Source organism: Oncorhynchus masou, chromosome 12, assembly GCF_036934945.1.
Source record: "Oncorhynchus masou masou isolate Uvic2021 chromosome 12, UVic_Omas_1.1, whole genome shotgun sequence".
NCBI lineage: Eukaryota > Metazoa > Chordata > Actinopteri > Salmoniformes > Salmonidae > Oncorhynchus > Oncorhynchus masou.
The window spans coordinates 32166880-32311058 of NC_088223.1; the positions used below are offsets into that span (position 1 = coordinate 32166880).

Below are 144179 nucleotides of genomic sequence, written 5' to 3' on the forward strand. Positions count from 1 at the left end.
CAGCCTGGAGAATATCGCCGCCCCAAGGAAGAACTGGAGGGGGAAAAAGCGGAGAGGCGCCGGTATGAGGAGGCAGCACGGCGAAGCGGATGGAAGCCCAAGAGTCAGCCCCAAAAATGTCTTGGGTGGGGGGGGGGGCTCAGGGAGAGTGTGGCAGAGTCAGGAGTCAGACCTGAGCCCACTCTCCCTGTTTATTGTGAGGAGCCAAGGAGGAGACCAGAACCAGAGCCAGTGTTGGAGGTGAGCGAAACAGAGACTGTGAAGGAGTTAATGAGGAAATTGGAGGAGAGAGTAATGAGGGAGTTGCTATGTTGGTGCTTTAAGTATGGAATTCGCCCGACGGAGCGTGTCGGGGATTTGATGGCACCTGGGACAGCGCTCCATACTCGTCCTGAGGTGCGTGTTAGTCGGCTGGTGAAGTTGGTGCCAGCCTCACGCACCAGGCCTCCTGTGCACCTCCCTAGCCTTGCATGTCCTGTGCCAGCACTGCTCTCAAGATCTCCAGTACGCCTTCACGGTCTAGCCCATCCTGTGCAACCTCCACACACCAGCCCTCCGATGGCAGCTCCCCGCACCAGGCTTCCTGTGTGTGTCCTCGGCCCAGTACCACCAGTGCCAGCACCACACATCAGGCCTACAGTGCGCCTCGCCTCTCCAGCGCTGCCGGAGCCTTCCTCCTCTCCTGCGCTGCCGGAGTCTCCCGCCTGTTCAGCGCTGCCCGAGCCTTTCTCCTCTCCTGCGCTGCCGGAGCCTCCCGCCTTTTCAGCGCAGCCAGAGCCTTCCTCCTCTCCTGCGTTGCTGGAGTCTCCCGCCTGTTTAGCGCTGCCAGAGCCTTCCGCCTCTACAGCGTTGCCGGAGTCTCCTGCCTGTTTAGCGCAGCCAGAGCTGCCAGCCTGCATGGAGCAGCCAGAGCTGCCAGCCTGCGTGGAGCAGCCGGAGCTGCCAGCCTGCGTGGAGCAGCCGGAGCTGCCAGCCTGCGTGGAGCAGCCGGAGCTGTCAGTCTGCATGGAGCAGCCGGAGCTGTCAGTCTGCATGGAGCAGCCAGAGCCGCCAGTCAGCATGGAGCCGTCTGTTGTCTGTTTCTGTGTTTTGCCTGATATGGTTCTCAATCAGGGGCAAGTGTTAGTCATTGTCTCTGATTGGGAACCATATTTAGGTAGCCTGGGTTTCACTGTGTGTTTGTGGGTGATTGTTCCTGTCTCTATGTTTTGCACCAGATAGGGCTGTTTTCGGTTTTCGTACATTTGTAGGGTCCACTGCACACGCAATTAAAATGCTTCTTTAGCTTTTCATTACTGACGTCTCAATTAAAACAGTCAATGTGACTATCGGCTGGGCCTTTCTCAAGGGAAGCTTTGGATGTGCACCATAGATGCGGAAATTAGGGGTGCTGAGGGTGATGCTGCACCCCCAGATAAATCAGAATACAAAATAAATAAAACATTTAGAGAATTTTGTTTTTCTTCACAAAATGTGTGCACTTACCTCCCCCACCCCTAAACATCTTCCTGCTGCCATGTGCACCTTACTCTCCTCTATGGGCTATTCTCAGCGTTTATCAGACTTGACTCTGCTTTTGAAAAATACAGTCAAAATTATTTTGTAACCCTACAGAGGTATATGTAGGCCTAGTGAATGATTTTGGAAGTTGGGAAAATGTAGCCCCCTTTTTGTCTACCATCTGATAGATGGGTATAAGTCATATTTCATGAGTGCAATAGTTGTTTAATTACTAGTTGTTTAATTAAACGTTTATTCACTTAACTCCATTTGTCCATTGCGAAATAGACATTTGTATTTATTTATGCTGTTTTATGCTTTTTTTCAACCCCCGTGACACTACATATAACCTACACTGAAACAAGAGGCTGGAAGGAGCCACAGTTGTAAATCTAAATGTAATGCAGGCCTAATGTCTCTGCTCTCTCATCTGAAAAGACAGGATAAGTGAAGCAGTATGGGGCAAGCCTACAGAGACTGCTTTACTGTGACTAGAGTGAGACTATTGAGATTCACCCCATAGGGTTGACTAGGGAATGAAGAAAGCCAAAGGACAGTACTGACCTCTGCTGTTCAGATGTATAAGGTGCAGCTGGATGAATGCTCTTTTTTAAAAAACTGTCACATCGTGGCACCAGGGCCTTGTTCAAATACCCTTTTCTTTTTTTGAGGGGCAAGTCCAATTCCTCACACATTTTTTTGTTTAATGGATAAGACAAAAGTAGAGAGGAAAGAGGAGATTGTGCTGAAATAGCAGTGGACCTGATGACTAAAATGTAAATGAATTCAAACCCATTTATGCAGCAGTACACAAATTCCTTAAAAGAGTATCCTTCACTGGTCTGTAAGTGGATAGGTAAACAATTATTTTAATATGTCAGATTAGCGATTACATCGAGGAAAAAGGGTGCATTTTTACATTATCAATCAAACAGAGCCCAGCTATAGTTAAATGTAGGCACCAAGTTCAAATGTTTCATTTATCTTTAATTTCGTATTCATACCAGGCCTCCGATATGTTTTGACCATTTTCATACACACATACAAATGACATTTTCATGACATTTGTATTTCTTTTCAGCATTCTCTTTCTCCACACTTGCAGATTCTCTACATGTAAATTATTTTTTATTCACAGTGGTATTTAAAAAATAAATATATTATAAATATATAAAGCAGTGCAGTACAAACAGCAACACAGAGTTACACGTGGAATAAATAAACATACAGTCAAAAAAAACAATAGAAAAGTCTATATACAGTGTGTGGAAATGAGGTAGGATAACGGAGGTAAGGCAATAAATAGGCCATAGTGGAAAATAATTACAATATAGAAATTAAACACTGGAGTGATAGATATGCAGAAGATGAGTGTACAAGTACAGATACTGGGGTGCAAAGGAGCAAAATAAATAAAATAGATAACAGTATGGGGATGAGGTAGTTGGATGGGCTAATTACAGATGGGCTATGTACAGGTGCAGTGAACTATGAGCTGCTCTGACAGCTGGTGCTTAAAGCTAGTGCGGGAGATATGAGTCTCCAGCTTCAGTCATTTTTGCAGTTCGTTCCAGTCATTGGCAGCAGAGAACTGGAAGGAAAGGCGGCCGAATTAGGAATTGGCTTTGGGGGTGCATAGTGAAATATACCTGCTGGAGCTCGTGCTACAGGTGGGTGCTGCTATGGTGACCAGTGAGCTGACATAAGGTGGGGCTTTACCTAGAAAATACTTTAAGATGACCTTGTGCCAGTGGGTTTGGCGACGAATATGAAGCGAGGGCCAGCCAACGAGAGTGTACAGGTTGCAATGGTGGGTAGTATATTGGGCTTTGGTGACCAAACGGATGGCACTGTGATAGACTGCACCCAATTCGTTGAGTAGAGTGTTGGAGGCTATTTTGTAAACGACATTGCCGAAGTCAAGGATGGTCAGTTTTACGAGGGTATGTTTGGCAGCATGAGTGTAGGATGGTTTGTTGTGAAATAGGAAGCTGATTCTAGATTTAATTTTGGATTGGAGATGCTTAATGTGAGTCTGGAAGGAGAGTTTACAGTCTAACCAGACACCTAGGTATTTGTAGTTATCCACATATTCTAAGTCAGAACCGTCCAGAGTAGTGATGCTGGGCGGGTGGGCTGGTGTGGGCAGCGATCGTTTGAAGAGCATGCATTTTGTTTTACTTGCATTTAAGAGCAGTTGGAGGCCACGGAAGGAGAGTTGTAAAGGCATTCAAGCTTGTCTGGAGGTCAGTGTCCAAAGAAGGACCAGAAGTATACAGAATGGTGTCGTCTGCGTAGAGGTGGATCAGAGTCACCAGCAGCAAGAGCGACATCATTGATGTATACAGAGAAAAGAGTCGGCCCGAGGATTGAACCTTGTGGCACCCCCATAAAGACTGCCGTAGGTCCGGACACAGGCCCTCCGATTTGACACACTGAACTCTGCCTGAGAAGTAGTTGGTGAAACAGGCAAGGCAGTCATTTGAGAAACCAAGGCTGTTGAGTCTGCCAATAAGAATGTTGTGATTGACAGAGTCGAAGGCCTTGGCCAGGTCTATGAATACGGCAGCACAGTAATGTCTCTTATCAATGGCGGTTATGATATCATTTAGGACCTTGAGCGTGGCTAAGGTGCACCCATGACCAGCTCGGAAACCAGATTGCATAACGGAGAAGGTATGGTGGGATTCAAAATGGTCGGTATTCTGTTTGTTAACTTGGCTTTCATCTGTAGCAGTTTGGGTCTAGAGTGTCTCCCCCTTTGAAGAGGCGGATGACCGCGACAGCTTTCCAATCTTTGGGGATCTCAGACGATATGAAAGAGAGGTTGAACAGGCTAGTAATAGGGGTTGCAACAATTTCGGCAGATAATTTTAGAAAGAGAGGGTCCAGATTATCTAGCTCGGCTGATTTGTAGGGGTTCAGATGTTGCAGCTTTTTCAGAACATCAGCTATCTGAATTTGGGTGAAGGAGAAATGGGGGAGGGTTGGGCAAGTTGCTGTGGGGGGTACAGGGCTGTTGACTGGGGTTGGGGTAGCCAGGTGGAAAGCATGGCCAGCCATAGAAAAATGCTTATTAAAATTCTCAGATTTATCGGTGGTGACAGTGTTTCCTAGCCTCAGTGCAGTGGGCAGCTTGGAGGAGGTGCTCTTATTCTCCATGGACTTTACAGTGTCCCAGAACTTTAGGGTCGCAAGCAACTCCTTTAGTTTGTGTTGCGGTTCATCCCTGCAGACAGGGTTATGTAACCCCCACAAGCTCAAAATGTATGCACACTGTTTGTTTACATAACTTCAGCCTTGTGTGTCAGACTACAAGTAGATCCTTGGTCACATGCCCTGTGCTATTGATAGTGTGTAATCCTCTGTTTCGCACTGAAAGATTATTTCATACTTTGGCATTGTTTGTGTTATAGAAAAAAAATTGTAGAAATATGTTTCCCATACCACATCATCCTCCAGGATATTACAGCAGTTAGAGTATGCAATTATTTTTGAGTACATAGTTAGATGCCACTCATATTTAAGGTGATAAAGAGGGTGCAATAATCCCCAGTGTTTCTTTTGGGGGTTAGTTGTAATGGACCTCTAAATACAATTAAAGGGACAGTAGCTCCGGCTCAATTTAACCACTGCTTTGGTGTGAATGAATGAATGAAAGAATGAATGAAACCACTCGTACATGCATACACAGAGCAATGGGTGCAAGAACTGAGAGTCCATGAGAGCTGTGATAGGGTAAGGCAGTTGTACTAAGCTCACGAAGCATTTTAATTCTTATTATTACATTCTTCAAGAATCAACGGTCATATCGTTCATTTAAATAAGCATTGCACAGCAGGAAATATCCCCGAGTGTCCCCTTTAATCATGTAAAACTGAATATATAGTATATCAAATTTTAAAAGCAAGTGGCCTTATTGTATAAGTATGCATTCATATGTAGGTACGTATGTATGTACTATTTATAAGTAATGCTTTATTTTACAGCCCAGCTTTTACCAGGTAGTTACTTAGAAAGCATCTGTAATAATAGTAATAACATAATAATGACATAGCCTGAGTAGGCTACACTTCGGTTTCTTTGAGATGCAATGACACAATACAGGGTCGCTTGCTTGATATGTGGAATAAAGTGTGTATCATTGTTTACTCTTGATATGAATGTGTTGTCACACCCTGACCATAGTTTGCTTTGTATGTTCTATGTTTTGTTTGGTCAGGGTGTGATCTGAGTGGGCATTCTATGTTGGATGTCTTACATTTACATTTAAGTCATTTAGCAGACGCTCTTATCCAGAGCGACTTACAAAATGTCTTGTTTGTCTGTTTCTGTGTTTGGGCCTGATATGGTTCTCAATCAGAGGCAGGTGTTAGTCATTGTCTCTGATTGGGAGCCATATTTAGGTAGCCTGTTTTGTGTTGGGTTTTGTGGGTGATTGTTCCTGTCTTTGTGTTTGTTACACCAGATAGGGCTGTTTTCGGGGTTTTTTTTCACGGTTTCTTGTTTTTTTGTATATTGTTCTATTTTCATCTTTATTAAAGATGTATCACAATAACCACGCTGCGTTTTGGTCCACGTCTCCTTCAACAGAAGAATCCCGTTACATGTGTGTTGTATAACAGTCTGAGGACATCCATATTCGTGTCCAATCGTTATACAGTAGACCTTTAATTAGTGGATCACATTGGTAAGGAGGAGAAGGCTGGAACAGTAGTGGATACAGCTTCAACCAACAATGGTGTTCTATAAGCGGACGTCTTGTGAAAATTTCCCTGTGACGCATTTGAACAAACACACCTACAATATGGAGGACAGGACCATCCACACCCCTACTGAATACAGGTTGAGTAGCCCAAACTCACTCCTGATTAACCCTTGTCAAAAAATGACCCGCCACTATGTTTAACAACAGAGAAAAACCCCTAAACGATATGATTTTTTCAACTTGAAATTTGATGACTTTTCCTTGAGTGACCCATTTCCATGAAAGCTATACACCACCAGGGTACAAAGATTGTCTTAGGGTCATTTTTGACCCGGCAGTTATAAAATAATTTACACACCACAAAAACCACAAAGACACACACAATGAGAAATTGAGATTATGTGTGCTACTGATTGAACTCAGCCAGCAGCTCCTGAAGAGAAAGATCACCATGGTTGGCACAGTTAGAAAGAACAAGCCTGAGCTCCCCCCTGCACTCCTCGCAACAAGGGGGAGAGAGGCCTTCTCATCAAAGTTTGCCTTCACCCCCACCACCACTCTAGTTTCTTACCTCCCAAAGAGGAACAAGAATGTTGTTCTCCTGAGCACACTGCACAAAACGGCTGAGATCAGTGATTGTGAGGACAGGAAGCCAGCCATCATCCTGGACTACAACCACAACAAAGAGGCATGGACAACCTGGATAAGGTGATTGGAATTTACAGTTGCAGGAGGATGACTGCCCGCTGGCCCCTGGTCATCTTCCATAACATCATTGATGTGTCCTCATACAATGCCTTCATGATATGGAACAAGATCATGACTACCTGGATGCCTGATAAGCAGAACAAGAGGAGGGTGTTCATGGAGCAGCTGGGAAAGGCACTTGTAACCCCACACATTCAAAGAAGGGAGCGCCTCCCCCGTACAGCAGCCTCTGCAGCGCTTGGAAAAACTGTTCAGGGGGCTGAATCTTGTCCTGATCCACCTGAGGCTGCAGCGGTGGCGGTCAAGAGGAGGAGATGCCAATTCTGCCCCCCAAAGAAGGACTGTAAAACAAATACTATGTGCTGCACATGTGATAAATACATATGCAAAGTCCATGCACACACACTTGCATACTGTCATACATGTGCTAATTAGAGTTGATTGATTTATGTTGTTTTGTAGCTATCATCGTATTTTATTCTTATTTATTGTTGTAGTTTATACACCTTGTGGGTGGGGGCAATGGTTCATAAAATGGCAGAAGACTAGTATGTTGTAGTTGAATTCCTCATTGTACAGTATATAAGAATATACACTGCTCACAAAAATAAAGGGAACACTTAAACAACACAATGCAACTCCAAGTCAATCACACTTCTGTGAAATCAAACTGTCCACTTAGGAAGCAACACTGATTGACAATAAATTTCACATGCTGTTGTGCAAATAGAATAGACAACAGGTGGAAATTATAGGCAATTAGCAAGACACCCCCAATAAAGGAGTGGTTCTGCAGGTGGTGACCACAGACCACTTCTCAGTTCCTATGCTTCCTGGCTGATGTTTTGGTCACTTTTGAATGCTGGCGGTGCTTTCACTCTAGTGGTAGCATGAGACGGAGTCTACAACCCACACAAGTGGCTCGGGTAGTGCAGCTCATCCAGGATGGCACATCAATGCGAGCTGTGGCAAGGAGGTTTGCTGTGTCTGTCAGCATAGTGTCCAGAGCATGGAGGCACTACCAGGAGACAGGCCAGTACATCAGGAGACTTGGAGGAGGCCGTAGGAGGGCAACAACGCAGCAGCAGGACCGCTACCTACGCCTTTGTGCAAGGAAAAGCAGGAGGAGCACTGCCAGAGCCCTGCAAAATGACCTCCAGCAGGCCACAAATGTGCATGTGTCTGCTCAAACGGTCAGAAACAGACTCCATGAGGGTGGTATGAGGGCCCAACGTCCACAGGTGGGGGTTGTGCTTACAGCCCAACACCGTGCAGGACGTTTGGCATTTGCCAGACAACACCAAGATTGGCAAATTCGCCACTGACGCCCTGTGCTCTTCACAGATGAAAGCAGGTTCACACTGAGCACATGTGACACATGTGACAGAGTCTGGAGACGCCGTGGAGAACGTTCTGCTGCCTGCATCATCCTCTAGCATGACTGGTTTGGCGGTGGGTCAGTCATGGTGTGGGGTGGGGTGGCATTTCTTTGACGTGCCGCACAGCCCTCCTTGTGCTCGCCAGAGGTAACCTGACTGCCATTAGGTACCGAGATGAGATACTCAGACCCCTTGTGAGACCATATGCTGGTGCAGTTGGCCCTGGGTTCCTCCTAATGCAAGACAATGCTAGACCTCATGTGGCTGGAGTGTGTCAGCAGTTCCTGCAAGAGGAAGGCATTGATGCTATGGACTGGCCCGCCCGTTCCCCAGACCTGAATCCAATTGAGCACATCTGGGACATCATGTCTCGCTACATCCACCAACGCCACGTTGCACCACAGACGGTCTAGGAGTTGGCGGATGCTTTAGTCCAGGACTGGGAGGAGATCCCTCAGGAGACCATCCGCCACCTTATCAGGAGCATGCCCAGGCGTTGTAGGGAGGTCATACAGGCACGTGGAGGCCACACACACTACTGAGCCTGTAGTGTGTTTTTCCACTTTAATTTTGAGTGTGACTCCAAATCCAGACCTCCATGGGTTGATCAATTTGATTTCCATTGATCATTTTGTGTGATTTTGTTGTCAGCACCTTCAACTATGTAAAGAAAAAGTATTTAAGAAGAATATTTCATTCATTCAGATCTAGGATGTGTTATTTTAGTGTTCCCTTTATTTTTTTGAGCAGTGTATCACTATGTTGCCAAAAATGTTCATGACTGTTATTGTTTCCCATAAATGAAATGCATTCAAAACTACTTTCTGCACATTTCTGCTACTTTCTTAGGCTATACAAATGCTATCTCTTGCCAAAAAAATGTATGTTTACACCTATGCAGTACCTTTAGCAATAATAATAATAATAATAAACCTCTAAAAAACTATTATGACAGGTGTGTTGTAATACAAAACGAGTGGTGTCCACTCATTAAATGCAGTCTTTCTGCATTGTGAAGAGGGAAAACCAAGATATTCACAAAGTTTGTTTCTTCATGCAAAATAGATTTGGGGTTTAAAATTCAACTAAGCTGCTTTATTTTAGGGGTTTAGTGAAGGTGGGTCATTTTTGATCATAAGGACAAGGGGAGTATAGAGAATGTTAAGACTTCACAAGGGTTAAATGAATTTATGTAAAGGAATGCAATGCCAGAATATGGCTACTAAATGGAGAACTCACTTGGAATCTTCTCATATGAGTTCATGTATTTGAATCCCCAAATCGACCACCTCGTCCCTAGCAATGGGTTGAGACATATCATTGGTCCCTAGCCACTCCTGTAAATCTGAAAGGATCTGTCATGTCTTGTTATGTCTGTTCCTGTCCTTTCTCTTCACTCTGTCTCTCTCTGCTGGTCTTTTTAGGTTACCTTCTCTGTCTCTCATTCTTCAGCTGTTCTACATCTCCCCTAACTAGCTCATTCACTCTTTCACACCTGTTCTCTCTTCCCCCTCTGATTAGGTCTCTATTTCTCTCTCTGTTCCTGCTACTTTCAGTGTCTGATTCTTGTTTGTGTTTTTGATGCCAGAAGCAAGCTGTCGTCTCGTTTGCTTCCACCTTGTCCTATCCTGTCGGAGTCTGCCTGGCAGGTGCATCCTGCACTATACTACGTTCTTTTTGTTCCATTGTCAACGTTGGAAGAGGATTTATGCCATTCCTGTTTTTCATTAAAGAACTCTGTTTTCTGTTAAAACCGCTTTTGGGTCTTCACTCAAGTACATAACAGAAGAATCAGACCAAGAATGGACCCAGCGGCTCCGGACCCTTTTCACTCCGCCGTCGAGATCCAGGGAGCGATGCTAGGCAGACACGAGGAGGAATTGTCTGCTGCTCGACATGCCGTTGAGACCCTGGCCGTCCAAGTCTCCGACCTCACAAGACAGGTTCACCAACTCCACCTCGATCCACCGCCCACTTCCAGGGTTTCCGAGTCTCCGGAGCCCAGGATCAACAACCCGCCGTGTTACTCTGGGGAGCCCACTGAGTGCCGCTCATTCCTCACTCAGTGTGATGTGGTGTTCTCTCTCCAGCCCAACACTTACTCCAGGAGCGCAGCCCGCATCGCCTACGTCATTTCTCTCCTTACCGGACGGGCGCGTGAGTGGGGCACGGCAATCTGGGAGGCGAGGGCTGAGTGTATTAACCAGTTTCAGGACTTTAAGGAGGAGATGATACGGGTTTTTGACCGTTCTGTTTTTGGGGAGGAGGCTTCCAGGGCCCTGTCTTCCTTATGTCAGGGGAATCGATCCATAACGGATTATTCTATTGAGTTTCGCACTCTCGCTGCCTCTAGTGACTGGAACGAGCCGGCTTTGCTCGCTCGTTTTCTGGAGGGTCTCCTCGTCGAGGTTAAGGATGAGATCCTCTCCCGGGAGGTTCCTTCCAGTCTGGACTCCTTAATAGCCCTCGCTATTCGCATAGAGCGACGGTTTGATCTTCGTCGCGGAGCTCGTGGAAAGGAGCTCGCGTTCTCCGTTGCTCCCCTCTCCACATCACTGCCACCTGCCGCATCACTGCCACCCTCCTCCGCCGGCTCGGATGCTGAGCCTATGCAGCTGGGGGTATCCGCATCTCGGCCAAGGAGAAGGAACGGAGAATCACCAATCGCCTCTGTCTCTACTGCGGCTCCGCTGGTCATTTTGTCACCTCATGTCCAGTAAAAGCCAGAGCTCATCAGTAAGGGGAGGGCTACTGGTGAGCGCAACTACTCAGGCCTCTCCTTCTGGATCACGCACTACCTTTCCGGTCCATCTCCGCTGGCCCGGTTCATCTGCTTCCTGCAGTGCCTTGATAGACTCTGGGGCGGAGGGCTGTTTTATGGACGAGACCTGGGCTCGGGAACATGACATTCCTCTCAGACAGTTAGGGGAGCCCACGGCCTTGTTCGCTTTAGATGGTAGTTCTCTCCCCAAGATTCAGCGTGAGACGCTGCCTTTAACCCTCACTGTCTCTGGTAATCATAGCGAAACCATTTCTTTTTTAATTTTTCGTTCACCTTTTACACCTGTTGTTTTGGGTCATCCCTGGCTAGTGCGCCATAACCCTTCTATTAATTGGTCTAGTAATACTATCCTATCCTGGAATGTTTCTTGTCATGTGACCTGTTTAATGTCTGCTATCCCTCCTGTTTCCTCTGTCTCTTCTTCACAGGAGGAGCCTGGCGATTTGACAGGGGTGCCGGAGGAGTATCACGATCTGCGCACGGTGTTCAGTCGTTCCAAGGCCACTTCTCTCCCTCCACACCGGTCGTATGACTGTAGTATTGATCTCCTTCCGGGAACTACTCCCCCGGGGTAGATTATACTCTCTGTCGGCTCCCGAACGTAAGGCTCTCGAGGATTATTTGTCGGTTTCGCTCGACGCCGGTACCATAGTCTCCTCCTCCTCTCCCGCCGGAGCGGGGTTTTTTTTTGTTCAGAAGAAGGACGGGTCCCTGCGCCCATGCGTGGATCATCGAGGGCTGAATGACATAACAGTTAAGAATCGTTATCCGCTTCCTCTTATGTCTTCAGCCTTCGAGATCCTGCAGGGAGCCAGGTTTTTCACCAAATTGGACCTTCGTAACGCCTACCATCTCGTGCGCATCAGGGAGGGGGACGAGTGGAAGACGGCGTTTAACACTCCGTTAGGGCACTTTGAATACCGGGTTCTTCCTTTCGGCCTCGTTAACGCTCCAGCTGTCTTTCAGGCACTAGTTAACGACGTCCTGAGAGACATGCTGAACATTTTTGTTTTCGTTTACATGGACGATATCCTGATTTTTTCTCCGTCTCTCTCGATTCATGTTCAGCACGTGCGACGCGTCCTCCAGCGCCTTTTGGAGAACTGTCTTTATGTGAAGGCTGAGAAGTGCATTTTTCATGCCGCCTCTGTCCCTTTTCTCGGTTCCGTTATTTCCGCTGAGGGCATTAAGATGGATCCCGCTAAGGTCCAGGCTGTCATTGATTGGCCCGTTCCTAAGTCACGCGTCGAGCTGCAGCGCTTTCTGGGCTTCGCTAATTTCTATCGTCGTTTCATCCGTAATTTCGGTCAGGTGGCAGCTCCCCTCACAGCCCTTACTTCTGTTAAGACGTGCTTTAAGTGGTCCGTTTCCGCCCAGGGAGCTTTTGATCTTCTTAAGAATCGTTTTACATCCGCACCTATTCTTGTTACACCTGACATCTCTAGTCAGTTTGTTGTTGAGGTTGACGCGTCAGAGGTGGGCGTGGGAGCCATTCTTTCTCAGCGCTCTCTCTGACGGCAAGGTCCATCCTTGCGCGTTTTCTCTCATCGCTTATCGCCGTCAGAACGTAACTATGATGTTGGTAATCGCGAACTGCTCGCCATCCGCTTAGCCCTAGGCGAATGGCGACAGTGGTTGGAGGGGGCGACCGTTCCTTTTGTCGTTTGGACTGACCATAGGAACCTTGAGTACATCCGTTCAGCCAAACGACTTAATGCGCGTCAGGCTCGTTGGGCTCTGTTTTTCGCTCGTTTCGAGTTTGTTATTTCTTATCGTCCGGGCTCAAAAACACCAAGCCTGATGCTTTATCTCGTCTCTTCAGTTCTTCTGAGGTCTCCACCGACCCCGAGGGATTCTCCCTGAAGGGCGTGTTGTCGGGTTGACTGTCTGGGGAATTGAGAGGCAGGTAAAGCAAGCACTCGCTCACACTCCGTCGCCGCGAGCTTGTCCTAGGAACCTTCTGTTCGTTCCCGTTCCTACTCGTCCGGCCGTTCTTCAGTGGGCCCACTCTGCCAAGTTAGCCGGCCACCCCGGCGTTCGGGGTACGCTTCGCTTCCATTCGCCAGCGTTTCTGGTGGCCCACTCGGGAACGTGACGCGCGTCGATTTGTCGCCGCTTGTTCGGTCTGCGCGCAGACTAAATCTGGGAACTCTCCTCCTGCCGGCCGTCTCAGACCGCTTCCCATTCCCTCTCGACCGTGGTCTCACATCGCTTTAGATTTCATCACCGGACTGCCTTCATCAGCGGGGAAGACAGTTATTCTTACGGTTGTCGATAGATTCTCTAAGGCGGCTCATTTCATTCCTCTCGCTAAGCTCCCTTCTGCTAAGGAGACGGCTCAGATCATTATCGAGAATGTTTTCCGAATTCATGGCCTTCCGTCTGACGTCGTTTCCGACAGAGGCCCGCAGTTCACGTCTCAATTTTGGAGGGAGTTTTGCCGTTTGATTGGGGCTTCCGTCAGTCTCTCGTCCGGCTTTCATCCCCAGTCTAACGGTCAAGCCGAACGGGCCAATCAGACTGTTGGTCGCATTTTACGCAGTCTTTCTTTTCGTAACCCTGCGTCTTGGTCAGAACAGCTCCCCTGGGCAGAGTACGCCCACAACTCGCTTCCCTCGTCTGCTACCGGTCTATCTCCTTTTCAGAGTAGCCTCGGGTACCAGCCTCCGCTGTTCTCATCTCAGCTCGCCGAGTCCTGCATCCCCTCCGCTCAGGCTTTTGTCCAGCGTTGCGAGCGCACCTGGAAGGGGGTCAGGTCGGCACTTTGCCGTAATAGGGCGCAGACTGTGAGGGCCGCTAATAGCGTAGGACCAAGAGTCCTAGATATTGTTGCGGTCAGAGAGTATGGCTCTCCACTCAGAACCTTCCCCTTAAGACAGCTTCTCGCAAGTTGGCCCCGCGGTTCATTGGTCCGTTCCGTATTTCCCAGGTCATTAATCCTGTCGCAGTGCGACTTCTTCTCCCGCTATCTTCGTCGCGTTCACCCGATCTTCCATGTCTCCTGTGTTAAGCCCGTTCTTCACGCCCCCGCTCGTCCCCCCCCCCATCCTTGTCGAGGGCGCACCCATCTACAGGGTTCGTAAGATTTTGGACATGCGCCCTCGGGGCCGTGGTCATCAGTACCTAGTGGATTGGGAGGGGTACGGTCCTGAGGAGAGGAGTTGGGTTCCCTCTCGGGACGTGCTGGACCATTCGCTGATCGATGATTTCCTCCGTTGCCGCCAGGTTTCCTCCTCGAGTGCGCCAGGAGGCGCTCGGTGAGTGGGGGGGGTACTGTCATGTCTTGTTATGTCTGTTCCTGTCCTTTCTCTTCACTCTGTCTCTCTCTGCTGGTCTTTTTAGGTTACCTTCTCTGTCTCTCATTCTTCAGCTGTTCTACATCTCCCCTAACTAGCTCATTCACTCTTTCACACCTGTTCTCTCTTCCCCCTCTGATTAGGTCTCTATTTCTCTCTCTGTTCCTGCTACTTTCAGTGTCTGATTCTTGTTTGTGTTTTTGATGCCAGAAGCAAGCTGTCGTCTCGTTTGCTTCCACCTTGTCCTATCCTGTCGGAGTCTGCCTGGCAGGTGCATCCTGCACTATACTACGTTCTTTTTGTTCCATTGTCAACGTTGGAAGAGGATTTATGCCATTCCTGTTTTTCATTAAAGAACTCTGTTTTCTGTTAAAACCGCTTTTGGGTCTTCACTCAAGTACATAACAGGATCAAATGGGTTTGAGATAATATGATAATTGCATCACCTTATCAGTACAGTGCGTACAGCACATTTATTCAATGATTTTAGGTCTACAATAGTGCCTAGGGGTAAGGAGATAAGAGTTGACTTGGAAGCCGGCAATCCAGAGGTCAACAGTCTTTGTTGGCAGACCTACAGTATGAGGAGAATGCTTTCAGTGTCAATCAGCAAGACAATTGGACTATTGTGTCAATGTTATACTATCTTCTCTTCAGGTATAAAGTTTATGTGCTATTTTATATTTCCTATGTGTGCATGTGTGTCTATGCATCTGTGTCCGTCTGTTTGTCTACTGTATCTACTGTCTGGAACACCACTTGTTCCTCTCTCTAACGTCTGACAGTCTCACCAAAGTGTTTGCTACCGTATCCATATTTTGTAGTATGGGTTTTAAATCAGGAGTTAAACCTCGTAATCTACTTAGAGTCAGTATTTAATGTGGGCTCCATGTTGACACACCCAACTTAGAGGGGGCAGGATTATAGATTGAATTTGGGCAACCATAATGAAGTGGGGTTTTTTGGGCAAAGACTGGACCGGGGCCAGTTGAAACCTACATCCGCCCTCAGATCTCCCTCTGTGTGAGTTTTTTTCCCTTCCTACCCTACTGTAGGTTAAAGAGAGGTTAATGTCGGATTAGGCCAAACATCACATCTAATTGTGGTGTAAAAACATATCTCCGTGTCAGCTGGAGTGATGCAAGGGTTTAAAGCCGTTCAAAACATTTCGTCAAACGGGTGTTAAAGAGCGATGACAAAACCCAACTTGGATCTACAGAGGGCCTTGCTAAAACAGTCCCTGCAGCCACTGCCAAGAAAATCTGTCAGTCAATTATATGTGAAACATACCTGTGAAGGGATGAGAAAGCAGATATTTTTAACCACATTTTTTTTTAGACTCCCCATCTCCCTCTAATATTCTCCGGGAACAAGACCTGATGTTATTGGTGGCCCAGTGTAACTGTATTGGTGGCCCAGTGTTACTGTATTGGTGGCCCGGTGTAACTGTATTGGTGGCCCGGTGTAACTGTATTGGTGGCCCAGTGTAACTGTATTGGTGACCCAGTGTAACTGTATTGGTGGCCCAGTGTAACTATATTGGTGACCCAGTGTAACTGTATTGGTGGCCCAGTGTAACTGTATTGGTGACCCAGTGTAACTGTATTGGTGACCCAGTGTAACTGTATTGGTGGCCCAGTGTAACTGTATTGGTGGCCCAGTGTAACTGTATTGGTGACCCAGTGTAAGCATGATTTGTACCTGCATGGTAAAGCAACTGCCAGACAACCATGTGAGTGGCAGAATGTACCTGTACTGACTGCAATTCCCATTAGCAATCAATCAAGGTTGGAGATCACACAGTTGTTCTTTTCCATGCATGCTAATCGCCTATTAGCCAATGACCCAAACTATTTTATTGGAATGTCAGGGGAATCTCCAGTGGTGTAAACAATGAATGTGGCTGGGATTCAATGCAAGGCGCTGCACTATAACTGACGTTAAAACGTCATTAAGAAGGTGATTGTTGGCTGTATAGTTCCCTTAGATTGAATCACGGCCTACATCTTCCGAATTGTTGGGAAGGGCAAGGGTTGTGTTCATTAGACACCGAATTGACCAATGAAGAAGAAAAATGACTAAAATAGGGAGGGACTTCCTGTACTTGTCCAATAACAATTGCTTATAAAATGTTCCCCAACTGAACATGACCTAGGTTACACTACTGTGTATCTCCCTCCGTATCTGCAGTGTTTTGAGCGGTCCCTCGCCCATTTAACTGTAATTTCCTGTCATGTACTCAAGAACCCCCATTTCATAACCCGTAATCCCAACATCATGTGATGGAGAGCTTTGGCGTCAATGGTCATGTGTCCTTTCATATGGGATCAGGAAGTCACTCAGTGTCTCTGATGAAAATACTTTGAATATGCGTTTTTCCTCCCTTCATTTGAGGAGTCACTGATCTGACATGACTGTGAAGGTGTAAGTTCTGTGCAGCCATGTAAAATAAGACTTCCCCTCTCTTCCTTGTCACACCAAAATGGCCAAACATTAGAGAACATGTTGTTGAATCACAGTGGACATGTGTGAAATTGATCTCTAATCTATTTAATACCTAAATCCAGTGAATGGTCCGCATTGTAGGAAATCACCACTGAATTATCTGGCCAGCTTCACAGAGGAAGTAAAGTGTTGGTGTTTTTCAAGAAGGATTTGCAGGGAAATGTGGAGCTTTACAAACAGCATTTGTTGGGCCAATAGTTGACAAATGCAATATTCAAAAGGAAGGGGTTATAAGATTCATATCTAAATGACACTGTTGGCTTAAGCAATGTGCATTAAGGCACTGAGATTAAATAATGCATGATATAAGTCAGACAGCATCCTCTCTCAGAGCAAGTTACAATGAATCATAGGATATGCAATGTAATGCGGTTGGTGGACTACTGCAGTGTTGCAACCCTCCAGATAACTTATCTGTTTCTGTTGATCTCTTGTCCAGTTGCAGTGCCCAAATTCACATGAATGATTGAGAGCAGGCCCCGGAGAAGAACACTCTGACTCTCACGCTTTGTGCCCTGCATGGTCCTCTGACAGTACAGCGGTTGCATGGATGTTAATGGAGACATTCGGCGCAGAGGACTATGTCGCATTCCGTTCCTACTGGTATGTTCTACATACAGTTGAAGTCGGAAGTTTACACACACTTAGGTTGGAGTCATTAAAACTTGTTTTTCAACCACTCCACAAATTTCTTGTTAACAAACTATAATTTTGGCAAGTCAGTTAGGACATCTACTTTGAGCATGAGACAAGTAATTTTTCCAACAATTGTTTACAGACAGATTATTTCTATTAATCACAATTCCAGTGGGTCAGAAGTTTACATACACTAAGTTGACTGTGCCTTTAAACAGCTTGGAAAATTCCACAAAATAATGTCATGGCTTTAGAAGATTCTGATAGATGAATTGACATAATTTGAGTCAATTGGAGGTGTACCTGTGGATGTATTTCAAGGCCTACCTTCAAACTCAGTGCCTCTTTGCTTGTCTTCATGGGAAAATCAAAAGAAATCAGCCAAGACCTCAGAAAAAAATTCTGGTATACCCTTGGGAGCAATTTCCAAACGCCTGAAGGTCCCACGTTCATCTGTACAAACAATAGTACGCAAGTATAAACACCATGGGACCACGCAGCCGTCATACCGCTCAGGATGGAGACGCGTTCTGTCTCCTAGAGATAAACGTACTTTGGTGCGAAAAGTGCAAATCAATCCCAGAATAACAGCAAAGGACCTTGTGAAGATGTTGGAGGAAACAGGTACAAAAGTATCTATAGCCACAGTAAAACAAGTCCTTAATCGACATAACCTGAAAGGCCACTCAGCAAGGAAGAAGCCACTGCTCCAAAACCGCCATAAAATAGCCAGACTACGGTTTGCAACTGCACATGGGGACAAAAAAAATCCAGACTACGGTTTACAACTGCACATGGGGACAAAGATCATACTTTTTGTATAAAAGTCCTCTGTTAGTTCTGTTTGGCCATAATGACCATTGTTATGTTTGGAGGAAAAATGGGGAGGCTTGCAAGCCGAAGAACACCATCCCAACCATTAAGCATGGGGGTGGCAGCATCATGTTGTGGGGCTGCTTTGCTGCAGGAGGGACTGGTGCACTTCACAAAATATATGGTATCTTGAGGCAGGGAAATTATGTGGATATATTGAAGCAACATCTCAAGACATCAGTCAGGAAGTTAAAGCTTGGTCACAAATGTGCCTTCCATATGGACATTGACACCAAGCATACTTCCAAGGTTGTGGCAAAATGGCTTAAGTACAACAAAGTCATGGTATTGGAGTGGCCATCACAAAGCCCTGACCTCAATCCTATAGAACATTTGTATGCAGAATGGAAAAAGCACGTGCAGGTAAGGAGGCCTACAAACCTGACTCAGTTACACCAACTCTGTCAGGAGGAATGGGCCAAAATTCACCCAACTGACCCAAGTTAAACGATTTGACCCAAGTTAAACGATTTAAAGACAATGCTACCAAATACAAATTGAGTGTATGTAAACGTCTGACGCGCTGGGAATGTGATAAAAGAAATATAAGCTGAAAGAAATTATTTGTCGCTACTATTTTTCTGACATTTCACATTCTTAAAATAAAGTGGTGATCCTAACTGACCAAAGACAGGGAATTTTTACTAGGATTAAATCAGCAATTGTGAAAAACTGAGTTTAAATTTACTTGGCTAAGGTGTATATAAACTTCCGACTTCAACTGTACATACCATTGCACAACCCACTGCCTCGTGTATAATACAAAATGTAATTAAGTAGTCATGGAGGGAAATTACCACTCTAGAACACAAAGCAGGCTCATGAAAATGGCTTGACTTCCTGTCTTTGTGGGGTATTTTTGGGCAGCAGTGATAAGTCACTTCTGGGAAAGGCTCTGAATGTGTTTCAAAAATACAATACAGTACAGCAGTTAGAGAGATGACCGGGTGGCTATGGACTAACCTGTACCCCTGCACATTGACTCGGTACCGGTACCCCTTGTATATAGCCTTGTTATTGTTGTTTTATTGTGTTACTATTTTTCCTTTTGTTTATTTAGCACATTTTCTTACTTAGTGTTTAAAAACTCAGTATTGTTCATGAAGGGCTCATAGTAAAAACTCCCTATAAAGGCAGGAACATATTAAAAAACCTGGAGAGGAACCAGGCTCTGAGGGGTGAACAGTCCTCTTCTGGCTGTGCCGGGTGGAGATTATAATAGTACATGGCCAAGAATACAACAGCTGCTGTATTCGGCGCATGTGACAAATACATTTTTATTTTACTTGATATGATTTGGATCATAAAAATAAGGAAAGCATAGTGTCTCTATTTAGAGTAGGGGACATAACCAGGAACTGACCACTATTAAGGTTCACTTGACCCTGACAAACTGCAGATAGAGGATGTGTTTATATTCTGTGAAGATTTTCCCTGTAATCTTAATTTTATCTTTCGTAATTCTTTGGTGCCGGGCTGCAGGTAGCCTAGTGGTTAGAGCGTTGGGCCAGTAACTGAAAGGTTGGTGGATCGAATCCCCGAGCTGACAAGGTAGGAAATCTGTCATTCTGCCCCTGAACAAGGCAGTTAACCCAATGACTGTTCCTAGGCCATCATTGTGAATAATAATTTGTTCTTAACTGACTTACCTGGTTAAATAATATTTTTTTAATGTTTAAATGATGAGAGAGTCCAAAAAGAGAAAAGTAATCGGCAACAGATACAGTAAGAAAAAACTCAGATGTTTGGCAGATGTATTTCTCATATTTAGCCAGGGTTAAATAGATGCACAAACACACCCTGAACACGCACACAGACACACACACTCTAAAAATGAAAAGGTGACTGCAGTCATCATATTGTGTCCATAAAGAGTGGTGAAGCTTCTATTTTCACTATACAATACATAGAGACTGAAGAACCCTGAGCAAGAGTCAGCTTGGTTTTGAGGCATTACCTCATCCCATTGATTAATGTCAATTAGTGAACAAAGCTCCCTAACCAGGTTTCCTTGGCTACTCTTCGTGGTTAATGACTTTCGACCAAACAAATAACTTGAAGATGTGTGACCCTTTGGCCTTGCCATCATGAATATATCATTGGTTGATAATGTGAAATTCTATTTTACAGGACATGGCTAAGCCAGCTCAGGTTATAAGACTAATGTGACCCAGTTTAATATTTAATCGTGAATAATGAATTCTATATAGTGTAATATAACATTTATGGTAAATAAATAACAAAAAAACAGTGTCAAACCCATTATTTAAAGATGGTAAAACCTCAAGATTACATCACTGGGGTTTTACATGAGTAGCATATAGTCTTTGTGATTTTATATAACCGCCTGATAGGACTGTACAGTACATGTAGTATATTGACTGTATGGTTACATGTGTTGGCCAAGTGCCAAGCGAGGGTTTCTTTGCATGCCGCTAGAGGGCTCAGTTATTGCTGTTGCAAAACATTGTAATTGTTTTAACAGTGAATATCAACACAATCGCGATTAATATAGCGTAAACTGCAGCTCTGCAAGCCTGCATTGGGTTGCAAAGCTACCGGTAATATACCAAAGTGTTTCAATAGCGACACTATTTTAAACTACCTCTGCAAGTTGTCCAACTATTGACTTTTTCACAACTGCCACTATTTTGACTCCAAAACATTGACAACAAACACATATTTACATAGTAAAATCAATTAAATTGTGTAAAAAATATAAAGGATATGCTGAAAGCCTATATTTAGGATAATATTTAACAGCTTTGTCATTGAGAATTTTTAATTATCATCTTATTTATTTATTTCATATATTTTACATGTGATATGACCAGAGAGAGGGCCCGAGATAATTACAGACACCAGTAATAATCTGAAGTACCCAAAAGGGACACTACATGTCATGTGCTAGATTACATCAAATCCTTGAAAGATACCAACATTCTGGTAGTTTACTGGTAAACATCGAAAGTATCCAGTAATATACACTCACTTTTTTTGTAAAGAACAATATTGCTTGCCTTTTACGCACGGCCTAAAGTGGAGTTCATCAATACTTTGAGTCAAATCCATGCTTTAACAATCCTATTGTTGTTCCAAATATGCATATTTTAGTAAATGCAACATTTACTTTTGATTCGGGTATAGCTTGTTAAGTAGGTCAGGCATCTTATTGTTCGTGCCTCAACGCAGAGAGGCTATACATTATTGATCGTGTCATCGTTCATCCATTCGCTATCACAATAATCGATCTCATTTCTATTGTAGCCTAAAGGATAGGATACAGATGTGACATGATCTTGTCTATGAATATGCATTATACGTAGGCCTTGTATATATAGACTATATATTATTTTGACAATTCCTAAATTTGAAAAAGATACATTATAAAACACCAAATTGATTTATTTAATTTCCGCTTTTACGCATATGATTTACTGCGGTATAGACAGACTATCAAGCGTTTAATCGGGTGTTCTTCTTGGTAGAAAAGCTATTCTACAAGTCACGAAAATACTAGGTTCAAGATGAGTTGTAGAAAGGGCATTGTTCCTCGGAGATCCAGTCGATGGCCATCGCTGAATGAAGAGGGACTTAATACTGTTGTCCACTCTTATCTGTCAATGTAGTAGTACGCTTGCCTTGTACTGCGGACACGGCGCCCATAACAAGCCATTTAGTTCCCATCATTTCAGTGCTTTTTGTCCCCTCCCCTCTAGACATAGACAAAAACACACACCTTATAATAATAGGGGCGCGCCTCCGACACAGCCGCCGACCAATAACCCGTCTGTCTGGGCTGAGACCAAGGGGATGAGCGCTTGTTGAGGCCCAATCAGAGCTTTTGTGTTGCCTGCCGGTGCCTGGTCGTGAGGAGCTACTGCAGCGCTTCAGGATCGGAAAGAGAACCCTGAGCTTGTGGAACCTGAGGGGTAAAGGCGAGTCAGGTGAGTCCGAGGATATGGATGAGGCCTAGCTAAAATGGAATATCATTTTTGAAATTGCGGCGGCAGGATTTGGATTCTTACGGGTGGTAGAGTGAACTCTACTTGGGGTAGTAATAATCACATCCAACGTTATAGGGGTGACTCGGGGGTAAATGTGGCGCTAAGTCAAACAATACCATAGCATGGTTCGTATATTGATGCAAGTTTATTTGCAAGCCATCAACAACCAACGGTTGAAAGTGACTAATCAAGGTCTGGGATAATTTGATAGTCATTTTTTATACATGTCGCGCATTGTCATAAGGAACACATGTTAAAGAAACGAACGTTTTTAAAGAAATATCAAATATGCGGGTAATAGCAACATTGTAGTGAATGTCTCAAATCCGTTTCATTGTTTCATCTCGAGTCTCTAGGGGTTAACTCATATTGGCGGAGAATGCGCTGTGTGCGCCCGGCAGGCTACACAAGCAGTGCATGTGCACACGGTAAAATCCTCCAAATTTACCCACATTTTTCGCTTTAAAACCCCTTGTATTAAGATTATCCATGTGTACTACCAATGTAGTGGTACTTGTAGACACAAGACCAAGCGGTAGTTTCACAGAGCTGTGTGGAGAGCGCAGCGAGTAGCCAAAGCTAGTGTGCATTGTAGTTGATGGCTGTACAATTAGGGGAAAAATCCGAAAATGCATCAGCCATGTATGTAAGTGAGGACGTGCTCTCAACTGGTTCCATATGCACGCAAATGGCTGCCTGACGCTTGACATGTAAGACTTGAAATTTAATTCACGCGAATGTATGTATTGATTGTAACCAACGGGCAGCCACTGATAAACAGCAGTAGATGCCTAGATGGCGTTAGGAAAGAAACGCAAATTAGCTAATATGTGCTGGCTATTATTCTCGGTGCAGCAGAAAAGTCAATAGTGAGAGAGCGCCTAATTTATTTATATAGGTGGTTTGGGTAGAGCCAAGGCTACTGAACCGGGGCAAGCTGAACTGTCTGATACTCATGCAGCTTTGGCAACATTTCGGGGCCCATATGTAGACTCACTTCCCAGGCAGCTGTTGGAAGAGACTATATTGCAATATACATTTGTTCCCAATGAGAATAGTCCTAACCCATTATATTAGCCTATCGATGGTTAACAGATTGCCAAAATACTGAGATTGAATAAAATTTCAATTATTCTACTCTTCACTCATTGAATTACTTTCTAAGAATTAATCTGACCGCGGGAGCTCTAAGTGTCTATATAGGTCTAATTATATGCTACAGTTTACTGAACAATGTAAGGAAAAGTCTCAGCGGAATTGATGAAGACTGCTGTGAGTTGGAACACAGGTGGGCCCATTCTGAATGCAGGAGGACCCATTCCTAAAAGTTTCAAATATACCCTATGTCTGCTTTATTTTGGGGTCTCAACTTCAGAATTACACAGGGGTATTCAGGTGCAATGTCAAGTTATTTTTGAGTTAAAACTTCAGCCAAGAGGAAGTATTTTCTTTCAATTATATATCGAAAAAGAGATGCATAACCAGCTGTATCTTTACCAATCCAAGATATGCAAGAATGAAGGATAAACATCTAAACATGGATCCTGCATCGTGAGTCTTGTTGTCTGAAGATTTTATTTGTTTATTTACTTTTCCCTTTGTCTTTATAAGCCTACAATACATTTTTGAGATGTATTTCACCTGTGCTTTGTCACCCACCAGACACTCAATTCTACCAGAAAAAAATATAGAAGTACAGTACTTTCTGAGCCCTGGAAAATCCAGTGCTCATTGCTGTCTACCTTTCTCTCTCCCTTTCTCTTTCTCTATGAATGGAATTCTGCAGTCTATGAATGGTTGTCCCTGGTGTTGACCACTGTCGAGCAGTATGAATGGACGGTTATGCTTTGTCAATGATGGAACAGCCATCGCCATGTCCTCCAATGTGTATCACTCTACCATCCATCTGCTCCTTCCCACACTGTATTTGTATGGAGAAAGCTATGGCCCTGATCACACTCAACTACATGGGGTAGAAGAGGAATCCATTACAAATGTCTTGTAAAATTATTTTTTTGGGGGGGGGGGGGGTTAGCATATTTGTGAATGCTGTCCCTGATATAGAGCATCGATAGTTCATAATCAAGGAGGGTTTACTCAGTATAGGTAGTATGTGACATACAATGTTATTTATTTATTTTATTTATTTGCAGTTCTTTAACACAATTGATGTGCTCCAGCAGACTGGAGCTGCCATGAAGGGATTTCACAGTGTGCACACTTTTAATTTCCACGGTGCCTTATCGCAACTGACTGCCTGGTGTAGCAAGGCCCATCAGGCCTCCGTCACTCGTCCTCCTGCATTTTTGATGCGACGTTGTGCCAAGATTCAACTCTTACAAATTCCCATCGTACAGATTCAGTTCCACAAAGAAAGGTTGAGCTAATGCCTTGTTAAACGTTACACGGTTTGGTTTCTGTAGATGTGTATCATGAATGCAGTATTTCAGATCTATCACAAATCATGGCTAAGCCAGTCCCTTGGCTCAATAGAACCTACAGATACCATTTTTCTAATCCGTTAAAACTATCAGCCTCTGCATCTCATTTAAGGATAAGCAACTGCTTCCCCTCCTGGGAACAAATATGTTCCAAACAAACATGGCTTATAAGATTGTAGGCCTATATCAGACAAACTGGACAGTTTATGTAAGCTTTATCATTTTTGGAGGGAAAGATCACAACAGAATTCAATGTAAGTGGCCTTGGCTCTGCTTCAGCATCATTGACCTTGGTCAAAAGAAAAAAAGGTTAGAAAATAAACAGGCTGCCCTTTAAACACCCCCTTTGTTCAAACACAACAAAGTGACAGGCTCTAAATAAGCGACCAGTGCACCTGCGGTTGGGTAACAATAGACCAGGTGCCCTCCACTGATGTACTTAGGATCCAGCCACAATGACCCCTGATGAAAGGAGCATGTTGTGGTGGAGTACCTCGCATATTGACTATCCTAATATTGATATCATTACCTTTTTATAGGGAAGGTATTTTTCTCACACGGTGTGGGGAAAAAGTACAATGTTGATTGCACTTACCCATTGAGTCAAGACACTCAGTGCTTGTTTCAAGAGACCCTCGCTTTTGGTGTGTGTGTGATGACCCTACCACTGAGTTGGCATGTCCCGATTGACTCAATGGCCCTGGGTTTGGCAAGAGACTGGAACTCTCACAGATAAAGCCTGTGTGCCTTGACACCAGCTATTCACCAGCTGTTGGTTCCTGTACCCCTGCACATTGACTTGGTACCAGTACCCCATTGTACAGTGCCTTGCGAAAGTATTCGGCCCCCTTGAACTTTGCGACCTTTTGCCACATTTCAGGCTTCAAACATAAAGATATAAAACTGTATTTTTTTGTGAAGAATCGACAACAAGTGGGACACAATCATGAAGTGGAACGACATTTATTGGATATTTCAAACTTTTTTAACAAATCAAAAACTGAAAAATTGGGCGTGCAAAATTATTCAGCCCCTTTACTTTCAGTGCAGCAAACTCTCTCCAGAAGTTCAGTGAGGCTCTCTGAATGATCCAATGTTGACCTAAATGACTAATGATGATAAATACAATCCACCTGTGTATAATCAAGTCTCCGTATAAATGCACCTGCACTGTGATAGTCTCAGAGGTCCGTTAAAAGCGCAAAGAGCATCATGAAGAACAAGGAACACACCAGGCAGGTCCGAGATACTGTTGTGAAGAAGTTTAAAGCCGGATTTGGATACAAAAGGATTTCCCAAGCTTTAAACATCCCAAGGAGCACTGTGCAAGCGATAATATTGAAATGGAAGGAGTATCAGACCACTGCAAATCTACCAAGACCTGGCCGTCCCTCTAAACTTTCAGCTCATACAAAGAGAAGACTGATCAGAGATGCAGCCAAGAGGCCCATGATCACTCTGGATGAACTGCAGAGATCTACAGCTGAGGTGGGAGACTCTGTCCATAGGACAACAATCAGTCGTATATTGCACAAATCTGGCCTTTATGGAAGAGTGGCAAGAAGAAAGCCATTTCTTAAAGATATCCATAAAAAGTGTTGTTTAAAGTTTGCCACAAGCCACCTGGGAGACACACCAAACATGTGGAAGAAGGCGCTCTGGTCAGATGAAACCAAAATTGAACCTTTTGGCAACAATGCAAAACTTTATGTTTGGCGTAAAAGCAACACAGCTCTAAACCCTGAACACCCCATCCCCACTGTCAAACATGGTGGTGGCAGCATCATGGTTTGGGCCTGCTTTTCTTCAGCAGGGACAGGGAAGATGGTTAAAATTGATGGGAAGATGGATGGAGCCAAATACAGGACCATTCTAGAAGAAAACCTGATGGAGTCTGCAAAAGACCTGAGACTGGGAGGGAGATTTGTCTTCCAACAAGACAATGATCCAAAACATAAAGCAAAATCTACAATGGAATGGTTCAAAAATAAACATATCCAGGTGTTAGAATGGCCAAGTCAAAGTCCAGACCTGAATCCAATTGAGAATCTGTTGGAATAACTGAACTGCTGTTCACAAATGCTCTCCATCCAACCTCAAGGAGGAATGGGAAAAAATTTCAGTCTCTCGATGTGCAAAACTGATAGAGACATACCCCAAGCGATTTACAGCTGTCATCGCAGCAAAAGGTGGCACTACAAAGTATTAACTTAAGGGCTGAATAATTTTGCACGCCCAATTTTTCAGTTTTTGATTTGTTAAAAAAGTTTTAAATATCCAGTAAATGTCGTTCCACTTCATGATTGTGTCCCACTTGTTGTTGATTCTTCACAAAAAAATACAGTTTTATATCTTTATGTTTGAAGCCTGAAATGTGGCAAAAGGTCGCAAAGTTCAAGGGGGTCGAATACTTTCGCAAGGCACTGTCTATAACCTCGTTAGTTATTTTGTTACTTTTTTTATTTTATATATTTTTTCAGCAAATATTTTCTTACTTTAAAAAACAATCTGCATTGTTGGGTAAGGGTTTGTAAGTCAGCATTTCACGTTAAGGTCTACCTGTTGTATTCAGCGCAGGTGACATAAAATGTGATTTGATTATATACAAAAGCAGAGTCATGACAACACCATTACCTCAGACTTTCCTATGACAGTGTACAGGAAGCTCTCTGCAAAATATCAACAGAGAGTGTGCCACTTATTGGTCTGGAGAAGCTATGGTTCAGCGGCTTTTCCACTTAAGTTTTTATCAGAGATGATTTTATGAGGAGGTAGGGTAAATTAGGACGGTAGCTGTCATTTTTTTATTTAAAGGAGGTCAAATTTGCAGTTGTCAGTCGGCTTTGGTACCACTAGCTTTGCTATGTTATTGTCCAGCATTCAAGTAGGCCTATGTTATTTAAGCTCAAATACATTTGCAGTGCAAAAGGATTGTCATACCCAGCACACAGCCTGTGATATCTTCTGAAAGCTGCTTTGTCCAATGAAACGCCGTCCTTGTGTTTTCAGTCGTGGAAGAGGGACCCCATTTAAAATCTATGCTCATTTAGGGGTCCATACTTACTTGAAATTAAGATATAAACGCTCTCCGTTTTGAGGGGAGAGAAATCTGTATAATTACATCTTAATCAGGAAAATGAAGTTTATTTAAGAATCCGCCCAAGTGAAAATCCTTAGAGGGGGAGAAGCCTTGTCGACAGTAGATTATTGATTGATAAGTGCGATGTTAATGAATGTATGTGAAGTGTAGCAATAAACAAGGGATCCATCTCGCATAGCAACATGTGTAAAACAAAAGGAGAGTGCAGAAAAATGTGTCCTCGCAGGCTTCTATTTTTTTCTGACATGTCTAGTAACAATGTTTTTCAAACAATATTGCAGTTGATTCACAATGCGATTGTGCACATTGCAACCTGTACGGTAACTTAGTATTGAGAAGATCACTGTAATGCCGTGTTGGTTTTAGCCATTTTCTCGCTGTCCATAGGTCATGAAAGGTCAGCACAGCAAGTGATGTCCCCTTATTTGCATATATAGTTTATGGTTGAACCTTTAACCTATGCTGTTCCTTGAAATAATTAGAATTGAAACCAGTCCCGTTTCAAGTTGGTGAGTATCAATGAAAAAGACTTCAGTTTTAGTGAGAGCCAGGGCATTCCCAAAGAGGAGTGTTGAGGCATGCATTGTGGGATACCCTTGCTTGTAATGTGCTTTCTGTTTAGTGTAAGTCGTGAACCAAAAATGTGTAGGTTATATGAAATCCCCAACAGCTGCAGGCTATACATACTCACACATAGCCATTGGTTTACCGAAAACCATTGTTTGAATATGGAAGTGAGATGGGAAAGTAATTGGCTAGACTTTCCCACAGATATTACACAGGTATTGCATTGGCCTATTTGTTGTCAGTCAAAGAAAAAGGTACCTTTACTACTCACCTTGGAATGCCCCTTCTTTTAACGGGGCTTTAGCCAGCAAACCCAGAAGAATAGTATCAATTTAATTCAATAGCAGCATGGGATGTAATTGTTTTGCGAATGGGTCTCAAGAATGCTTGGTTTTGCATGTTAAGTGTGTATGTTTGGCGTCACGGCCTTGTTAACACCTGAATGGGGGTGGCTGTGTTGTTCAGTGGGCTTCACGCGAGGCTGATTAAACCCTGTGCAGAAACAATCAGCCCAGATGAATGGCTCCCTGCGACGCTTAATTAGCAGACCTCCCCAACGTTTTTGCTCGATAAGCAAAACGCAGCTGTGGAACTCATGTGGAACACGTGGTCGCCAAGCATCACCAGGTCCCAGATGACTCGTACCCTTTCAGACAACTGCGTACCACCCTGCATCTCACTGATGGCTTGCCTCCAAAGTAAGCAGGATTGGTGCTGGTCGGTCCCTGAATGGGAGACCAGATGCTGCTGGAAGTGGTGTTGTAGGGCCAGTAGGAGGCAGTCTTTCCTCTGGTCCAAAAAATTATCTCCCAATGCCCCAGGGCAGTGATTGGGGACATTACCCTGTGTAGGGTGCGGTCTTTCGGGTGGAACATTAAATGGGTGTCTTGACTCTGTGGTCACTAAAGGTCCCATGGCACTTCTCGTAAGAGTAGGGGTGTTAACCCCAGCGTCCTGGCTAAAGTCATACCATCATCGTCACCTAATCATCTCCAGCTTCCAATTGACTCATTCACCCCCCCCCCCTCCTCTCCCCATGTAACTATTCCCCAGGTAGTTGCTGTAAGTAATATTTTTTTTTCTTAGTCATCTTATCTGGTAAAATACCCAAATCTTGCTGTGCTGGAATATGTCTTTTGTTTTCACATTGTCCTTTCCAGCACAGTTCCAGCAAAGATGGTGGATGTGTAACCAGTTCAGCCCAGTACCGTTCAGCCCAGTACCGTTCAGCTCAATAGTGTGAACAGAGTAGCCTATAATTGGTTCGATCAGACAAAGTGAGACCTTTTTGAATGACTCCTTTCATAAGAACATTTTAGGTCCACAGGGGTCCTAATGCCACTGTGTTCTCTTGTGTTGAACCTCTGCCATTGTGTCAGTGACCATAAAGGTTAAATGCGTATGGCACCATGGTGGCTATAATTGGCACCGTTGTTCTGGATGAGTAGTTTTGCCTCCCAGTAGGCTTTCACAACATCCCCATTTCTGGGTATTCCCTTTTGATTAATTGTGTTTTTTGTTTGTTAAGAGCTTAAAATGAAAAGGAATTCACTTGCAAAGGTAGGCTGGGAGGTGTGTATGAAGGGGATGAGTTGGGAAAATGAAAGGCTGATGGACTGAAGAAGAAGTGGTGTCTATGCTTGGTCCGGTTATCATTTGCATGACACTCAAATTAAGATGGATTGACAGTGGGAGGAACATGGAGGGATAACAACAAGGTTACATGAAATTTATACTTTTTACATGACCCTGTATAAAATACTGCTTTATAGACTTGTAGCATCTCCATGTAGATGAGGAGACAATTATGCAACAGTACCCCCTCAGACTTGGGTTGACGAAGAGAGGGGGTGATGTGTAGGCAGGTTTTGTATGTAGGAATTTCTATATTGGACTCAAGAGTCTGAAGTGACACTATATATTGACATAAGAAACTCTTCCCACCTGTAAATGAGAAGGTGTTTCCCTTCTTTTAACACTTGCCAGATCCGGCAGGAACTAGAATCTCACATTTTCTTGCGGTAGATTGTGTGGCTGGTGTAGCTCTCCTTTTGTTGCACTGTGTACGTTTTCACATCTTTCAACAACAAAAAACTAATTTGAAAATTACTTAGACGTAGTTACGCCCGACAAAAATAATTTCAATTTTATGATGTGCCACGTGAATTTAATTGTCACTTTCTACAATGTTTTTTTTTTTGTCCACCAAAATATACCTTCCACAGAAATCATACCACTTTGACGCTGTGACCTTTTGTGGAACGCGTATCCTGCCACGGCTTTGGCCTTTTTCCGCTCTTTTGACCTTTTTTCCCCCAATGTTGAACTTTTCCCAATGTTGACAGTCAGGACGTGTCCTGGCTGTCATGTGTATCATTCCCTGTCATCCAAACACTGTCCCCTTCACTGATTTGTAGGGATGTCTGTGCTGTTATGAGTCAGTCAGAAAAGTAAAGTAGTAGTAACAGAATTGTTAACAGTGAACACCAGTCTAGTACACTTATACTGTAGTTTTTCATTTCTTTGCTCTCTGTGTCCTAGTGTAAAGAGAACTAAGACCAGTAGGTGAAGGAGACTCTGTCAATAACTATGCTTTTGTCTATGGCATCCATCTCAGATTCTCCTTCAGGACAGCGTTTCTCAATGTACAGTGCATTCATAAAGTATTCAGACCCCTTGACTTTTTCTACTGTTTTTTTATGTTAGACATATTTCTAAAATTTAAACAAAATACTCATCAATCTACACACAATACCCCATTATGACAAAGCGATTTTTGCAAATTTAATAAAAGCAGAAATACCTTATTTAGATTAATATTCAGAGCCTTTGCTGTGAGACTTGAAATTGAGCTCAGGTGCATCCTGTTTGATTGGAGTCCACCTGTGGTAAATTCAATTGATTGGAAATGATTTGGAAAGGCACACACCTGTCTAATTTAATGTCCCACAGTTGACAGTGCATGCAAAAACTAAGCCATGTGGTCGAAGGAATTGTCCGTAGAGCTCCAAGATAGGATTGTGTCGACACAGATCTGGGGAAGGGTACCCAAACATGTCTGCAGCATTTAAGGTCCCCAAGAACACAGTGCTCTCCATTCTTAAATGGAGGAAGATTGGAGCCACCAAGACTCTTCATAGTGCTGGCTGCCCGGCAAAACTGAGCAATCGGGGGAGAAGGGTCAGGGAGGTGACCAAGAACTGGATGGTCACTCTGACAGAGCTCTAGCGTTTCTCGGTGGAGATGGTTATCCTTCTGGAAGGTTCTCCCATCTCTGCAGCAGTCTACCAATACACCAGCAATAACATCTGCTAAACGCATGTATGTGACCAATAAAATATGATTTGAGTGGCCAGACAGAAGTCACTTCTCAGTAAAAGGCACATCAAAGCCCACTTGGAGTTTCCTAAAGGCAACTAAAGGACTGTCAGACCATGAGAAACAAGATTCTCTGGTCTGATGAAACCAAGATTAAAGTCTTTGGCCTGAATGCCAAGCGTCACGTCTGTAGGAAACCTGGCACCATCCCTATGGTGAAGCATGGTGGCGGCAGCAGCAGCATGCTGTGGGGATGTTTTTCAGCGGCAGGGACTGGGAGACCTGTCAGGATCGAGGCAAAGATGAACAGAGCAAAGTACAGAGAGATCCTTGATGAAAACCTGTGCCCCAGTTTGAGGTCTTGAGCGCTCTGGAAAAGATTCACCTTCCAACAGGACAATGACACTAAGCACACAGCCAAGACAACTCAGGAGTGGCTTAGGGACAAGTCTCAATGTCCTTGAGTGGCCCAGCCAGAGCCCGGACTTGAACCTGATCGAACATCTCTGGAGAGACTGAAAATAGCTTTGCAGCGACACTCCCCATTCAACCTGACAGAGCTTGAGAGGATCTGCAGAGAATGGGAGAAACTCTCCAAATACAGGTGTTCCAAGCTTGTAGCGTCACACCCAAGAAGACTCCAGGCTGTAATTGCTGTCAAAGGTGCTTCAGCAAAGTACTGAGTAAAGGGTCTGAATACTTATGTAAATGTAATATTTCAGTTTTTTAAAATTCTTTATAAACTAGCATAAACCTGTTTTTGCTTTGTCAATATGGGGTGTTGTGTGTAGACTGATGAGGGGGGAAAAACAATTGAATCAATTTTAGAATAAGGCTGTAACTTAACAGAATATGGAAGTCAAGGAGTCTGAATACTTTCCAAATGCACTATATGTGTTTGATTCCAGCACTAGCCCACCTGATTCAACTAGTCAATTCAGCCGTTGATTCATTGAATCAGGTGTGCTGATGAGTGGTGGAATGGAACAAATATGTGCAATGTTTGGGGGTCCCTGAGGACCAGGTCTGGAAACACTGTCTTCATGTGACTATATGTCATTCACCTGTGCTACTCACTAATGCTAACGATAATACAGGGCTATGTCCTCGTTGTCTTTAACCACAGCCCTCTCCCACTCATATGAGCATGTTTATGCACTGGAACAGATTGCTATTCTGCCCCTTGAGATATTTCCTCATCATTGTCCTTTATGGCAGCATCAGCTGACCATGATGAGAACTACAGTTTGCCTTCTGCGGTAGGGCACCTTTGTGTGGTGGTGGCCAGACCTCAAATATTTTCTGTTTGTGGTGTCAGCCCACAGAAGGCATCGGAAACGAGCAAGATGTTTTCAGATGCTCCGTCTTTGTAGCTCCCTTCTCTCTTCCTGTAACCTATTTTCACCTGGCCCTGTATAGTGGGATCTTGTGTTGTCCTTTTGTGTGTGAGTGTATACCAGTGAAGGATCAGAGGAGGAAGGGGAGGAACATCCTCCTCAGTGAATTTAATACACATTTAAATGGTAAAACATTTAAAGTTCTAAGTTTTAGATCACTATACTAAATATAATTACATGTCAACAAATAATTGATTAAAACACATTATTTGCAATGAAGGTCTACAGTAGCCTCAAACAGCACTCTGTAGGGTAGCACCATGGTGTAACCGGAGGACTGCAAGCTTCCCTCCTCTAAGTACATTGGCTTCAACACAAAACCTAGGAGGAATATGGGTCTCATCCCCATCCATAGACTTGCACAGTAATTTTGACAACTTCCAGAGGACATCCTTCAGCCTATTAGAGCCCTTGCAGCATGAACTGACATGTTGTCCTCCCAATCAAAGGATCAGAGAATTAATCTAGTACTGAAAGCATAGATACAGCTAGCTAGCACTACACGGTATAAATTGTGGTGAGGTAGTTGACTCGGTGAACAGTTTTTAACAAATTAATTTTCTTCCAAAATAAAGAAGCTAGAGATTTTTTTTTCTTCTGTTTGACACTCAGATTTACTAATTTAGCTAGCAAATGCAGCTAGCTAGTTTAGCACACTGAAACACCCTATTCAAACAGAGGGATGCTATGTTAGCTAGCTCGCTATAACTTTCCAACACAATACGGAAACTCTTCCAAGTTGAGGTAGGCTTTTGGTATTACTAAATAATTGCCACCGGGGCCGCCGTTGTAACTGCTTACTGTACAATAACTTTACTGTAGGATTGTAAAGGGTTTACTAACGCGTTAGTTCTATTACGTTACTTTAGCTAATATGGTGGAAACGATGTAGGCTGTGTGTTGCGGTTTGGCTTGGAAAGGTCTTTTCATCTGGTCAAATACAGCTGATTTGTTGTGCATTGAAGTACTCAAGCGAAGGGAGAATTTGAGACGAGAGATGTGAGACGGAATACAATGTGGCTGCTATGAAAGTGAACTGTGTGATCAGGGGTGTATTCTTTCTGCCAATTCTGTTGAAAACGTTTCTTAAATGGAAGCCAACCGCACAAAACGGGGATAAATATACCTAAATTTGTCCAATAAACTCTCGTTTGCAACTAATGATTACACCCTATATCAGCTAGATGCAGGCAAGAGAGTGCAAGGCATTATTGAATGTCACTGTCTGTCCAGTTCCCTACTCGGGTGCGTGGCCCGTCACCGACACTCATTTAATGTGAGCGGTTTAGAGACGCACTCTCAGGGCTACCGATCCTGTCTTTGAGCAGTCCCAGAGATCCCAATATTTTCAAACATGTTTGATTTTATCGGAACAAAATCTGCAATGCTCGTGTAGTGTAAGATGTGCAATGATAACTTTTTTGAGAATGGCGATCAGCAATAGCCAATGAGAGCTCGTCATAGAAGCCTGTGAGAGGTTGGTTCGCGTCACCCAGAATTTGTAGACTCTCGAGCAGGAGCCATGACTATTAGTATGTGTTTATACTTGCCTTTTAACCAAAGCGTCTAATCAATCTAATCACATCATTGTTTTTTCGCAAGACAGCATGGTGATATGGAGAGTCCTCATGACCAAGTGAAGAATCTTGTAGTGTGTGACACCCCGTCTGTGCCAGGTCGTGGAGCGTGCGCACCACTACGGTGGCAAGACAATCATACAGGAAATACGGTCACTTAATGTGAGAGGCTCAACGACGTTAGGATTTTGAAAATTGTGTAGTGTGCATCCGGCTTAAGAGTATCAGTTATGTGATTCAAGGGGTCAGGGTTCACAGGGTTTAATGTAGAAAACCTGCCTGTATGTCTGTTTGGTGTGATGTGTTTCTTGTGCCATTTGTGTGCATCTATAGGCATGTGTTGATGTCTTCACTGAAGACATCGATACCCTCACTGCCCCATTTTATAAATCTCACTGCTACCTCCGTCTCTCCAGATGGCCTATGTTCCAGCATTTTTTCCTATTGATTTTTTTTTGTTTAAACAACGTATGCCCCACCCTGTGGTCTGAAGTTCCGCAATGATCCCTTTTTGTCAAGATGCCAGGTTTAGACTCAGCGTCTTGCAAGAAGTAGGTTTTCCTTTTTCTGCCCTGAAATCACAGGGGCTTCATTGCCCCCACTCCACTCCCTCCCAACCTCACTCTGACTCTTTCTCTCTCCCTGTCTTCGTGTGACGTCCTGACCACTAACGGCTACATATTAAGAGATAATTCCATACCCTGAGGTTACAAACCGGCTTAGACTGGCTCGCTCGCGTTTTGACTGCGCTGAGTACTCTGGGTAATAAAAAAAAATAAAAGTGAATAGAATTGTAACTCTGCTTTTTAAAGGAACAGGACACTAATTTATGCAAACAGTGACAAAGTTTGGGTGTTGGGTCTGAGAAATGCAACAGCCACATCCAAAAATACATATGGTGGATTTAGTAGGCTAAAGAGGTTCAACGCAGTTTGGTAGTCGTGGGGGAAACCACACATTCTCAATGAACGAAACTCTATTCATTAGAGTAGACTTGTTTTCATGCTAAACCAATGACTTGGGATGGGTTCTGACTCAATGCCCTTTGTTCTACCCTTGCCTCTCCAATTCCTCATAATGTCAAAGTGAAGTTATGTGTTTTTTTTTCAATTTGTTACAAATTAATAAAAAATGGAACGCAAAAATGTATTGAGTCTAGGTATTCAACCCCTTTTTGTTATGGTAGCCTAAATAATTTCAGGAATAAACATAAGTTGCATGGACTTACTCTGTGTGTAATAATAGTGTTTAACCAGATTTATGATTGACTAACTCATCTCTGTACCCCACACATGCAATTATCTGTAAGATCCCTCAGTCGAGCAGTATATTTCAACCACAAAGACCCAGGAAGGTTTTCCTATTTATTTTTATTTAACCTTTTTATTTAACCAGGCAAGTCAGTTAAGAACAAATTCTTATTTACAATGACAGCTTACCAAAAGGCATCCTGCTGGGATTAAAAGTACTAAAATATAAATATAGGACAAAACACACATCACGACAAAAGAACACGACATAGAGACCTACAACGACAACACAGCATGGCAGCAACACATGACTACCCATCATGGTAGCAACATGACAACAACATGGTAGCAACATGACAACAACATGGTAGCAACACAACATGGTCCAAATAAGATTGGGCACAGACAACAGCACAAAGGACAAGGTAGAGACAACAATACATCACGCAAAGCATCCACAACTGTCAGTAAGAGTGTCCATGGTTGAGTCTTTGAATGAAGAGATTGAGATAAAACTGTCCAGTTTGAGTGTTTGTTGCAGCTCGTTCCAGTCGCTAGCTGCAGTGAACTGAGAAGACGAGCGACCCAGGGATGTGTGTGCTTTGGGGACCTTTTTAACAGAATGTGACTGGCAGAACGGGTGTTGAATGAGGACTGCAGTGTATATATCTCAGATAGGAGCAAGTGAGGCCTACGAGGGTTTAATAAATAAGCATCAACCAGTGGGTCTTGCGACGGGTATACAGCTATGACCAGTTTACAGAGGAGTATAGAGTGCAGTGATGTGTCCTATAAGGAGCATTGGTGGCAAATCTGATAGCCGAATGGTAATGAACATCTAGTCGCTCGAGAGCATCCGTACCTGCCGATCTATAAATGATGTCGCCATAATCTAGTATGGGTAGGATGGTCATCTGAATCAGGGTTAGTTTGGCAGCTGGGGTGAAAGAGGAGCGGTTAACTTTAGCTTTGATATGTGCTGAGAGAAGGACCATGTACTGTCTAGCCATACTCCCAAGTACTTGTATGAGGTGACAACCTCAAGCTCTAAACCCTCAGAGGTAGTAATCACACCTGTGGGGAGAGGGGCATTTTTCTTACCAAACCCCACAACCTTGTTCTGAACACCTCTAAAACAAAGGTAAAAGGTAGAGAGAGCTTGTTGAACACTAAGAAAGCTTTGTTGTGGAGCATTTAACACAGCTGGCCCCTCCCCAGAATGAGAATAAGACTGTATCTGCATATAAATGGATATGAGAGCTTCCTACTGCCTGAGCTATGTTGTTGATGTAAATTGAGAAGAGAGTGGGGTCAAGGATTGAGCCTTGGGGTACTCCCTTGGTGACTGGCAGTGGCTGAGACAGCAGATTTTCTGACTATATACACTGCACTGTTTTTTTGGGGTGTCAAGTTTCAGGAGCTCCTTTAGCACCTCGGACTCAGTAACTGCCTGCAGGGAGAAACTTTGTAGCGGGGCAGGGGGAAAAGAGGGGAGAAGCATCGGGGATAGTCGCATTAGGAGTGGGAGATGAGGAAATGTTGGATGGGCAAGGAGGCATGGCTGAGTCAATTAGGAATCCTGACTTCATGAAGTGATGATTAGAGCTCAGCCATGTGCTTCTTGTCAGTAACAACCAGATCAAATTTAAGGGACATGAGCAGCTGTGAACAGGAGGGTTTATTCTCCAGGACTTTAACCATTTTCCAGAACGGTTAAAGTTCTCTCTCTTGGGTTTAGACCCACAGAGAGAGAACTTCTCCTTAAAGTAACTAACTCTGGCCTTCCAGATAGCCTGAGTGCACTTATTTCTCATATGCCTGAAAGAAAGCCAGTCAGCCTGAGTATGCGTGTTCCAAGCCTTTCGCCAAATGAAATTCTTGAGGTGGAGTAACTCTGCAAAATCATGGTCAACCAGGGGCCGAACCTATTTTTATTTTTTCATTCTCATTTTCTTTATGGGGGCTTGTTTGTTAACAATATCACTGAAAATATCAAAAAAGAAGGTCCAAGTGTTTTTGACAGAGGGGATCAAGCTGATTCTATACCATTTTACAGAGGCCAGTTCGTGAAGGAAGGCTTACTCATTAAAGTTTTTTAGCAATCGTCTATGACAAATTAGGACAGGTTGTTTCGCTGAGCAGCCATTACAAACACAGGCTGTAAAACATGGATCACTAAGGTATCAGTCTGGTGTTTTCTGTAATGACCTATCAGGAATATTTGTGAGGATAACATCAAGAAGAGTAGCCTTTCCTGTGTGTTTGGAATCATACCTTGTGGGATTGGTAATAATCTGAGGAAGATCTACAGAGTCCCATTGCTTTAGGACTTGGTTTTAAGCAATGCATTGCAAAGAAGTGCACCTATTGGTAGATTAGTAAATGTATAAAAAAAACAGACATTGAATATCATGGAGCATGGTGAAGTTGGTGTATCATTACACCCAGTCATTACAAAGAAACAGGCATCCTTCCTAACCAATGCCAGAGAGGAAGGAAACTGCTCAGGGATTTAATTAGGAGGCCAATAGTGACTTTAAAACCATTACAGATTTTAATGGTTGTGATAACTGAAGATGGATCAACACCATTGTAGTTACTCCACAATACTAACCTAATTGACAGAGTGAAAAGAAGGAAACCTGTACCTGTTTGCAACAAGGCACTAAAGTAATCCTGCAAAAAATGTGGCAAAGCAATTAACTTTGTCCTGAATAGAATGTGTTATGTTTGGGGCAAATCAAATACAACACATTACGGAGTACCACTCTCCCATATTTTCAAGCATATTGGTGGCTGCATCATGTTATGGGTATGCTTGTAATCATTAAGGACTGGAGAGTTTTTCAGGATAAAAAAATAAACGGAATGGAGCTAAACACAGGCAAAATCCTAGAGGAAAGCCTGATTCAGTCTTTCCACCAGACACTGGGAGATGAATTTACCTTTTCAGCAAGACGATAACCTAAAATACAAGGCCATACCTACACTGGAGTTCCTTACCAAGGAGACGGTGAATGTATCTGAGTGGCTGAGATGCAGATTTGAATGAAATCTACTTGAAAATCTATGGCGAGACCTGAAAAATGGTTGTCTAGCAATGATCAACAACCAATTTGTCAGAGCTTCAAGAATTTTTCAAAAAATAATGGGCAAATGTTGCACAATCCAGGTGTGGAAAGCTTTGAGACTTACCCAGAAAGACTCACGGCTATAATCACTGCCAAATATGCTTCTACAAAGTATTGACTAGGGTGTAAATACTTTTGTAAATTAGATATTTCTGTATTTTCAATAGATTTGCAACAATTTCTAAAAACATGTTTTCACTTTATCATTATGGGGGTATTGTGTGTAAGGTAAGGGGAGAACATCTATTTAATCTATTTTGAATTGAGGCTGTAACACAACAAAAGGTGGAAGCATTCATTCCCCTTGACTTATTTCTGAAGGCACTGTAGGCCGGAAAACAGCGTGATGTTTCAGTGGAGACCGCTATGGAGTTAAAAAAATATTATTCTTCAAAAAACGAATTTGACATTAGATCATTTTGGATAAAATGTATTAACACTTTGAAAATTGTCAGTTTAATATTCACTCCTCGGTACCCAGTCATTTTTCACCCTGGGTTTCCTGGAAGGGCTGAATAAAATATATGTTCTATTGAAATGAACGTAGTGATTTCCCATTCAGGTTCAATGTAGAGAAGTTACTGGAGCTGAAGGTAGAGTAACCAATGTCATCACGATCCCAGTATATACTAACTAACACTATGAATATCCCACACCTGTCTTTGAGACGACACATTTTGTTAATGGGCATTCTTCCCATCTGATCTTTGTGGCCATGGATTGTCATTTATGCTTTTCCAAAATTGAATAATGGAAACGAGCCTATTTAATAGGGCCTCAGATGAGCTAGTGTATGCTCATCTTATGGAAGGGAAAAAAAACACATTGTTTGGTGTCCTTTCAATAGGTGTACAGATTGTCTGTCTGTCTTGGCCTGACCTGCATTGCCTTCTTTATAATGTGTGCTCCAGCAGTGGATAACTGGTTCTGTGGGAACCATGACCCATTGAGTTCTGGACCCATTTGTTCTCTGCTAGGTAACCTAAACTCATTGGGTCCTGGACCCATTTAGTGTGTGATTGGTAACCATGGCCCATTGGGTTCTCATCTGTTACTGTCCGTATAGTAGTCTCCAAACACCCAGACTGTGAGGCACCCAGACTTATTTGAAGGAAATCCTGTGTTCTGTTCATTTGGCACCAACTGGAAGAAAACTGACTTAACTGAAAGGAGGGACTACATGGATGTTTTACGTTGCAAAAAATATTTGCCACCTATATTTTAAAACTGATGAACACAGCCATGGTTGAGGATTCATTCCTCTTCCAGATAGTGTTGCTGCTTACCATGGATGGTCCATCAAGGCCACTGTTGAGCTCCGCCATGTCAGTCAGCTACCTCGGGGCTCACGTTTTGGCTCTTTGTCTCCCAACTTCACACCCCCACACACTTCCTCCCCTTTGCCCCCTGCCGCTGTCCAGCCCCACCTCCCCACCCTCTTCACCACCACTACCACCCTCCTCCTCCCTAGCCACCCCTCCCTCTCTCCCTCCCTCGGGCGACAGTGTAACAGGAATTGATTAGTGGCATGGCTTGAAAATAGAAGGGGGTCGGTTGTCGTGGCAACTACCACAATGAGCGGTTGTCTTGTTTAATGAAGACCAGAGGTGTGTTTAAGTGTTGTGCCTGAGCAGGGGTGGTGGGAACGGGAGGTGTGTATCGATGCGGGAGGCGAGACACGTACATTTGGTGTTGAGTATCTTTGATGTTTGGTGTTCTGTAGATGGCTCGTATTTTATGTTGGTGTGCAGGTGTCCACGTGTGTTTATATTTATTTGGAAGCCCACCTGTCGATGCCATTTTTATGTGGATGTTGTTGCTTCTGAGATGTGAGACTGATTTTCTCTGTCAGTCTAGCTCTTGATAGGCTTACTCAACCTGAGGGTATATAAACAAGAACCACCAATATGAAATAAGATGCTGTAAGTCTGTCAACATCTCACAGTTGCAGTGCTTACTATTGGCTTTAATCCCACATCTTGTTATCCATAACTCCTGAGCAGTTCAAGCCAACCAATTACAACTCTGTGGCCATGGGCGCCATCCGCCTAATTGGCCTCATTAGTGTCAGAAACTAACCGTATGCAAATTCTGGTCATATTCCCAGCAGCCCCCAGATCTGAGTAATATATGGCAGGGCTGCCAGTGTGTGGGTTGATCAGGATGTAGGTCCAATTAATACATTAACCAATGAGCTTAACCGCGGCGCTCCTGCCCAGACCTTCCATTGGCTTTTCAAAGCTGCTGTGCAGTTTTTTTTGTTTTGTTTTTTCCTGTTCCCAGACATCTTCATCAGCACAACAATTGTGATACGGTTGGCCTCAAATTCCCTTCCAACAACAAACATTGTCATTCTAGAATACCAATAAGTATTTTAGTTGTTTGTTAATTTCTTGGCAACTAAATCACCCAATAATGTGACACAAAACTAGCTACCAGTGATGAGAACCTGCATTGGACTTAAATGGGCTCATGTCACTGCTCTGTCCGAGGCTGTATTAACATTCGTTATCTTAATGTATGCTAAAAGAGCATAATAAATGTGATCTATGGACTGCCACTTCTACTAATGTGACCTTTACCTGTGATCTGTATGTACCATACCCACAGCACTGACAGTTCTTCCAGAAAATATGTATTTTAAATGTGTAGATTTTGTGTTGATGGATTGTATTATTTATTTGTAAATGGTTTCACATAAGTATGCATTAGCTGCTATTGATACCATGTAATGTTTTTTTATTTTTTTATTTCACCTTTATTTAACCAGGTAGGCTAGTTGAGAACAAGTTCTCATTTGCAACTGCGACCTGGCCAAGATAAAGCATAGCAGTGTGAACAGACAACACAGAGTTGCACATGGAGTAAACAATTAACAAGTCAATAACACAGTAGAAAAAAAGGGGAGTCTATATACATTGTGTGCAAAAGGCATGAGGAGGTAGGCGAATAATTACAATTTTGCAGATTAACACTGGGGTGATAAATGATCAGATGGTCATGTACAGGTAGAGATATTGGTGTGCAAAAGAGCAGAAAAGTAAATAAATAAAAACAGTATGGGGATGAGGTAGGTAAAAATGGGTGGGCTATTTACCAATAGACTATGTACAGCTGCAGCGATCGGTTAGCTGCTCAGATAGCAGATGTTTGAAGTTGGTGAGGGAGATAAGTCTCCAACTTCAGGGATTTTTGCAATTCGTTCCAGTCACAGGAGTATTGGAACGAAAGGCGGCCAAATGAGGTGTTGGCTTTAGGGATGATCAGTGAGATACACCTGCTGGAGCGCGTGCTACGGATGGGTGTTGCCATCGTGACCAGTGAACTGAGATAAGGCGGAGCTTTACCTAGCATGGACTTGTAGATGACCTGGAGCCAGTGGGTCTGGCGACGAATATGTAGCGAGGGCCAGCCGACTAGAGCATACAAGTCGCAGTGGTGGGTGGTATAAGGTGCTTTAGTGACAAAATGGATGGCACTGTGATAAACTGCATCCAGTTTGCTGAGTAGAGTGTTGGAAGCTATTTTGTAGATAACATCGCCGAAGTCGAGGATCGGTAGGATAGTCAGTTTTACTAGGGTAGGTTTGGCGGCGTGAGTGAAGGAGGCTTTGTTGCGAAATAGAAAGCCGACTCTTGATTTGATGTTTGATATGAGTCTGGAAGGAGAGTTTACAGTCTAGCCAGACACCTAGGTACTTATAGATGTCCACATATTCAAGGTCGGAACCATCCAGGGTGGTGATGCTAGTCGGGCATGCGGGTGCAGGCAGCGATCGGTTGAAAAGCATGCATTTGGTTTTACTAGCGTTTAAGAGCAGTTGGAGGCCACGGAAGGAGTGTTGTATGGCATTGAAGCTCAATTGGAGGTTAGATAGCACAGTGTCCAAGGACGGGCCGGAAGTATATAGAATGGTGTTGTCTGCGAGGGGGGGATTGCCTTATTGAAATTGTAGCTTGTAGCTCAGAATCAATTTATCCACTACCATCACCCGTTTTTTGTTTTTCTTTGTAGTTGCACAACGATTAGCGCAAAAAGCCAAGCTAAGAGTATACCTCCCAGCAACTCTTAAAGCTAATCGGTGCATTGATCCAAGTCCTTGCCTTGCCTTAGTGTTCCAGTGAATTTGTTAATAATCATTTTTAACAGAGTTGGTGACTGATAAAATGGGGTTGTCTACATCTCTTCTACATTTGCTTGAAGTATGGGATTTAGACGTTCTCGCTGTATGCTTCCACCACTGTTTTTCTAACTACAACATTTGCCGATTCAGTAGTGTAATCTTTTCTCTTTGCATACAACTGCATCAAGAGATTCATTCCAATCAGAAGACCAATGCCAATCATAGTATTGATTTCTATAAACTAGATTACCGTTTTGTTTTATGAACTCATCAATCAATGTTGATTTTTGGGTCACCAATCCTGGAAACCAATACAAGGTTAGATAATTACTTACAAGGAATGGGTTTCGTGCTCTTGTAGAAACCAAGCTTTGGCCTCAAATGAAGCACTGAAACTCTACATCTCTGGCATTTTGGCGCTGTGAACCGTAAGCTCAAGTTCCCCAATAATGCATTTCCCTTAACTATCAGCACTATAAAAGCAAGAAGGATGGATGGATCATCTGAAAATGCTATTAAACTCGAAGAGATTTTGAGTGAAATGGAGGGAAAGGCAGAAATAGGACTTCTGCAACCCCAGCATTTCTGACCCTTTATGGTGTTTTGTCACCTGTGATCATCTCCTGTGGAGTTACGAGGCACAGGAATGGCTGCAGTATGAGATCATGAAGCCAGTGTCTGCTGCTGAAGTAATATTTCTGCTTTATGTGCCCTTGGGGATGTCGCACTCTCATCTAGTGTGTTGTCGCCTGTGAAAGCGAGCTCACTGTGTCTCGGCTCTGCTTTGCGGAACCCCATAGGACTGCTATCCTAATCACAATGGATTGGCTGTTTGTCGTGCTGACCTTCAACCCCGAGCAGGGCAGCTAAACCACTTTAAATCTGGACTTTGTCTCCATTGTGCAGAAATGCAGGTCTGCCGCCGATTTTTGAAAATCATAAATATCCCTCAGACGTTCGGAGCATACAGCTACACTAATGAAAATAGGCCCTTATCTGATCCCTTGATACTAGGGTCATAAACAGCCTGTGGAATTCAGAGGTACTCAAAATCTGAGGATACGTGAGGGATACTCGTGGGTCACGGCCAATTTAAAAAACACCAGTCACATGTAGGAAGCATTTTTCAGCAACGGAAATCTGTCAAGTGATATGACCTACACATGATGTCAGGTCATTATTCCAATAGTATTATTGCAATGTTCAGCTGGTAAGTAAATGTTCACCAGTTTGAGAAAGCTTCATCAGATGTCTTTCAGAAATCCATTAATCACAATGGAGAGCCAGTATTTCTACGTTCCTTGTTATCCCTCATACAGTTGTATATTTATCTGTGGCACAAACACAACAACCTATGTCTATGGCTACCCTGCTTTGGAACTAGGAATGTGAAACTGGAGATTGGTCAGCCATCACTGGCCATGGGCATTGAGCTCAAATTTGAAAGATTTCTGCCCTATAGCCGCAGAGAAACTGACTCAACACTTCTCTTTTCACTTCACAGTAGTGCTGAGTGATTAGTGCTATTTGAAGTCAGTTCGGTTTCCATTCGATTATTAAAAAATAATCACGGTTTTCACTTTTGATTATTTGGGTGTGCATGTGCATGATTGTAGTGACGGCCCATTTGCTGCTTATCACTTATTAACCATCATTTATTCACATTACTTTAATACAATATTTCAGTTGTTGTGTTTGTTCATTTTATTTGATAACTTATTTGATTCCAAGTCATCATCATTTCTATAGAGCTGCTGTCTGAAAATCACTGTTTTGTAGTTCTTTTAAGTACAGTGCCTTCGTAAAGTATTCAGACCCCTTCACTTTTTCCCAATTTTGTTACATTACAGCCTTTATTCTAAAGTTGATTTGAATTGTTTTTCCTTTCCTCGAAAGTGAGCTCAGTTGCATCCTGTGTCCACTGACCATCCTTGAGATGTTTCTACAACTTGATTGGAGTCCACCTGTGGCAAATTCAATTGATTTGGAAAGTCACACACCTGTCTATGTAAGGTCCCACAGTTTACAGCGCAAAACCAAGCCATGAGGTCGAAGAAATTGTCAGTAGAGCCCCGAGACAGGATTGTGTCGAGGCACAGATCTGGGGAAGGGTACCAAAAAAATACTGCAGCATGGGAAGTTCTCCAAGAACACAGTGGCTCTATCATTCTTAAATGGAAGAAGTTTGGAACCACCTAGACTCTTCCTAGTACTGGCCGCCCGGCCAAACTGAGTAATCGGGGGAGAAGGGCCTTGGTCAGAAAGGCGACCAAGAACTCGATGGTCACTTTGGGTGAGCTCCAGAGTTCCTCTGGAGATGTGAGAACAACCATCTCTGCAGCACTCTACCAATCAGGCATTTAGGGTAGAGTGGCCAGATGGAAGCCACTCCTCAGTAAATGGCACATGACAGCCTGCTTGGAGTTTGCCAAAAGGCACCTAAAGGCCTCCCAGACCATGAGAAACAAGATTCTCTGGTCTGATGAAATCAAGATGGAACTCTTTGGCCTGAATACCAAGTGTCACATCTGAAGGAAACATGGCACCATCCCTACAGTGAAGCATGGTGGTGGCAGCATCATACTGTGAGTGTTTTTCAGCGGCAGGAACTGGGAGACTAGTCAGGATCGAGGGAATGATGAACGGAGCAAAGTATAGAGAGATCCTTGATGAAAACCTGCTCCAGAGCGCTCAGGACCTCCGACTGGGGCGAAGGTTCACCTTCCAACAGGACTACGACCATGAGCACGCAACAAAGACAATGCAGGAGTGGCTATGGGACAAGTCTCGGAATGTCCTTGAGTGGCCCAGCCAGAGCCCAGACTTGAACCCGATCTAACATCTCCAGAGACACCTGAAAATAGCTGTGCAGCAACGCTCCCCATCCAACCTGACAGCGCTTGAGAGGATCTGCAAAAAAGAATGGGAGAAACTCCCCAAATACAAGCGTGTGTCAAGCATGTAGTGTCATACCCAAGAAGACTCTAGGATGTAATCACTGTGAAAAGTGCTTCAACAAAGTACTGAGTAAAGGATCTGAATACTTATGTAAATGTGATATTTCCTGTTTTTTTTTTTTTTAAATGAATGATCAAAACCTGTTTCTTTGTCATTATGGGGTAATGTGTGTAGATTGAATTGTTTTTTCCCTCTTCAATCAATTTCAGAATAATTTAAAGAAATGTGGAAAAAGTCAAGGGGTCTGAATACTTTCATGAATGCTCTATACCAACTATCAATCACTTAGATCATGTGAAGCAACAGCTGCTCTCTATATCCCCTCACAATCACACGTTCTTCTGTCTCTTCAGTAGCAGGCATAAAAGAAACACAGACCAGACAAATAGATGCACAATGGATTATGGTAATTGCAGTTAATTACCACGTTATGTACGCTAAACTATGTAGAATATTGGCCACATCTCCCTACTACATTGCACAGTTCAGTCTGGATCTAATGTATCAACAAAAAATAACATTATGAGCATTTGAAATCTCATAAAATAAATAAGTTCAAATAATTTAACCAATTTAGGTCAAGTTAATTTTATAAAAATAATCGAAATGTTGGTTAATCACTCAGCATTACTTCAGACCTTTACAAATAGGCACCTATACCTCAGCCGCATGAACTTAGTCTTTGGAGAAATGCCATGAAAAGCTGTAATACAACTTTGATTTAAAGTCTGTGGATTATGCAAGCTCGTTAACAAATTAGACTCCTCTGATTTCAGCATATGTACATAGTAGTGCCTCCAAACCACATAAAAGGCCAAGTGGGTATAGCAGGACTGGATCATGCGTTTCCAAAAAGATCCCCGAGACCAGCAGCCACCTGCATCCCCAGACACTTGCAATGCTCACCCTGTCTGATCCTGTGACAATGCTTTAATAACTCCTACCTGAATCATACACAAATTCCATACATTACTTAGAGGTGTAACCGTAACTTTTATACGGTCATGAGGATAACTGTTATGATACTGATAATGACAAATATATGCATTTTACAAGGGTAAGTGTCCACTTGGGTTATGGCGACGGCGGCCATTTTGTATGCCCGTAACGCTCGCTTGGCATCCGATGCGGTGAAGAGGAAAATGATTAATTGAGCCAATTGAGCTGGTGGGTGATCAGACGAGCTGGATGGGTAGAGCCAGAGATTTTTGGGAGTTTGGCCAGGATCACAGGATGGAGATGAGGGGGTGGGGTGGTGATGGCAAACACCCCCCCTGCGCCTCTGCGATAAGCGCCCCCACCATCAGACGAAACTAATTGTTTCAAAAAATGAAATTCGAAAAAGAGGAAGATCATTCTCGCTCTCTCTCTCACCCTGTGGTAAAAGATGTGGTGCCACCAGCGTGTTGGGGACGGTGAGGTGCAGGAGTTGCATCAGCCAAATTAATTGTCATGATGCAGATCATGCGTGAAATGAGCTGCAGATTCCACGGTGTGGTTGCAAATGGTCTTATTACTATTGTACCCCACCATCTGGCATTTGTCCTGTTTGGTCAACTCTCCAAACCAGTTATGCCAAGCTGCATTTGGTAGACCGATTGTGCAGACATATTGACGTTAAGGTGTCTGGATGTGGTGGATTTTTGGGGTGCCCCCCCCCCCCCCAAAAAAAAGAGGCGGACATTTTGGCATGTGTGCATGCTCTGATCTGATCGACAGGCAGCAGTGGCGTGCGCATAAAGAAAATGGTGTGTGTCGTGGGGGGATGGGCGATGGGGGGAATTAAGGGTTGGCATTATGTCAGGGTAGCGTGTCAGAGCGCTCATCTTTTTTCTGCTCAATCTTCCTCTATCCGCCTACCCATCCCCTACCTCTTCCCCACACACACACACACACACACACACACACACTTTTTTTTAGATAAGGGTAGTGTAATGAAAATGCATTCCTAAAAATAAAAAAAAGCCAGTTGTGTGGGTCAGTACCTCCAGTACCTTCGAGGGGCCCCCAGAAAGTAATTATGTGTGTTTATTTTTACAACTACGGGGAGAGGGAAAAAATGTGTACTTTTTGGGGGGGGAAGGGTGCAGGAGAAGGGAGGGGTCACTTATGCACACTTCTTTGTGGTGTGGCACAGCTATAGTAGAATGCCGAAGAGGAGGGGGAGGGTGGATGAGGGGGTTACAAAAGAGTGCCTTATGTTGGCATGGCCTGTTAATTCCCTGTGTGCTGAATTTTTGGGGTAGGAGGCCCCTCTTGCCCTCCGTCTCCTCACTGTCACTGTGGTCCGACTATGCTACTTGTAACAACCTGTGTGTGTGTGTGCATTGCTGTGGAATCCCTCTGGATCAATGGCGACGTGAAGTGAGGAACTCTATACAGAGAGAAGGGTGGGGGTTAAAGGAAAACTTGTGATTTGGGGTAAAGGGGATGATGTTCTTTTCTCAAATTGTCTCTCCTCCCTCTCGCTCTCCCTCTCGTACAGTCTCTTTCTTTCTTTTCGATTCCCTTAGCTGCTGCTGCATTGGCTGGCAAAGTGCCCAAAGCTGTGAGTCTGGCATGGAGTGCGCGTGTGCAGGAGGGAGGGGGGGGCGTGGCAGAGGTTGAGCGCAGGGGTGTTCATTTTAGGCGGAAGGATAAGGGGGAGAGGGTTGTTGGGTAGAAAGAGTCTGGTTTGTGTAGCAGCTGACTGAAACAGTCATTATATTATGTAAAGGCGGACGGGGGCACTGTGGGGGGGAGACTGACGTGCACCACAGTAGCCACTCTGATTGGCTCGGGCCAGTGCCATTGTTGGCCATGCACGTGCTTGTGCTTTCTTTTTTCCCTTCTTCTTCCTCTGTCTCTTATTAGAGGTGGGTGGCTTGGCATGGAGGTTGCAAGGGTGTTTATTTATTTTTTTACGCGAAATGGAGACTGTGATTCGCATCATGCCTTTGAGGCACTTGCATTGCCCCGACATTCCCTGAGTCCCTATTATTGAGGAGGGGATAGTAGGTTATCATTTAAAGATTCCACTTTTTTTTAAGGAACTGCTTCAGATCTGGAGATGATAATATTGAGATGTAACAGAATGACAGGCTGAATGGATTTAATGGTGCCAGACAGAAGAATAAGATAATGCTATAGATGAGGGGGAATGATAAAACGACACCACAAGGAATAATCCGCTATCAGGGAAGTGATAAAAGTGATTAAAAGGGGCCAATTAAATCTCTATTTGAATTCCAATTGAGGAGGCTCTCGTTACATGACATTTTTGTAGAGTTAGATGTTGTGCCCTTGGGATTAATTAGTGATGGTTCCTGTACAATGCTGCAAGTGAACTACTTGTCCTCTACATTGCCCTTCACTTGGCGAGTGTGGTCTGAGAGTTGTGTGTTCAGGAGCTCATTTCTAGATCCTTTTTGTAACACAGTTCGATGTCTGACTCCATGTTTGTAGGTAAACGTGATTTTGAAACAGCCCCATGAGACACTCATCTATGCTTTGGAAGGTTCTTTGTGATAAAGTTATTCTATTTTGGCAGTTGGGATCCATTTGTCTTTGAGACCATTTAACATTTGGATATTACTAGTGGTGGAGTCTTTCTTCGGTTTCAAGTTTTGTGAGACTCATTTGAACCAGGATTGAAACCTTGGTGCTAAAGCGATAGGCAAAAAACCGAATACTTCACAAGAAAGTAGACTGTTGGAATGCATTGTGAGGACCAAGGATTCATTGGAACACAGTCACTAGTCTTTGGTGGAAGTCTGCTCGCTGTTGACTTTCGGTCAGCGGTCCTTTGGTGTGTATCTGGAGACTGTGTTTTTCTTACCGTACCTCGTCAAACGCCTCCATCTCTGTGAGGTCAGATGCGAATCAGACCCCATCAGTCAACATGGCTGAACACCGAGCAGTTAGTCTAGCAGCCTCCGTGACTGTCACCAAGGGGAATAAGGTCAGAGCGTCAGTGGTAGTAATACTGTACCATAATAATGCTACTGTATAACTTATAGGCCCTGAAGCATTCCCCTGTGAAAAGGTATTATTTTTCATTTACATAATAAACTGGAAGGGTAACAGTTACGACACACATGGACTCCTGTTGTGATGGGGAATTGTCATATGACGGAACACCTGCATTGAGGTGGTATGTGTGACTACAGACGAGGCATCACCCATGGTGCTACTACTACAGCACTGTTTGACTGTTGGTGCAGTGCACTCATATATGCATCACTGAAGGCCTCCTCTGTTATTAAGAATGAGCTCGGCTCTCCGAGCGCATTGTCTGAATACGAATCTAGATAGTTTCTTAATTGGGATGGTTTTTCATCAGATGCTGTCTATCTGCAATTGAAATCCATACAGATATGCTGCCAGGGAAAACCTAGATTTTTTTGTTGTTGTAGAATCTTCAGGTATTTCCTGGATTTTCTAACTTAGCCAGCCATATACATCCATAGATTGAAATGTACTCCGCAAGGTGTCACCAACATCTTGTGCTTTGATCTGCAGGTGTTTTATTTTCTGCATGTCTTTTGCTGCTTTTTAGCGTTGTTGTATTTTGACTGCAATCTTGTGTTTTGTCTACTTGTAGACAGCGGAGAGGTTTTTGTAAGTTCATTTCTGAATTGTGTGCTTATTGTTCTTTTTTACCTCAGAAAGTCCTCTCTATGCAGAGCAAGATTTCTAGGAACCAATGCAGATGTCAGAGCACTCACTGTGCAGTGCAACACCTGATAGTAATGCACTTAATCTCAGGCTTGCTATCTATGCTGACTGGAATACAAATGTATTGGGCAGAGAGGGAGTTGCCAGCAGACAAAAGCCGACGCACACTGTCTAGTGCGTCTGTCCTCGGGCCATCCATAGCCCACCCAAGCGAGCGTAACCTCGTGTGACTAGCATGCACACACATGATCATTTAGATCACTTGTACGTGACATGGTCAAACCCGAGCAGACTCTGTATGTGTGCACACAATTTAACTCAGGGGCACTTGAACACGTATGACCTCATGCTCATATGTTCTCCACCCACATTGAACATCCACTATCTAGAATGATCTGGATTGAAACTGGCCTCTGATAAATGTTTCTTCCTATGTGGATATTATAGGGCCTTTCTTAGGAATATAGATTTTACGGCTGTACTGTAACGGTACAGACCGGGGGCTCCTTTCGTGTGATTTTTAAAGATGAATGTGCAAAACGTAAAATCTGATCTTGTTGCCTTATTCAGTGAACGTGCAATTACTGTGTCTTTGTTTTGAGGCTTTTTGCACTTCCAGCTTGCATTCCTGACGCATGCTTTTGATTGGACCAAATGCTCAGTCAGCCTACTTATAGCAACCAGTTACATGACAAAGCTGTGTTTGTGAGAGGTCATTGGTTGCCACCCAACCAAAGTCTTCCTCACTGGTGTGATCCTCATAGTAGGGAAAGGGGGATACCTAGTCAGTTGTACAACTGAATGCCTATAACTGAAATATGTCTTCCGCATTTATCCCAACCCCTTTGAATCAGAGAGGTGCGGGGGGGCTGCCTTAATCGACAACCTGCTGTTCCCCGGCACCGAAGACGTGGCTAACTGCCTTGCTCAGGGGCAGAACGACAGATTTTTACCATGTCAGCTCATGAATTCGATCCAGCAACCTTTCGGTTACTGGCCTAAACCCCACACAATGGAATTCATCAAGCATTCCCTAAAGCAGGGTTCCCCAACTAGCAGCCTGTGGACTGAATTTGGCTCAAGGGTGATTTTATTTGGGCCCCCAAGTTTTCTGAGCAAAATCATTTGATTTGTTATTGTAGGACTCTTAAAAACACCAGCAAATCTGCTCCATGTGATTTTAATTTTGGAATCTGCCCCAAAGTATTCCCAATCATAATAAAGAGATGTGATCGTATACAAATCTAAGCAAGGTTGGAAATTATGTTTTAGTCAAATATTCTTTGGCTTCTTGCGGCCAATTTGCAGTCTACAAATTATTTGTAATTATTTTCTGACCCCATGACCATCCCCTCAATAAAAAATCAGCCCGTGTCTGAATCGAGTTGATGATCCCTGCCCTAAAGTCTTGAACAACAATGTAGGTTATTTTAAAATGCCAGATCAATGTTTAACACACTTTTGTTTTATTTGTGTGTTCCTTCTCATGCATTCACTTGGTCAATAGGAACTTGTTTTAATATGACGACATGAATAACCGTCATCCACTTATTAACGTAATTGTTACTTAAGTCACAGGTCAATGCACCTGATGTCATCTCGTGATGTTGTGAAATAAGAATAACCCCATTCACTCAAGGTGAAAGAGTTCACTTTCAGACTCACAGATTCACCGAAGAGGATGAGAACTCTGTAGGCTTTCAGATATATATAAAAAAAGTTAAATCCTTCCTTTGAAAGAATCAAACATGTTGACTTTATTAAGGGGTGAATATTAGTGCTATCAAGCAGTGAATATGACTGGTATCATCTAAATGTAATTCTTGTGTAATTAGTTAATTCAATGCTGTCAGGGAGTTGCCTGATTGAGTAGTTAGTCAGTGGGCGGTCAGGAAACTAGCAATCCCACACTCTGAATTTTACACGCACGCATGCACACGGAAGGAACAACTAAGCCTCTATTTTCACTATAAAATACATAGCTGCAGGGTGAGACTGTTCGTTTTGATGTGTTATCTTCACATAGGCTCACTCTCAACCATGGTTCATAAGTATCTGTGAAATGCTTTAAAATATCTGGTTGAATTGATTTAAATTGCATTGAATTGAACATCATGTTCCTCCCTCCCTTCCTTAGTTTTCAGGATGGAGCGGATGTCTGAGGAGGCGCTGAGGCTGAACCTGCTCAAGCGGGGCCTGGAGACGTCCGAGGAGCGTGAAGAGGCCCTGGCCAAGCGCCTCAAGATGGAGGGCCACGAGGCTATGGAGCGTCTCAAGATGCTGGCCTTGCTCAAGCGCAAGGACCTGGCTGCGTTGGAAGGGGCGGCAGCGGTGGCTGCCGGATCCCTGGACGGCAGCAAAGGGGGGCCGGGGGGGAGCCGCAACCACCACCACCAAAGCATGCTGGCAGGCGCGGCGGCAGCCTATGAGGAGAAGATGAATGGGAGGCTGGGGGGCCACGGAGGCCCCAGTAAAAATGGCAAGGAGAACATGGTGGACGAACCAGTGGACTTCAGCGCCAGAAGAGGGTAAGAATCATGATTAAAATGGACGTAGGACAGGTGATTCGTGGGTAATTGCAGATTGAAATTAGTTTTTCAGAAGATGTAGACTTTGGAAGTGTATTTAGTTGGCACGTAAGGCCGATTTTTAAAAACCAAAACCCCTTATACATGAACAATGCATATTGTTGTAACCTGCTTAGTATTGTGTAGCTCTATGTAGTGCTAAACAGAGTACACCATTCATCCTCTGTTAATCATCATTCGTCGCTGATCCTGCTCTCTCCCACCTCCAGCGACGTGGACCGTGAGCGACACACTCCATCCCCGGACGTGATCATCCTGTCGGACAACGAGGCATCCAGTCCCAGAGGAACGCCCCACCCCGGAGAGAGGCTGCACCAGGCTAACCTGGAGATCTTCAAGGTACGTTGTCACCACTTAGCCTGTGTGGTCTAGCGGTTAGAGCCACTGACCCCAGAGTCTGTGTGGGTTCAAATCTGACCCACTGCCCACATACTCACACTCCTCCAACCTTTCCTGTCAGCCCTTCACTGTCCTATGCATAAACAAGTGAGTGTGTACCATATGTGTTCTAGGGGAAGAATGGCGACGAGCGACAGCAGATGATCAAGGCTCTGAGGGAAGAGCTGCGTCTGGAGGAGGCCCGTCTGGTGCTGCTCAAGAAGCTTCGGCAGAGCCAGATCCAGAAGGAGAATGTTGTGCAGAAGGTTAGTATCAGCATTGACACCAATTCCATATTTCATTTTCAATTCAGAAAGTAGATTGAAATATCGTTATAGAAAATGTCAAATGAGACCCGGCACCCTCGTATGTGACAATATACTGGTGTTTTTGAATTCCTTAGCCAACTACGTCACTTTACATTGGATAATCAACAGGTAACAAAAATCAAAAAAGGGCGTCAAATATTCTAATGGCTACTGTATCTCACAAAATACAGGCTAATGCCACTCTTGCTTGAATGTATAGCCACCTAAACAACCTGATACTAGTACAACCTCAACTCACGGTGTAAATGTGAACGGCCCCGCAGGTAGCAGTGTTACCTAAATCCCCTATTTGAGGTAGTATTGAAACTGTGCTGATACACAGACTAAACATCTCAATGTCAGAGCAGGAGTAAACATAGCATAGATCTGTTATAGGGTATCAGTGACGTTATTGTGTGTGGTTTGTGTCTCTGTTTGAAAGGGTGTGTGTGTGCCACATTCTTCTGCCAGACCTGACCTTAATATTTATATGTTGTATCATAACTTATAATATATTGCAGCAATTGATTTATGATCTTTATATTGTTCTCTATTGTATTTTATTGTTGTTTTTAAATTCAAATTATTCTATTCCAACCAATCCAGGTACCTGTGGTCCAGAATAGCCCCTCTTCGGTGCAGCCGTCCCCCATCCACAGTTCACAGGGGATGGGAAAGCTGCCGGTGCGCCCTGGCATGCACACCCCGGAGCCCCAGAACCTCCGCACTGCACAGGTGTGTGTGTGTGTGTGTGTGTGTGCGTGTGTCTTTGTTTATTGCAGTGATTTTGGCAGTAGCCTGACTGGAACACAACCTGCACCCCTGGTCTGAGTCAAACCTGCTATCCACAGCTCCAAAAGCATTATTGCTCCTTCAGTTGGAACGTCTTGTAATGCATTACATACCAACGCTGTAGGATCAATACTGAATGCTAATTTCTGTGTCCATGCTTCGGCAAATCTATTTCACTACTCTTTGGATCATGTTTGTGTTTTGAAAAGCATATGGTTCCTGGTTAGGTTGATATCTTACATCTATATATGGAAGACAGTGCTTTGAGCCATGATCCCTTGAATTGGACTGGGTTGGTCAGGTCAGCTGTTTATGTAAGCAGTTCACATTGACTGTCTGAACTGTGAAGATAAGGCCACGTAAGTATCTATTGCCCTCTAGTGACAACAAACGGTACAACATATACCCATTATGTTCGTGGCTGACTGGCTCCCTGTATTTCAATGGCACACTCAGTGTAACAAATGTGGATTCCTGGTCAATTCATTTGAAGAATTAATTCAAATGTATCCACATTTAATTGTTACCCTGTCATGGTTCTCCCCATTTTATTTACCCTCTCTTTCTCTCTATCACTTTCTCACCTTTTTCTGTCCCTCTTCCTCCATCCCTGCTGGACATTCCTTCTCTTAATTTCCTCTAACCTTTCCTTTTCTCTCTCCACAGGGTCACACAGTCATCAGGTCGGGGGCCAACGCCTCCCTGCCCCCGATGATGATGTCACAGAGGGTCATTGCCCCCAACCCGTCCCATCTGCAGGGCCAGAGAATGCCCTCCAAGTCTGGCATGAGCCGTTCTAGCACGGGCAGCATGAGCAACGTCAGCTACCAGCAGGTATGGTGCTCTCTACTTTTCAGCGAACTCCGGTTGCATTTCAACTCTACTCGTCACCCATGAGTATCCACTCAGTCACTCCACCTCCTGCATTGGATCAGTGCAAGCATGGCTGGAGGAAGTTTCCACCATATTCCTTGTACCACTACATTCATTGAGAATGTGTAAAAGTCATAAAGACCACCCAGAGAGGACCATTCTGTGTGAATAATAGCAATCACTTCAACTTGTCTCACGGTCTTTCCGCTGTGCCCCTTCTCCCTCGTGTGTTGAACGCACCACAGGCCACTAGCCAGCAGGTGACGGCGTCCCAGCGCTCGGGCTCCTCTGCAATCTACATGAACTTGGCCCACATGCAGGCGGCGGCTAGTGGCGTGGCCGGTGTGGGGATGGGCAGCGGCGGGATGGGCGCTGTTAGCCCTTCCACCATGTCGAGCGGCACAGGTGGCGGCGGCAGCTCCGGCGTGAGTTCCCTGGCGGACCAGGCCAGCAACCAGGCGGCAGCCAAGCTGGCCTTGCGCAAACAGCTGGAGAAGACCCTGCTGGAGATCCCGCCACCCAAGCCACCAGCCCCACTCCTGCACTTCCTGCCGTCGGCGGCCAACAGCGAGTTCATCTACATGGTGGGCCTGGAGGAGGTGGTGCAGAGCGTCATCGACAGCCAGGGTGAGCCACTGCACAGGCACCGCTCCAAATCTCACTGCATCCCAAATAAATACTCATTATATGATCAAGATTATTGATTATGCGCCTCAATGTGCTTAAAGTAACTGTCCAGTGAAAATCTAACTTTTAATATTCTGTTAATTTATTCCCAAATAATGTTAACTCATCCTATACTGATATTTTGTGGCAAAAGCATAAATTGGTGGGGGGAAAAAACACTTAAACCCCAACTCAAACCTGTATCTCAAATAGACTGTTTAAAAAAAAAGATGTATTTTTCCTCCTGAGGATGAGCTGGTTAATCACCGGTCTACTCGCATGCATATTTGTAATGACCGGTATACGCCCACACCATTCTGTTTTTGGGTTGTCCACGCCATTCAAACACAAAAAAGCTGTTTTTTAACATACTTAATTAAATTTGGAAGGAAACTATTTTGCTCATATTGTAATTAATTATAGGTAATATTTCATAGAAATCTGGAAAACCTTGACAGTGACTTTTTAAACTAACCCCCTCAAACAAGTTCATTTAAGAACCAAAACCTGTAATAATTGCCTCTTTCCTGCCTTTCATCAGGTAAGCTGCGGGGGGCACTGTCACGCATGGAGCCCTTCTTCTGCGCCCAGTGCAGGATCGACTTCACCCCACACTGGAAGCAGGAGAAAGGCGGGCGTATCCTCTGCGAGCAGTGCATGACGTCCAATCAGAAGAAGGCCCTGAAGGCGGAGCACACCAATAGGCTGAAGAACGCATTCGTCAAGGCCCTGCAGCAGGAGCAGGTCAGCTATTTAATAAAGCATGGATTAAAGAGATACACAACAGGCTTTACAGCAGGGTTAGGTCAAATATACTAGTATGCAGGAATGTTACAAACTACGTGTGTTTTAATGATAAGTACGTTTTGTGGCTGACCTCTTTTGACAGCTGTCAGAGGGTGTGACTTTATTATGTTCTCGTACCCTGAGCTGTCGGCGTCAACCAATTGACTTTTTCCACTTGACCACTGACATGCTACAGTGGTGTGTGCGGCTGTCCTTTTGTACTTGAATATCTTGTCTGTTTCTCTCCCTGTCCCAACCTTTTCTTCCCATCTGTTGTTCATTGTCTCAACCCTTATCTCTCGCCCTCCGCATGTTTTAACAGGAGATTGAGCAAAGGCTCCAGCAGCAGGCGGCCCTCTCCCCCAGCACGGCTCCGACTGTTCCCAACGTCGGCAAGGCTGAGACCATGATCCGACATCACGCCCTGCGTCAGGTAACGGGCCTACACTAAGAAACCTTAGTGACAAACCTTTGGTTGTTGTCAGACCTCAAAAGTTGTCAATTTTTTTATATTGAAATGAGTCCTTGGCCCACCCCAATCTGTTGCGTAGATCCAGCTATATGCTTCAATCAACCATCTATAGGCCCCATTTAAATCTGGGGTGTGTCTGTAGCTTGCAGCGTTTGTAGACTGTACTCTGGCACAATATCATATTATATTTTAAATCGTTATGTTACCAAAACCATTTTGGTTGGATCGACATATCTGGAGGTCACTGATTTCCTCCACCTCTCGCTCACCCTCTGCTCCCTCAGGCTGCCCAGCCTCAGGCCTCCATGCAGCGGGGTCTCTCCAGCTCGGCGAGGGGCGTCCTCTCCAACTTCGCCCAGGCCTCCCAGCTCTCCGTGGCCAGCGGCCTGCTGGGGATGACGGGGAAGCAGCGCTGTGGAGGAGGTGGTGGTGGCGGAACTAGTGGCGGCGGTGGCAGCAGTCGGATCCAGCATGATGGCCGCCGCCAGATCTACAACATCCCCGGTGGGTTTTTGAGAACCCCTTATGGTAACACTTCACTTAGGCCTAAAAGCCTGCAGATATAATGCCATTACATGTTAGAAGTCTGGTCCCTTCTGTATATACAATACATTTGGAAAGTATTCAGACCCCTTGACTTTTTCCAAGTTTTGTTACATTACAGCCTTATTCTAAAATTAATTTTAAAAATGTGTCTGTCCATCTACACACAATACCCCATAATGACAGGTTTTTAGACATTTTTGCTCATTTACATTGAACAAAAAAAAATATCACATTTTAAATAAGTATTCAGACCCTTCACTCTGTACTTTGTTGAAGCATCTTTGGCAGCGATTACAGCCTCCAGTCTTCTTGAATTTTAATGCTACAAGCTTGGCACACCTTTTTTGGAGAGTTTCTCCTGTTCTTCTCTGCAGATCATCTTAAGCTCTGTCAGGTTGGATGGGGAGCGTCGCTGCACAGCTATTTTCAGGTCTTTCCAGAGGAGATGGATCGGGGTCAAGTCCGGGCTCTGGCTGGGCCACTCAAGGACATTCCGAGACTTGTCCTGAAGCCACTCCTGCATTGTCTTGGCTGTGCTTCGGGTCGTTGTCCTGTTGGAAGGTGAACCTTCGCCACGTCTGAGGTCCTGAACGCTCTGGAGCAGGTTTTCATCAATGACATCTCTGTACTTTGCTCCGTTCATCATTCCCTCGATCCTGACTAGTCGGATCTTGACTAGTCTCCGAGTCCCTGCCGCTGAAAAACATCCCTACAGCATGATGCTGCCACCACCATGCTTTACCTTCGGGGTGGTGCCAGGTTTCCTCCAGAGTTCAATCTTGTTTTCATCAGACCAGAGAATCTTGTTTCTCATGGTCTGAGAGTCCTTTAGGTTCTCCAAGCGGGCTGTCATGTGCCTTTTTACAGAAGAGTGGCTTCCGTTGTCCTTCTGCAAGGTTATCTCATCACCACAGAGGAACTCTGGAGCTTTGTCAGTGACCCCTGGGTTCTCGGTAACACACTGACCAAGGCCCTTCTCCCCCGATTGCTCAGTTTGGCCGGGAGGCCAGCTCTAGGAACAGTCTTGATGGTTCCAAACTTCTTCCATTTAAGAATGATGTAGGCCACTGTCTTCTTGGGGACCTTCAATGCTGCAGAACTGTTTTGGTACTCTTCCTCAGATCTGCACCTCGACACAATCCTGTCTCTGAGCTCTACGGACAATTCCTTCGACCTCGTGGTTTGGTTTTTGCTCTGACATGCACTGTCAACTGTGGGACCTTATATAGACAGGTGTGTGCCTTTCCAAATCATGTCCAATGCATTGAATTTACGACAGATGGACTCCAAGTTGTAGAAACATCTCAAGGATGATCAATGGAAACAGGATGCACCTGAGCTCAACTTTGAGTCTCCTAACAAATGGTCTGAATTTCGCTTTGTCATTATGGGGTATTGTGTGTAGATTAATGAGGAAATGTTTTTATTTAATCCATCCATTTTAAAATAAGACTGTAACGTAAAAAGAATGTGGAGAAAGTTTGAATTCTTTCCGAATGGTCTGTATATAATTGGTCCCGTGTGGCTTGGTGCTTGCAAATGTCAGTGTTGTGGGTTTGATTCCCACAGGGGACCAGTATGAAAAAGTACAAAAACGTTTGCACTCAACTCTGTATGTCTCTCTGGATAAGAGTGTCTGCTAAATGATTAAAATGTAATAAGCATGTGTTATTATAATAAGTTATGTTTCTCTATGTAGCAAATTTGAAAAATGTTTAACTGCTCCCAAATGGCTTTTTAATTTAGTCACGATCATGATGAGATAATTATGATAATATGGGGGTAATATGAGCTTATGACAAGTCTTAAAATGTATTATAAAAACATTATAATGCATTTTACCTGAAGGTGTTGTCCAAATGGTTAGCATTCAAAGTAAGAGTGAGACACGATGGGCTTTACACATTTTTGCAAAGATAGCCATACAGAGAGCATACATACATTTTTTGTAATTTGTAATGTAATTCCAAATATTTGTTTTAAAATTTCAATTGAATTAAAAAATGTGTATAGTCAAATTCCATAATTTGAAGATTGTTGAAATTGTAATTGAATTCAACGTAAATTAATAGAAGTTTTACATTGGCGTTTCAAGTTAAATTGGAATTTACCCCATCCCTGGTGGACAAAACAGACACAGCAGACTCTGGAACATTTAGTTAATTTTTAAATATGTTATAGTATTAAATGTGTTCCTCTTTCTTCCTCTCTCTCATTTTCCTCTGTGTTTTCTTCCTGTCCTTTTAACTTCCCTTTCCTTGTTCATTCTCTCAACCTCTTGTTTGAACTCTCTCGGTCTCTTTCTCTCCTTCTCTATTATTCTTGATCTCTCTCTCTCTCTCTCTCTCTCTCTCTCTCTCTCTCTCTCTCTCTCTCTCTCTCTCTCTCTCTTGCTTTCTCCTTCTCTCCCAGGGTTGAACATTGCCTACCTGAACCAAGGAGGGGTCGGGGCCAACAAAGGCTCCAGCTTAGCGGACCGCCAGAGGGAGTACCTGTTGGACATGATCCCGCCCCGCTCCATATCACAGTCAATCAACGGACAGAAATGAACCCCCCCTTGTCCCCACCCTCCCAATCCACACCCCAAGGGCCACCTTCAAACCCCCCCCCACCACCACCATGCCCTCACAAAAAAAACCTTGACCACCTCCCCCACCCCATTGCATGCAGTGCCTGTCCGTGTGCCTACCTAAACTAACCCATGAGAAACGACACAATCAGCCTGAGAAACGACACAATCAGCCAGACAAAAGACAACCAAACTGTCAGTGCATCTTCTCGACTTTCTTACTATAGCAAAAATTAATGCGAAGACTCAAATAATTTGTACTACTATTATTACTGTTGTTACTATTATTATTATTATTAGGATTATTGTTACAGCTTCAGTTACTTGTTAAGCATTTCTATTGTTATTCTACGTAGAGCGCCTCACTTTCAATTCATACCCTTACTTTTATTTATTTTGGGGGGAGGGTTGCTTTAGGATATCTTTGTTTTTCTTTTCACATATAATTTTATTTTAGTTCCTCCCCTGCTACACTCCATATGTGCAGTTCTTTAATTTAAGATTTTTAAAGCATCAAAAGAGATGGGCATACCGCTATGTAAGAGAGAGATCATGCGGAATGAACCGGTCCACCTGGACACTGGTCCAATGACTGACTGCCCTGCTTTGAGTGGACCAGCAAAGATAATGGATCATAACCAGGAAGCACTATTAATATTTTTGTTTGACACAGTATTAATGGGAGCAAGGACAGGATCCACAAAGTGTGCACTAAGGTGTGGATAGATAGATAAACAAATCAATTAAATAAGCACAGGAAAGTACACCGGTGTTTGCGGAGAGAAAAAAATACATGCCGTGTCACCAGTTGAGGCCATGGCCTGCAGAGAGGAGGAGCATGTCAACCATTTTGGAGTCTGGCGTATCGTCCCATCTCGGTGCTAGGCACTGGCCTGAAAATGGGGTCATGAAAGCTGCACCCAACATCCCTCATTGCCCCTCAATGCCTCAAGTCCAGAGACTTCAACCCTTTCTAAACCCAACTTCCTTGTGGTACCGTGAGGGAAATGGTGAGGACTCGAGCTGGCGGTGGCATGTTTTTAGTTTTCTTGTTGTTGTTGTAGGGTTTCTTGATTGTCGTTTTTCGTTTTTTGCGGCGTCTCTAGAAAAGGCTGCGTATCTCAGAGGTACTTGCCCCAGGAGACGATAATTATCAAAAAATTGTGAACAGATTGAAACTATTCAAATATCTATATGGATTATGTATCGATGACAAGCTTGAGAGAAAGGAGACTGATATGGATTTATCTTTAAAATGGGAGAGACGTGGATCAATCATCGTGTTCAGGCAATGCACACGAGATGCCTCATTCTCGAGGAGCACTTTTCTTATTATGAATAAAATAAAGAAATTTTAAAAAATTAAAAAACGTTTAAAAAGAGAATAAGAATGTTACAATTCACAGGTCCTCCAAGGTGCGGATGTCATCTGATTGTCTACAAGAGAGTCGGGAGAGACCATTGTCCAGAGTGTTCATGTGGACTTTATCAGATGACTTTCAATTGGTTAACCCTCTTACTTTTTAAAAATGATTTGAACAAGTTTGTTAACACTGGCAGTGACAAGTGATTTTGTCCATTTTTGCCCCCCATTGACCTTTGGGACGTCGGTCATATGAGCATGGTCTCACACGCCTGTCAACACTTACCACTGCCACGTACATTTCACCAGCAGCACTTTCTGTGTTTGTTTGTTTTTCGGTTTGGTTTTGAAGTCCCGTAGACTCGCTAAGCCAAGTTTGCTACAGGTCATAAAATACATTTAAAGCAGTGTTCAGTCAATGTGCAGTATTTCTCAGAGGTAGACCAGAGGATCTTCAATTCATTTGGGGTTTGTCTGGCTGGCATAGGAACTAAGTATTTACATGTGCGTCCATGTAGAAGCTATGAGGGGTTTATGGCTAGTGTTGGGAAGATCAGACAGTTTGTGCTAGGTTCAACGTCACAGGTTTCAGTCTTTATTTCAGGCTTTTAAAGGATTGTTGAATTATTTACTGCTGTAACTGCTATAAACCATATTTTCAATTTTACCTCTCACTGTATCAGGAATTTAGGTCAACTGTTGAATGACATAGAAAATGTGCATCTGTAGGCCAATGGCTCAACAGCGTATTATGTCAGTGTCTGGTCAAGTAGGTTGTAGAATCAGGGGTTTGGGCACATCACCATCCTGATGGCCATATGAAAGACTTAAGTAAAGCCAAAGGACCATGGAAAGATCCATGGCAACACTGCAATAATATTGGCACTTAAAAATATCACACCTGTATTGTTCACTGGCCTCAAAGAGTTGTGGAATTTGGGGTTTGTCATCCTCTTACACACTGACAACCTGTAAGGTTTGGCTGAGAGATTATGGCATTACAAACACTGTTCGAGTGGAAGCTTTGAGGAGCTGAACCAATCAAGATGGATTCTTTGAAATGGAGTAATCAACTGATTAGATCAATCTCATGATAGGTAACACTCTACTATCATTAGGTGTGCACAGTTTAGCAGGCCTGACATGACAGGTTTGCATTAAATTGGGTGCAAGCTCTGCACACTAGATACAGATTTTGGGTATCAAGTGAAGTGCACTCATGCAGTGGCCTATGAAATCTCAAGTCCCCTTTCCTAGTTCTCGTAAGTTATTTATACTGAACACACACCAAGTCATTTATGAAACTACCTTTTGGTTTGATTGGCAGGTGCAATATATAGATGTGAATGGAAGTTTACATTCAGAAGAGATTTGTTTTTGTTGCTTATACAATTGTCAATCAATTCCCTCTTTTGTGGTTGGTTAGAATAGGATGCCATGACTTTTTTTATATTGGGGTACATTTTCTTTCCCATCCCCTCATATGTTTGATTCGGCTGTCTCGTTTTTCTATGTCCTTTTGCTATGAAGCTGGACTTGTATATTGAAGCTCCTTTCTCTCTTGTTCTCTCTTGCAGACTAATAGACACATCCACACACCTTTTGTAATTTCAACCACAATCTTTTTTTGAAATGTCAACTGTTTTAGGGTTTTTAAATGTCCTATTTCTGATGTCTCAATTAAGTATTTTTGTTTTGTTTGTTATGTTTTATGTTTTCAAGAAAAAAATCAAATTTAATCAAACATTTTATTGACTGAAATAAAAAATTACATGATATTTGCTATGTCAGAACTAATAATGACTTAATGTACATAATCTTTTTTTTTCTCACTTCAATAAAAAAATAAATGGTATATTGTGTAGAAAAGCAAACAAAAAGCCATGAATATAGTGAAAGTTGTCATTTTGTTTTGTGATCACTGTGTATTATTGTGTAACAAATGTGCAAAATGTATGGGATTATTATTATTATTCTTTCTTTTAGACACATTTTATCCCTGAATGTATGTTATTTTTTTTAAATATATATAAAAAAAATGTTGTAGTGTTTGCCGGAAAAGTGATCATTGTTCTGATGGAGTTTGAATCCATTCCACAGGCTTTGAGCTTGAAGAATGTCAGGTTCACGTATGTTTGTTGTACGTATGTTCTATTAGAAACTCAACACTGTTCAGTGTATTTCTTACTTTGGATGAACCCATGCAGACTTAATTTGTGAGGACGTGGCATGATCAAACCACTGACGGACAGTATTACCCCGGAGGAGTCATCAAATCCACAGATCTCACTCCGAAACAGCTCTCTGTGTTTTGTTGATTTCAATTTCTGTATTGAACTACAGGGCTAACCATGTCTGAAATGACAGGTATAAAAATTACATTTCCTTTTCTTTCTTCCATATTAATATGAAAATATGCTCATGTTTTCCATTGGAAAATATAAATTGAATTAAAGTCAAATGTTTTTATTTGTTTTTACCTTTTTAAAATCTAATGTACTAGGAGCTGTTGGAGATGAGAGAAATCTTGCCCTTATCACCTTTTGTTCTGGTCAAAATTTGTTTTGGGGGAATTATCATGTAGTTTCAAACTGACAATATTCAAACTGACTCACATATAAGTGAGTTCAAGAATAGGGTTATGTCTAAAACATTCTAAGGCAGATAAAGCTGCCCATCAAGACAGTGTCGTAGTTATGGGGTGTACTAATTGGGATGTTATTCTTATGGAGGATTGGTCACATTTCCTGGCTAAACAAATGTATTATGTTATTTTATTGGTATCCTTTAATGTACTCTTGGCATATTAGTTATCGTTGGAAATACAGGGAACTTTTTAAGGGGGGGTGTATTCATTGCAAATAATTTTCTACATTTTCAAGTGAATATGCTGAAGTTTTTCTTTTATACATGTAAAATGAACTGCAATTCCTCAGTTTAAACATTGCATAATGTTGATGTTGTAAATTACATTTGTGAGAAAAAAAACGTCATGGAGTCATTATCAATCTGTATCAATTGAATTGACATCTGGGGAATGGATGAAAAGAGAATTCATTTTTATCCTAAAAAATAAATCCCTTTTTGTTTTTTTTATTTCAAATATAAATCCTGACCTTTTGCACATACTTGATATTTAACTGTCTTCAAAGAAAAATTAAAATAAAAAATATTAATGCTGTTTGAATACTGCCAGTTGATTAATAACGATTATGCATTGACTGAAAAAATAAGCTAATTTTGGAGGAAATAACTTTGTAATATTTATCTCTTGCAAGCTATGTTTAATAAAGGATGGAACGATTTACTTCTGGATTTTATGACTTGTTTTCTACAAAAATATTGTTTTCCTGTGAAGTCTATAGGGGTAGATGTGTAAAGTAATAATTTGGAATTGACATGCCATTTAAGAGGCTAACCTTTTCAGCAACACAAGCACAAAGCTTACCTGCAAATATAAAATACACTCCAAACTAAACACAACACACCTGATTAAGAGGAGTTGGGTTAAATGCGGAAGAGGATTTCGGTTGAATGCATTTAGTTGTGCAAATGACTAGATTTCCATCCTTCCACCTTTCCGTCAGTTTCTTACTCAAACAATCCCAAATTTTAAAACGTAAGGTATAATAGTGCTGCATGGTGGCAGTGGGGAGCACGAATATGTTGTGAGCCGTTTTTCCTTACAGCTCAGACAACTGCTACAAAACGCTACCACATTTTTTTGTGGGGAAACTGTATTATGCTAGATTAAAGTAGCAATTTATTATTTTAGTACAGACAGTAGGGTGGAACTATTGCGCACAGAATGTGTTTCCTGAGACATTCAATGCCGACGGAACACACGTGAACTCCAGTTGAAAACATCCGGCTGTCTGTGCACGTGTGGGCATACTCGGAAATCAATTTTCATATTCTAAGGTATAATTAAGCTATGTATGTGTCAAGAGGAAAAACAACATACGTATTATAACCTGCACTGTAGTTTATTAGAACGCTCAGCCTGCAAGTGTAATCGTCAGCTAGCTAACGTTGGCTACATCGCTATCAAGCCAGTGGATCTGGTGTGGGCTCTGCAGACTGCAGCATTTCTAACGTTACTACTAAGTTAGCTAGCAATTCAAGATATTTGGTTTGGGGGGAAAAAATAAGACATTTGGGTTGGATTCTGTTGGGCTTGGTTTTTATACTGTACGTTTCAGGGCATGGCTCTATATTTTACTATCTCAAATGACACATTGTAGGTACGTGAAAAAGTATAATGCGAAACATAGCTTGCTTGAATGCCAGACAATAATAGCTAGCATGCTATGCAAACAAGCACAATGCTGCACTGGAGAGGTCACTGGCCGGCAGTTCAAATATCATAGCTAACTACTGTAGCTATATATTTTGCTTGCTACGGATTTGGTGTAATCATGTGTGATATTAACTTTCCAGATTCCAAAACGATACAGAAGAGTCAGTAGGGCCAGGGTGAAGTGCGATAGCTAGCTAGCTTTCTTATTTTGTAAGGACATCCATGATGCAATTGAGTGCTAGCTACCTAACGAACGGTATCTACCCAAAGTTAGCTAGTTAATGTTAATAGTTATTTGTAAACAAAGGTAAATTGGGAGCCTACTCCCAAATGCAAGTTAGATATCCACAATACTGGTTGTGCGTATTTGTTTGGCTACCTCTATCTGATTTTTTTTTTCTCCCACGATTCTTTCAGCATTTAGCAACATACCCATCCCCATGGCTGGAAGAGGCAGAGGTCGTGGAAGGGGACAGATGACCTTCAACCTGGAGGATGTGGGCATAGGAAGGGGGGACAGCTTGCCCCCCACCACCTTTAAGCCCTCACCCCTCTTCCCTGTGAGTGTGCACATGGAATCAGGGCTTGTAACACAGTCTGGACTCACCTTGCCACAATTGCTTATAGTGCTCTTTTTTTGTCTCATCTTGTCTCATCACTACAACTCCCATACGGGCTCAGGAGAGACGAAGGTTGAAAGTCATGCGTCCTCCAATACCCAACCAGCTGTACTGCCTTTTAACACAGAGCGCATCCAACCCGGAAGCCAGCCGCACCAATGTGTCGGAGGGTACACCGTGCACCTGGCAACCTTGGTTAGCGCGCACTGCGCCCGGCCCGCCACAGGAGTCACAAGGACATCCATACCGACCAAGCCCTCCCTAACCTGGCGCTGCTAGGCCAATTGTGCGTCGCCCCACGGACCTCCCGGTTGCGTCCGGTTACGACAGAGCCTGGGCGCGAACCCAGGGACTCTGATGGCACAGCTGGCGCTGCAGTACAACGCCCTTAACCGGGAGGCTGCTTATAGTGCTCTTGAGCATCACAAAATTAAAAGAATGACTGATCTAATATTGCTAGTAATGTAATGCGTAAATGTTTTCTTTTTCTCTTCAAGGCAATTTTCTCTCTGAGGTACATGTACAGTATGATTTGTATGGACGCTGTCTGGTTTAGGCACATTATATAGCCTACCATCCTTTAAACAGTTTGCAGTATTATTAAATACTGTATAGTAATTTAAATCTAGTAACATGTTTGCTTAGTGTTGTGGTGCGATAGCAACCCAGTCTCCTGATCTGTTCCCTCTCCTTAACCTCAGCCCATGCCAGTCCAGCCTGTGCCCCTGCAGACAGGAGAGGAGGTGGAGTACATGCTTGCTCTGAAACAGGAGCTGAGGGCCGCCACCAAGACCCTGCCTTTCTACATCAGACGGGCTGCTCCCAAAAGAGGTAGAGTAAATGGCAATATCAGGATGATTTCAGCAACAACTAAGCGTGAGGCTAAACTGTTCTGCCGTTTTGGTCCGATAGTTATCATGTTGTAGCAATTGAAGTGCACATGCACAGATACTCTATGTTATTCGGTGAGTACATCGTCTTATATTGCGCTCAACTGCGGTGCTGCTCGTGGCAACGTCATATCGCAGAGTCTCAGTTTAAGGGGTGGAGAAATCATAGAATGTTATTAACCATGATTGAGCTAGCTTCCAAAGTTGTGTGGTTAATATTATTGGTAAACTTTTAAAGAATGTTGCAAGCATTTGTTACGTTATTGGTGTGAATGAAGTGAAATAGTTTTTTTTGTCATAATTAAATAGGCTTCCCAAAGATGATATAATTGCTGTAATTAGTAGCCTGATTAACATGTAAACCAGATTGTAAGGGAAAGGCATGTAAATATTTAAATCAAACAGTTCTAATAAAGCATTCACAATAATCATATTGACGGCTGTTATGTCAGACAAATGGTGTGGTATAGAAGGTTTTGTAGTTGTGTTCTACAATTTTCCCTGGTTGGTATTATATGAATAGGAAATTGTTAGTTATCTTGCTGCTGTTTCCCATGTAGATGTCGATCGCTACTCTGATAAGTACCAGAGCGGAGAGCCCAAGGACAGCACCATCGATTGGAGCCCAGGTGAGTGATGATTGGCTGGTGGTGTTTGTGGAATTACAGGCTGTAAGAATCTGCACTCAACTGATCACAGAACAGTTGTCTCTTTTATGAACTCTTTTGTTCCCTGTACCACTTTCCTACTGCTAGTATTCTTCAGTGGCACCCCTAGCCTAGCCAGACTGGGTCAGTCCTATTTCTGGTATTTTCTTTTGATGCAGTTTTGGTATATGTCCAGCTGATGGTGCCAGACAGTCAATTTCTTGTCTGAACTAACCTGATTTATAATCTTGTGCTGTGGTGTCATTATTCCTCATACTTTGAATGTGATGCATTTCTGGTGTGTTTTATGCAATGCGTATTTTCTATGGTAACGTGTTTCTCTTTTTTTATGGTTCTGTTTCAGACTGGAGCAGATTGCCTAAAGAGCTTTGCGTTAAAGTGAGAGAACCTCGGGGTAAAAGTGAGTGCTTTATCTCAAGGACTTGTGTGTGGAATTCAAACTTTGTGTAAGCCATGTATTGTTTTCAATTGAGATTTTTTTTCTCAGATACTCAGTGAAATTTAATTGACTTATTTGCTTAGCTACTTACTTTGGTTTTTGAATTCCTTGTGATGCATATGCCATGATTGAAATGATTCCAACCTCCTGTCAAGTCCCTAACCAGGTTTTGAGTTTAAGTGACGTCTGTAAGAATTTTGTTGAAACTCATTTATTGCATTTCTATAAATTTCAATACATTTCTAGCCACCTGACTGACATAAGCGACTATTTACCAGTTGTGAGTCAGTTTTTGTTTGTTTGGGGGATGTCTGTAGACACGGCAGGAGTCGCGGGACGTTTTTAAAACAGCTTTTTGTCTGGTATCGCGCAAACACTGTCAGCAGCAGCTATTGTTGCCTACTTGAGCCGGCCTGTGGTGCAAGAGGGTGGAGTTAGCCTTTTGAGAGAGTGGTGAAAATGCTGCTAAAAAGGCACATCTGGGGAACGCAGGCTAACATAACCAACAAACAACTGTTCTTGATTCCACTCATTCGCAAAGAGGCAGGCGCAATTAGAACTGTCAGATCAAAAATATAACTGTTCTGCGCTTTGATCAACGCTGGGAGCAATATTTAGATGTTGACCCGTAATTGATTTTCTTTGTGTACAAAAAAAAATATATATATATACATATACATACACACACACACACACACACACACACACACACACACACACACAGTGGGGCAAAAAGTATTTAGTCAGCCACCAATTGTGCAAGTTCTCCCACTTAAAAAGATGAGAGGCCTGTAATTTTCATCATAGGTACACTTCAACTATGACAGACAATTAGGGGGAAAAAATCCAGAAAATCACATTGTAGGATTCTTTATGAATTTATTTGCAATTTATGGTGGAAAATAAGTATTTGGTCACCTACAAACAAGCAATACCTGTAACTTCTTCTTTAAGAGGATCCTCTGTCCTCCACTCATTATCTGTATTAATGGCACCTGTTTGAACTTGTTATCAGTATAAAAGACACCTGTCCACAACCTCAAACAGTCACACTCCAAACTCCACTATGGCCAAGACCAACGAGCTGTCAAAGGACACCAGAAACAAAATTGTAGACCTGCACCAGGCTGGGAAGACTGAATCTGCAATAGGTAAGCAGCTTGGTTTGAAGAAATCAACTGTGGGAGCAATTATTAGGAAATGGAAGACATACAAGACCACTGATAATCTCCCTCGATCTGGGGCTCCACGCAAGATCTCACCCCGTGGGGTCAAAATGATCACAAGAACGGTGAGCAAAAATCCCAGAACCACACGGGGGGACCTAGTGAATGACCTGCAGAGAGCTGGGACCAAAGTAATAAATCCTACCATCAGTAACACACTACGCCGCCAGAGACTCAACTCCTGCAGTGCCAGACGTGTCCCCCTGCTTAAGCCAGTACATGTCCAGGCCCGCCTGAAGTTTGCTAGAGAGCATTTGGATGATCCAGAAGAAGATTGGGAGAATGTCATATGGTCAGATGAAATCAAAATATAACTTTTTGGTAAAAACTCAATTCGTCGTGTTTGGAGAACAAAGAATGCTGAGTTGCATCCAAAGAACACCATACCTACTGTGAAGCATGGGGGTGGAAACATCATGCTTTGGGGCTGTTTTTCTGCAAAGGGACAAGGACAACTGATCCGTGTAAAGGAAAGAATGAATGGGGCCATGTAATCGTGAGATTTTGAGTGTTAACCTCCTTCCATCAGCAAGGGCATTGAAGATGAAACGTGGCTGGGTCTTTCAGCATGACAATGATCCCAAACACACCGCCCGGGCAACAAAGGAGTGGCTTCGTAAAAAGCATTAAGGTCCTGGAGTGGCCTAGCCAGTCTCCACATCTCAACCCCATAGAAAATCTTTGGAATGAGTTGAAAGTCCGTGTTGCCCAGCAACAGCCCCAAAACATCACTGCTCTAGAGGAGATCTGCATGGAGGAATGGGCCAAATACCAGCAACAGTGTGTGTGAACCTTGTGAAGACTTACAGAAAACATTGCCAACAAAGTCATTGCCCACAAAGGGTATATAACAAAGTATTGAGAGAAACTTTTGTTATTGACCAAATACTTATTTTCCACCATTAATTGCAAATAAATACATTTAAAATCCTACAATCTGATTTTCAGGATTTTTTTTCTAATTCTGTCTGTCATAGTGTACCTATGATGAAAATTACAGGCCTCATCTTTTTAAGTGGGAGAATTTGCACAGTTGGTGGCTGACTAAATACTTTTTGCCCCACTGTATACACAAAAACATACAGTACCAGTCAAACGTTTGGACACACCTGCTCATTCAAGGGGTTTTCTTTATTTTTGCTCTTTTCTACATTGTAGAATAGCACATGGAATCATGTAGTAACTGAAAAAGTGTTAAACAAATCAAAATATATTTGAGATTCTTCAAAGTAGCCACCCTTTGCCTTGATGACAGCTTTGTACACTCTTGGCATTCTCTCAACCAGCTTCATGAGGAATGCTTTTCCAGCAGTCTTGAAGGAGTTCCCACATATGCTGAGCACTTGTTGGCTCCTTTTCCTTTACTCTGCGGTCCAACTCGTCCCAAACCATCTCAATTGGGTTGTGGTCAGGTGATTGTGGAGGCCAGGTTATTGGATGCATCACTCCATCACTCATTCTTGGTCAAATAGCCCTTACTTAGCCTGGAGGTGTGTTTTGGGTCATTGTACAGCAAATTATAGTCCCACTAAGCGCAAACCAGATGGGATGGCGTATCGCTGCAGAATGCTGTGGTAGCCATGCTAGTTAAGTCTGCCTTGAATTCTAAAGAAATCACCAACAGTGTAACCAGCAATGCACCATCACACCACCACCTCCATGCTTCACGTTGGGAACCACAGATGCAGAGATTATCCATTTACCTACTCTGCATCTCACAAGAAACAGAGGTTGGAACCAAAGGTCTCCAATTTGGATGTACCGATCCTGTGCAGGTGTTGTTACACTTGGTCTGCCACTGCGAGGACGATCAACTGTCCATCCTGTCTCCCTGTAGCGCTGTCTTGGGCATTTCACAGAACGGACAATGCAATTTATTGTCCTGGCCATATTTGCAGTCCTCATACCTCCTTGCAGCATGCCTATAGCACATTCACGCGGATGAGCAGGGACCCTGGGCATCTTTCTTTTGGTGTTTTTCAGAGTCAGTAGAAAGGCCTCTTTGGTATCCTAAGTTTTCATAACTGTGACCTTAATTGCCTACCGTCTTTAAGCTGTTAGTGTCTTAACGACCGTTCCACAGGTGCATGTTCATTAATTGTTTATGGTTCATTGAACAAGCATGGGACACAATGTTTAAACCCTTCACAATGAAGATCTGTGAAGCTATTTGGATTTTTACGAATTATCTTTGAATGACAGGGTCCTGAAAAAGGGACATTTCTTTTTTTGCTGAGTTAGTTACGGCCATGCTTCTGTCCTGCTCCATTTGTTGCCACGTCAGTTCTGCTTTTTTTATTTACTTACTTTTAAGCTAACCTTCATGTTCCATTCTTGTCTTCTAGGACCCACACCTCAAGTTAAACGGACAAAGAAACCTCTTGTAGGAAAAGAGGAGATTCTCACCAAGCTAGAGGTAGGATATTACAGAAACGACTAACCTTTCTTCGAAAGGAGACTAGAGATCAGAAATGCAAACTTTTTAGTTACTCCTCATTAGGGGCTAATATGCATGTACCCTGCCCTGGTTTTGATGTTTCTTGGAAACACACTCTTCAGACTCTTGAAAAGAAAGAAGAGGCAGTGAACTCTGAGGAAGAGCAGGACGAGGAGAAAAAGAAGACAAACGAGGAAGAAGAACAGGCAGATGAAGAGGACTATGAGGAAGACTTTGAAGAGGTAAGGGGTAATTTATACCTTGTTCCGCTTTGAATCTGATTGTTTTTGTCAGATATTTAGTCGTAAAAAAATGTGTGAAATGCCAGTGAAGATAATGGTTGGTGAGTAAAGCAAATGCTAACAACACTAATTTATCGTAATAGCTACTCAAAAGCTATTTACAAAATAAAAAAAGGTGCATAAATGGTGTCTAAGGTGTGTTTAGGCTCTGTAAAATCCTCACCTTCTAATCACAAGTTTGTTAGCTGGTAACAGCCATCTTTTGGTCAATAAAAGATGAAAATAAAGATATTGCCGGGCACATTGGCCAACAGCTAATACCCTGATGAAATGCATATCTTCTGTAAGTCACCATGGCTATGCATGGAGATTGGTTCAGGTTGTCCTTTTTAATCTTCTGTCCTCTCTTCCTGTCTGTCTTGAACTAGCGCTCTAGCTAGCGAACTTGCCACATTCTATCAACTGGTTCCGGCCTTCAAAGTTTCCCGTGCCATTGAGTTTGTGACAGACACATCTGTATTTATGCAGGCCATAAGTTTTCTACTGTGTTTTGCTAGATTAATCTCCCCAAAAGAATACTGACAGAAATGTTATACAAGTTGACAAAGGAGGAATATTTAGATGAAGTAAGATGCCTTCTTCCTCTAATGTATGGTTGAATAGCTATGTCAAACTTGCTAAAAACAGCGCAAATCAAACTAGCTAGCTACTATACTAAGGAGCCACAGACAAGTGGAAAAATTAAAAAGATGTTGACAAGCCAGTGGACCGGGGAGCCATTGTTCACTTGGTAGGCTATCATTCCTCCTTGCATAGCTCTATAATCATCATCATCATCTGTGTTCCAGGATACCGACTACATCATGTCTTACTTTGACAATGGAGAGGAGTTTGGAGGGGACAGTGACGACAACATGGACGAAGCCACTTACTGAGAGACCGTAAGAGTGTTAATAACACTGAATAGACAAAAAGAGACGGCTTTGAGTTATCCTCCCTGCGGACATAGTTACAGTATTCTGATTACTTGTGGAGTCATTGGCCATGGGAACAAAGACATTGACCGGTATAGTCTAAAACATGGAAAGAACAATATGCTGCTATGTGATAACCTAGATCCAAGACATGGAAGACGGTGACTGCTGGTGAAAACAGTGGCTCAATGTAGAAATCTAGAGAGAATAGTCAGACATTTTTCTTATTGTGTGTGGTGATTTAAAGTGCCAAAGATACTAACTAGTCATGCTGACTGTTCCCCTTTCTTCAGCTATGTTGAGGTAGTAATGGGAGCTGAAGTATTTACAGGATATTGATGCCTTTTATAACTTTAATGGATTTGATGGTTTTAATTAACACGTACAATTGCAGCAGTCTATGGTTTTTAAAGTAAAGATGTTGTTTTAGAGAGGTATTTTAGCTTTTGTAATTCCTTGGTGTAAGTCTCTTTTTAAGTGTATATGACAATCAAATGTTGGCTAAGACATTGAAAACAATAGTTGCAATCCAGAAAAATGGTGTGTAATTCTTTTTAAATATTTTTTTCCTGTAATGTCAAATTATGTTATGCAAGTTGACAATTTGAAAGTGTTGAATTTGAGTCTAAATACATTTTATAGCTCCAGAGTAAATATTTGTATCAACCAACCAGCAGATGGCATATTACTCCAAGGTAAATCAGGTGTGGTGTATGTTCACTGTGTGTAGTTGGTAGGTTATGCAGTTGACAAAAAAAGTTATTCACCATTGCCAATTTAAAAGGAGCAGGGATGGAATTGGGTGTGAACGTGTGTAAACTCATTACATGTTAAGTGTTTTTTTTTTCAGCCAACTTCCTGGTAATTTATAGTGGTGAGCTCCCAGATTTTTATTTTTATTCTACCCGTTAAAGGGAGTGATCCTCCATTTCCTTGAACAGCGTTTAACATCCTGCCGTCCAAGGTGAAAAGACAACCCTTAAAATGTAAGCCTAGTCTAGGGCAGAAAGTTTACATTGCGTGACTAGCTTTGAAAAACATGCTTCTTTTTTTTTTTACTCTGAATATCAGCCTTGTAAGTCTTCTGCTTTTTAACCATTTGATTTTGAGAAATTCTATATCTCAACAAAACGAGGTGGGTAGCCTCAAGGTTAAAGCGTTGGGCCAGTAACTGAAAGGTCACTGGTTTGAATCTCAAGGCTGACGAGGCGAAAAATGTGTCTCATTGCCCTTGAGCAAGGCACTTGACCCTAATTGCTCTAGGGGCACTCGAAAATAGTGACCCACTCCCTGCGGGTGACTCGGGGGAGTTGGGATATGCAAATAACACACTTGTGAGTAACAACAAATATAATCACCCCACAAATAATTATTATTATTAAAAAGTGCATTATGCACTTGTGTGATTCATTATCATCCTCACACAGCCTGCTAGACCTGATCCAGACTAGCCTACTGCAGGTGAACTCCATCTCCTCTGCTGCTGGGTGTAAGTCAAGGTGGTCTACTAAATGCCAAAGTTTTTCTTTGGTATTTGTGTTTAAGCCAAAGCACTTGTCACGTCATGCACGTATGCACAAGTGTTGCCTTACATGTTGACATGGTCCCTCTGCGGTTCCCTCATTAGAGCACATCTAAACTATGGAGAAATACACTGAGTGTACCAAACATTAGAAACACCATCCTAATATTGATTTGCCCCCCCCTTCCCCCCCTTCCCCCACAGGGATGCTGGCCCATGTTGACTCCAATGCGTACCACAGTTGTGGAAAAACCCAGCAGTGTTGCAGTTCTCGACACAAACCGTTACGCCTGGCACCTACTACCCTGTCCCATTCATAGGCACTTCCATTTATTTCTTTTTGCCCATTGCACACATACACAATCCCTGTCTCAAGGCTTAAAAATCATTCTTTAACTTGTCTCCTCCCCTTGATCTACACTGATTTGAAATGGATTTAACAAGTGACATTAATAAGAGGTCATAATTTCACCCGGTCAGTCTGTCTTAATGTTTTGTATGCTCAGTGTATGTTTTAATCTAGTTGCTAAGGGAAATGATACCCATTGCTACTGTGTCGGGAGTTAGTCCTGGGGTTAGTTCCTTTTTAGGAACAGAAAACTGTGTAGTCAGCATAGGCTGTGCGCAACAAATCAACTGCTTGTGTGTGTAAGCCCACTCTGCATAGCCCCTGGCTGCTTTTTAAAGGGATACTTTGTGATTTTGTCAATGAGGCCCTTAATCTACTTCCCCAGAGTCAGACGAGCTTGTGCATACCATTGTATTGCAAATGTTTTGGGTGTGGAATTAAATGTTTACAGTAGGCCTACTCTATCTAAAGGCACGGGAAAGACATGTAAACAGCACAACTTCCTCAGATATGTGTGTGAACTAACCAGTTGAGCAACACGTTGCTTCATGTCAGGTCAACTTTGTTTGCCTTACATTGTATTGCCTATGGTTTTGTGGTTTTGAGGTAAGGAGTATTGTTCCTCCAAAGTAATAGTTGCTGCAGTCTTTATTGCTTTCCGTTCAAGTTATCTAGTGTCACATCTTCTGAAAAGTGAGTAATATTATGTACTGAACAAAAGTATAAACGTAACCGACATCAGTGGTTTAATGCTCACCTTCGTTGGCCACTGGCACGCTGGAGAAGTGTGTTCTTCAACTGTACCGGGCAGATGGCGTTGCGTGGGCAAGCGGTTTTCTGATGTCAATGTTGTGAACAGAGTGCCCCATGGTGGCGGTGGGGTTATGGTATGGGCAGGCATAAGCTATGGATAACAAGCACAATTGCAGTTTTAATACACAGAGATACCGTGACGAAATTCTGAGGCCCATCCTTGCCATTCCTCCTCCGCCATCACCTCATGTTTCGGCATGATAATGCACGGCCCCATGTCGCAAGGATCTGTGCACAATTCCTAGACGCTGAAAATGTCCCTTGTCTTCCATGGCCCACATACTCACCAGACATGTCACCCGTTGAGCATGTTTGGGATGCTTTGGATCGACGTGTACGACAGCACGTTCCAGTTCCCACCAATATCCAGAAACTTCGCACAGCCATTGAAAAGGAGTGGGACAATCAACAGCCTGATCAACTCTGATCAGCCTGATCAACTCAAAGGCCAGTATCTGGTCACACCAGATACTGACTGGTTTTCTGATACACACTCCTATTTTTTAAGGTATCTGACTGTGACCTACAGATGTATATCTGTATACCCAGTCATGTGAAATCCCTAGATTAGGGCTTAATGAATTTATCAATTGACTGAATATTAACTAACAATGTAAAATCTTTGGAGTAAACTCCAATTAGGGGAGGGGTATCTGTTGCTTAGGGGAAAACAAAGTAAAAATATTTTTTAAAGTTAAATCTTTGAAATTGTTGCATATTGAGTTTATATTTTTGTTTAGTGAAGGATGAGTTTCACAACAGCATGCAGCAAATGTTCTCCTTTGCATACACAGATCTAACCCCTGGCAAATATGTCCCCTCCTGTTGTTGTCAACTCAACTCATAGAGCTTGAGTGTTCTTGTCATTCATGAGTTCAGTATCTGAGCCACAGCAATTGGTAAACAAAGTCAAAGTTCAGTGGGCCTTTCTATACATGGTGGCAGCCCCGCCGACTGCCACATATACAGCAGGAGTGGAGGCCACTGGTGCTCCTCTGTCAGTCGGTCACACCACCATGAGTTCTGTTTACAGACCTGCATACCTCACTTGCTCTTCTTGCCGAATGACTCCTACATCGTGTTTTTCTTCCTGAGGGAAGACGGTATACTGTACATGCGTGGCCCACACACAGTTTTGTTCTGTACACTATGCGGCATGGGTATTTCTAAAACAACATGCAATGGTGGAAAATGTTATTCTTACGTAAAACTCCTATGATCTCCACTGAGTTGGTAGTGCAATTATAATACTGCTGGGGATTAAACGGTTCTCATTTTGGACTCTTGTACAGTACCAGTCGAAAGTTTGGACACCTACTCATTCAAGGGTTTTTCTTAATTTTTACTATTTTCTACATTTTAGAATAATAGTGAAGATATCAAAATTATGAAATAACACACATTGAATCATGTAGTAAACAAAAAAGTGTTTAACAAATCCAAATATATTTTATATTTCAAACTAGCGACTGCCTTGATGACAGCTTTGCACACTCTTGGCATTCTCTCAACCAACTTCACCCGGAATGCATTTCATTTAACAGATGTGCCTTGTTAAAAGTGTGGAATTTCTTTCCTTAATGCGTTTGAGCCAATCAGTTGTGTTGTGACAAGGTAGGGGTGGTATACAGAACATAGCCCTATTTGGTATTATACCAAGTACAAATATGTATTTTATTTAACTAGGCAAGTCAGTTAAAAGATTTAACCTACATAGACGAGGACATGTAAACAAACAGCTTCTTGACTGATTCTGAAGAGTTGGTCAACAAAATCACAGAATACTCCTTCAAAACAAGGTTGTGTTCATTTGGCACCATACAGAAGGAAACATTCTGAAATAGGGAGAGAATTCCTTGGTCGAGGGCAAGGCATTTTAGTTTTCAGTTGCAAAATATTTACTGTTGCATGTCCCCAATGAACATGACCCTGGACTTGTTCACCACACACATTCCATGGGTATCCCACTGGAATCAAGCCATGCTGCTCCCCATGAATCAAGACCATGGGACGTAACCAGAGAGGATTCTACTGTCTGTTCAGGGCCGGCCAAGCAGGCGACAATTTACAGCTCTTGACAGCCCCTACATTTTAACTGCTCCCAAGAATATCAGCCTTATGGAGTGGCCTGTGGCAATAGTACTGGCACCTACACAAGCACAAGACAGTTTTTACAATGCGGCACACTTATTTCTTTGTCTACGACCTTGTGTTTGAACAGTGTATAGGTTAGTCCCTGTTGACCTCTTATGTCCCCTACCATGCTGGTCATTTTGTCAGCAGGATCACGTTTACTGTAAGTGTGAAAGTGGTATTGCGGTTAGCCTTCTGTTAATGGTGGGAGAGAACATAACCAGAAGATGATGTGCTGTGTCCTCTACTGAAACCTTTTGGGTGGATGGGTCTCTACAGAGGAAAGGAACTCTTGGCAAAATAGACTCGCACATCAGAGTTGTGTGTAGGGACAAGCACTGGAAAGTGGCACAAGCTGGAGTGTGATTGTGCAAAGTAAAAAAATTTGTCATTGTGGTTTCCCGAGGATATGGCCCCACCATCCTCACAGCGGCAGTATACTCTTCTGAACTATGTTCAAAACAGTTCATAGGGGAGGAGCTTGTTGTTTCTCTCACTTTCACCTGCCAACCATTGAAACGGTGGGGTTACGCAACACACGTTGCTCTGTCTTTATTTGAAGTAATAACCATCATATGTCATCAAAAGAAATGCATTGCATTCACTACAATGTCTAGATATGGCTGTACAAGGACGAAGGAGCATCCAACTCTAACGGTAGTTGTGAGGTTCACTTGAATGGTACATATTGTTACATTAAAGACGTTTGTTATTGTGTCCTTTTTTTGTCCTTCATGTTTTTTCCAGGCCCTTCATTCAGCTGGTGTAGTCTCAGTTTCTGTCACTACTACTACACCATATGTTTGTGTGTGCGTGGCAGTGTGTGCATTTGTACATAAGCTACCTTCAACGTTATGGTGGTTAGAGTGACTGTCTCTATGGTATAAACAGTGGGCACAGACTGTCAAGGGCAATCCAATGTGTTTGTGTTTATTCATTTTTTTTGCTTGCTAGTTTGTTTGAAGCCAAAGCCATATGAAAGACCTACGTGAAATCTTGGACAACATGAAAAGACACGCTGTTTGTGTACCTCCTAAGGCAACACATTGTAGTAGTGACAGAAACTGAGATTACACCGTGCCAGAGCAAGAGTTGTTTGAATGTATGGTATCATATCTATTGGTCTAATCACATACTCAGTGTTTATATATCAAAACCCCAATCATTAGGCCTACAGTACTTTAGTGTAATTAGCTACTTCAACTATTTCGACACAATTGTTTGGTCTTGGTAGTAGACGATACCTCATTGTGTTTACAATGACACACAAAAAAACTAAACGGAATTACGAGGGAAATAAAGTTAGGCATTTCCAGTAACAGAATATCTTTACATTTGCATTACTTATTTGAAATGGAAATTGACTCAGCCCTGATTAAGGTTAAATCCGGTGTGTATCTTGGTTTCCAAAGTAACCTTTTGGTTCTAGGCTAGTTCTGCAATGTTTGCCTGTCAGGGGTTTAGCTTTCTGCCTGGCTGACCCAGCTGAGTTCTGCTGAGTAACACAAGCGGGTTAGGTTCCCAAGCACCTGTCACGCTTGGAGGAGCTCATCACTAATCAATAAGATTGTTGCCTTGAATACCCTCATCTATATCCATTGTGTTGAGAGACTAGCTTTTACCAAGGTAGGTGCGGTTTGTTACCATGGTAAAAACAGAGATGTATGTATGTTTGCCCATATTCTAGAGTTCTGATATGTCCAAGGATGGCGTGTTAGTGTAACATTAGCACCTTTGCTCCCTAGTGACTGTACTTTCCAAGATTTCTCAGTCAGGTCAAGTGCACAGACTCACACGTGCCGCAGTTAGTCTCGCAGCTAATTCTCTGGCTCTGAAAGGCTCTTTTCACAGGTGGCCATCCAATAAAACCACCCTCTTTGAGCCACCGCTGGTCATCCAATCAGGGCCCCGCAATTATCCAAGCGCTGGCACTGATCCAATTGGATGCTTCTTTCACCATTGAAGGGTAAGCCGGTCCTGGTAGCATGCGGGATAACCGGATGGGCTTATCCGATTTTATCCTTCTCATTCTACGTCATCACCCCCAGGTCACCAAGTTCTGACCCTGTCCTTCAGGTGACACCGCATGGCGCAGGTTACCGCCCCACTGCCAAATCGAGCCAGGTGAAAGTAGAGGATGGAAGAGGAGGTACTTATAGGACCAGTGCTAGACTTTGCTTTAATCCAGAGTCGGAAAGATTAGAACGCAGTAAGTAAAAAAGAGGATTTGACCAATGAGAACGAAGAGGGTGCACATGTCACAACTTCCCATGGTGTCACACCAGACTGGGGGAGAGCTGATCAGAAGGAGAGAGGAAGAGGACAACAGGAGTATTACAGCAAGGTGATCCCTATGAATTGTGCCCAAACCTACGTTTACTGGCGCCATAGTGTAGATTCATGCTTCTCTGGTCTGTTGATGAATCTGTTCTTCCCTAATCTAGCGGCAGGAATAGGGAAAACAGGTTAAAACCGCCGTTATTGTCCGCCGGACCATTACTACCCTTTTCCGAGCCTCGTAAGAATCAATTTAATGAGGCTCTTATTTATGTCCTAAAGGACTGACATACTATTGCAGTTCTGTGGCTGTGAACTATGAATTCAGCTTTCAGCCATTCCTATAGGAAGGGAGTATTACAGGGTAACCGAGAGCCATTACTCTGCCTGAACTCCTGACCTCTTAGTTATGAGCCCTACATCCCACATCTCAGGCCACAGGCTGACTCGAATCTCTAGCACGGCGCTTGAAATATGAGGTCTTCCACTTTAGCCACATCAATGTTATCACCGTATGGCCCCGGAGCAACAGCTCCAAATGACACCAGTCAATTTTGTGCCGTTAATTGTTTGATCCTCTGTCTAACTGTGAGGAAAGAAACTGGTGGGTATTGTCTTTTTTTATATGGTGAATAAAATCTAAGTGTTTACAGAGAGCTACTTGCTTGTCAAGAGGCATCAGTCTCATGTCCATATCAACTTCAAGTTTTGCTGTCTCTTATGTCATGGCTTCAAAAAAGATCCATCTGAAGTGAAGTTTTGTGTGGCTGACAAAAAAGTATCTCTTGTTTGGTATATTTGGCTCAGCCAATTTCTTTTCAGTCTTGTGATTGGTTGAAAACAAAACAGAAAACCGTGACCTCTGCTGTTTTATGAACATAGCCACTGGTGATTAACACAGGTTCCCTCCTACTTTACCTCTCTTACTCTGTGAAATAAACTAATTTAAGTGTAATAAACAAATCTAAATCTAGGATTTATCAGGTTCTCGCGAAAGCCATCAAGCCACAGTTGGACTATGTTTATGTCCTGTAATCAGTTTATGCTGATAGGGGAGCATATGTGGTCTTTTCTTGCTGAGGCTGACCCTTTTTTCCTCCGCTAATTCGGTGTGGCGTGTCTCCTGACTCCCACAAGACTCCCACCCTACAAAACACTTCCTGTTTCACCCACAGAACAGAACAAGCTATTCGACAGTGTTTCCAGTCCGGATGGACCCTGACTGTGGGAGGGTCTGCATTAGACTTCCTCTGTTTGTTCGTTTTACAGCTATCGCTTCCTCACAACTTCCTCTGAAATGGGCTTGCTACCCTGAGACTACATGCTTTTATTATTTCAACAAACAAAGAGGATATTAGTGTTTCACTCTTACAAAGGTGTCAGTAAATATGAAATATATTTCTAATCAAATGCCTCGTTGTAATAAACTGGGCATATGACGTAAAACCGGCTCCACACTTTCCCTTTTATCGGTTTTTCATGTTCTGTTTTGGATATCTAATAACAAATGTATTTTCTTTCACTGTTATTATATTACTCTGTTGTACTGATCCAGTATCTTACTTACTATATTTTCAACATCAAAGGTTATGTTCTTTATGGAGGAGTCACTGATCCAATGAAGCCCTTGTCCCCCAGTTCTCATGACCTTTAAACTTCCTGGATTCAACCAATTACTGTATGCTCTAAACAGTCTGCCATGGGAACAGCCTGTGGCCTAGGGCAGCTAACGCAAGAGACACTTTGTTGAAGCCCTACCAGCTGTCAACACTTCCTATGTGGGTGCATGTGGGCCCTCGATAGGACTTGATGGCAGTGTACTTCCACAAGAGCAGCAGATCACTGAACTCTAACGCTTATGAATGAGGAAGTTAATGCTGACGTTATCGCTACCTATAAGGCATAGACCTATCAGGGCACTACATTATATATAATCTATAGTGCTGTGTATTGCGTAGTCATTCGAACTCATTGGCATATAGTACATTTTTGTGGTGGATCTGGACATTTCACATTGCTGTAGGGGTTATGAATGTTATGTAATGGATGTAGGACTAAGCTAAAGGAACATTACATGTCATCTTTAATAGGAAATGACTGGAAGTACAATGATATCGACAGAATCGTAACTGTACTTTGAAGGGCAGACCTCTGAAGATTGATGTGCCGTTGTCTTTTGAAGGGTTGTTGCATTGCAAAGTGAAGCACACTCCATCTTATCCAAACTCAAAAGCAGTTTACAGCCATTGGTATCAGAGAGCCTATGCAATATCCATGACCACAAAGCAGGCCATAGCCATTTAAATTATTTTGGATGAGAACATAGAGAAACGAAACAACAATATGCTGAAATCTAGTATTTAGCCATAACACAGTATGATACTCGGAACAAGCCAAGGTCAGTAGTGTGTGGCTAAAGTGATTGGTTTTCTTCCATCCTTTGGGAGGATTCCAGTTTTTCTTCTGATGTCCTTCCATACAGAACAAAGACTCAGCAGCTGCATCTTAGCAGCATCCACCTGGACAAATCTGTATCCTTCTGCATCCTGAAACACCTGTAATGTAATACAATCATTAAAACAAATTGAAGTATAGTCTACCCCTTTTCTGTCTACTTGTTTCCTCAAATGGCTCCTTCAAGACCTATACCTCCTTTAATTACACTTGTGCAGAACAGAGGCATGGGACTCCCTGGTCTGTTTCTCTGGCATCCAGCCTAAACTCTTCATGCTCTGTATCCTCTTTATTCCTTTCATTAAAGCTTCTCTCTAAGAGGGCCAATCTGTGATATATCGTCATTCGGTTCCTTTGCCAAGCCCATGTCAACAAGTTGACACTGAGGCAGCGCAACCCCAACCCATGGTGAGATGGTGGGGACATCCATGCTCCGTATTGCCACACCCAGCAGAGCTCAACAGGCCGTGATTGATGCTATTATTAGCCTAGGGTAGAGGGACCGTGTTATGGTATAGTGAGAAGGGCATTTCCTTGCAAGGCATTGCATCTGCATCGTTACAGTGCACGTTTAGTGGTAATGGAACTCTCTGGCACATGCAATGCTGTTTAGAGCTTAAAGATGTCCATTGAAGTTTTACTGTTGAAAAACGATATCCCATGTATAAATACAGTAAAGTACGCACATTAAAGGGTAAAGAAAATATGTTTTTGAGCAAATTAGTTTTTTTAGACACAGCTGCAAACTTCAAGGAGTTGATCTCATGGGTATATCTTCCACTTTTTGCTGTCATGAGGATACCTGGACCACCTATTGAGATGGGCCTTTTGTTAAGTAAATCAGGTTTTATTTAATTTTTTTATTTCACCTTTATTTAACCAGGTAGGCAAGTTGAGAACAAGTTCTCATTTACAATTGCGACCTGGACAAGATAAAGCAAAGCAGTTCGACACATACAACAACACAGAGTTACAAATGGAGTAAAACAAACATACAGTCAATAATACAGTAGAAACAAGTCTATATACGATGTGAGAAAATGAGGTGAGAAGGGAGGTAAAGGCAAAAAGGCCATGGTGGCAAAGTAAATAAAATATAGCAAGTAAAACACTGGAATGGTAGATTTGCAGTGGAAGAATGTGCAAAGTAGAAATAAAAATAATGTGGTGCAAATGAGCAAAATAAATACAGTAGGGAAAGAAGTAGTTAGTACACTACTTCCGGCGCCGACAGAGATGGCCGCCTCGCTTCGCGTTCCTAGGAAACTATGCAGTTTTTTGTTTTTTTTACGTGTTATTTCTTACATTAGTACCCCAGGTCATCTTAGGTTTCATTACATACAGCCGAGAAGAACTACTGTACATAAGATCAGCGTCAACTCACCATCAGTACGACCAAGAATATGTTTTTCGCGACGCGGATCCTGTGTTCTGCCTTACAAACAGGACAACGGAATGGATCGCATGCAGCGACCCAAAACAACGACTGCGAAAAAGAGGGAAACGTGGCGGTCTTCTGGTCAGACTACGGAGACGGGCACATCGTGCCCCACTTCCTAGCATTCTTCTTGCCAATGTCCAGTCTCTTGACAACAAGGTTGATGAAATCCGAGCAAGGGTAGCATTCCAGAGGGACATCAGAGACTGTAACGTTCTGTGCTTCACGGAAACATGGCTCACTGGAGAGACGCTATCCGAAGCGGTGCAGCCAACGGGTTTCTCCACGCATCGCGCCGACAGAAACAAACACCTTTCTGGTAAGAAGAGGGGTGGGGGTGTATGCCTTATGGCTAACGAGGCATGGTGCGATGAAAGAAACATACAGGAACTCAAATCCTTCTGTTCACCTGATTTAGAATTCCTCACAATCAAATGTAGACCGCATTATCTACCAAGAGAATTCTCTTCGATTATAATCACAGCCGTATATATCCCCCCCCAAGCAGACACATCGATGGCTCTGAACGAACTTTTTTTAACTCTTTGCAAACTGGAAACCATTTATCCGGAGGCTGCATTCATCGTTGGGGATTTTAACAAGGCTAATCTGAAAACAAGACTCCCTAAATTTTATCAGCATATCGATTGCGCAACCAGGGGCGGAAAAACCTTGGATCACTGTTACTCTAACTTCCGCGACGCATATAAGGCCCTGCCCCGCCCCCCTTTCGGAAAAGCTGACCACGACTCCATTTTGCTGATACCTGCCTACAGACAAAAGCTAAAAAAAGAAGCTCCCACGCTGAGGTCTGTCCAACGCTGGTCCGACCAAGTTGACTCCACACTCCAAGACTGCTTCCATCACGTGGACTGGGACATGTTTCGTATTGCGTCAAATAACAACATTGACGAATACGCTGATTCGGTGTGCGAGTTCATTAGAACGTGCGTTGAAGATGTCATTCCCATAGCAACGATTAAAACATTCTCTAACCAGAAACCTTGGATTGATGGCAGCATTCGCGTGAAACTGAAAGCGCGAACCACTGCTTTCAATCAGGGCAAGGTGTCTGGTAACATGACTGAATACAAACAATGCAGCTATTCCCTCCGTAAGGCTATCAAACAAGCTAAGCGTCAGTACAGAGACAAAGTAGAATCCCAATTCAACGGCTCAGACACAAGAGGCATGTGGCAGGGTCTACAGTCAATCACGGACTACAGGAAGAAATCCAGCCCAGTCACGGACCAGGATGTCTTGCTCCCAGGCAGACTAAATAACTTTTTTGCCCGCGTTGAGGACAATACAGTGCCACTGTCAATGCCTGCAACGGAAAAATGCGGTCTCTCCTTCACTGCAGCCGAGGTGAGTAAAACATTTAAACGTGTTAATCCTCGCAAGGCTGCAGGCCCAGACGGCATCCCCAGCCGCGCCCTCAGAGCATGCGCAGACCAGCTGGCTGGTGTGTTTACGGACATATTCAATCAATCCCTATACCAGTCTGCTGTTCCCACATGCTTCAAGAGGGCCACCATCGTTCCTGTTCCCAAGAAAGCTAAGGTAACTGAGCTAAACGACTACCGCCCCGTAGCACTCACTTCCGTCATCATGAAGTGCTTTGAGAGACTAGTCAAGGACCATATCACCTCCACCCTACCTGACACCCTAGACCCACTCCAATTTGCTTACCGCTCTAACCTCTTGAAACTCCCCATCCCGGATCCGGGATTGTGACTAAGCCTCAGGCTCATTAGCATAACGCAACGTTAACGATTTCTGAAAATCGCAAATAAAATTAAAATAATGCGTTTGCTCTCAAGCTTAGCCTTTTCTTAACAACACTGTCATCTCAGATTTTCAAAATATGCTTTTGAACCATAGAAATTGACTAATTTGTGTAAGAGTATGCAAAGCTAGCATAGCATTTTGTGTAGCATGTAGCACGCAACATTTTCACAAAAGCCAGATAACCAAATAAATAAAATCATTTACCTTTGAAGAGCTTCTGATGTTTTCAATGAGGAGACTCCCAGCCACATACCAGATGCGCAGTGTTTCCTGAAAGCGTCTGTGTGTAGGAGAAATCGTTCCGTTTTCTACATTGCGCCTGGCTACTGAAACGAACCGAAAATGCAGTCACCTACAACGTGAAACTTTTTCCGGATTAACTACATAATATCGACCGAAACATGGCAAACGTTGTTTGGAATCAATCCTCAAGGTGTTTTTTCACATATCTCTTCATTGACATGCAGTTCGTGGAAGCTTGCTTCTCTCTCTGTGCCCCATGGAAAAATACTGGCAGGTGACTTTTGCGCACCAATTTCGGCGCAGGACACCGGGCGGACACGTGGTAAATGTGGTCTCTTATGGTCAATCTTCCAATGATCTGCCTACAAATACGTCACAATGCTGCAGACACCTTGGGGAAACGACAGAAAGGGCAGACTCATTCCTCTTGCGTTCACAGCCATATAAGGAGATCATGAAAGACAGAGCCTCAAAAATCCTTGTCATTTCCTGGATGCCAAGTCATCTTGGTTTTGCCTGTAGCTCACGTTAAAGGGCACGCACAGAGAAGATATTTGTATTTCTGGACACGTCAGAGTGTTTTCTTTCGAACAGTAGCAATTATATGCATAGTCGAGCATCTTTTTGTGACAAAATATCTTGTTTAAAACGGGAACGTTTTTCTTCCAAAAATGAAATAGCGCCACCATAGGTGTAAGAGGCTAACAGGTCCCCAGACGATGCAATCTCAACCACACTGCACACTGCCCTAACCCATCTGGACAAGAGGAATACCTATCTGAGAATGCTGTTCATCGACTACAGCTCGGCATTCAACACCATAGTACCCTCCAAGCTCGTCATCAAGCTCGAGACCCTGGGTCTCGACCCCGCCCTGTGCAACTGGGTACTGGACTTCCTGACGGGCCGCCCCCAGGTGGTGAGGGTAGGTACAACATCTCCTCCCCGCTGATCCTCAACACTGGGGCCCCACAAGGGTGCGTTCTGAGCCCTCTCCTGTACTCCCTGTTCACCCACGACTGCGTGGCCACGCACGCCTCCAACTCAATCATCAAGTTTGCGGACGACACAACAGTGGTAGGCTTGATTACCAACAACGACGAGACGGCCTACAGGGAGGAGGTGAGGGCCCTCGGAGTGTGGTGTCAGGAAAATAACCTCACACTCAACGTCAACAAAACTAAGGAGATGATTGTGGACTTCAGGAAACAGCAGAGGGAACACCCCCCTAACCACATCGATGGAACAGTAGTGGAGAGAGTAGCAAGTTTTAAGTTCCTCGGCATACCCATCACAGACAAACTGAATTGGTCCACTCACACAGACAGCATCGTGAAGAAGGCGCAGCAGCACCTCTTCAACCTCAGGAGGCTGAAGAAATTCGGCTTGTCACCAAAAGCACTCACAAACTTCTACAGATGCACAATCGAGAGCATCCTGGCGGGCTGTATCACCGCTTGGTACGGCAACTGCTCCGCCCTCAACCGTAAGGCTCTCCAGAGGGTAGTGAGGTCTGCACAACGCATCATCGTGGGCAAACTACCTGCCCTCCAGGACACCTACACCACCCGATGTTACAGGAAGGCCATAAAGATCATCAAGGACATCAACCACCTGAGCCACTGCCTGTTCACCCCGCTATCATCCAGAAGGCGAGGTCAGTACATGTGCATCAAAGCTGGGACCGAGAGACTGAAAAACAGCTTCTATCTCAAGGCCATCAGACTGTTAAACAGCCACCACTAACATTGAGTGGCTGCTGCCAACACACTGACACTGACTCAACTCCAGCCACTTTAATTTTGGGAATTGATGGGAAATGATGTAAATATATCACTAGCCACTTTAAACAATGCTACCTTCTATAATGTTACATACCCTACATTATTCATCTCATATGCATACGTATATACTGTACTCTATATCATCGACTGCATCCTTATGTAACACATGTATCACTAGCCACTTTAACTATGCCACTTTGTTTACATACTCATCTCACATGTATATACTGTACTCTACCATCTACTGTATCTTGCCTATGCTGCTCTGTACCATCACTCATTCATATATCCTTATGTACATATTCTTTATCCCCTTACACTGTGTATAAGACAGTAGTTTAGGAATTGTTAGTTAGATTACTTGTTGGTTATTACTGCATTGTCGGAACTAGAAGCACAAGCATTTCGCTACACTCGCATTGACATCTGCTAACCATGTGTATGTGACAAATAAATTTGATTTGATTTAGTTGTTTGGGCTTTTTTGTTATTATAGATGGGCTATGTACAGGTGCAGTAATCTGTGAGCTGCTCTGACAGCTGGTGCTTAAAGCAAGTGAGGGAGATAAGTGTTTCCAGTTTCAGAGATTTTTGTAATTCATTCCAGTCATTGGCAGCAGAGAACTGAAAGGAGAGGCGGCCAAAGAAAGAATTGGTTTTGGGGGTGACCAGAGACATATACTTGCTGGAGCGCGTGCTACAGGTGGGTGATGCTATGGTGACCGGCGAGCTGAGATAAGGATCCTTTACCTAGCAGGATCTTGTAGATGACATGGAGCCAGTGGGTTTGGCGATGAGTATGAAGCGAGGACCAGCCAACGAGAGCATACAGGTCGCAATGGTGGGTAGTATATGGGGCTTTGGTGACAAAACGGATGGCACTGTGATAGACTGCATCCAATTTGTTGAGTAGGGTATTGGAGGCTATTTTGTAAATGACATCGCCGAAGTCGAGGATTCGTAGGATGGTCAGTTTTACAAGGGTATGTTTGGCAGCATGAGTGAAGGATGCTTTGTTGCGAAATAGGAAGCCAATTCTAGATTTAACTTTGGATTGGAGATGTTTGATGTGGGTCTGGAAGGAGAGTTTACAGTCTAACCAGACACCTAGGTATTTGTAGTTGTCCACGTATTCTAAGTCAGAGCCGTCCAGAGTAGTGATGTTGGACAGGCGGGCAGGTGCAGGCAGCGATCGGTTGAAGAGCATGCATTTAGTTTTACTTGTATTTAAGAGCAATTGGAGGCCACAGAAGGAGCGTTGTATGGCATTGAAGCTTGCCTGGATGGTTGTTAACACAGTGTCCAAAGAAGGGCTTGAAGTATACAGAATAGTGTCGTCTGCGTAGAGGTGGATCAGAGACTCACCAGCAGCAAGAGTGACATCATTGATGTATACAGAGAAGAGATTCGGTCCAAGAATTGAACCCTGTGGCACCCCATAGAGACTGCCAGAGGTCCGGACAACAGACCCTCCGATTTGACACACTGAACTCTATCAGAGTAGTAATTGGTGAACCATGCGAGGTTTAGGTGATAAATTAGCTGAAAAAGAGACTGGAGTATGACTTTAAAGGGGTAGTTTACTCAAATCAATGTTTGTCAGACATCTAGAGATCTTTTAATGTGGTGTATTTCCAGGATCTCTCTATTTTCTAAGTCCTCTATTATGGAGATCCATCTACCGGTATGTGACTCAATCCCAAATGAATGGAAAAGGCCATTGAAATGCAGTTGCATTACAGTTGACTTGCGTGTTTTGCAACCCTATTAAACAATCAAGCAATACAGTGAGTCATTATCAGATACCTAGTGTGGAGCAGCACTTTGCGAGGGGAGTTAACCTCGTGGTGTCTCTTGTTTTGTTCTCTTTCGCCTGGTATGCTGAAGCTTCAGGTAAACAGCACATTCCGATCCCTCGCAGAGTGTGGGATGGATGTGTTTGCTCAGCCTCACTCTGCGTGCCTCTGCATGTCCACAAACACACATGTGCACTCATACACCACATGCACGCACAACGCACACACACACACACACTCTTTCCCTTTCTGTGTACATTCGTTAACGATCTTTCCCGTGACGTTTTGATTCTATCTTCTAATTGTCTTAAATGAGAACCAAGTGTTTTTCACACATTTGCACAGTCTGAATACAGAATATTCAGGTCATTGATAGGCTTACTGTATGTATACTGTATTTTACTGTGCAGAGCAGTGGACTTTACTCTTTCTGTCATGCCCTGGCCATAGAGGGGCTTTTATTCTCTATTTTGGTTAGGCCAGGGTGTGACTAGGGTCTGCATTCTAGTTTCTTTATTTCTATGTTTTGGCTTGGTATGGTTCTCAATCAAGGACAGCTGTCTATTGTTGTCTCTGATTGGGAATCATACCGAGGCAGCCTTTTTCCCACTTGTGTTTTGTGGGTAGTTGTTTTCTGTATAGTTTATGCACCTTACAGAACTGTTTCGGTTTTCCCTCTTGTTTATTTTGTTCAAGTGTTTTGTGACCAAATAAAATCATGAACACTTACCACGCTGCACTTTGGTCCGATCCTCATTACGATGAGAGCTGTGACACTTTCATTACTATGATCCAGAAAATGGGTGATAATAGCCGGTTAATCCCAGACTTGGATTAAGCCTAGTCTAGTTTAGTCCTGGACTAAAAAACATATCTAGAAATTCTCCAATTAACTTTTTAGTCCAGGACTAGGCTTAATCTGTGTCCGTTCGAAACTGTCCCTAAAGAGTTTAACCTGGCATGTAGCTACAGATTATGTCTGTGTGTTGTGGGCGGAATAGCAGGTACTTTCTCTTCTTTCAGCAGAGAGCATGTACATGACCCCATTTGAGACATGTGACCACAGTATCTCAAATTCCACCAGCCCACATCCTGCTTATATCTTTCACCAGTCCTTGTGTTGTGTTTTGTCTTTTACAGTTTTTCTGTGTTAGCTGATCAAATTGATTTTACGCAGCCTGTGTCTCATGTCCATGTGTAAATCAGTACAGGCCTTGACCATGAAAGTACCTTCTATCTGCGGTAAACAAAGAAGACGTCAAAGAAGACATTAGTTTAGTGCTCCGGGAAGTAGTGGTTCAAAACATGCAAATGTAAGGTAAATGTGGATGACGTGAAAGAGATGTCACTAGATTTGTTGAAACAATATGCTATGTTAACTTTAGTAGCGTATGCAGACTTGTTTATGTAACTATTTAACTGTATTATTTCCACACCCCTTCAGAGTGAAAAGAGACATGTGGTCAAGGGATTCCTCACCCTCATGACTTGAGTGAACATCTTGTCTCCCTCTTCATTAAACTCCATTTTGCCATGGAAGGTCACACAGAATAGAAAAAAAACTTGACCGTCTAAATTCAACCTAACAGTCTGATAATTTGTTTTTCATGTGTTCCCTTCTAGATTAAGCTCTCTCCTGTTTAAACAGAAGACTCATAGCAAAACAGTCTAGGCCGGGATTCAATCAAAGATCACTTCCTTGATGTTCACAGAGACCGGATTCACATTGAGAGAACGCTCTGGATATCGCTCAAGCGTAAAATACCTTGAAGTGCACTTTTGAATCCCAGCCTAAGGAGGAGTCAAATCTTAACTGGTGCGTTTGGAGTAATTATTTAACACTTTATGCTTCAGAATTGACTACAGTGGGTACAGTCAAATAAATGGGCAATGGCATAGTTTGGGTTTCAGACGAGTTCCGTGTTATGTCATAGATAGGTTGGTTGTTTAGCACATCTAAAAACCGACAGGGTTGGCTTAGATTGTTTACAACATATATTACTGAAAACATAAATAAGTTTGCACGATGAGCACTTGTCTCTCAAATACATTGTTACAGTTGTTGGTTAGCTAGCGAATTTTTGCCATATATGTGACATCAGTTAAAACACCTCAGTCAAGACATGGTATCAACAACAAGATAGTCTAGCTGAAACAAGCCACCTATGATTCCCCACATGGCAGCTTCTTGTCATTGTTGCTAGCTATTTTCCCATCCAGAATCACAACAACACATGGCCTTCTGCCCCATTAAAAAGCGCACATTGTTTTCATGACGTTGTCAGCTAACCTGTCTAGGAAGAGCATAGGCTAGAAAACTCAGCCCATTTAACTGACACGTGTGCCCACTCAATCATGGAAGATGTAGGTCAGTGACTGAGTTATGTGGACACCACCAATATACCTTCTACCCAGGGGAGATAGGGAGATTGGAGTGGGGCCCAGGGGTGTAGTGCCATAAGAGTGTGGGAACAGGGATTGATGTAGCAAAATTCACTGGGAACCAGATAAACCAGTGTTTCACATGTACTGTAGCAAAATTCAATGGGAACCAGATAAACCAGTGTTTCACAAGAATGAAAGAAATGGGAAGAAATATTTAGTAACCTTTTAGTAGTGCACATTGAGTGGAGGGGGAAGAGACATTTCTAGCACACCTTGTTCTTCAGGTCCAGTCCATTTGAAGTTGGGCTCCAACGTAGGAATCGGGAGCTCACTCTTAAAACAAAGTTAGTCAGTCATTAGTGGTATGAGGGAGGCCCTGGAGAAAGCCTCTCTTCTAAAAAAAGTACTGTCTCAAGACCAGAGCCTGAACTGAACTGGCAGCAGGGGATGCTTACATGCAATCCTCGCATGGCAGCCGCATGCACATGCCATTCAGCCAATCAGAGAGCGAGTGATAGCGCCTGTCGGCCAATGGGGGTTCTCATTTTTGTTGAGGATAAGCAGAGAGGAAAAGACTGAGTTCACCTCAAGCGAGGGCCTGTTGTACCATAGCAAATGTTCTGAAGGTCATAAACATTATCTCACCTCATAGAGTATGTGATGAGTTTATTTGATACAGGCTATTAGATTCTTCTAAAACAATATAACCTTCACATGTTTAAATCCACTTTTAACCTGTGATATATTCACGTTTTAGCCCATTTATCACCATCAATTCCGTATACATTTCAATTAGTAATTCCCCATTTAATCAGTGTAGTTTGTACACACATCTGCTTTGACTTTGATCATCCCTGCCGTGAGATCCTCTACTGCTGTCAGATCAGCTCTTCTTTCTAAGCATTTACACAATGACCTAATCCGTTTCCTATTTCAGAGTCAGACTGGGCTATACTGGGAATGAAAGGATCCATGCTTGCATAAGAGAAAGACAGTTACCCTATACTGGCGCCGCTGTGACTAGTTATCTAATGCCTGTGTCAACTTAGTTAATGAAACAAAATGTTGGCCAAGTTAGCATTCACCTATCCATTAAATATCTTGTGTGTCATGTAGTCTACATACAGTAGGACTACCTCACTCATTTGTCAGGCAAATTGTTATAGGTGAAAAAGGTGTGAGGGGTAGTCTCGGGTCTGTATTTAGTCAAACTTGTCAAAAAGGACTGTGATGTAATGTAAAGCCAGCACGCCAAGTAAGCCTTTGCATTTATCCGGACATGCTCTCTCTTGGGAACATGAAAGAGAAAGGCACAGAAAGGAAGACTGCAAAGTTTTATGAGAGATTTTAAATCAAATCAAATCAAATCAAATTTTATTTGTCACATACACATGGTTAGCAGATGTTAATGCGAGTGTAGCGAAATGCTTGTGCTTCTAGTTCCGACAATGCAGTAATAACCAACAAGTAATCTAACTAACAATTCCTAATCTACTGTCTTATACACAGTGTAAGGGGATAAAGAATATGTACATAAGGATATATGAGTGAGTGATGGTACAGAGCAGCATAGGCAAGATACAGTAGATGGTATCGAGTACAGTATATACATGTGAGATGAGTATGTAAACAAAGTGGCATAGTTAAAGTGGCTAGTGATACATGTATTACATAAGGATGCAGTCGATGATATAGAGTACAGTATATAGGTATGCATATGAGATGAATAATGTAGGGTAAGTAACATTATATAAGGTAGCATTGTTTAAAGTGGCTAGTGATATATTTACAACATTTCCCATCAATTCCCATTATTAAAGTGGCTGGAGTTGAGTCAGTGTCAGTGTGTAGGCAGCAGCCACTCAATGTTAGTGGTGGCTGTTTAACAGTCTGATGGCCTTGAGATAGAAGCTGTTTTTCAGTCTCTCGGTCCCAGCTTTGATGCACCTGTACTGACCTCGCCTTCTGGATGATAGCGGGGTGAACAGGCAGTGGCTCGGGTGGAAGATGTCCTTGATGATCTTTATGGCCTTCCTGTAACATCGGGTGGTGTAGGTGTCCTGGAGGGCAGGTAGTTTGCCCCCAATGATGCGTTGTGCAGACCTCACTACCCTCTGGAGAGCCTTACGGTTGAGGGCGGAGCAGTTGCCGTACCAGGCGGTGATACAGCCCGCCAGGATGCTCTCGATTGTGCCTCTGTAGAAGTTTGTGAGTGCTTTTGGTGACAAGCCGAATTTCTTCAGCCTCCTGAGGTTGAAGAGGCGCTGCTGCGCCTTCTTCACGATGCTGTCTGTGTGAGTGGACCAATTCAGTTTGTCTGTGATGTGTATGCCGAGGAACTTAAAACTTGCTACTCTCTCCACTACTGTTCCATCGATGTGGATAGGGGGGTGTTCCCTCTGCTGTTTCCTGAAGTCCACAATCATCTCCTTAGTTTTGTTGACGTTGAGTGTGAGGTTATTTTCCTGACACCACACTCCGAGGGCCCTCACCTCCTCCCTGTAGGCCGTCTCGTCGTTGTTGGTAATCAAGCCTACCACTGTTGTGTCGTCCGCAAACTTGATGATTGAGTTGGAGGCGTGCGTGGCCACGCAGTCGTGGGTGAACAGGGAGTACAGGAGAGGGCTCAGAACGCACCCTTGTGGGGCCCCAGTGTTGAGGATCAGTGGGGAGGAGATGTTGTTACCTACCCTCACCACCTGGGGCGGCCCGTCAGGAAGTCCAGTACCCAGTTGCACAGGGCGGGGTCGAGACCCAGGGTCTCGAGCTTGATGACGAGCTTGGAGGTTACTATGGTGTTGAATGCCGAGCTGTAGTCGATGAACAGCATTCTCACATAGGTATTCCTCTTGTCCAGATGGGTTAGGGCAGTGTGCAGTGTGGTTGAGATTGCATCGTCTGTGGACCTATTTGAGCGGTAAGCAAATTGGAGTGGGTCTAGGGAGTCAGGTAGGGTGGAGGTGATATGGTCCTTGACTAGTCTCTCAAAGCACTTCATGATGACGGAAGTGAGTGCTACGGGGCGGTAGTCGTTTAGCTCAGTTACCTTAGCTTTCTTGGGAACAGGAACGATGGTGGCCCTCTTGAAGCATGTGGGAACAGCAGACTGGTATAGGGATTGATTGAATATGTCCGTAAACACACCAGCCAGCTGGTCTGCGCATGCTCTGAGGGCGCGGCTGGGGATGCCGTCTGGGCCTGCAGCCTTGCGAGGGTTAACACGTTTAAATGTTTTACTCACCTCGGCTGCAGTGAAGGAGAGACCGCATTTTTCCTTTGCAGGCAGTGTCAGTGGCACTGTATTGTCCTCAAAGCGGGCAAAAAAGTTATTTAGTCTGCCTGGGAGCAAGACATCCTGGTCCGTGACTGGGCTGGATTTCTTCCTGTAGTCCGTGATTGACTGTAGACCCTGCCACATGCCTCTTGTGTCTGAGCCGTTGAATTGGGATTCTACTTTGTCTCTGTACTGACGCTTAGCTTGTTTGATAGCCTTACGGAGGGAATAGCTGCATTGATTGTATTCAGTCATGTTACCAGACACCTTGCCCTGATTGAAAGCAGTGGTTCGTGCTTTCAGTTTCACACGAATGCTGCCATCAATCCAAGGTTTCTGGTTAGGGAATGTTTTAATCGTTGCTATGGGAACGACATCTTCAACGCACGTTCTAATGAACTCGCACACCGAATCAGCGTATTCGTCAATGTTGTTATTTGACGCAATACGAAACATGTCCCAGTCCACGTGATGGAAGCAGTCTTGGAGTGTGGAGTCAGCTTGGTCGGACCAGCGTTGGACAGACCTCAGCGTGGGAGCTTCTTTTTTAGCTTTTGTCTGTAGGCAGGTATCAGCAAAATGGAGTTGTGGTCAGCTTTTCCGAAAGGGGGGCGGGGCAGGGCCTTATATGCGTCGCAGAAGTTAGAGTAACAGTGATCCAAGGTTTTTCCGCCCCTGGTTGCGCAATCGATATGCTGATAAAATTTAGGGAGTCTTGTTTTCAGATTAGCCTTGTTAAAATCCCCAACGATGAATGCAGCCTCCGGATAAATGGTTTCCAGTTTGCAAAGAGTTAAATAAAGTTCGTTCAGAGCCATCGATGTGTCTGCTTGGGGGGGGGATATATACGGCTGTGATTATAATCGAAGAGAATTCTCTTGGTAGGTAATGCGGTCTATATTTGATTGTGAGGAATTCTAAATCAGGTGAACAGAAGGATTTGAGTTCCTGTATGTTTCTTTCATCGCACCATGCCTCGTTAGCCATAAGGCATACACCTCCACCCCTCTTCTTACCAGAAAGGTGTTTGTTTCTGTCGGCGCGATGCGTGGAGAAACCCGTTGGCTGCACCGTATCGGATAGCGTCTCTCCAGTGAGCCATGTTTCCGTGAAGCACAGAACGTTACAGTCTCTGATGTCCCTCTGGAATGCTACCCTTGCTCGGATTTCATCAACCTTGTTGTCAAGAGACTGAACATTGGCAAGAAGAATGCTAGGAAGTGGGGCACGATGTGCCCGTCTCCGTAGTCTAACCAGAAGACCGCTACGTTTCCCTCTTTTTCGGAGTCGTTTTTGGGGTCGCTGCATGCGATCCATTCCGTTGTCCTGTTTGTAAGGCAGAACACAGGATCCGCGTCGCGAAAAACATATTCTTGGTCGTACTGATGGTGAGTCGACGCTGATCTTATATACAGTAGTTCTTCTCGGCTGTATGTAATGAAACCTAAGATGACCTGAGGTACTAATGTAAGAAATAACACATAAAAAAAAAAAACTGCATAGTTTCCTAGGAACGCGAAGTGAGGCGGCCATCTCTGTCGGCTCCGGAAGACGCCGACAGAGATGTTTGCCCGGCCAGTGTGATGGCTTATGGCATTCTTTCACAGACCAGGCTTCATTGTTATCTTACACATAATTTTTAATCACACACGCTCAACCCCCTTTTTTACAATAAATATGTTAAATATCTGTACAAATATATCAGTCTTTTACATTAATCTATTGTAAACCATTTTATATTAAAATATATTGTGTGCCCTGGTTTTATGGAGGTCTTTTAGAGGTGCCTAAGCCTAATAGTTGTAAAAGCAGGTCTATAACTGATCAGAGATGCTTTTTGTTTCCTATAGTAGCTAGCTAACACATGGCGGCCTGGATTCTCTCAACCAGCTGTAATAAAAGTAGAACAGAGAGGAGGAGGAGAGAAGAGACGAAGGCTTGCTTGATACAGGCCTCTAGAACAGAAACAGGAATTCCACAAGTGGGAGGGCAGGGGTGTCTGGTGCAGGGTGTGGTGAACACGCGCTGACTGAATGGTAGCCCTCGTGAACAACCGATCGCAATGTGAGTGATCAAGTGGCTGAGCCAATGAAAAGCCCAAAAAAAGAAACCAGAGAGTGTGAATCCTGAGTTGAGTATAATGGTTTCATACCATCAGAGGGTTTTCTGTGATGAGATAATACTCAAATTTAGAACAAGGGCAGGATAGTCTGTTGCAATGTTGTGCATATTTGCAGAAAGGAAAGTTAGAACACATCTTCCAATCCAGGGGATGGTAACATGATCTTGTTTTTCCTTTTTGATGATGAACAAAAGTTGACATGAGGCTTATTTCCAAAGCTATTCAGAAAGTGAATAGAATTACAGAGAATCATTATTGTAATTTGTGTTAACTGGGTGTCATCCTGGCAAATCTTCCCACAAAATGTAATATTCTATTAAGTGTATCATACTTGCTTGTTTCAGAATATGGAATGATTACTGAAGAGAACGACATACACCAAGGACTCCAATCTCTGATTCAAGAGTGACCAACATACAGTAACCACACAATGGGCACAATTCTTGTGTATGTGTGTCAGTGACTGAAAGTTAGCTGCAAAATTAACTATTACTACAGTAGCTTCAGCGTCCACTGTTTACCATTGGTGGGAAAAGTATTAAATTGTCATACTTTTGTAAAAGTAAAGATACCTTAATGGAAATTGACTCAAGTTAAAATCACCCAGTAAAACACTACTTGAGTAAAAGTCTAAAAGTATTTGGTTTTAAAAATACTTAAGTATCAAAAGTAAAAGTGTAAATAATTTCAAATTCTTTATATTAAGCAAACCAGACGGCACAATTTTTAAAAACATTTTTAATCGATGGATAGCCAGGGGCAACCTCAGACATAATTTACAAACAACACATTTGTGTTTAGTGAGTCTGCTAGGTCAGATGCAGTAGGGATGATCAGGGATGTTCCCTTGATAAGTGTGTAAATTAGACAATTTTCCTGTCCAAATATAACAAGTACTTTTGGGTGTCAGGGAAAATGTATGGAGTAAAAAGTACCTTATTTTCCTTCAGAATGTAGTGAAGTAAAAGTTGACAAAAATATAACGTGTAAAGTAAAAGTACAGACACCCCCTTCAAAAATACTTAAGTAGTACTTTAATGTATTTTTACTGAAGTAATTTACACAACTGCAGTTTACTAGCCTGGTCAAGTGTGGAAACTGGATGGGGTGTATTTCCTTTTTTCCTAGAAGACCGGCTGCACATATCTTGGCAAGAGACCAGTGTAAGTGTACGTGTGTCTTGAAGCACATGCCATAGTAGTCAAGGCATACCAGAGCAGCACTGAGCAGGGAAGGAGAGCATTGCAGCAGACAGAGAAACCTTGTTTGGTCAGAGAGAACGCCTAAGAGAACATTGGGTACTTCTCCCAGCTTTACAATGCTGGCCAAGCTTTCGGTCACAACACAATACTTAACACCGACAGGTATAACATATTATGATCCATTTATAATGCACTGTAAGACTTGTTATCAGCACGTATGACTTCCTGACTAAATAACAGCCATTTTGAGTACAACAATTTGAGAGACATAACATACTGTATAATACAGGAATTTATAAAATTATAAAGGCTCATAAATGTTATAACAAGTTATAATGCTTCATGTCTGTCAGGTTTATGTGAAGTAGTTCAATTTAAACCATCGTCTCCCTTCAATATCACTAACATGAATAATGCATTTTATCCTTTCCAACAGTTTATCAAATGACTGACCACTTCTGTTACAGAAAAGCTATAGGGAACACAAATAATCAAATCAAAACTAAACAAAGTTGTATTTGTCACATGCGCCGAATACAACCGGTGTAGACTTAACTGTGAAATTCTTACTTACAAGCCCTTTCCAACAATGCAGAGTTAAAAAGTATGAAAAGATTATCAAAGATGTCACGCCCTGACCTTAGAGAGCCTGGGGCCCGCAACCAGGGTCCCCAGTCTGGGGCCCGCAACCAAGGTGCCCAGTCCGGGGCCCTCAGCAAGGGTCCCCAGTCCGGGGTCGGTGGCTAGAGGCGCCACCAAAGCGGGGTGAGCCAGAGGCTACGTCCCCGCACCAGAGCCGCCACCGTAGATAGCTGTCCACCCAGACCCTCCCCTATAGGTTCAGGTTTTGTGGCCGGAGTCCGCACCTTGTGGGGGGGGGGTACTGTCACGCACTGACCTTAGAGAGTCTTTTTTATGTCTCTGTTTGGTTTGGTCAGGGTGTGATTTGGGTGGGCATTCTATGTCCTTTATTTAGTCTTTGACCATTTTTAGTGCCTTCCTCTCACACCGCCTGGGATAGAGGTCCTTAATGGCAGGGAGCTCGGCCCCAGTGATCTACTTGGCGGTATGCAATACCCTCTGTAGTGCCAAGCAGTTGCCATACAAAGCGGTGATGCAGCTGTCAGGACCCGGTTTCGAACCTGGGTCTCCGGAGTGAGAAACAGTCACTTAACCAACTGAGCCACGAATAGACAGCAGAACCCAGAAGATGAGGCAGACACAGCAGTACTTAAGACGGTGTATTTAATAAAGAAAAAATCCTAAAATACAAAAATGGCAAATCCAAAAGGTGGTAGGTAAAACACAAAAGAACTCAAAAGAAACTCACCAAAAATAAACAAAAACAAAAAACAGAATACCACAAGAACGTCACCCGGAATCGACAAGAGCACACAGAACACTAGGGCAGGGTGCTAACATACAAACACAGAGCACAGAACTGAGGGAAACAAAGGGTTTAAATACAATCAGGGGAAACGAGACACAGGTGCAAACAATAATGGGGATCAAGGGAAAAACACAGGGACAAAAAGCACAATGGGGACATCTACTGACAAAAACCCGGAACAACCCTGGCCAAATCCTGACAGAATCCCCCCTAGGAACGGCTCCTGACGTTCCTACCAGCTCTCTCAGGGTGGAGGACCCTGAACTGACGAATGAGGTCAGGGTCCAGGATGTCTTTGGCAGGAACCCAGGAGCGCTCCTCAGGACCGTAGCCTTCCCAGTCCACCAGATACTGCCAGGACCGCTGCACCCGGCGGGAATCCAGTATCTGGTGGACGGTATAAGCCGGCTGGCCTCCAATGACACGAGGCGGAGGGGAGGTCTGTCTGCCGGGACAAGGGGAGAAAAAACAACAGGTTTTAACAATGACACATGAAATGTGGGATTAATCTTAAGGGATCTGGGTAAGTGTAGGCGATAAGAAACTGGGTTAACTCTCCTGGCAACCTTGAAGGGACCGATGTATTTTTGGGACAGCTTGCGAGACTCCACCCGTAGAGGTAAGTCTCTTGTGGACAGCCAGACTCTCTGGCCGGGGCGCAGGGTAGGCCCGGGACGGCGACGTCTGTTGGCTTGTTGTTGATACCTCTGTGAGGAACGCATCAGATTAAGACGGGTCTTCCTCCACATAAGCCGACAGCGTCTGACGAACCTCAAGGCTGAAGGCACTCTGACTTCTGCCTCCTGGTCCGGGAACAATGGAGGAGCATAGCCAAACTGACACTCGTGCGGGGACATACCAGTGGAGGAGGAGCGCAAGGTGTTGTGCGCGTATTCGGCCCAAACAATAAAGGATGACCATGTGGACAGGTTGTCACGAGTCATACATCGGAGGGTCGTTTCCAGCTCATGATTCATCCTCTCTGTTTGGCCGTTGGACTCCGGATGATACCCTGAAGATAGACTGGCAGAAGCCCCCATGAGTTGGCAGAAGGCCTTCCAAAACCTTGAGGCGAACTGGGGACCTCTGTCAGAAACCACATCTTGAGGAATGCCGAAGACTCGGAACACATGATTAATTACCAACTCAGCCGTTTCCTTGGCAGAAGGTAACTTAGTCAGAGGGACGAACCTGGCCACCTTTGAAAACCTGTCGATTATGACTAGGATAGTAGTATTGCCATGGGATGGATGAAGTCCAGTAATAAAGTCCAATGAGATATGGGACCAGGGTCTGTGGGGAACAGGTAAAGGATGAAGGAGTCCTTGAGGGCGGAGGTGAGAAGATTTGCCCTGGCAGCACACGGGGCAGGCATTGACGAAAGTGGCAACGTCTTCTCTTATGGTAGGCCACCAGAACTTACGCTGGATGAACTCCAAGGTGCGACCTACGCCCGGATGACAGGTGAGGCGAGAGGAGTGCCCCCACAGAAGGACCTGAGTCCTCACTGCCTTGGGGACAAACAACCGATTGGCAGGGCCTCCTTTAGGGTCCGGTTCGCTAGCTTGAGCACGTCTCACGGTATCCTCAACTTGCCACGAGATCGGAGCCACAATCTTAGCAGCAGGAAGGACAGGCATGTCCGTGTCATCTTGAATGGCAGGAGCGTAGACTCGGGACAGGGCATCCGGTTTGAGATTCTTCGACCCGGGCCGATAGGTGAGGATAAACTGGAATCGATTGAAGAAAAGAGACCATCTAGCTTGTCTAGAGTTCAATCGCTTCGCCTGCTGGATATACTCCAGATTTTTGTGGTCCGTAAGCACTTGAAACGGGTGAGAAGCCCCCTCGAGCCAGTGTCTCCATTCCTTCAATGCCATCTTAACCGCTAGGAGTTCACGATCCCCCACATCGTAGTTCCTCTCAGTCGGGGTAAGCCGGTGTGAGAAGAAAGCACACGGATGAAGCTTCTTGTCTTCACCCCTCTGAGACAGGACAGCTCCAACACCAACCTCTGATGCGTCTACCTCCACCACAAATGGTTCATCCGTAGTCGGTAGTATCAGGATGGGAGCAGAGAGGATGCGCTGCTTGAGTCCTTGGAAGGCCGTCTCAGCTTCTCTTCCCCAAAAAAACCTTGCATTGCCACCTTTGGTTAAAGCTGAGAGAGGAGCTGCCACCAAACTGAAGTTCTTGATGAACTTGCGGTAAAAGTTTGTGAAGCCCAGGAAACGCTGAACATCCTTAACGGATTTGGGGGTGGGCCAATCCGCTACCGCCCCTACCTTCCTAGGGTCCATTTGGATTCGACCGGGTTCCACTACAAATCCCAGGAATTGTACTCGGGATGAATGGAATTCACATTTTTCCGGCTTAACGTACAGATGGCTGTCCAGGAGGCGTTTGAGTACTTGTCTGACATGCTTAGTGTGTTCTTGAAGGGAGCTCGAAAAGATGAGGATGTCATCCAAGTAAACGAACACAAATATGTTAAGCATATCCCTAAGCACATCGTTTATGAGCGCTTGGAACACCGCTGGGGCGTTGGTCAGGCCGAAGGGCATCACCAAGTATTCATAGTGACCAGTAGGCGTGTTGAAAGCGGTCTTCCACTCGTCACCAGGTCTGATCCGCACAAGATGGTATGCGTTCCGCAGGTCAAGCTTAGTGAAAACAACTGCTTCCTGGAGCAGCTCGAAGGCTGTGGCCATAAGGGGTAGCGGGTAACGGTTACGGACGGTTATGTCATTGAGTCCCCGGTAGTCGATGCAAGGACGTAACCCACCGTCTTTCTTGGCCACAAAGAAAAACCCTGCTCCCGCCGGGAGGTTGATGGACGCATGAGGCCTGCTTCCAGAGAGTCCTTGATGTAGGTATCCATAGCAGCTCGTTCGGGTGGAGATAGGGAAAAGATCCGACCCCTGGGGGGCAAGTGCCCGGAAACAGGTCGATGGGGCAATCGTAAGATCTATGGGGTGGTAGCATGGTGGCCCTCTGTTTGCTAAACACCAGTTTGAGGTCATGGTAACACTCGGGAACTCGGGTCAGGTCGATGGATTCTAAAGACTCGGGAGTAGAACTCGGGAATTCTGGAAAATACAAGTAGCTTGGCACGTAGGACCCCACTGCTTGATAGTGCCCACAGACCAGTCGATGTGAGGGTTATGGCTGTGAAGCCAGGGGTATCCAAGGACGAGAGGGAACTCGGAACAGGAGATCAAATGAAAGTTCATCAATTCCTGGTGTTGTGAAACTGAAAGTCTCAAGGAGGTAGTGACATGAGTGACAAGTCCAGATCCCAAAGGGCTTCCATCCAATGTAGTAACCCTCATGGGGTCACTTAGAAGTTCAGAGGGAACGCCATTCTCCTTCGCCCAGACACCATCCATGAAGTTACCTGCGGCTCCAGAGTCTACCAAGGCTTGAAGGTGAAGCTTGTGGTTGTCCCAGGAGAGGGTGACTGGAATGAGCAGACGGGAGTTGGACGGATGGGATGAGGTTATGTTTCCCGTTACAGTTCCCCCCGGTCTGTACGGGACAGAGCGTTTCCCTGGAGCCCGGGACACGTGGAACGGAAATGGCCCGGTTTGCCGCAATATAGACAGCGTCGCTCCCTCATCCGGCGGTCTCTCTCAGCCTGGGAGATGCGTCCAATCTGCATGGGTTCCGGTGGAGCCAGTGATGATAAAGGTGGGGACTCGGAGCTGGGACTGATAGGAGCTAGAGGTCTACGGTTGAGTTCTCTCTCTCTCAGACGCTGGTCAATGTGTGAGGCCAACTTGATCAGGGACTCGAGATTGTCCGGTGGTTCCCGAGTGGCCAGTTCATCTTGGATAGTGTCGGAAAGGCCTTTCAGAAAGCACACCGTGAGCGCCTCGTTGTTCCAGCCACTCGCTGCTGCCACCGTGCGGAACTGGATGGCATAGTCCGTCACGCTGCGCCAACCTTGATGGAGAGTCAGGAGCTGTTTGGCTGAGTCAGAACCACTGCTTGGGCCTTGAAACACTCGTTTGAATTCCTCAGCAAAGGCAGAGTAGCTGGCACAGCAGGAACTATGGGCATCCCACACAGCAGTAGCCCAGGCCAGGGCTTTTTCCGACAGCAGGGTGATGATATATGCGATCTTAGACCGGTCGGTGGGAAACGACGAGGGTTGCAGCTCAAAGGAGAGAGAACATTGAGTGAGAAACCCTTTACAAGCACTTGGATCACCTGAGAACCGTTGGGGAGGTGGAAGACGAGGTTCAGCCAGGGGGTTAACTGCCATGGGTACGTGAACTTGAGGTACTGGGACGGGAACTGTTGCCGGGGTAAGTCGATCAGATATTTGCTTAATGGAAGTCAGCATCTCCGACAGAAGATGAGAATGTCTAGCCATTAAGGCCTCTTGCTGAACCAGGGCGGCTTCGTGGCGTTGGACAGTCTCCTGGTGGTGGGACAGCGTGGCAAAAAGGTCCTGGGAACTGGCTGCCTCTGGGTTCATTTTTGGCTCTGTGTTTCTGTCAGGACCCGGTTTCGAACCTGGGTCTCCGGAGTGAGAAACAGTCACTTAACCAACTGAGCCACGAATAGACAGCAGAACCCAGAAGATGAGGCAGACACAGCAGTACTTAAGACGGTGTATTTAATAAAGAAAAAATCCTAAAATACAAAAATGGCAAATCCAAAAGGTGGTAGGTAAAACACAAAAGAACTCAAAAGAAACTCACCAAAAATAAACAAAAACAAAAAACAGAATACCACAAGAACGTCACCCGGAATCGACAAGAGCACACAGAACACTAGGGCAGGGTGCTAACATACAAACACAGAGCACAGAACTGAGGGAAACAAAGGGTTTAAATACAATCAGGGGAAACGAGACACAGGTGCAAACAATAATGGGGATCAAGGGAAAAACACAGGGACAAAAAGCACAATGGGGACATCTACTGACAAAAACCCGGAACAACCCTGGCCAAATCCTGACAGAATCCCCCCTAGGAACGGCTCCTGACGTTCCTACCAGCTCTCTCAGGGTGGAGGACCCTGAACTGACGAATGAGGTCAGGGTCCAGGATGTCTTTGGCAGGAACCCAGGAGCGCTCCTCAGGACCGTAGCCTTCCCAGTCCACCAGATACTGCCAGGACCGCTGCACCCGGCGGGAATCCAGTATCTGGTGGACGGTATAAGCCGGCTGGCCTCCAATGACACGAGGCGGAGGGGGAGGTCTGTCTGCCGGGACAAGGGGAGAAAAAACAACAGGTTTTAACAATGACACATGAAATGTGGGATTAATCTTAAGGGATCTGGGTAAGTGTAGGCGATAAGAAACTGGGTTAACTCTCCTGGCAACCTTGAAGGGACCGATGTATTTTTGGGACAGCTTGCGAGACTCCACCCGTAGAGGTAAGTCTCTTGTGGACAGCCAGACTCTCTGGCCGGGGCGCAGGGTAGGCCCGGGACGGCGACGTCTGTTGGCTTGTTGTTGATACCTCTGTGAGGAACGCATCAGATTAAGACGGGTCTTCCTCCACATAAGCCGACAGCGTCTGACGAACCTCAAGGCTGAAGGCACTCTGACTTCTGCCTCCTGGTCCGGGAACAATGGAGGAGCATAGCCAAACTGACACTCGTGCGGGGACATACCAGTGGAGGAGGAGCGCAAGGTGTTGTGCGCGTATTCGGCCCAAACAATAAAGGATGACCATGTGGACAGGTTGTCACGAGTCATACATCGGAGGGTCGTTTCCAGCTCATGATTCATCCTCTCTGTTTGGCCGTTGGACTCCGGATGATACCCTGAAGATAGACTGGCAGAAGCCCCCATGAGTTGGCAGAAGGCCTTCCAAAACCTTGAGGCGAACTGGGGACCTCTGTCAGAAACCACATCTTGAGGAATGCCGAAGACTCGGAACACATGATTAATTACCAACTCAGCCGTTTCCTTGGCAGAAGGTAACTTAGTCAGAGGGACGAACCTGGCCACCTTTGAAAACCTGTCGATTATGACTAGGATAGTAGTATTGCCATGGGATGGATGAAGTCCAGTAATAAAGTCCAATGAGATATGGGACCAGGGTCTGTGGGGAACAGGTAAAGGATGAAGGAGTCCTTGAGGGCGGAGGTGAGAAGATTTGCCCTGGCAGCACACGGGGCAGGCATTGACGAAAGTGGCAACGTCTTCTCTTATGGTAGGCCACCAGAACTTACGCTGGATGAACTCCAAGGTGCGACCTACGCCCGGATGACAGGTGAGGCGAGAGGAGTGCCCCCACAGAAGGACCTGAGTCCTCACTGCCTTGGGGACAAACAACCGATTGGCAGGGCCTCCTTTAGGGTCCGGTTCGCTAGCTTGAGCACGTCTCACGGTATCCTCAACTTGCCACGAGATCGGAGCCACAATCTTAGCAGCAGGAAGGACAGGCATGTCCGTGTCATCTTGAATGGCAGGAGCGTAGACTCGGGACAGGGCATCCGGTTTGAGATTCTTCGACCCGGGCCGATAGGTGAGGATAAACTGGAATCGATTGAAGAAAAGAGACCATCTAGCTTGTCTAGAGTTCAATCGCTTCGCCTGCTGGATATACTCCAGATTTTTGTGGTCCGTAAGCACTTGAAACGGGTGAGAAGCCCCCTCGAGCCAGTGTCTCCATTCCTTCAATGCCATCTTAACCGCTAGGAGTTCACGATCCCCACATCGTAGTTCCTCTCAGTCGGGGTAAGCCGGTGTGAGAAGAAAGCACACGGATGAAGCTTCTTGTCTTCACCCCTCTGAGACAGGACAGCTCCAACACCAACCTCTGATGCGTCTACCTCCACCACAAATGGTTCATCCGTAGTCGGTAGTATCAGGATGGGAGCAGAGAGGATGCGCTGCTTGAGTCCTTGGAAGGCCGTCTCAGCTTCTCTTCCCCAAAAAACCTTGCATTGCCACCTTTGGTTAAAGCTGAGAGAGGAGCTGCCACCAAACTGAAGTTCTTGATGAACTTGCGGTAAAAGTTTGTGAAGCCCAGGAAACGCTGAACATCCTTAACGGATTTGGGGGTGGGCCAATCCGCTACCGCCCCTACCTTCCTAGGGTCCATTTGGATTCGACCGGGTTCCACTACAAATCCCAGGAATTGTACTCGGGATGAATGGAATTCACATTTTTCCGGCTTAACGTACAGATGGCTGTCCAGGAGGCGTTTGAGTACTTGTCTGACATGCTTAGTGTGTTCTTGAAGGGAGCTCGAAAAGATGAGGATGTCATCCAAGTAAACGAACACAAATATGTTAAGCATATCCCTAAGCACATCGTTTATGAGCGCTTGGAACACCGCTGGGGCGTTGGTCAGGCCGAAGGGCATCACCAAGTATTCATAGTGACCAGTAGGCGTGTTGAAAGCGGTCTTCCACTCGTCACCAGGTCTGATCCGCACAAGATGGTATGCGTTCCGCAGGTCAAGCTTAGTGAAAACAACTGCTTCCTGGAGCAGCTCGAAGGCTGTGGCCATAAGGGGTAGCGGGTAACGGTTACGGACGGTTATGTCATTGAGTCCCCGGTAGTCGATGCAAGGACGTAACCCACCGTCTTTCTTGGCCACAAAGAAAAACCCTGCTCCCGCCGGGGAGGTTGATGGACGCATGAGGCCTGCTTCCAGAGAGTCCTTGATGTAGGTATCCATAGCAGCTCGTTCGGGTGGAGATAGGGAAAAGATCCGACCCCTGGGGGGGCAAGTGCCCGGAAACAGGTCGATGGGGCAATCGTAAGATCTATGGGGTGGTAGCATGGTGGCCCTCTGTTTGCTAAACACCAGTTTGAGGTCATGGTAACACTCGGGAACTCGGGTCAGGTCGATGGATTCTAAAGACTCGGGAGTAGAACTCGGGGAATTCTGGAAAATACAAGTAGCTTGGCACGTAGGACCCCACTGCTTGATAGTGCCCACAGACCAGTCGATGTGAGGGTTATGGCTGTGAAGCCAGGGGTATCCAAGGACGAGAGGGAACTCGGAACAGGAGATCAAATGAAAGTTCATCAATTCCTGGTGTTGTGAAACTGAAAGTCTCAAGGAGGTAGTGACATGAGTGACAAGTCCAGATCCCAAAGGGCTTCCATCCAATGTAGTAACCCTCATGGGGTCACTTAGAAGTTCAGAGGGAACGCCATTCTCCTTCGCCCAGACACCATCCATGAAGTTACCTGCGGCTCCAGAGTCTACCAAGGCTTGAAGGTGAAGCTTGTGGTTGTCCCAGGAGAGGGTGACTGGAATGAGCAGACGGGAGTTGGACGGATGGGATGAGGTTATGTTTCCCGTTACAGTTCCCCCGGTCTGTACGGGACAGAGCGTTTCCCTGGAGCCCGGGACACGTGGAACGGAAATGGCCCGGTTTGCCGCAATATAGACAGCGTCGCTCCTCATCCGGCGGTCTCTCTCAGCCTGGGAGATGCGTCCAATCTGCATGGGTTCCGGTGGAGCCAGTGATGATAAAGGTGGGGACTCGGAGCTGGGACTGATAGGAGCTAGAGGTCTACGGTTGAGTTCTCTCTCTCTCAGACGCTGGTCAATGTGTGAGGCCAACTTGATCAGGGACTCGAGATTGTCCGGTGGTTCCCGAGTGGCCAGTTCATCTTGGATAGTGTCGGAAAGGCCTTTCAGAAAGCACACCGTGAGCGCCTCGTTGTTCCAGCCACTCGCTGCTGCCACCGTGCGGAACTGGATGGCATAGTCCGTCACGCTGCGCCAACCTTGATGGAGAGTCAGGAGCTGTTTGGCTGAGTCAGAACCACTGCTTGGGCCTTGAAACACTCGTTTGAATTCCTCAGCAAAGGCAGAGTAGCTGGCACAGCAGGAACTATGGGCATCCCACACAGCAGTAGCCCAGGCCAGGGCTTTTTCCGACAGCAGGGTGATGATATATGCGATCTTAGACCGGTCGGTGGGAAACGACGAGGGTTGCAGCTCAAAGGAGAGAGAACATTGAGTGAGAAACCCTTTACAAGCACTTGGATCACCTGAGAACCGTTGGGGAGGTGGAAGACGAGGTTCAGCCAGGGGGTTAACTGCCATGGGTACGTGAACTTGAGGTACTGGGACGGGAACTGTTGCCGGGGTAAGTCGATCAGATATTTGCTTAATGGAAGTCAGCATCTCCGACAGAAGATGAGAATGTCTAGCCATTAAGGCCTCTTGCTGAACCAGGGCGGCTTCGTGGCGTTGGACAGTCTCCTGGTGGTGGGACAGCGTGGCAAAAAGGTCCTGGGAACTGGCTGCCTCTGGGTTCATTTTTGGCTCTGTGTTTCTGTCAGGACCCGGTTTCGAACCTGGGTCTCCGGAGTGAGAAACAGTCACTTAACCAACTGAGCCACGAATAGACAGCAGAACCCAGAAGATGAGGCAGACACAGCAGTACTTAAGACGGTGTATTTAATAAAGAAAAATCCTAAAATACAAAAATGGCAAATCCAAAAGGTGGTAGGTAAAACACAAAAGAACTCAAAAGAAACTCACCAAAAATAAACAAAAACAAAAAACAGAATACCACAAGAACGTCACCCGGAATCGACAAGAGCACACAGAACACTAGGGCAGGGTGCTAACATACAAACACAAAGCACAGAACTGAGGGAAACAAAGGGTTTAAATACAATCAGGGGAAACGAGACACAGGTGCAAACAATAATGGGGATCAAGGGAAAAACACAGGGACAAAAAGCACAATGGGGACATCTACTGACAAAAACCCGGAACAACCCTGGCCAAATCCTGACAGCAGCCAGTCAAGATGCTCTCAATGGTGCAGCTGTAAAACTTTTTGAGGATCTGAGGGTCCATGCCAAATCTTTTCAGCTTCCTGTGGGGAAATAGGCATTGTCGTGCCCTCTTCACGACTGTGTTGGTGTGTTTGGACCATGATAGGTCCTTAGTGATGGGGACACTGAGGAACTTGAAGCTCTCGACTAGCTCCACTACAGCCCTGTCAAAGTGAATGGGGGATGTTACATGCTCATATGGGCAGTGCACGCCCTGACTGGTTAGGCTGCATTTCCGCTGTCAAAAGTCATGCCATAACCAACTGTGTTGCCACTAAAATCACTTAAATATCCCAACCAGTGCTGCCTGAAATTTGCATTTTGGATCATGTTTTTAAGGTCACATCTCAAATATTTCCATCCCTCCCATCTGAGTGCAAGCAAGCTGATGTTAGACAGGTAAATTGCCGAACCTGGCATTAGGGCTGGAAAATACCAGTGTGCCAGTTTGTACAGGAGAAAATTCCAAACTAATGTGCGTTTGACACTAGCACTGCCTTAACTCCAGCTGAAAATAGAGCCCTGGGTCAGCGAGAGGTTGGAAATGTCAGCGGAGACACTTGCCAGCTGGTCAGTGCATGCTCTGAGTACACGTCCTGGTAATCTGTCTAGCCCTGTGGCCTTGTGAATGTTAACCTGTTTAAAGGTCTTACTCACATTGGCTACCGAGAGCGTGATCACACAGTCATCTGGAAAAGCTGGTGCTCTCATGCATGGTTAAGTGTTACTGGCCTCGAAGCCAGCATAGAAGGTATTTCGCTCATCTGGTAGGCTTGCGTTGCTGGACAGCTCGCGGCTATGTTTCCATTTGTAATCTGTGATAGTTTGCAAGCCCTGTCACATCCAACGAGCTTCAGAGCCTGGATATGGGCCCTGCTCGGTATAATCAATATGTCCTTCGCCTCTGACTCATTGAAGTAGAAATCCTCATCTAAATCAAGGTTAGTGATAGCTGTTCTGATGTCCAGAAGCTCTTTTCGGTCATCACTTTCTATTATTCATTTTACCCTCTGAAGAGCAAACCAAAACTTGAAGGGCATTGTGCATAACACAGTAGTGAGGACCTCGTGTTTGTTACAAGTTAGGTCTGTCAATTCATCCATTGTTCATTGTTAAACAATTGAGTGCTCCTATTGGATATGCCTGGATGGTAGATGGTAAGGTGACGAGTATATTCCACGTACAGATGTTCTAAGATAACAGCCAGAGGGAAAGAGTCTCTCCTAAAGTACATTGGTTTCTGATATTTGCCGTCACCAAGGACTTCCTATTTCACATGCTGACTCAACTCGTTTCTGATTGGCCAGAGAGCTAAATCACTTGCAATGCAATTGGCTGAGAGCAGTTTCACATGGGCTGCCACATGCACTCTGCATGCACAGCACTTCCCAGAGCTCTGGGTTATGCTGGATTTATAATCATGAAACTCTCGATGAACATGAACTGGCAAGTAAGGCATCATCACAATGATTTCACCCTTCAGGAATTTTCATTAAGCAAACACATACAAAAGGCAACATCTTCAGCTTTGTCATAAACATCCTCAATTGTTCAGTTGTCCTTTATCTTAAAAATACAAGTTTAAGACTTATCTAGGTTTTGAGTTCTGTTTTTCTTACAAAGTTATATAATGTTTTGTGAGATTGACTTGCTATGACACACCAAAAACATGAATGTGAGAGGTGGTGACTACTAGAGCCTGAGGCAAGTTATATTGCAAAATAAGAAAGTAATTAGTGGAACAGAAAGTAAAGGCAAAATGAGAACCAAAATCCCCCTTCACCACCACTCTGTCACAGAAACAGAGTTCTTTGAAATTCCCCAAGAGTGAAAACTCCAAGCCAACCAGACAAAACAACAGTTAAACTCCAACATGTGTCACTGAGAGGTAGTGGCTTTTCGAGTGTTCTCTGTTAGCTGACCTGAAGCATTTTTTTGTTTTGGTGTCCAAGAGAACTCTCTCTACGAAGCCCACACCCATACCAGATGCCATCCTGTTCACCTCTGTAGTCTAGGCCATGCACACCTAAAGGTGATTCTGCAATCTGCGAAGACAACCAAGACTCATACAGTAAAACCATTAGTGTGTTTACTTCGTGTCTCAATCTCTTTTGCCTGCGGCCAAAGAAATCTATGAAACTCGAGACATGCTCCAAACTGTCAGGAGCCAAGCAAGTGTCTGGGACATGGCAGCCAATGGGAGACTGGATGAACAACTCCCCTTAACCAATCAGAGCTCTAATAAAGAGAATCTGCAATGTCTTTAGCTACCTGAGATAAGGATGATACTTCCCATGCTATTTTTCCTCCAATTACTTCACAAGACTCACCAATCATATACAGTTGAATTCGGAAGTTTACATACACCTTATCCATATATATTTAAACTCAGTTTTTCATAATTCCTGACATTTAACCCTAGTAAAAATTCCCTCTTAGGTCAGTTAGGATCATCACTTTATTTTAAGAATGTGAAATGTTAGAATAATAGAAGAGAGAATTATTTATTTCAGCTTCATCACATTCCAGTGGGTCATAAGTTTACATACACTCAGTTAGTATTTGGTAGCATCGCTTTTAAAATGTTTAACTTGGGTCAAATATTTTGGGTAGCTTTTCACAAGCTTCCTACAATAAGTTGGGTGAATTTTGGCCCATTCCTCCTGACAGAGCTGTTGTAACTGAGCTAGGTTTGTAGGCCTGCTTGCTCACGCATGCTTTTTCAGTTCTGCCCACAATTTTTCTATAGGATTGAGGTCAGGGCTTTGTGATGGTCACTCCAATACTTTGACTTTGTTGTCCTTAAGCCATCTTGCCACAACTTTGGAAGTATGCTTGGGGTCGTTGTCCATTTGGAAACCCATTTGCGACCAACCTTTAACTTCCTGACTGATGTCATGAGATGTTGCTTCAATTTATCCACATAATATTCCTACCTCATGATGCCATCTATTTTGTAAAGTGCACCAGTCCCTCCTGCAGCAAAGCACCCCCACAACATAATGCTGCCAACCCGTGCTTCCGGTTGGAATGGTGTTCTTCAGCTTGCAAGCCTCCCCCTTTTTCCTCCAAACATAACGATGGTCATTATGGCCAAACAGTCCTATTTTTGTTTCATCAGACCAGAGGACATTTCTCCAAAAAGTATGATCTTTGTCCCCATGTGCAGTTGCAAACCGTAGTCTGCTTTTTTTATGGCGGTTTTGGAACAGTGGCTTCTTCCTTGCTGAGCGGCCTTTCAGGTTATGTTGATATAGGACTCATTTTACTGTGGATATAGATACTTTTGTACCTGTTTCCTCCAGCATCTTCACAAGGTCCTTTGCTGTTGTTCTGGGATTGATTTGCACTTTGCGCACCAAAGTACGTTCGTCTCTAGGAGACAGAACGCGTCTCCATCCTGAGCGGTATGACAGCTGCATGGTCCCATGGGGTTTATACTTGCGTACTATTGTTTGTACAGATGAACGTGCTACCTTCAGGCAAAGAGGCACTGAGTTTGAAGGTAGGCCTTGAAATACATCCACAGGTACACATACAAAATAACTCAAATGATGTCAATTAGCCTATCAGAAACTTCTAAAGCCATTTTCCAAGCTGTTTAAAGGCACAGTCAACTTAGTGCATCTAAACATCTGACCCACTGGAATTGTGACACAGTGAATTATAAGTGAAATAATCTGTCCGTAAACAATTGTTGGAAAAATTACTTGTCTCATGCTTAAAGTAGCCAAAACTAGTTTGTTAACAAGAAATGTATTGAGTGGTTGAAAAAATGAGTTTTAATGACCCCAACCTAAGTGTATGTAAACTTCCACCTTCAACTGTAAATAGTCTTTCTAACATCGTAAACATTTTTATAAGGATAGTGATGTTGTTTGTAGAGTTGTCATATATCTTTCTAAAAGTCAAATCTAGAACTCTGAATTGTATTCCAAGATGTGAATTGATCCTCTGTTTTTAAATCCCATTTGACTGCTCGTGAACTTGGCACTGTGACAGTGATTGCAGGTGTAAAAATACTTTATCCTACAGTATGCCAGGGCCTCAGAGCACTAATGAGCACTGTATAAAATTAGCCCCCACTAATCTAAGGATTTCAATGGCTTAATCAACAGGCTGCTATCTGACAGTGTGCACACTTGCCCTGTCCCTATATGGAATGGATGGCTCAGCAATCATTTGCAATGCTTGCATTAACAGATGCACATTTAAAATATAATTATATATATTAAATTATATCATATTAATATTGTCTGGTGGTGCGGGAAGCACTAGCTAGCTTTACACATGTTGCCCTGGAGTTCAATGGAGTGGAGTGTCTTCTCTGTGACACAATTCTCAGATGAGTTTCCTGAAAGGCACAGTGTATAAAACATTAGGAACGCCTGTTCTTTCCATCACATAAACTAACCAGGTGAATCCAAGCGATATCTGTGATTCCTTATCGAGATTACACGTTAATAAATAAGGATATTTAAGCCTTGAGACAATTGAGACATGGATTGTGTATGTGTGACATTCAGAGGGTGAATGGGCAAGACAAAAGATTTAAGTGAATTTGAGCAAGGTATGGTAGTAGGTGCCAGGCGCACCGGTTTGAGTGTGTGAAGAACTGCAAAGGTGGGTTTTTCACACTCAACAGTTTCCCGTGTAACAAGAATGGTCCACCTCTCAAATGACATCCAGCTAACTTGACTCAACTGTTGGAAGCATTGGAGTCAACCTGGGCAATGAACTGAGGCTGTTCTGAGGGCAAAGGGGGGTGAAACTCAATATTTGGAAGGTGTTCCTAATGTTTTATACACTCAGGGGTCCTTTATTTCTTTTGACGACCCAAAAGCACACCACTCACAGAACTGCTTTATTTGATGAATTTGGTTTGCTCATAGACAGAGGATTGACTGTCAAATGTATGTTATACTTTATTACTCTATAACGACTGAGCTTTAGGGAAAAAAGAACCGTGTTTCTTATAAGATCCTGAGATAGGCTTCTTTACTGGACCTATAAACTGAAGTGGATTTTTATACATTTATAACCACGCAGTTTCTGCGTATATCTCAATACACATATTTTTCATTGATTACGAACAGAATAATTTTCACAACTGTCTCAGAAATATAATCCATTTTGTTCTTGAGGATCCTTATCTTGCCAACTGGGTGAAAGGGAAGATGGTAATGAGATCAGTCTAGATGGAGCTACTCAGTAAGCCTTGTTTTGATATAATTCTCTCAGAAAGATCCCAGAACAGGTCTCATATTACGTCCTCTTGTCGCAGGACATGACCTTGTTTGTTCCACCTCTTGGCTTCGCTTGGCATTGAACTTTCCAAAACAAACACATTATACCACATGTTGCATGTCTCCCAGAGTGCCTGGATAAAAAAATATTTAAGAGAAATGTTGATGTCGCTGGCTCCCCAGCAGGTGATGGAAACTGGAGAACAGGTTTATCCTCTCACCTTTGTTCCACATGGCGTAATGTAACGTAAAAGGTTCATCAGGCCAATTTTCCCACTCATACTGTACACATACTGTACTCCCAGCTCATGCTGCTCCACAGTACATTCAGTTCCATTTGTGATGCTAAAGATATGCCTCTTCAGAATGCAGAGATTCTAATACTGCTTGATTCAAAGTTGTTTGTTTTTGTAGCATTTAAGGGCCAATCCGCAGTTGAAACATTAACAAAGTGGACACCACGCCTCTGTTTTGGTCAAAAGCTGAGGGATGGGGCTGGAGAAAATGTAACTACTCTCAAATTCATAGACTGCACTGTGGATGCAAGGACTGACCATCCACGATTAAAAAATATACAGTTTTAACAATTTTCTGAGGCTATACAGGCTTTGTTTACATTTGCTATGTTTACAAAACATTGGAGTCAAACAAGCGTATATTCTGGGTTCTGTTATATTCTTCAAGAATCAATGGCTATATATCATAAATGTATAGGTCCAAAAATGTATGTAACATCTGCAGATTGCCGCTTTAAGATGAATTGAGTTATTTCCATAGTTTATAATGCTGTAGTTATAGTTCTATTTTATTTATTTTTTATCCCAGCCGCTGTCCCCACAGGAGGCATTTTGCCTTTTGGTAGGTCGTCATTGCAAATAAGAATTTGTTCTTTCACTGAGTGGCCTCGTTAAAAAAGGTTCAATAAAAATAAAATTATTCAACTAATAGTTCCACAAAGATCCAAAGGATCTCAAGAAAAACCTTCAAAATAGAGTTCTCGGTTACAAAGGGTTTATGGGATGTAGGGCATAGTCAGTGCAAAAACAGCTTAGATGTAAATCGAGCAATCCTAAGCTTTTTTATATATCCTTTATTTACCTCAGGTGAGTTGTACCAAAAGATTGGTGGGATCAATGATGTCTAACAGAACATTTAACTGTCACATTTCCAAATTACATCGACACTACCTTCTCTCACAGACACAACAAATTATCCATGACTTGCCTAGTTAAATAAAGGTTAAATATTATATATATATTTTTTAATCCATGGAAATAGCATGAACCTGGATCATAGGATCCAGGTTCATGCTATTTCCATGGATTTAAAAAATATATATATAATATTTAACCTTTATTTAACTAGGCAAGTCATGGTGAGCCTGGTGAGGTGAGGACATGTTGACAAGGTTAGTACTATCATTAAAACAAAGCCAATTGTCGTTAGTTGGTGATGAGAGGGTAGTAAATGCTCACACATAATGGGGAAGTGGTGATGGAAGGGAGGAGGGCAGGGTTTGACCTGGCCTCACTTGATGCTCCCTCGTGTCTGGTTTCCCCTGTCTGTAGTTGGACTGCTATTTTGACAGCTAGGGGTTTGATTGGCCAAGGGGTGAGGGTAAAGAGGTGAGAGGTAGTGGAGTCAAGTCCAAAGGGGAGTCTTGCTCTATTCTAAGAATAGTTGCAGGTGGAGTAAACAACAGTGTTGGGTTGCTAATGGGGTGTCTGTAGGGGCTCACTAGGACACTGACCAATGGGACTGCTGGGCTATGTTGGTGGACAGAGGAGCCAACAGTTAAATGCAAATGGCCAATACATTAATTATGCGTTTTAACCAATGTGTTTTTACATTGCTGACATGATTGTTATCATAGTATACAGTGCATTTGATTTCAGAATTTTCATGTCCACTGTGTAATTGCATTTTGTAAGAAAATTAATTAAGAACAAATTGCATATATTTTTTTTAACGTCATATAGTGTGTGGAGTATGCATTTCTATGAACATATATTGTCACCATTATTCCTTTCAATTCCAATCACATCTATTTTCAATACCAGCCATTTGAACCTTACCGCTTCAAATGATAATGGTGCCTTGTGGTGTGCAGGGCCTGCGGGGTAAGGGATAAAGCTTTCAGCGATGAGTCTCCCGAGTGAAGAGGCTACCTCCGACAGCAAACTGCACAAACCTTGCCACGCTTGATATATTCAACTTTTACCATAGCCAGTTGGCAAGCATGCCACAGTACAATGTCTCTTTTGCAAGTCAACCTTTTAAAACACATCTGTTGGAGTGACTTTAAACAAAGGGATGGAATGGACATGGCTAAGATTCAAAATAGCAGTGTCGAAAACATGCTCGCACACTTTCATGTTGACACTGCATGGGTGATAAACACAGGTGAAAGGAAGGGTGGGGGCTTTGGCAGATAGTTTCCATTTACAAGGTTGGAGACTTCGCAAACCCAGTTCTCACATTTTCTAACACGTCTCTCCCCAGAGCATCTGAACAAATTACATGAGGTTTTAGTTCTGGGTTCACCGAGATTACGCTAATGCTAACCGTTTCCTGTCTCCGCTAGGTTTAGGGCCCAAGATTAGAGGTATGCCCTGGCTAGGTCATGCAATGGACAAAGGGAGCGAGGGATCGAGGATTACAACGCTCTCACACTCTTTATTTATAACCTGCTTGTCTATCTGAGTGCACAAATGTAATGCCATGGAAAAAGTTTGAGTTTAGAATGAAAAGCCTCTTCTATATATTTCACCAACCTTAAATGACCTCAGAATTTATGCACAGAAATCTGAGTGGAAGAAAGTAAGGAGCTGCTCACAAACTAAACTGTTTATGTTAGCAGATAAGCAGTCCACACAGATAAGGTTTCTGCCTTTGTACTTAGCAAAGTACTGGTTACTCCCAGTGCCCTATAGTTCCCATTGAGTAACACTGTTTACAGCACACGCTATGTAAGTATATGCAATTACAAGTTTTGTTTTGGGATAAATACGTGCAACAGTTTTCTAATGACAGAAATGGTGAAACATAGCAATAGCATGTCGATTTTGGACATTGAGTTGTCCTCTTCATAACCTGGTATGACTATGTGAAAGACGACCATAATGTAACACCGGAGATATCTTTCCACACTCGGCTGAGAAATAGTTTCTGTCATATGCAAATGGAACATAGCGAGACTTCCAGTAGTGTTTTTAAGAACTGGCTCTAGTGTTCAATTGTTTTTAGGGGGCCTTGATCATTTGCATACATGTCTGAAATACAGTGCCTTTGGAAAGTATTCAGACCCCTTGACTTTTTCCACATTTTGTTACGTTACAGGCTTATTCTAAAATGGATTAAATAATAAAAATCCTCAGCAATCTACACACAATACTTCATAATGACAAAGCGAAAACAGGTATGTCAAAATTTTAGCCAATTTTTATACGAATAAAAAAAATACTTTATTTACATAAGTATTCAGACCCTTTGCTATAAGACTCAAAATTGAGCTCAGGTGCATCCTGTTTCCATTGATCATCCTTGAGATGTTTCTACAAATTTATTGGAGTACACCTGTGGTAAATTCAAGGCACCCATCTGTCTATAACTTCCAACAGTTGACAGTGCATGTCAGAGCAAAAACCAATCCATGAGGTCGAAGGAATTGTCCATAGCGCTTTGAAAGAAGATTGTGTTCAGGCACAGATCTGCGGAAGGGTACCAAAAAAAGTCTGCAGCATTGAAGGTCACCAAGAACACAGTGGCTTCCATCATTCTTAAATGGAAGTAGTTTGGAACCACCAAGACTCTTCCTAGAGCTGGCCACCCGGCCAAACTGAGCAATCAGGGGAGAAGGGCCTTGGTCAGGGAGGTGACCATGAACATGATGGTCACTCTGACAGAGCTCTAGAGTTCCTTTGTGGAGATGGGGGAACCTTCCAGAAGGACAACCATCTCTACAGCACTCCACCAATCAGGCGGTCACGTATACTGCCTCCCCGGCCTTTAGGTCATCAGGCTGCTGATTATCCCGCACACCTGTCACCATCATCAAGTGCACCAGCGCCTCATGACACTCACCTGGACTCCATCACCTCCTTGATTAATTTCCCTATATCTATCACTCCCCTTGGTTCTTTCCTCAGGTGTTATTGACTATGTTTCATGTTGGTGTGTTGTTTGTGTTTCTTGTTTATCGTTTTGTTTATTTATTAAAACACTCACTCCCTGTATTTGCTTCCCGACTCTCAGCGCACTCGTTTCACAGGCCTTTATGGTAGAGTGGCCAGATGGAAGCCACTCCTCAATAAGAGGCACATGACAGCCCGCTTGGAGTTTGCCAAAAGGCACCTGAAGACTCTCAGGCCATGAGAAACAAGATTCTCTGGTCTGATGAAACCAAGAATGAACTCTTTGGCCTGAATGCCAAACGTCACGTCTGGAGGAAACCTGGCACCATCCCTACAGTGAAACGTGGTGGAGGCATCACACTGTGGGGATGTTTTTCAACAGCAGGGACAAGAAGACTAGTCAAGATCGAGGGAAAGATGAACAAAGCAAGGTACAGAGAGTTCCTTGATGAAAACCTGCACCAGAACGCTCAGGACCTCAGACTGGGGTGAAATTTCACCTTTCAACAGGACAATGACACTAAGCACACAGCCAAGACAAATCAGGAGTCTCTGAATGTCCTTGAGTGGCCCAGCCAGAGCCCGGACTTGAACACTATCGAACATCTCTGGAGAGACCTGAAAATAGCTATGCAGCGACCCTCCCCATCCAACCTGACAGAGCTTGAGAGGATCTGCAGAGAAAAATGGGAGAAATTCCCCAAATACAGGTGTGCCAAGCTTGTAGTGTCATACCCATATATCTGACAAAGGTGCTTCAACAAAGTTCTGAGTAAAGGGTCTGTATACATATGTAAATGTGATATTTCAGGTTTTATTTTGAATAAATTTGCAAACATTTCTAAAAACCTGTTTTTGCTTTGTATTTATGGGGTATTCTGTGTAGATTGAAGGTTGATGAGGGAAACAAACAATTTAATACATTTTAGAATAAGGCTGTAGCGTAACAAAATGTGGAAAAAGTCAAGGGGCCTGAATACTTTCCGAATGCACTGTACATGTGGGTGGTATCCCCCATTACATAACACTGGATCACTGGTCAGCCAATCGATTGTGAGATAAACAGGGGCTGCTGACAGCTCTGGTGGTGGTCAGTCAGCTACAGAGATATACAGTATATAGCTGTCAAAAGATGATACTTGTTTTCATAACGCTGGCTCTGGGGGTGGGTTGTGGGGGTAGTAGTTGAATAGTTGGGTTACAGACCAATCTCTCTTCTACACTGCAATTATAAAATACTCAGAATCAGGCTGTTTAAATTGCCTTCTGTTGTACCCAAACTACAAACAAAATATTTTAGTTGCGCAATTTTACATCTAACTATAGTGCAGTATTTCACAAGTATTGTGATGTGTGGTCTTATGTAAACAAAACCGGAACTACTGTGCAGGTCTGTCTCAATGTCTATAGATGGGTTAGCTGACAACGTCACGAAAACAATGTGCACGCTTCAATTGGGCAGAAGTCCATGTGTTGTTTTGATTTTGGATGGCCAGATAGCTGGCAACAATGACAAGAAACTGCCATGTGGGGAATCTTAATTGTCTCGTTTCATCTTGTTTTTGATAGCATGTCTTGTTTTGAGGTATTTTTACTGATTTCATGTAAACGCTAATATGGCTGAAATTCGCTAGCTAGCTAACCAACAACTGTAACGATATATTTGAGAGACAGCAATTGCTCATTGTGCAAGTGTATTTATGTTTTCAATAAACATTGGAGACGAAATATAGTTTACATGTTGTCAACAATCTAAGCCAACCCCGTCTGTTTTGCCCCATAGTTGCGCTCGTGTCGGTTTTGTTGCTAAACAACCAACCCATCAATGCTATTGGATAGAGAGCAATCACCACAGCTGTTCACCCCATGTTAGTGGGAAAATGGACATCGTGAAATCAAAATCCAACCTTCATTTACCCATTGTGACGCACGGATGTTCAAAACTCTGTTTTAGACAATACTAACTTTATGACCAAAATTAGAATATTTACACTTTATAGTCAATTTTGACTCTAGATTAACTGTTTCTGACTCATATCGATGCCACATACAGTACACCATTTTCAAAGGGATTCATTGCATTAAGTCCAGGGACTCTGAAGTCTACTTTGTGTGTTCTTATTTAATTGCTTACATATACACTGTGTATACAAAACATTAGGAACACCTTCTTTATATTGAGTTGCAATTGTTTTTTTCTGTCAATGACGTTTGGCTTATAGATGTGATGTGATTGGTGTGAAGCCAAATCCAGACTAGCTTCCCTTGACGTTTGCTAGCAAACGTGCAATCTTTGGACAATAAAATAGATGGCCTACACGGATGATTAAACTACAACGGGACATTCAAAACTGTAATATTTTATGATTCACGGAGCCGTAGCTGAACGACGACACAATCAACATTCAGCTGGCTGGTTATAAGCTGCACTGGCAGGATAGAACAGCGGCGTCTGGTAAGACAAGGGGCGACGGACTATGTATTTTTGTAAATAACAGTTGGTGCACGATATCTAAGGAAGTCTCGAGCTATTGCTCACCTGAGGTAGAGTATCTCATGATAAGCTGACCACACTATGTACCTAGAGAGTTTTCATCTGGATTTTTCATAGTTGTTTACATACCACCACAGTCAGAGGCTGGCACTAAGACAGCATTGAATGAGCTGCATTCTGCCATAAGCAAACAAGAAAACTCTCACCCAGAGGCAGCGCTCCTACTAGCCGGGGACTTAAATGCAGGGAAACTTAAATCCCTTTTACCAAATGTCTATCAGCATGTTAAATATGCAACCAGAGGGAAAAAATCTCTGGACCACCTTTACTCCAAACACAGAGACTCTTACAAATCTCTCACTCGCCCTCCATTTGGCAAATCTGACCATAATTCTATCCTCCTGATTCCTGCTTAAAAATTAAATCAGGAAGCACCAGTGACTAGATCAATAAAAAAAATGTTCAGATGAAGCAGATGCTAAGCTACTGGACTGTTTTGCAGTACAGACTGGAATATGTTCCGGGATTCCTCTGATGGCATTGAGGAGTACACCACATCAGTCATTGGCTTTATCAATAAGTGCATCAATGACGTCGTTCCCACAGTGACAACAGTACATACATACCTCAACCAGAAGCCATGGATTACAGGCAACATCCGCACTGACCTAAAGGCTAGAGCTGCTGCTTTCAAGGAGCTGGACTCTAACCCGGAAGCTTATAAGAAATCATGCTATGCCCTCCGATGAACCACCAAACAGGCAAAGCGTCAATACTGGACTAAGATCGAATCATACTACACTGGCTCTGACGCTCGTCGGATGTGACAGGGCTTGCAAATCATTACAGACTACAAAGGGAAGCACAGCCGAGAGCTACCAGACGAGCTAAACTACTTCTATGCTCGCTTTGAGGCAAATAACACTGAAACATGCACGAGAGCACCAGCTGTTCCGGACAACTGTGTGATCACGCTCTGTGTACTGTGAGCATGTGCTGACCAACTGGCAAGTGGCTTCAATGATATTCTCAACCTCTCCCTGACCAAGTCTGTATAACCAACATGTTTCAAGCAGACCACCATAGTCCCTGTGCCCAGGAACACTGAGGTAACCTGCCTAAATGACTACCGACCCGTAGCGCTCACGTCTGTAGCCATGAAGTGCTTTGAAAGGCTGGCCATGGCTCACATCAACACCATCATCCCAGAAACACTAGTCCCATTCTAATTTGCATACTGCCCCGACAGATCCACAGATGATGCAATCTCTATTGCACTCCACACTGCCCTTTCACACCTGGACAAAAGGAACACATATGTTAGAATGCTATTCATTGACTACAGCTCAGTGTCCAACACCATAGTGCCCTCAAAGCGCATCACTAAGCTAAAGACCATGAGACTAAACACCTCCCTCTGCAACTGGATCATGGACTTGTTGATGGGCCACTCCAAGGTGGTAAGGGTAGGTAACAACACATCCGCCACGCTGATCCTCAACACGGGGGCGCCTCAGGGGTGCGTGCTCAGTCCCCTCCTGTAATCCCTGTTCACTCATGACTGCACGGCCAGGCACGACTCCAACACCATCATTAAGTTTGCTGATGACACAACAGTGGTAGGCCTGACCACCGACAACGACGAGACAGACAGGGAGGAGGTAAGAGACTGACCGTGTGGTGCAAGGACAACAACCTCTCCCTCAACGTGATAAAGACAAAGGAGATGACTGTGGACTACAGGAAAAGGAGGACCGAGCATGCCCCCATTCTCATCGACAGAGCTGTAGTGGAGCAGGTTGAGAGCTTCAAGTTCCTTGGCGTCCACATCACCAACAAACTAACAAGCTCACCAAGACAGTCATGAAGAGGGCACGACAAAACCTATTCCCCCTCAGGAGACTGAAAAGATTTGCCATGGGTCCTCAGATCCTCAAAAGGTTCTACAGCTGCACCATTGAGAGCATCCTGACGGGTTGCATCACTGCCTGTTATGGCAACTGCTCGGCCTCCAACCGCAAGGCATTACAGAGGGTAGTGTGTACGGCCCAGTACATCACTGGGGCCAAGCTTCCTGCCATCCAAGACCTCTATACCAGGCGGTGTCAGAAGATGGCCCTAAAAATGTTCAAAGACTCCAGCCACCCTAGTCATAGACTGTTCTCTCTGCTACTGCATGGCAAGCAGTACCGGAGCACCAAGTCTAGGTCCAAGAGGCTTCTAAAAAGCTTCTACCCCAAGCGATAAGACTCCTGTACATCTAATAAAATGGCTACCCAGACTATTAGCATTGCACCCCCCCTCCACTTTTACGCTGCTGCTACTCTCTGTTATGATCTATGCATAGTCACTTTAATAACTCTACCTACATGTACATATTACCTTGACTAACTGGTGCCCATGCACATTGACTCTGTACCAGTATCCCTTGTATATAGCCTCGCCAATGTTATTTTACCCTTTCATTATTTGTTACTTCCTTGGTGGGTATTTCACTGTAAGGTCTACACCTGTCTACATCAAATTTGATTTGATTTTGAGTGGGGAATATGGGTGAAATGCCTTGCATTTCTCAGGACATACCGAGCATGTTACCAGTGGTGTTCATGCAATGTCCCTGTGTCTGGCTTCATAGTTTGAAAAGCTGCTGGGGATAGGGTGAATACTCTGACTGATTTGTAACTCTGCAGGAGTTCAATGCTAATGCTTTGGTGCTTTGGTGGAAAAATATGCTTTGTCGGAGAGGCTTTATTTCAAGGAAAGCAAAATGCTACAAAGCATTTAATATCATTAGAAAGTGTACATTTTTTACATGTTGTCAGTGAAACTGTTGTTATTGAAGACTTTGAACAATTGAACTATCCCCAGCAGCTTTTCAACTGAGGAAGCCAGACACAGGGACACTGCATGTACACAGCTGGCAACATGCTCTGCATGTCCTAGGAAAAGCACCCATATTCCTCACTCAAAATCAAATCAAATTTAAATTGTCACATGCGCTGAATACAACAGGTATAGATGGACCTTACATTGAAATGCTTATTTACAAGCCCTTAAACAACAATGCAGTTTAAAGAGGAATGCCAACAAAAAATGTGCCATCTAATGATCACACATACATATTATTAACAGCTGTGTGCTACAACCTGTTTGAGCATAGAGCATTGATGTTATACACAACCGTTTTCATTTTGAGAATATAATTGAGTAATCTACACTGAAAAAAATATATACTGTAAATGCAACATGTAAAGTGTTTGTCCCATGTTTCATGAGCTGAAATAAAAGATCCCAGAAATGTTACATATGGACAAAAAGTGTATTTCTCTCACATTTTGCGCACAAATTTGATTACATCCCTGTTAGTGAGCATTTCTCCTTTGCCAAGATAACCCATCCACCTGAGAGGTGTGGCATATCAAGAAGATGATTAAGCATCATTATCATGGCGGGGACAATAAAAGGATACTCTAAAACGTGCAGTTTTGTGTCACAACACAATTCCACAGATGTCTCAAGTTTTGAGGGAGCTTGCAATTGGCATGCTGACTGCAAGAATGTCCACAAGAGCTGCTGCCAGGTAATTTAAATTAAATGCTTTTAATGTTTGTTATCTGTGTCCATTCTGGTCAGCTGACAGAGTTATCTATGCAGCCCCTCACCACATCTCATCTTTAGGGAGCCATGCCCTCTGCACATCATCCCCACATTAAAAAATACTATAGTTTAATATAGAATTCTACAGTAAACTGTAGTATACTGTAGAACACTATACTACACACTGTAGTGTCCCTCGATCATGTGTAGTACTTACTATATAATGTTGTACTATACTGTAGAATATGATAGTAAATACTACAGTATTATCCCCCAAAAGCTCTGTAGTAAGTACTACAGTAATGTCTGCAAAAACACTACAGTTCGCAAAAACACACAGAACAGATCCACAACTTCTTAAACTTGCTTGCAATTATAATGACAGATCTATAACTCATATTTCTATGTGAATTTGGTCAGATCGCCCAGAAAGTTACATATTGCAGCTTTAACTGTAAATACTGCAATATTAGTCCGCAAAAACACTACAGTGTATAATATATATATATAATATATATATATATTTATATATATGTATAATACTACAGTGAATAATATATTATTTATAACATTTCCTATAGTATTTTTTCATGTGGGTAGCTCTGTTATCTGCTGTTGATATTTCTTCCACAGCCACCACATTAGCCATACCCACTCATTAAGTTCAGAATGGGCAAGTAATGGTGACTCAATGAAGTGGAACAATCTCAAGGGAAACAGCCATTAACCGATATGTGTGGGTGGGTTTCAACCATTTCAGTTCGCCATCTGCTACTCCTTTGGTCAACCATTAACTTTGGGAATGTTTCCAGAAGAAGGTGGACGTTACAGTTTAAAAAAAATCTGTCCTATGCCACCCTCATCCTTTGACCACAGGGAAGTTGTGTACACCTGTTCATGCAACTACCCACCCATGACATATGGCCAAACCAAACAGTTTGCCCATGTACATTAGTGCAGATGTTGGCAAAATGGCAACGGAAAAGCATGGCACGGCATGAGGATGGGCACTTCTACTACTAACATAGCTAGTCGGTGTGACCTCACAGAGCTGTGTGAGGCCATGTGTCCACAAACGTGAGGGGATCCTGAATGGATACGAGGGATGGGCCCAGGAAACAAATTTGTTAAGGTTTCCCCAGGTCATGTGACTGGTGACCCTATGACGTCTGAAGAGTCAGGCCTTGCGGATCTCAACTTAGAATCAACCCTATATGTTCAGACAGAAAGTGAAATTGAAGCATAGGCTTCAGAGGTTAAGTCAGAGAAGAGAGGGGGTGGAGCTGCTGGACAGAAGCGACGGCCCTTATCGCTCTACCCACAGGAGCACTCAGGCACGTCAGCACCGAAAGAAAAGAGAATATGCTTAGGAAAAATGACCCCTGTTCATGCTTCTCAGTCTTGACTGAATCCATCACTAACTAGACAAGGGCACAAACAATTAAGGAGTCCTCTCCAAACTCCATATCTGCCTGTCTCCCTCAATCAAGCGTTAAAAGGCCAAATTACCAAAATATTCTGGCCACAGGCTTGTAGGATAACCATCGCATTCAGGTGATATAAGCAAAATTACATGACTTTGGATTCCCACGCTAGACAGACAAAAAGGAGAAAATATCTAATTTGGGACATAAACTCAGCAAAAAAAAAATGCCCCTTTTCCAGGACCCTGTCTTTCAAAGATAATTCGTAGAAATCCAAATAACTTCACAGATCTTCATTGGAAAGGGTTTAAACACTGTTTCCCATGCTTGTTCAATAAACCATAAACAATTAATGAACATGCACTTGTGGAATGGCCGTTAAGACACTAACAGCTTACAGACGGTAGGCAATTAAGGTCACAGTTATGAATACTTAGGACACTAAAGAGACCTTTCTACTGACCCTGAAAAACACCAAAAGAAAGATGCCCAGGGTCCCTGCTCATCTGTGTGAACGTGCTACAGGCATGCTGCAAGGAGGATTGAGGACTCAAGATGTGGCCAGGGCAATAAATTGCAATGTCCGTACTGTGGAGACACCGCAAGACAGCGCAACAGGGAGACAGCACGGACAGCTGATCGTCCTGCGCAGTGGCAGACCATATGTAACAACACCTGCACAGGATCTGTACATCCGAACATCACACCTGCGGGACAGGTACATGATGGCAACAACAACCCGAGTTCCATCAGTGCTCAGACTGCCCGCAATAGTATGAGAGACGCTGGACTGAAGGCTTGTAGGCCTGTTGTAAGGTCCTCACCAGACATCACTGGCAACAACGTCGCACAAACCCAAGGTAGCTGGACCAGACAGGACTGGCAAAAAGTGCTCTCCTCTGAAGAGTCGCGGTTTTGTCTCACCACGGGTGATGGTCAGATTCGTGTTTATCGTCGGAGGAATGAGTGTTACACCGAGGCCCTTACTCTAGAGCGGGGTTGATTTGGAGATGGAGGGTCCGTCATGGTCTGGGGCGGTGTGTCACAGCATCATCGGACTGAGCTTGTTGTCATTGCAGGCAATCTCAACGCTGTGTGTTACAGAGAAGACATCCTCCTCCCTCATGTGGTACCCTTCCTGCAGGCTCATCCTGAGATGACCCTCCAGCATGACAATGCCACCAGCCATACTGCTCGTTCTGTGCGTTATTTCCTGCAAGACAGGAATGTCAGTGGTCTGCCAAGGCCAGCGAAGAGCCCAGATCTCAATCCTATTGAGCACTTCTGGGACCTATTGGATCGGAGGGTGAGGGCTAGGGACATTCCCCCCGGAAATGTCCGGGAACTTGCAGGTGCCTTGGTGGAAGAGCGGGGTAACAATCTCACAGCAAGAACTGGCAAATCTGTCAGTCCATGAGGAGGAGATGCACTGCAGTACTTAATGCAGCTGGTGGCCACACCAGATACTGACTGTTACTTTTGATTTTGACCCCCCCTTTATTCAGGGACACATTATTCAATTTCTGTTAGTCACATGTCTGAGGAACTTGTTCAGTTTATGTCTCAGTTGTTGAATCTTATGTTCATACAAATATTTACACGTTAAGTTTGCTGAAAATAAATGCAGTTGACAGTGAGAGGACATTTCTTTTTTTGCTGAGTTTAGTATTTTAAGTAAGGTGAAATGGTAAAAACCTGGGGACAGGTGTTCTTTTAATCTCCCCCTATTTACAAAACATAGTTGGGATCACTAGACATGGAGGTAACTTGAAAGGATAAAAGTACAAGCTTCCCAAAGACAATAAGAGGTCACAAACCCAAGTGTATACACCATACATAGCACAACTAAACTAAGCCTGCATTCGCTCCACTCTCATTTGAAATGCCTTTCAAGTATCTTTTCTAGCTAGGTAAACAGTGAGTATTTCTGTTTGTCTTGACCTATTTCATAAAGGGAATGTTTCCTAAGAATTGTGTTTATCCTTGTTCAGCTGTTAGGGGAAGTTTTTATGGGCAAGGACAGGGATTGACATAAATTGTGGATTTGCACAATGTCATTTTTTGGCCATTTCATTTACATTACATTTAAGTCATTTAGCAGACACTTTTATCCATTTCCAATTGAGGTGCCACATGCAGCATTTACTGTGAATGGGGTAACATTGCCTTTAAAACATGCATTGCAAAGCGCAATCGGATTGAATCCCGGTTCAAGTATATTTGCTCTCGTTATTGTGGGTCTCTTGAAAAATTGTACCCGATTTTAGTTCTGAAAAGGTGCTACCTCCAATAGTCATGAAGCTGTAGTTACAAGTTCAATAAAAATAAAGTCAGTATGACTGGTTATAAAATGGGATTTGGTTAAACCGAAGGTTTCAGAACCATTGTGTAAATACTAGGGGCAGAACTCAATCCATATCACAGATCTGCATAAAAAAATCCCATTGCGCCGACATGAGTTTACCGCGAATGCTGGAACATTGCCATTAAAATTGAGCTATAATGAGGATTTTTCTGCAATACAGATTGAATCCCACCCTAGGCTTTTAATTAAAATTCCCTTTCAGCGACGGGATCACCTCTATAAGCAATTGTGGCCTGGTACCATTAACACTTGGCTAAACCGTAATGAATGTAGGTTGTCGTCATGCACATTAGAATTGTACCACAAGACAAATTAATTTCAACTTTTTATTGATAGATACTAACCCATAGGGTCTCAAAAAAAATAAAAAATCATTTATGATCTGCACAAAATATAAAAGATGCATTGCATATGTGTTCTCACAGATCAGTCTTAGTCATACAGTTGAGGGCTTGCTTAGGCATCCCACAGTGCAACATTGTCTAGGAGAAACCAAATATGTTGACAATAATATTCACATATCAACGTCTGATAGCATGTGCGAGGAGTTAAGCCTAAATACACCTGTTTGGCTTAGTGATTCAGCCCTCATTTGGAATAAGAAACTATGAGCGCTTGCCATAATATATTTAAGTTTGTTTTGGACACTCAAACATATTTTTTTTTCTCTCAACAGAAACAAATCTAAACCAGGAGATCTCCTGTAGGCAGTTACAGAGCAATATGCATCCATAAGAAAGTGCAATACCATAGAATTAACATTTTCAAAAACACTGGTACAGAAAAATATATGGACTCGGCACGATTGTCTTGGGAGAATATATATCTCTCAACATTTCGCAATTATCAAAAGCAACAAATATTCTCTTAACATCAGTCTGTCAAACAAACTCCATAATAAAATTGCTTACTTTCATTTTAGAAATAAACAAAATATGGTTGCTCTGATGAAATCCCAATTTTCATGAAATACAGGAATAATAAGAATTGACTACACACTATGAAGGACGGACACCCAACAAAGAGCTTATTCATAATCAGTTGGGGACTTGTCAACGTGTGATTTGCCCCGGTGGGAAACTTAATGGACAAGACATCGCAAACCACAAGGTCAGCAGTGGCATGTTCAGAAACCGGAACAGCAACAGAACAAGATCAGCTTAGATGGCGCAGCAAAGACTGCCGACAGCGCAGGCACAAGAACTCTTCAGCTTCTTGCCCTTCACATCCTCTTCCTTTCTCGATGCAGGGCCAGCTCCGATATCCGCCACATCACTTCTGAAAGTCCGTCCAACACTTCTCCATAAGTACTTTGGCTCTTCTACTCAATTGAGCTAAGTGCCAAAAGTGGCCCTTGTGCAGTGGACCAGAGTTCTGGAAGCTACAAGGTAGTTCAGCAGACCTGCAGCATGTGAGCGTTGCCACTGAACTCCTCATCAACCTGAAACATACGAGACGCTTTGTGAGATCACCTGCTCATCAAGTCAATCACCCTTCAACTAGTGCCATCATGGAGATATCACTTAATCACTCTGCATTTATTTTTGAGACACTCACCTCAGAGTAGGCAGGCAGGTTCGGGAACTGGAACGCAGAGGCGTGCATGAAGATGGGGCTGTCGTCACCATCATAGTCATTCAGAAGGGGCGTGAGGGGCTGGTCCAGGCGGCAGTCACGTGTGACGTCACAGTAGCTGGGGGGAGCAGAAGGCATGCGCAGGGACACCCAGGAGGCTGAGGCATTGCTGACCGAGCCATCTGTGCTGCTCATGCTGTTGGTGCGGCTTCCCAGGCCGGCTGTGCCGATGACCAGTGGCAGCTCCAGGATCAGCTTTTCGCTGCCTGGGATGTGCATGTAGATCTGGAGGTCGGGATAACATTAGAAACCAGACTTGCCGAGTGGCCATTTCAAAAGGCTGCATGTCTAAACTAGTGCGGTCACTTGGCTAATCCCCTTATCCAACTGAAGGGATCTGGCGGATTTACAGTAATGACCATAGTATTACAAGCATGTCTATGATGCGTTAGTTTGAAGGTTGAGCAATACACTTAATTTCCCCAATGAAAGTTCTTTGCTACTCGAAACGGCTGCTTACCACCAAAGCCATTAGCACTCTGCTATTTTGCTAGTTGGAGGGTATCAAGATGCTCACCATGAGGGCGTACTCTACACGGATGATGTTGCAGCCCAGCATAGAGGGCTTGATCTTGGGCACCCGGATGGTCTTTCCCTGCCAGGCGTCGCACATGCCGGAGATGATGTGGTTGCCGCGCACAGAGGAGAGCTTCTGCTGGAAGACCTTGGTCCTGCCATTGGCCTGGTAGGTATGCTTGGAGATGATGGCCGCCTTGGGGACCACAATCCGTGAGCAGGTGTTCTCAAACTTGGCGCAGATGCAGATGTCTTCACCCTCACAGAACCCCTTGCGGTCAATCTTGGCATTCAGGGACACCTGGCCATCAGGAATGAACATGCAGGTGACCTTCTTCTCCTTCATGCCACCTGTAGGAGACTGAAGAGAGGGCAAGAAAAATAGTGGTTTCACAGGGGCTCACTTGAACAGATGTTTAACCATGTTTTTTAGAGCACCAATTCAATATCGCTCTTCCTTCATGTCCACATAAATGCCAAGTTAATAATTTTAAGACTTCTAGGGACAAATCTGTCCATGCTTTAAGGCTTTACAAGGCAGATGCGCAGCATATGACAGAGCTGCCCTACCTGAAGCTTTACCTCAGGACCCGACTATTTCCACATTTGAAATTATAGTGCAAGGGAAGTCTGCGATACAGACTGCTCACTCTTAACTTTAGGGATAGGTGGCAGCATTTTCACTTTGGATGAATTGCGTGCCCATAGTGAACTGCCTCCTACTCTGTCCCAGATGCTAATATATACATATTATTATTGGATAGAAAACACTGAAGTTTATAAAACTGTTTGAATGATGTCTGTGAGTATAACAGAACTCATATGGCAGGCAAACTTCCAAACAGGAAGTGGAAATTCTGGGGCTGGTTGATTTTCAACTCATCGCCTATTCACAACCCAGCAAGACATAGATCTGTTCGCACTTCCTACGCCTTCCACTTTCTACTGACTGAAGCCTCTAGTGTGATGTGGGACCGGATGGCAGCTATTTGAGTCAGTGGTCTGGCAGAATGCCAGGTCGTGGTCAGGTATATTTCTCATGATATCGCCATGCGTTCCATTACTCATTCTCTACTTAATTTGACCAGTTTATTCGACCTGGAATATAACTCAAGTTTTCGTCCCGAGTTCGCCTGGACTGGCACCAGCTTTTGGACATGTGAACTAAACATGCTTGCAAAAGTAGCTAATTGGACACTAGTAATGGACATTATCGAACAAAACAACAATTTATTGCGGAACTAGGATTCCTGGCACTGCATTCTGATGAAAGATCAAAGGTGAGGGAATATTTATGATGTAATTTCATTTTTGTTGACTCCAACATGGCAGAGAAATATTGTGTACCCCTGAGCGACGTCTCAGAATATTGCATGGTATGCTTTTTCCATAAAGTTTTAAAAATATCTGACACAGCGGTTGCATTAAGAACAAGTGTATCTTTAATCATATGTAAAACATGTATCTTTCATCAAAGTTTATGATGAGTATTTCTGTTATATGACGTGGCTCTCTGTAATTACTCCGGATATTTGAGGAATTTCTTAACATGCAGATGCAACCCGAGATTTGTGGATATAAATATGCACACTATCGAACAAAACATAAATGTATTGTGTAACATGATGTCCTATGAGTGTCATCTGATGAAGATTATCAAAGGTTAGTGATTAATTTTATCTCTATTTCTGCATTTGTGACTATCTTTGGCTGGGAAAAATGGCAGTGTGTTTTTTTGGATTTGGTGGTGATCTAACAAATATATGTTGTGTTTTCGCTGTAAAACATTTTAAAAATCGGACACGATGGTTAGATTAACAAGATGGTTATCTTTAATTTGCTGTATTGGACTTGTTAATGTGTGAAAGTTAAATATTTCTAAAAATATTTGTGAATATCCCGCACCGCCTTTTCAGCTGAATGTTGGGGGGGGGGGGCGGAAAGTGTGTCCTAGACAGGTTAGTTAATGCTTTCAAAATGTCATATGTTGTGCATCAGAAATACTATTAAAAGATGAGTTTCTTTTCAGACTTCCAAGTGGCAAGTTTGCATGCACCTCAGCTATCTCTACTTTTGCAGTTCAGGCTGCGGTAAGTGAGAGATGAACTCACCAACAGATCTGGTGTGTTCACATCCAGGGGCTCCTCCACCTCAAAGTGTTTCTTGCACTCCAGGGCAGGCTGAGCAGGTCTCTCCATAAAGGCCTTGACGTAGTATTGGACATAGCCAAACTTGCCCTTGTAGGAAGACACAATCTGCCTTTGGGGAAACAAAAAGGTAAAGATAAGACAGAGCCACAGACCCAGAGAGGAAGATGTATTGTATTGACAATAAAAGAATACAGGCCAATGCAGAGACATACCCTTGCTGGGGGAGCTCAAATCCAAACATGTACTCATACTTGTTGCCAGGTCTAAGGATAACTGATCCATCACGATCTGAAAATGAAAAAGAAAGTAATTTAATAAAGGTGATTTATCTTGCCAATTCCACTAATCAGGCAAAAGGTTAGTTTATTTTATTTTTTACTTTAGACTATCAGCTATGTTAACTTCCTGCCAAGCCTTGTGTTGGGGGGGGGGGGGGTTTGCCAAGGACACCATGCCACTCTGCCAAGTACGGTGAAACATAGATACTAAATGCTTGACACCTCATAAGGGGATTCCCTGTATCGACTGACCATGCACTGCTCAGTTAATGCTGCCAAAATCTTTTGCATTGTTCATTCCATGAAATTCAACTCTAAAATCAATGACTCCTCATAAGTAGGGGACACTTTCAGTCTAAATAACAGCTCGGTAAACTAATTGAATAACGTTATTTCACATTAATATGTAATTCAACCCTTACAGTGACATTTGAAATGCATGTTATAATCACGAAAATGATTTGAGTCACTAACCTTAGCTAGCAAGTTAATCATCATCGACAGCAGCACCAGCTAAACGGGCATCCACATGGCTACACTTGAAAACAAGTTATCATATTGATTGCTTGGAAAATGTATATGAGGATCTTACCAGCTGGCTGGTCATCAAGTTGAACAACCTCTTCGTATCTCAAGTATTCATTCTCCTCTCGGCATTTCTGCTTTCCTTTGGCATATTCCACTTTTGCGCATCCAACTCCGAGCACTTTCATAGCCGAGACTCTCGTCACCTCAGCTACTTCCACCAGGATCTTCCCGGCTACTTTGTCTCCACTGCAGTAAAAAGTCTTGCTCGGATCGCTGAAAATAACCTCGAAGGTCTTCACTCTCTTTGACATAACAACCATGTTCGCTATTTAATCGATATCCAAGTCGAAGATTTGAACTGCAAGAAGTTCAGAGCTATTCCAATTCGAAGTTTTGTTGTTCAATTAGACTGTCAATATGATTGGGCTAGGTTCAGAGGTCTACGTTTAGGATGACCGCAAAATGCTTGCTTTATAGCTTTCGGCTAAACTCATATGTTACCTTCTCTCATGTTAACGGTGTGAGCTATAAACCAAGAAGGCGCAGCTTTTATATGTGGAGACCAGCCAGTGATTCACCAGGGTTGTCGATCACTTCAGCTGAGCATGTGGAAGCAGAATGCACAACATGGCTCAGCGCATGCACATCACTGTCATTGGTTGAAAAATACGATTGTGTCGTCTTTAACCAATCACCACCCGGGAACTGCGCGTGGACACCTCGTGGCTGAGAAGAGAGCGCGAGTGCTCAGCAGTTGTAACGGATGCGGAGGAGTGGCTAGACTAGACGCTTGTCTGGAGAAAGAAATTAACTTCACAAGCCCGGGACAGGAATAAGATCATTAATTTGCCCTCAAATCTATAACGTGATTTAGTATTTTACAGCCCCATCGATTTACATTTTCCATCCTGGTAGTGGATAAATGAGTGTTATGGCTCAAACTATTGTCAGTCGTGTTGGGAAAACAATTTGACAGTTGTTTGAGGACAAGCTTGCTTTGGAATATTTTTGTAAAACCTTTTGGTCATATTTCTACATAGGCTTGGCCATGCCTTCAGTAGGCTTTCAAGGAAGCACACCGTGATTAGGTTCCCAGTCAGACATGTCACTGCACACAACATAAAACGTACAACCATCCACAAAAATGATCAAAAAGAACTACATACATTTTCCTCAGGTGTGTTATTCCATGAAACCAATTTAGAAAAAGTCGCCAGATCTGGATTTTAACGAGATTTATGAGGGGTGATGTTCAGTGTACATCCACTATTATCAAATCAACATCCAAAACGACATATTGATAACTAACATATGGACTCTAACGTTCCCAGCATAGGCTGTATACCTTGTAATTAAGAAATCATTGGCCCCATGGCTTTGTTTTTTTTTTCATGCAATTCTACGTAATTTACATGACAGAAGAGAATAGCTGAATATTTTTTAATAACAGACAAATTACATAAATGAGTGGCAACTCTTGACTGACAAACTGAGATCAATTGGTATTGAATTCGTCAGGGCATGGACTCTAAAAGGTGTCGAAGCACTCCACCGAGATTTCGGCCCATGTTTATTCCAATGCTTCCCACAGATGTATAACATTTGCTAGATGTTCTTTCGGTGGTGGATCATTCATGATACACACAGGAAACTTTAGCGTGGAAAACACTGCGCCGTTGCAGTTCTTGACAAAAGCCGGTACGCAAATTGATAGCGGGTGCCAGAACAAGGGGGAGTTCTTATAGACCGCCAGCAAAAAAGCCTCTATTTATTACATGTTGCATATGAGTGCATTTCACACTACTTTTGGATTATAATTTAACTGTAAAACTGGGATGAAATTCGTTCTTAATATAATTTTTGTGTCGTCATCGCAAATCAACTGCATTATACTTTTAAAAAAACACTTCAACTTCAACCAGTAAAATGGCTCGTTGGCTAGCTTTTGGTATTAAATTAGTTAACGTGACAGCCTATCCTACATCAATGACGTTAGCATTTTAGCTAACAACTGCTGCATCCAAAATAGTTATTTTGCAAAGATCACAAGCAAAGATAATCTTAGCGACTGTTCAAGCAATAATCAAAACATCATTATAAGCGTATGATAACCCAACAGTCATTTTATTTAGAAGTAATAAAAACGTACATCTATGCTATGTTGAAAGGAGGGCAGTTGGCGATGGCTTTCTAAGAGTCGCGCGCATCTGGAAAAGGGTCTATGGCTTTCACCTGTTCAGTCTATGTCATGGAAAGAACATATGTTCTTAATGTTTTGTATACTCAGTGTATATCATAGGCTACTAAATACAATTTCAAGTGGCACACTGACTCACCTAATGATGAAGGTTTTAGCCATAGCTCGGCTACTCATGGACCGTTGGTGGCCAATGCGCTCGTAGTGGCACCAGCGTACTGTTGTTACCTAATCTCAAGATGCTGTTAGCAAAAAAAATGTTTCTAACGGTTCTACAGACAGATAAGTATTCTCTTTTCAGCTGTATGCATTTTCTTTCCAAACTAGGTATGTCCTTCGGTTTCTGAAACCAGCCCTAAATATAATCCATATATGGCTGTTCCCATTGAAATCAGGACCTGCATACATTGCTAGGGCCCAGGAGTTTAACATTCGAATTGCCAGAGTAAGAGGTTACAAATCCCTTCTATGGGGTATGTGTCTATGACCACAAGGCATATTTGCAGTGCTGGGAAAAGTACCCAAGGTTATACTTGTAAAGATACCTTAATAGGAAATGACTCAAGTAAAAGTGAAAGTCACCCAGTAAAATTCTACTATAGTAAAAGTATTTGGGTTTAAATATTTTTAAAGTATCAAAAGTAAATGTAATTGCAAAAATGTACTTAAGCATCAAAAGTAAAAGTATAAATGATTTAAAATTCCTTTTATTAAGCAAACCAGACTGCAAAATTGTTTACGGATAGCCAGGGGCACACTCAAACAGTCAGACATCATTCAGAAACAAAGCAGTTGTGTTTAGTGAGTTGCCAGATCAGAGGTAGTAGAGATGACCAGGGATGTTCTCTTGATAAGTGCATGAATTTAACTTCTTTTGACCTGCTAAGCATTCAAAATGTAACGAGTGTTTCAATAATACATCAATATTGCTACAACGAGTACTTTTGGGTGTCAAGGAAAATGTATTGTAGCGACCCGCACAGACAGCTGTGTGTTATGTGTTAGGCTAGGAGGTGGTTGTGTTGTACTGACCAGTACCCGGTGTTCGCGGGGTCCGACATGTCAATCAACCTGCTATCTGCCAATCACGGGAATGCCTGGAATGTTCTGATGCCGGGCATCCTGGTGGTTGGCAGAGTGGCGTGGAGGGGGGTTGGGCAGGGTGGTGGAGCATTGGAAGTTAAGACCAGGTTCAGCTTTTTGTTCTCTCTCTCTTACGTCTGGGCTTCCCAAGAGAAGGTCACGATTGGCTTGTGAGTTATCTGTCATATTTTTGGCGTGTGCTACGGCCCAAACAGTAGCCTGTGTAAAGTTGGTTTAATAAATCGTCAATTCGCAAACTCAAGCCTCTGTCTGGACAATTGTTCATTTATGATCTAGTCAGGTCATTACATTGGTGTCAGAAGTAAAAACGTTGATACAAGTTAGCCAGCTAGCTAGCTGACTTATGTGGCTAGCTACCGTAGGTGAGAACGGGGATTGAAAATGCGTCGAGGGAATCCGAAAGTGAAGGTGGAGGTAGGGGACGATTATGGCCAAGGAGGTGCGTGTGAATGGACGTCGGGGTTCTGTCTGAGGAGATCGCCAGGGCGTCGGAGCGCAGAGGCCGCTTGAGGGAGGACGTTAGAGCGATGGCGGCTGAAGCGGGCATGAGTGCTTCGTCGTCTGTATTTCGCGCGGATTCTGGTGGGCGGACCGAAGTGGCGACGTCGACGCGGCGTGACGAGGAATCTGGGGCTCAGGATGTAAACAAACATGGCGGCGCCCAGTTCCCGGCTGCGTCCGTATCTGTTAAGACCCCGAAGTATTCCGGTAAGGCGGATTGGGAAGCTTTTCATGCTCAGTTTGAACTGTTAGCTCATTTTAGGGGTGGTCGGATGAAGAAAGGGCACTGCAGTTGGCTTTATGCCTCACGGATGAAGCTCTGGCCTGTTTGATATTGATTAGCCCCGAGGACAGGCATGATTATGGTGCTTTAGTGGGAGCACTGAGGAGGCGCTATGGACAGTGTGTACAGCCCGGGCTACTGCGCTCCGAACTGAGTAATAGACGCAGACAGCCTGGAGAGCCTCTACGGGTGCTAGCTAATGACATTGAGAGCCTCTCTCGGCGGGCATATGCTCACATGCCCCCCTCCGTGCAGAGCGAGCTAGCACGGGACCAGTTCATACAGGCGCTCTCTCCTACGGAGCTGCGCATACAGACCCAGCTGGCTCATCCTGAGTCATTGCAGACAGCCTTGGAGATGGCTTTGGAGAGGGAGCTGGTGTGGGCTGGGGCTTCAGCTGGGGCTTTGGTGGGGGTGCAGAGAGACACACCCTCTGTGCGAGCTGGGGGGCAGAGCAGCCCGGAGCCGGAAAAGCCTGCTTGGGTGGCCGAAATGACAAAACTCATTCGGGCTGTGTCGCTACAGGCGGCACGAAACACAAGCCCTGGTCCCAGGGTCTGCTGGGGTTGTGGCCAGCCAGGCCATCTGCTCCGAGATTGCCCCATGTCCCCCAGAGCTCAGGGAAACGGCTCGGGGTCCGCATAGACCGGGTAGTGCGGACCCCTGGCTTTCTATCCCAACCACCATCATCTTCAGGAGGAGCCCACCGGCACAGACGGGGAAGCAAGGCTCCACTTCCCCCAGAAGCAGACGAGGGCAAGCGGATGGAGCCTGTTGTTGTGGTGGGCCGAACCTGTGTTGGGGACTTTTGTCATGTCCCTGTCACTGTGGAGGGGGTGCCCTGCTCCGCCCTGGTGGACACTGGGTCCACAGTAACCCTGGTGAGGCCAGATATTGTGCCAGGTTGGACTCAGTGTGAGCCTACCACTGTGCAGCTCCGCACAGTCACAGGTGAGCTGGCACCCATGAAAGGGAAGGGAATAATGACTCTGACAGTAGGGGGCAGGACTGTGCGTCATCCTGTGTGGGTGGCGGCTGTGCAGGACCCTTGTATCCTGGGGTTGGACTTTCTTAGGAGCACAGGCTGCCAGTTAGACCTAAATAGGGGCACACTGAGCTTCCAGGGAGGGACGGAAGTCACCATGGCCCCCCCTAATGTCACATTCACTCAACCCAACAAACCCTTTACTCCAACAGTTAAAGCAGCAGAGACTCATGGCTGCGCCCCCTCCCCCACAGCTGTGTGTGACTTTTCCCCAGTCCCCCTGTCACCTACGGCGGTGTGTTACATTCCCCAGCTACCTCCATGACACAGCCCTCTGTGAGCCCGGGCCGCAACCCCCAGCCCAGCTACCCCAGATGGGAGAGGAGAGGACACTGTCTGCAGTGAGGAGATATGGGGGAGGAACTGTGTTGGTCTTGACCCCGAGCAGCAGGAACGGTTGTGGCAGTTGCTGTTTGAATTCAGAGACAGCTTTGCGTTGAGTGAGGAAGAGGTGGGTCAGACTCATCTGGTGCAGCATGAGATCGACACAGGTGATGCTCGATCCATCAAGATGCGTCCCCGCCGTATCCCGCTGGCACGCCAGGAGGCGGCAGACAAGGCTGTGTTGGAGATGCAGCGGGCAGACTTCATTGAGCCCTCAGACAGCCCCTGGGCGGCGCCAGTCGTCATGGTTCCGAAGAAGGGGGGCAAGCTGAGGTTCTGTGCGGACTACAGGCGGCTGAATGAGGTAACCAGGAAGGACTCATACCCCATACCACGCATCGATGAGTCGCTGGACCTGGTTAGGGGGTCCTCCTGGTTCTCCTCACTAGACCTCCGCAGTGGCTACTGGCAGGTGCCCCTCTCCCCAGAGGCCAGAGCCAAAACTGCGTTCTCCACTAACAGAGGACACTGGCAGTTCAAGGTCCTGTGCTTTGGCCTGTGCAACGCTCCAGCTACTTTTGAGCGTTTGATGGACAGGGTGCTGGATGGCATCCCCCGACAGCAGTGTCTGGTATACCTCGATGACATCCTGGCCCATGGCAGCTCCTTCCAGTCAGCCCTGGGGGCGCTACGTCGTGTGCTGGAGAGGGTGGCTGCCGCAGGTCTGAAGCTCCACCCCGAGAAGTGCCACTTCATGAGGAGAGAGGTGTCCTTCTTGGGCCACCGAGTGGGGAAGGAGGGGATCAGCACCATGGAGGACAAGGTAGGGGCTGTCAGAGACTGGCCCACCCCCACCGACCAGCGTCAGCTGAAGAGCTTCCTGGGCCTGGCCTCGTACTACAGGAGGTTTGTACGGGGCTTCTCAAGCGTTGCTGCTCCACTGAACCGCCTGCTGCCGAAGGACAAGGCTTTCACTTGGACAGTGGAGTGTGAGGAGGTGTTCAACACCCTCAAACGTGCACTGATCGAGGCCCCGTGCTCGCCCCCTGACCTCACCTTGCCCTTTATCCTGGACACAGACGCGAGCAATGTGGGCATGGGTGGGGTGCTGGCCCAGGTGGGGCCAGAGGGGAGAGAGTGGTGGCGTACTTCAGCAAAACATTTGACAAACATGAGCGCCGCTACTGTGTCACCCGGCGGGAGCTCTTGGCTGTTGTGGCTTCCGTCAAACACTTCAAGTACTACCTGGGTGGTCTGCCCTTTACTGTAAGGACTGACCACTCTGCTCTCCAGTGGCTCATGTCTTTCAGAGAGCCAGAGGGGCAGGTGGCACGCTGGTTGGAGGAGCTTCAGCCGTATGACTTCACGGTGGTGCACAGGGCAGGGGCACGCCACTCCAACGCCGACGCCATGTCCCGTCGGCCCTGTACTGCAGACGGCTGCCGCCACTGTGAACGGAGAGAGGGACGGGAGAGAGAGCTGCGGGCAGAGGAGGGTGTCTGTGCCACAGTGTGTCGGGCGGCGGGCCTGTCTGCTGCGAGCTGCAGACTGTCGACGTGGCTGAATGGCGGCAGCAGCAGGGACGGGACACAGACCTACAGCCAGTGCTACAGTGGGTAGAGGCGCAGGTGAGGCCACCATGGGAAGAGGTGACAGCGCTCTCACTCGCGACCAAAGGGTTGTGGTCGAAGTTTGAGAGACTGCGGCTGGCTGATGGCGTGCTACAGCGGGCATAGAAGGAGTCAGCTACGGGAGAGGAGAGGTGGCAGGTGGTGGTCCCAAAAGCATTGCGGGAGGCTGTGCTCCAGAGTACTCATGGGGGGGTGGGGACTGGACACTTTGGGGTCACAAAAACACTGCGCCGTCTCCGTCAGGGCTTCTACTGGGGGCAGCACAAGAGGGACGTGGAGGACTTTTGTCACCGCTGTGACAACTGCACAGCGAGAAAGGGCCCCCCAGGCCGCTCTCATGCTCAGCTCCAACAGTTCCCAGTGGGGGCTCCCATGGAGAGGGTGGGAGTGGATGTAGTTGGGCCGTTCCCCACCACAGACAGTGGAAACCGCTGGGTGCTCACGGCCATGGACTATTTCACAAAATGGCCCGAGGCCTATGCTCTGCCTGACCAGGAGGCAGAGACCATCGTCGACGCCCTGACAGCGGGGATGTTCAGCAGGTTTGGAGCTGCAGAGTCCATCCACAGCGACCAAGGCAGAAACTTTGAGTCCCGTGTGTTCGCCACCATGTGTGAGAGGCTGGGTATGCACAAGACCCGCACTACTCCTCTCCATCCTCAAAGTGATGGCCTTGTGGAGCGCTTCAACAAAACGCTTGGACAGCAGCTGGCCATCGTCTCTTCCAAACACCAGCGTGACTGGGACAACACCTGCCTATGGTCCTCATGGCATGCCGCTCCGCTGTCCAAGACTCCACCTCCTGCACGCCTGCCCTCCTCATGCTGGGGAGAGAGATCCGCACCCCTGCGTTGATGGCGTTTGGTCGGCCCCTGGATAGCCCTCATGTTCCTCCGGGGCCGGAGTATGCCCGGAGACTCCAGGACCGCCTGGAGACAGCCCACACCTTCGCCAGAGAGCAGCTGGTGAATGCAGGTGTGAGGCAGAAAAGGAACTATGACGTGCACACCCGGGGAAGGCACTTTGTGGCTGGGGAGCTGGTCTGGGTCTACAGCCCCCTAAGGAAAAGAGGCAGATGCCCCAAGTTGGACAGTCACTGGGTGGGACCCTGCAGTGTCCTGGAGAGGGTAGGGGAGGTTGTGTACCGGGTGCAGCTTCCTCCCAGGGGGAGAAAGGTGGCACTGCACCGGGACAGGTTAGCCCCATACAGAGGGGCCTCTTTTCCCCAAACCCCAGGAACCCCCACAATTCCCCTCTCTGGCAATGACATTCTCCAGGCACCCACCCTCAGGTGCCGCAGACAAGGCTCCAGACAGCCCACTCCCCCTGTCTCCCCCCCCCTGTGTCACCGCGTGGTTCCCCAGAGCCACGGACTGTATTACCCGTTCCCGCTTCCTTGTCCCCCATATCCCTGCCTTCATCCCCTGGTTCCCAGAGGGGCACTCTGCGACCATCACGGACACGCAGGCAAAGGAGACCTCCGGGTCGCTTCAGAGACTTTGTTTGTTCCCTCGGGGACGAGGGACTTTGTGGTGGGGGGGCTGTGTAGCGACCCGCACAGACAGCTGTGTGTTATGTGTTAGGCTAGGAGGTGGTTGTGTTGTACTGACCAGTACCCGGTGTTCGCGGGGTCCGACATGTCAATCAACCTGCTATCTGCCAATCACGGGAATGCCTGGAATGTTCTGATGCCGGGCATCCTGGTGGTTGGCAGAGTGGCGTGGAGGGGGGTTGGGCAGGGGGGTGGAGCATTGGAAGTTAAGACCAGGTTCAGCTTTTTGTTCTCTCTCTCTTACGTCTGGGCTTCCCAAGAGAAGGTCACGATTGGCTTGTGGGTTATCTGTCATATTTTTGGCGTGTGCTACGGCCCAAACAGTAGCCTGTGTAAAGTTGGTTTAATAAACCGTCAATTCGCAAACTCAAGCCT

The 144179-nt window shown here is 44.2% G+C and overlaps 3 protein-coding genes and 1 long non-coding RNA gene across 6 annotated transcripts; 2 read left to right on the forward strand and 2 right to left on the reverse strand.

Annotated features, from left to right (window-relative positions):
- The first annotated feature begins 22180 nt into the window (after nucleotides 1-22180).
- On the forward strand, nucleotides 22181-65557 carry LOC135549860 (transcriptional repressor p66-beta-like). 2 transcript variants are annotated; one of them, XM_064980214.1, is made up of 11 exons: nucleotides 22181-22334; nucleotides 53050-53440; nucleotides 53710-53839; nucleotides 54013-54144; nucleotides 54793-54921; nucleotides 55645-55812; nucleotides 56097-56478; nucleotides 57059-57261; nucleotides 57626-57736; nucleotides 58060-58303; nucleotides 60734-65557. In XM_064980214.1, exons 2-11 carry the CDS (start codon nucleotides 53058-53060, stop codon nucleotides 60868-60870), a joined length of 2019 nt encoding a protein of 672 aa, XP_064836286.1. In that variant the 5' UTR covers nucleotides 22181-22334; nucleotides 53050-53057; the 3' UTR covers nucleotides 60871-65557. The 2 variants fall into 2 exon arrangements, with proteins under 2 accessions (XP_064836286.1, XP_064836287.1); XM_064980215.1 differs by having other exon boundaries at nucleotides 58060-58279.
- Nucleotides 65558-66089: 532 nt separating this feature from the next.
- LOC135549861 (DNA-directed RNA polymerase III subunit RPC7-like) lies at nucleotides 66090-74719 on the forward strand. 2 transcript variants are annotated; one of them, XM_064980216.1, is made up of 8 exons: nucleotides 66090-66174; nucleotides 66971-67113; nucleotides 67875-68004; nucleotides 68624-68692; nucleotides 69075-69131; nucleotides 72742-72812; nucleotides 72956-73075; nucleotides 73924-74719. In XM_064980216.1, the coding sequence occupies exons 2-8, from the start codon at nucleotides 66994-66996 to the stop codon at nucleotides 74008-74010; spliced, it is 654 nt and encodes a 217-aa protein (XP_064836288.1). In that variant the 5' UTR covers nucleotides 66090-66174; nucleotides 66971-66993; the 3' UTR covers nucleotides 74011-74719. The 2 variants fall into 2 exon arrangements, with proteins under 2 accessions (XP_064836288.1, XP_064836289.1); XM_064980217.1 differs by lacking the exon at nucleotides 66090-66174 and adding an exon at nucleotides 66392-66497.
- An 8489-nt stretch (nucleotides 74720-83208) lies between these two features.
- Nucleotides 83209-91635, reverse strand: LOC135549068 (uncharacterized). The gene is made up of 2 exons (XR_010456927.1): nucleotides 91380-91635; nucleotides 83209-83698 (listed from the first exon to the last, which is right to left on the reverse strand). It is a non-coding gene; the product is annotated as an uncharacterized LOC135549068 (long non-coding RNA).
- A 38737-nt stretch (nucleotides 91636-130372) lies between these two features.
- LOC135549862 (thioredoxin-interacting protein-like) lies at nucleotides 130373-135708 on the reverse strand. The gene is made up of 6 exons (XM_064980218.1): nucleotides 135232-135708; nucleotides 134574-134649; nucleotides 134323-134470; nucleotides 132213-132572; nucleotides 131618-131920; nucleotides 130373-131501 (listed from the first exon to the last, which is right to left on the reverse strand). The coding sequence occupies exons 1-6, from the start codon at nucleotides 135485-135487 to the stop codon at nucleotides 131454-131456; spliced, it is 1191 nt and encodes a 396-aa protein (XP_064836290.1). The 5' UTR covers nucleotides 135488-135708; the 3' UTR covers nucleotides 130373-131453.
- Between the last annotated feature and the right edge of the window lie 8471 nt (nucleotides 135709-144179).

Bases quoted from the DNA above. Each gene is read 5' to 3' on its own strand.
- LOC135549860 (XM_064980214.1), top strand. From the start codon at position 53,058: ATGGAGCGGATGTCTGAGGAGGCGCTGAGGCTGAACCTGCTCAAGCGG. The intron at 54,145-54,792 runs GTTAGTATCAGC...CAACCAATCCAG, and splicing joins AGGAGAATGTTGTGCAGAAG to GTACCTGTGGTCCAGAATAG. The intron at 58,304-60,733 runs GTAACACTTCAC...CTTCTCTCCCAG, and splicing joins GTTTTTGAGAACCCCTTATG to GGTTGAACATTGCCTACCTG.
- LOC135549861 (XM_064980216.1), top strand. From the start codon at position 66,994: ATGGCTGGAAGAGGCAGAGGTCGTGGAAGGGGACAGATGACCTTCAAC. The intron at 69,132-72,741 runs GTGAGTGCTTTA...CTTGTCTTCTAG, and splicing joins GAGAGAACCTCGGGGTAAAA to GACCCACACCTCAAGTTAAA. The intron at 72,813-72,955 runs GTAGGATATTAC...CACACTCTTCAG, and splicing joins AGATTCTCACCAAGCTAGAG to ACTCTTGAAAAGAAAGAAGA.
- LOC135549862 (XM_064980218.1), bottom strand. From the start codon at position 135,487: ATGGTTGTTATGTCAAAGAGAGTGAAGACCTTCGAGGTTATTTTCAGC. The intron at 134,471-134,573 runs GTATGTCTCTGC...GTTTCCCCAAAG, and splicing joins TTTGAGCTCCCCCAGCAAGG to GCAGATTGTGTCTTCCTACA. The intron at 131,921-132,212 runs GTGAGCATCTTG...CCCGACCTCCAG, and splicing joins GTGTAGAGTACGCCCTCATG to ATCTACATGCACATCCCAGG.